General features: G+C 43.8%; 1 protein-coding gene across 1 annotated transcript; it reads left to right on the forward strand.

Annotated features, from left to right (window-relative positions):
- Positions 1-4290: 4290 nt before the first annotated feature.
- On the forward strand, positions 4291-116108 carry LOC143925675 (voltage-dependent L-type calcium channel subunit beta-4-like). Its single transcript, XM_077450137.1, has 5 exons — positions 4291-4350; positions 105348-105467; positions 108695-108817; positions 112660-112790; positions 115861-116108. The coding sequence occupies exons 1-5, from the start codon at positions 4291-4293 to the stop codon at positions 115997-115999; spliced, it is 573 nt and encodes a 190-aa protein (XP_077306263.1). The 3' UTR covers positions 116000-116108.
- The last annotated feature ends 14615 nt before the right edge of the window (positions 116109-130723 follow it).

Here is a 130723-nt window from a genome sequence, read left to right on the forward strand (position 1 = left end):
ACCAAATACTGGTCATTTAGTGATAGAAGAGAGAAGTGCAGCAATTCCAGAATTGGAGCTAAACATCAGGGTGCTACATCTACTTTATTTATTTTATTAGGTTAGGGGTTTAATATTAGGGTTAGGTGTTAGGATTAGGATTAAGGATTGGGATTAAGGTTTTTATTTATTTTCATTTAATCATTGCATTTGAGCAGAAAAAACGTGCAACAAAACTCACTAAGAGCCGGTTCACACTGGGAAGACTTGCCAGGTGGCGAAGTCATGTTCCGTTCTGTACAATGGAACCGTTCTAATAAGAGCGACTCAAGTCACTCCGATTTTAGAAAAAGGTTCCTGTACTACATTGGGGGCAACTTGCATTGACTTCTATATAGAAGTAATTTTGCAAGTCGCTGCTGCTATTGTGTGCAAGATGTTTGAGGCAGTCGCGCTGCAAGTCGTGCTGCCTCGGTGTGAACTAGCCCTAAAACATTTCCATGCATTGCTATGGAACATAAAAACACTTAAACGTACCAATCTGCCCAATTTGAGCTACAAAAAAGCTTTGGAACTTAAATTTTGGGCATTTTGGCTTCAGGCGACTTGTAGTGGAGATGTGAACATCTTCATAGAGAATAAATGATTTTGAGGTGTGTTATTGGCCAGATCACAAGGAAAAAAGCCTAACAAAGGAAATTTAATGCAGCCACCACATTTAATGATTGGTAAGCTGCAATTGATTACATTTTTGGCTTTGGGTTTAATATAGAGGTCGACCGATATGGGTTTTTCTCTGGCCGATGCCGATATTTAGAAATCATGGTGGCCGATAGCCGATATATGATGCCGATTTTTTTTGGGCCGATATGTTAGGCCGATTTTATTTTATTTATTTATTTTTTTCCTTTTTTATATATTATTTTTTTTTTTTAATCCCCCTTGATCTAACACACCTTTCCCACTGGGGCGTTTTTCAGGCGCTTTTGGGCTAAAAATAGCGCCTGTAAAGTGCCTGCAAAACGGCTCCCCTGCAGTCTGTGTGAAAGACAGAGTGCTTTCACACTGAGGCGACGCGCTGGCAGGATCTTAAAAAAAAGTCCTGCAAGCAGCACGTTTGGAGTGGTGTATACCGCTCCTCCACCGCTCCTGCCTATTGATATGAATGGGCACCACTGCCGAAGCGCATGCAATGCGATTTGGCAGCAGTGCTTCATGGGCACATTTAACCTCTTCCTTGGCCGCTAGCTGGGTTATATGTGCCCCACTAGCAGCCAAATAGCACCGCTAAAATGATGGTAAAGAGCCGCTAAAACTTGCGTTTTACCATCAACGCCTGCCCGCTCCAGTGTGAAAGCAGCCTTCATAAGTGATACAGAAAATTTCTTACATTTAAACATTTATTAAACAAAACAAACCCCCAATCAGTTTACTTGTATGTATGATTTAGATAAAAAAAAAAAAAAAAAACCCTATGTATTAAATAAAAATAGGTAGTCAAAACTTTTGGACGAAAAAAAAAAAAACGGGCTAACTTTACTGTTTTTATTTTATTTTTATTTTTTAAATAGTGTATATTTTTCCCCAAAAAATGCATTTGAAAGACCTCTGTGCAAATGCCGTGTGACATAAAATATTGCAACAACCGCTATTTTATTTCCTAGGATCTCTGCTAAAAATATATATATCATTTTTGGGGGGTCTAAGTGATTTTCTGGCAGAAAATACAGGATTTTTACTTGTAAGCAACAAGTGTCAGAAAAGATTTAGTCTTTAAATGGTTAAACTGAGAACTTCTACACAGGAGATGAGTTCATTCATTGAAGTGTAAACATTGTATCATTCTGTTCTTTTCTTGGCAGACTGCCCAGAGAGGAGGAAGACGTTTCTATGACGACTCAGGCAACTTACACTGACTTCTATACAGAAGTCATTTCAAAGTCCCGCTGTAAATCGGCTTTTTATCAGCACAATCGGCCGATGGCGATTAATTAAAAAACGGCAAATATCGGCCGATATATCGGCCGGCCGATATATCGGTCGACCTCTAGTTTAATATCATTTTAAACTTTATTTATATGGTAAACCAGCGGTTCTGGATGTGCCATTGGTCACAGGGACCTAATGGAATGATTTGAATTGCTCCACCCTTTGTCTCAAAATTAGGAATATTCCCCTTATTTAGCATTTGTGATGGAATGAGGCATGCAAATACATAGTTTTTTTAGAAAACTACTACATGGCAAAGACTCATGGTATGACTGTGCATGTGCTGACATGTTGTCAAAGCTTGTATGTTCAAATAACAGGGGCTTCTGGTCCATGCCCATCAAAAAGGACAGGTCTCTAGGCCCTGCATAAGTCGCACCATTCCAGGATATGTGGGAATGATGTGAATAATGCAGGACCTAGAGATCTGTAATTTTTGATGGGCATGGACCAGAAGCCCCTATTTTCCTTGACTACCATTCTATTATACTGGTAACCCTTTTTATGTTATGATATTACAGCTATACCCTTGGGAGTTTGGTCCCCATATTGAAGACTGTGCTTTGGTTGGTTGTTTCTTGGTCATATATTGGTATCCTTACCTGAAAGGCAGTGGGTCCAGCTTTGTTCAGTAAGATGCACGTCCATGGGAAACATACACATGTTTTAAATTCCAGTTATTTGTATCATTTAGTATATTTCTACAAAGATCAAGTGTGGGTTCAATGTATTGAGTCTCTCACATATTCTCCTGAAGAAGGATTTCTGAAACGTGTCGAGTCTACATGTGAATTGTGTTTGGAATCTATACATGTTGTGAACCACAAAGTGGAGAGTATTTTAACATATTTTGTAAATGGTTTTTAATGGAATATAAAAACATTGTTATGATATTCAGTCTCTCTATACAGGCATACCCCACTTTTAAGTACACAATGGGGTTTATTTACTAAAGCTGGGAAGTGCAAAATCAGGTTCACTTCTGCATAGAAACCAATGAGATTCCAGGTTTTATTACCAAAGCTTAATTGAACAAGCTGGGGTTAGAAGCTCATTGGTTTCTATGCAGAAATGAGCCTGATTTTACACTTTCCAGCATTAGTAAATAAACCCCATTGTGTACTTTAAAAGTGGGGTATGCCTGTATATGTCCACATAAAGTCCATGACTACAAATAATGTTTATAGTATTTTATGACTTATAGGGATATGGACATATGGCAGTTGCCCCCAACCTTCCTGGCACCAGGGACTGGTCCGACAGAAGTCATACCCTCCATGGACAGAGGGATGGGGGGTTGGTGGTTATTTGTGTGGGGAGGTGGTGTGTAGCTTGTCACTTCAGGGGGTCGTGGTGAGGGGGGTTTGCAGCTTGTCAACTGGAGGGCGAGAAGTGTGGTGGTTGCAGCCTGGGGTGATGCGTCATATCACCTGGGTGGTGGTTGCAGCCTGTCGCACCGGGTAATGCAGCTTATCACCTAGGGGGGTGGAGCGCAAGGTGGTTGCAGCCTGTCACCTCAGGGTAGGGGGTGGTGCAGACTGGGTCTTACCAATGCTATGAGATCCAATCCCCGGATCGGCTCCCCCCCCCCCCCTTCTTTTTCATCATGACCACAGAGAAGTGAGTAGTGGTGCTAGAAAAAGGGGAGCGGGCAACCTCTGGCAGTCAGGGGGTGGCAGTGCAGGTTGTGCCAGCTTGTTGTGCCTGGCTCCCAGCAGGCTATGGACTGGCACCAATCCACAGCCTGGGGGTGGGGTACCCCTGACACATAGAATGTCTCTGTCTCCTCCCCCATTTATTTATTTATTTTTTACACCTAAAATTAACTAGTTGCATATATTTTGGTGGTGCCATTAATTGTTAATAGACCCCGAAACACAAAAGCAAATGCAGATGCTGGGGATTAGTAGAGGGTGTACACCCCTTAATGCATGCGCCATACAGTTTATGCAGAAAAACAAATGCTTGTGTTCTTTTCTGCTTAAAAAAAAAAAAAAAAACAACTTCACGTGTCTTCTGCCAAGAATTCCTACCACCTAGAATTTTTATTTTTAGAGTTTAATCCAATTTGCAAAGCAGTTGGGTGGATAACGCTGTAACTTTTCGTTTTTAGTTGTTGGTGGTGCAAAAAACAAGAATTAAAAAAAAAAAAAAAAATGCAAAACGGACGCATACAAAAATCCCTGTAAAGTCTGTATGATTCAGTTGGGTTCCTGTAGTTCCTCAGTAAAGGTCATAGTGCCATGGTCTTGTCTTCGCCACTCGGTGCCACTGCACGTCCGTGTTGTCTGCAGAACCACGATCTCCCGCAGTTACGATGAGATGTTTTGTAAAGAAGGTGAAACCTGCATAGAAACTGAACAGCCTAAAGACAGAGGAGCGGTGAGTCATGTCAGTGTGTCTCCCCCACACATCTGATTTGGTTTTCAACAGAGTCCTTTTTTTCCTCCCTAGACATATTGTTGTACAGAAATAAAAAGTCCTTTTCTTTGTTGTATGAAAGCAGGATTCAAGCAAAGCTCTAAATTCCGTCATCTGTGAATAGCTATACATCTCTGCCTTTTTATCTGCATTTAAAGCTGCACTCCGAGCACAAAACCCTTTATTGAAATATATCACCTAATAGACACAAAGGAAATGAATCCACTTTGTGTGCATCAAATGCCTTTGCAAACCCCGTTTATTATATTGTAAAAGTAGCAGTGAGGTCATCATTGTGCTGCACATAGCCTGTGCAGAGAGCAGAGCTGTGGGAGGGTCCTAGCAGGCTCCACTCACTACAGGCCAGCTGTAGAAAACTACAGGAGGGGGTGGGGACAAGACCAGTCACCCTGTAGAAGGAGAGGGAGCAGCAATAAGTGGTCTTTATTACACTGGAAAAGTTTCACACGGGATTACTGCACAGATGTGCCAAGATTTAAAGGGGTTGTATACAGTTGATTATTTTTTTGTCATTTAAAAAAAAAAAAAAAAAAAATGATATACTTGCCTCCACTGTGCAGTTCATTTTGCACAGAGTGGCCCCCGATCCTGCTGTTCTGGGGTCAAACGGTGGCTGTCTCGGCTCCTCCCCGCTAACCCCCTCTGGGAAGTTCTTTCCAGAGTGGGTTAGCTTGCGGGAACGCTCCCCTGTCATACAGTTGGTGTCCATAGACGCTAACTGTACAATTCGGTCCCGGTGGCCGCGTCATTGGATGTGATTGACAACAACGCGAGCCAATGGCTGTGCTGCTATCAATCTATCCAATCAATGGCCAGACTCTGTGGAGAAGGGGACGTGCACTGCAGATGAACGGGCTCAGGTAAGTAAAACGGGGGGGGGGGGGGGCCATGACAGCAAGGTTTCAACTTTGACTTATCCACCCTGAAGAAAGGAAAAAATATGCCCTGTTTCATTTTGAACCTGTATAATGAAGTGAAGCCTAGCAGCGGTTCACTTCTCTGCATTTTGGACAACAAACTAGCCATCACACAAAATGAAATTCAGTTCGGTAAACCCTCCCCCATCAGCATACCACTGACTTGGTAGCCACTTTCAATATGTAGCACAAAAAATGTTGTGCACTGACATTATGAAAGCATGAGTTGGTGATCTAGAATTTAAGATGCATTTTTTTTTAGGAATTGGTACATTTTGAGGATGACAGTGTTTGATATGGCAACTAGATGAATAATGAGGTTTAATGTTGATAAATGTACCATTATGCACAGTGAGGCTAACCAGCATGCACCATATTATCTAAGACGGCCTTTCTCAACCTACTTACCCCAGGAACCCTTAAATGTTCAGGTCTTGGGGAACCCTTCCTAAAACCAATTAATTGGGGTTCAGGGGGAACAATGCCTCTTACATTGGTAGTAAGTAGGTAGAATGCTCCCCTAAATAATAAAATAAAATTGAGGTGCTGGACTTAAAGCTTGGCTTTCTACAAATAAAGGATGGCAGTAGTTCTTGTCATATGGATCTTGGGCACTTGGAAAACATGAAGTAGAATTATAGTCTCACAGAGTTTGTGTCACAGTCAAAGGAAAAACGGTATCCAATGGGCTTCGGGGACCAAAATTCAGGTGTCGGGGTCCGGATCTGAACATGCAACCTTTCTGGTGTTTGGTTGTGGCTCTTCCCACTCTCTGCCTCTTGAGATGCTGGACAGCTCCCTGTCTGATCTCTTAAGCCCAATCTTGCCTTGGGTATTGTTTTTGGGTAACCTTGAACTCTTTGCTCCTACCATGAGCTTCCTGATTTAAGCCATGTCTTGGCACTTCCTGTTTGCCAGATTATTCTATTTCCAGTCCATATTTTGCTCCTTTTGCATACCTGCAGCTGTCCTTATCTTCACTACCATTCATTATCGACTGTTTGGCTTGTTCCTTGATTACAGGTCCACTTGATCCCAACCTGCAACCACTTGTTAAAGACCTTTGGCATATTTACTGGCTATGATTCTGCTTTATCCCTACCTGCTATACCTGCTTCTGGACCCTGGATTGCTCACTTGATGGTGGGGTGATACTGAGGACCGTGACCTGGTACTAACAAGCGGCAAAGTCCAATATCCCCCATCGGGACCCCATACCTTGGGTGAGCCTGTTTCATCCAACAGGGTGACCTGCTTGTGTACCTATCCTGCTGGTCAGTGGAGAGCCTCTTTAGCTCTCTGCTCTTCTCCTCCGCTCTCACTGGAGCGCTGAGCTGTGGAGGGGCGGGGAGCGGCCGTCTCAGGCTCTCAGTGGCTCGCTGAGAGTCTGAGATGGGTGTAAGTCCAGGACTGATTTCTGTGACGTCAGCAGAGAGCGGACTTCAGACCGCTCTCTGCTGAAGACAGGTCACAGGAGTGCAAAATGATTTGCACTGCGGTTATCCAGAAGTCCAGCCAAACTCCATCTCCTTTTTAAGTTGCACAGTGAGTATAACAGGCATGCTCCTCGCATCTATTACCCTTTGTACCACCACTCCCTCCCTTTAGAATATAAGCTCTACGAGCAGGGCCCTACTGTCCCTTCTGTATTGAACTGTAACTGTCTTGTCCCCCCTCTACATTGTAAAGCGCTGCGTAAACTGTTGGCACTAAATAAATTGTGTATAATAATAATGCAGCACTGACTCTCGAAGGAGCTGCTAATTTGAGTTGGGCCTGCACTCTTCTGAGAAACCCCCTTTCTGTGTAACTCTTTCCCCTTGGCACAGCTGTGGTGCAATAATACAGTACAATATAGACAGTATAAGGTATACCTGTATTGATTCCTCAGGATCCTCTGGCTCCACCTGGTGGGGAAAGACGGTAGACCACACACTTGTACTCTTAACCAGAAATACTTTTACTGAAAGTATAACGAATAAATGATTACAGGAATTGCACACGTCAGCACAGCATGAAATAACAGTCAGGTACAATAAACAATATGCAAGTATATTATTATCTAGACCTGGGAGCTCCCCTTACTTAAAGTCTACATGAGGCCTCACTTAAAGTATTTCCCTCCTTTATCTTCTTCTTTCTTCGCTAGCTTAAATGGTTCCTCAGGTAATTGTAATCCAAACCTCATCAATCTGATCACCAGCTCTTAGGCTCCGTCAAGTCACCTCGCAAATGGTCTGGTTTGCACTGCACAGTGACTGTCTGCCAATGTGTCTGAGAACTTTCAAAACGGTTCCGCACAGGCAGGCAGCGTGGTCCCAAGAGACCTTATATGGCCACTGCAGTCCCTTTTATACCCTACCCAGCACGCACTGCATATGAGAGTGTTCATGGGTAGGTCACACAGACTCCTGGGTAGATAAGGTCAAATAATCAAAGTAAACAGTCACTTCCTGTTATCTTTCCAACACCATGAAAAGGAAAAATGACTAAAGTCCATTTCCAGTTTTGGTCACTAGATGGCACCAAATACTAATGAATAACATTGTGTATTAATGTAGTTAATGTGAATACAATGTAAACCTATGGACAATTATGTCCCCGCTACAATAATATTCTGCATATACAGACAGATTTTACTGTTGTGGGTTTAGTAACGCTTTTTAAAGATGATGCTTCTTTTGATATATTTACTGGTAGTGCAAGCCATTTTGTTGATACAGTTTGTGTGTGTGTGTGTGTGTGTGTGTGTGTGTGTGTGTGTGTGTGTTTTTTTTCTAGTTTTCGATATAAGATTTCTGAATCAGGATTCTTATGTTATTGTCGCATGTTGACTGTGTTGATACTTTGTTTTGAATGTCCTATGCCTTGTGTCATGTTGGATGGCAGTGTAATGTCACTGATATTTCTGATTTGAACTAAAAAAATTTGGACTGTAAATATAGAAATGCTCTTTATAGTAAACTTGATGTAAAGTTGTTTATGTTAAGGTCAATACAAAATACAGGTGGGCACGCTTTGTGCCTGGGGGGGAAAAGAGCTTTAACCTTCACATACAGAAGGGGTTCTTCACAGTAAGAGCGGGGAAAATGTGTAAACATCTGAATGTACTTCTAAATGCACAAAAAAAAAATGTGTTCAATATTTAAAGAACTAAAGCCTTGTACACACGATCAGATTTTCTTCAGACAAAACCTCTGACTTTTGTTCGCAAGCATGTGCCTGGATTTTGTCTTGCATACAAACGGCAAGGAATTGTCAGCCAATGATGTACCACGTGTTTTTTCAGCTCTTTAGCACCATCCTTCGGGCTCTTTATGCTAATTTCATGTTAGTAAAAGTTTGGGTGATTCGCGCTTTTCATTTAGCGCTTTTCAGTTCGTTTCTGAACAGCCGTTCGTCAACCAGACATGTTGCGGAATCGGAGGAGATAACGTGTTATTATTGGAGTTCTTGCTTTGACCCAAGTCCAGTCCAGGAACAGGAGGAGGAGTTCTTGGAGCAAACATTTTAATCATGACCAATTATGTCATATGCCTTTGCTGCGGGAGCTCCAGGAAAATAATCCAGATCTTTTTCGGAATTGTCTCAGGCTGACGGACCCCTGCTTTCACCAACTCTTGCCATAGTTGACCCCCTATATTAAGAAGCAGGGCACATGCATGAGGCTTTTATTTTATTTTTTGGTTGAATGATAATTTGATTTGGTATATTTCCTATATTTTTGGGTGCATAGAATGGACTTTTTGGTTAAGTTCTATTAGCAGATAACATGTCTAATTTTCTTTGTCTTCTTTTTTTAATGCACAATAAAAAAATTGTGGAGAATACTTGGTTATGTGTTTTACTTCAAATGACAGTTTGGGTGTAGGCAGTTACTTTAAAAAAAATACAATGTAAGATTGACAAGGAACACCAACATATTTGTATCTTTTGATCTTAAAAGCTAGGGGATAATGGTGTTGTGGTAACTTGCCCAAAAAAAAAAAGACTAATAATAATAATAATATCCTTCTTGATATCACTAGGAAAAAAAAAAAAACCTTTGAAAATCCGTTTGCCATAACTCCATCAGTATCAACAGCAAAGCAGCTTTATTATTATCCCATTGAAGAGAATTGTGCGCTGCATTTTGAGATTTCATAATTTGCCGCAACACAAATGTTAGTTCTCCATTATGAACTCTAGTTTACAAGACCAACCGCTTCTGCCTCATCCTTGCGTCCGAGCATGCGTGTTTGTAATTTGGACTTTTTTGTCTGGACACGCTCGGAAATTTTTTAAAACCTGCCATCCAAAATTTGTCTGTGGAAAATCCGACAGATGTCAGATGGAGCGTACAAATGGTCGGATTTTCCACCAACAGCCTGTCACCACACAATTCCCATCAGAAAATCTCCCTGATGGTGGCTTGCATGTGGATTTTGTGAACACAAGTGGATTTTTTTAACTAAAGTGGAGAGTTAATAACCAGGAGTTGTGCTTTGACTGCTTCGGCTTGACTGCTTCTGCTTGCAAGTGTTGTTTTTGGGGGTGTTTTTATTTATTTTTCTCCCCTCCTTTATTTGATACATTTGCTAGCAGTTTTTAAAAGACCTTTTTTCTGACACTTTTTAAACAGCATTTTTTTTTTCCTCTTTCTTCCTGCCAATTTAGGGGAGGGGTTAATTGTTCACAGGTGTATAAAAGGTAGTTATACAAACTCCTCCAGGAGCTTGCGCCCTGATGGTGTCTTGCATGTGGATTTTGTGAACACAAGTGGATTTTTTGAACTAAAGTGGAGAGTTAATAACCAGGAGTTGAACACAGGAGTTAAGACAGGAGTCTCTAACCTCTATCCTACCTCCATCCTCCCCTCCATTTTAAAGATCCCAATGCAAGGGGCAACCAGACAGCTCTCCAGAAACATCAGGCTGACAGCAAGCCAGATTCACCAGAACCAGAGTGTTTAACGGGGACCACCGCAGCCAGGTAAGCTCGCACCTCCACTCCCCCTGCCCCCCAGTGATTGTTCCAGGGACTCCATCCGACCGCTTACGGGGGTCAGGAAGGAATTTTTGCCCCACTGGTACGTTTGGCTGCTACTGTCTGGGGGTTTTTCGCCTTCCTCTGGAACAATCAGGAACAACCGTAGGTTAGCATACCCCTACCTCCATTACATTTTTCACGCTATCCTAGGACGACTATTCCAGATCACAGCCAGACTTCTTTTCTGAGGGGTGACCTTCACCTTAACCACTTTCAGACCGGACCAATTTGCTGGTCAAAGACCAGACCACTTTTTGCGATTCGGCACTGCGTCGCTTTAACTGACAATTGCGCGGTCGTGCGACGTGGCTCCCAAACAAAATTAACGTCCTTTTTTTCCCACATATAGAGCTTTCTTTTGGTGGTATTTGATCACCCCTGCGGTTTTTATTTTTTGCGCTATAAACAAAAATAGAGCGATAATTTTGAAAAAAACGCATTATTTTTTACTTTTTGTAATAATAAATATCCCCCAAAAATATATAAAAAAAACATTTTTTTTCCCTCAGTTTAGGCCGATACGTATTCTTCTACATATTTTTGGTAAAAAAAAATCGCAATAAGCGATTATTGATTGGTTTGCGCAAAAGTTATAGCGTTTACAAAATAGGGATAGTTTTATAGCATTTTTATTAATAATTTTTTTTTTTTTTTTTTTTTACTAGTAATGGCGGCGATCTGCGATTTTTATTGTGACTGCGACATTGTGGGGGACCCATCGGACATTTTTGACACATTTTTGGGACAATTGTCATTTATACAGTAATCACTGCTATATAAATGCAGTGATTCCTGTGTAAATGACACTGGCAGTGAAAGGGTTAACCAGTGGGTGGCAGTGTAGGGGTTAAGTGTTCCTAGGGGTGTGTTACTAACTGTGGGGGGGTTGGGGTTTCATTTAGTGTACACTGATCTCTGCTCCAATCACATGGAGCAGAGATCAGCGTCACTAGTTGCTAGGCAGAATGGAAAAATGTTGTTTATACAGCATTTCCTCCATTCGGCCGCTCCGTGAGACGATCGCGGGGATGCCCGCGGCGATCGAGTCCGCGGGTCCCGCGACCGGACTCACGGGGGTCCCGACCAGCGCGGGAGCGCGCCGCCGGCGGCGCGCTCCCGATGGCACGGCGGCAACGAATATTGGACCTACATGTACGCCAATATGCCTGCCCGTGCCATTCTGTCGACGTACATCGTCGTGCGCTGGTCGGGAAGTGGTTAAGTAAAGGTAGCCGGAACAGCCAGCAACCGAATAAAACAACTCTTTCCGCATCCGTATAGGCATCCCCTGATCAACTTGCGCGCTAATAGCCTGTAGCACGGTGGCAAGTCTGATACCTAGCCCCTCCTCAGGATCAATACCCTGAACAGAATCATCATCTTAGGCCCATAGTACCATCAACAGCATCCACAAACCATGTGCTACTTCAAATACTCAGCTGAAGTTCTGCACAGACTAAGGAACATCAACACCACATTGCCATCTTCCATACAAAAAATACTTCAAAGAGAACAACTATTAAAAACCGGACGACAAGCAGCTCCCAACCACAGGAAGACATCTACTCGACCACTACAATTAGATTGCGCCTTGATTAACGCCAGGTCTGCAGTCAAACATAGACTGGAAGTACACGACTTCATCATCGAGAACAATGTAGACTGCCTCTTCATCACCGAAAAGCTGGTTAACCTCTGACTGCAACACCATCCTCACCGAATTGGTGCCGGAAAACTACAGGATCCTAACCGAACACCGGATAGGGAAAAAAGGAGGAGGCCTAGCAGTGATCTTTAAAGGTCACCTGGATCTCACTAAACCATCATCTCAGAACCCAGTGCCTTTTATGGAAACCCTGACGCTACATCTTCAACCAACACCCCATGACACCACTCATATTCTACTGTGCTACAGACCACCGGGACCAAAGTCCAATCTTCTTTCACCCCTCACAGAATCCTTTGCAATGCACACCCTAAAATTCAAAAATTTCCTGGCACTCTGAGATTTCAACCTTTGGGCAAATGAGCCTAAAGACCCCATTGCGACTGCCTGCATCAATCAACTAGAAGAACTGGGTCTCCAGCAACTGATAAAGACTCCCACGCATGGGTCAGGACACACCCTGGACCTCATTTTTAAACAGAACATTGACGTCAACATACTCGACAACATAACTCTGCCATGGACGGATCCCCACGCCATCAAATTCAAAATAGCTACCAACATCACCAACGAAAAACGGAAACCTGTAACAACAACGCACTGGACCAGATTGCATAAAAAAACTGTACTCCGAAACATTCAAATCCACTCTGTCCAACAAGATAACTACAATAACCTTAAACCACTCTACGGAGGAAACGCTCAACTCCCTGAACAGGGCATTGCTGCAATCAGCAGACTCGGTAACACCAAAACGCAGGGCTCTAATCGGGAAGAAAAATTCTGGATGGTTTAATGGCTCCCTCGCCGTACTAAAGCAAGAACGCAGAAGAGTGGAATCTTCAAAGCCAAAAAGGACCACTTCTCATATACAATCTCAACGGCCGCAAACCAACCACGGGAACTGTTTAAACTGGTTAATCAATCAATGAATCCGGTGTGCCTAGAACCCCCAGAAAGCGAATCTGTCACGTACCTTACAGCGGAGTCAGACTGCTGAGGGTGGCCTCTCGCACGGTTCCGGTCACCACGCCCCTGAAGATGGGAACAGGGAGCGTGAGGACACGAAAGGGTGCAGGTGCCTGCAGATGGAAGTAGAAGGCCTAGGAGATGCTGGGTCCTCACGGTAGAAGAGGCAGGATCGGCAACTGGCAGGCAATGCGGTACAATAACAAGAGACAGGTGCGTAATCAGGAACAAGCAAGGGGTCTGGTAACGTGCAAGCAAACGAGGTACCGAATCAGGAGACAAGCCAAAGTCGAAAGTCCAAGCCGGGGTCAGAGGTAGTCCAGGAGATAGGAATCCAAGAGTGGGTATCAGGAACGGGTCACAGGAACAAGATCACAGGAGCAAGGTCACAGGAGCGAGGTCTCAGGAGCAAGGTCACAGGAGCAACGATCAGGTCTTACAGGAACAGCTGAAGACGGTCCAGCACTGGTGTCAGGCCAGGACCCTGTTTATATAGGGGGAAGTGAGCCAGGATTGGTGGAAGTGGCTGTCCGTGCGTGAAGACGTACATCCGTTCAGTTTGCGCTGGTGTTTTCGCGTGTTCGGATTGGCGTACATCCACGTGTTCGGTTTAGCATACGTCCGTTCGTTCTGGAACTCGTACGCCTCTGACGGAGACACCGCGCATGGCGCCTGGAACGAACGGGAACTGCTGCTATACGGGGACGGGCATACGTACGGTGAGTTCCCTGACAGAATCCCAGGATTACTGTGACAAACTATCGGATTTTTTCATCGATAAAGTCAAAACCATCAGTGAAACAATTTGTCAGAAGAAAACATCCAACCTCAGCCAGCAAATGCATAAAGAGGATGTCTGCACCAACATACCGCAACCGCCGAAATTTTCACTATCCCCAATTACTGTAGACACCGCAAAAAACATCATTAATAAACTGCGTGACAGTACCAACCATAACCCACCTCATAAACAGATCATTCCACGAAGGGATTGTTCCCAGCATCCTCAAACAAGGCATCGTCAAACCTCTACTCAAGAAACCAAACCTAGACCCTCAGGATCCAATCAACCGTAGGCCAATTACAAGCCTCAACACCATTTCTAAGATCATGGAGAAAGCTGTAGTACATCAGCTACAACTTCACCTGGATACTCTCAAACTCCTGGACCCGCTGCAATCAGGCTTCCGCCCGGGTCATGGAACGGAAACAGCTCTCCTCAAGATTTGGGATGACGCCCTCGAAGCAGCAGATGATGGAGAGCCGTGTCTCCTCGTACTGCTAGACCTAAGTGCAGCGTTTGATACAGTAGATAACAATACTCTACTCGTCCGCCTCACAGAAGTAGCCGGAGTCCAAGACCTAGCTCTCCAATGGTTTGCGTCCTTCCTAGGAAATCGGTCACAGACAGTGAAACTAGGAAAATTCCTCTCCGAAACTCGGGCAGTCACCTGCGGAGTCCCTCAAGGCTCTCCTTTATCACCCGTTCTCTTCAACATTTACATCCGCCCACTTCTCCAAATCATCAGATGCTCAGAGCTCTGCTTCCACTCTTACGCTGACGACACGCAACTTTATTTCCGGATCAATGGAAAAAAGATCACTAACAACAACTTGAAAACTGCCTCAAATCAATAGGGGACTGGAGGACCACTAACTCCCTCCAGCTGAACGAATCAAAGACAGAGCTTCTTATCTTACACCCAAATCATAAGCCCGCAACCAAAACCTCCTGGTCTCCACCAACCGTCTTTGGGCACACTATCTCCCCAAAGACCAAAGCCAAGAGTCTCTGGGTTATTTTAGACGCACAAATGTCAATGGATTCGCAAATAGGATCTGTAGTCAGTGGATCTCACCATCTGCTGCGCATGCTTCGCAGACTCATCCCTTTTATCCCAAAGAATGACAAAGCAGTGGTAGTTGGAACAATCATTAATTCACGACTGGACTACGCAAACTCGCTTTACATAGGATTACCACAATATCAACTTGCGCGATTACAACTGATCCAAAACACGGCGGCAAGGCTGATAACAGGAAAAAAACCCTGTGAATCCATCTCTCCTTCGCTGAGGAGCCTACATTGGCTAACCGTAAAAAATCGGTTCACGTTCAAGACCCTTTGCCTCACCCACAAATGCGTGCATAGAGAAGCTCCGCAATACCTAATGGAGAAAATAAATCATTACACACCAAACCGCACTCTTCGATCAGCCAACAAAAACCTCCTCCTCGTGCCCAAAGCCCGGTATAAATCCAAGGGTGATCGGAGATTCGCTGTCCAAGGGCCTCGGCTATGGAATGGTCTACCAATCAACATCCGCCTGGAAGAAAATCACCTGGCTTTTAGGAAAAAACTCAAGACCTTCCTCTTTTAGCAGATGATCAAAGCTCGCCACAGCGCCTAGAGGCGATTTCAGTTCGCATTGTGCGCTATACTATACTATATATTTCATTCATTCATTCAGAAAATCCGATCGTGTGTAAGGCTTAACACCGGATTGTTGTTCCAGTGCGTCCTTTTGCCTTTGGGTATTCAGAAAATTGGATCAAAGCATTTTCTTTGCCTTCCTTTTGAGTCATTGGTTTCAAGTTTTGAAGACACAAGGTTTTTAATTTTTTGTATTTTGCAATTCATTTATTTTTGAATTCTTTCAATTTTTGTATTTTTACTTTTTGCTTTTTTAATTTATTTTTTCTTGATGAACACGTGTCCTTTTTCAGCCTTTCTTTACATAGTAGCCAAGCAGCTATAATTTTCAGGACAAGTCAGCAATATCTGCCCCCATATTTTTTCCACGACAACTTTCCTTTTTAGGGATGATTTTTCACTCCCGTCACCAACAAACTAAGGCTTGGGATATGTAACCCCCCCCCCCCCCCCCCCGCACACACATCACAGTACACTCCCCTGCTGGGAGTGTCTAATTAGACTGAGTGCTGGCCCAGCTCCTCCACCTTTCCCTTTTTTTTTTTTCCACTATGCTAAGGACTGTGTCAAGTGAGCGCCCCCCTGTGTTCACTATGTAGAAGTGTAGTAGAACCTGGAAGATTGCAGCCATCACTGTAGTGACTCTTTACAGTGGTTCTCCGCTTTCCCAGCGGCCCCTCAGGTATGGCATATGTATAGTTACATTGGTCCAAGCTGGACCAACGTTACTATGCAATAAAAAAAAAAAAAAAAAATGGAGTTCAGATTTAATTTATGCAATTACATGTTTGCCACTAGTTCATTATTTTATTAAATCCATTTAAATAATAATAATTCCACACATGTGATATTTATGTTTGTGATTGCTGAGAAATGTACCGCGAGGTGAAATAATGATCGCAGTAAAAATAGAGCGTGCATCTTACTGAATTGACCCTTAAGTATGTTTATGTGAAGTGTGAGTGTTCCAGCGCTGACTGTTATTAAATATTCATGTGAAGTCTGGGTTAATTATCCTACCAAGAAACCGTGCTTCTTTGAAGTCTTATCCACAGTCAATGCTCTGGTGTCAGCCTTACAACAGTGAGACTATAGCTCCTCCGTCGGTGCAAAAATGGGCGCCAATTGTGGGATAAGATTCAATCATCCATATTACAGCCGGGCTTTGTGAATACAGTATGGGAGGAAAAATGTTGAAGAAACAATGTAAAGGGAGTATGTCCGGGCAGAGAAGAGAAATGCTGACTTGTTTTTGAGCTTTCTTTCACAAAAAATGCACCTATGCACTAATGCAGGGGTCTTCGAACTGTGGGGGTCACATCCAGCCCAGATTTTTACCGGCCACTAGCCGCACTTCTGATATAAGGGGGGACTCTCTGATGGAGACCCTAAAATACAGGGTCAGATCTAGCCCTTGGGTCAGATCTAGATTTGGAGTGCAGTAAAAAATGTCAAGGGGGGGGGGCAGAAGATGCAAGGCCAGCAGGGCAGTGTATAACTGTCAGTAGGGCATAGTAGTGTACAGGGGGTTAGCGGGGCATAGGATAGAGTTGGCAGTTTGTAGGGCATGTCTCAGCAGAACCCCCCCCCCCCCCAAAAAACAAAAAAACAGCAATAGTCAACACACTCTCACCCTTAAGCACAAATTCCCTCAGCAAGCCCAAATTCCCCCCAAACAAAATGCCAAAAATCTTCACAGTCCAACTCCCCTCCCCCCCAGCACAAATCTTTGCCCCCCTCAATCCCACCTTCCAGCTCATATCCCTCCCTCACCCAAAAAAAACCCCTCCTAGCACACATTCTTTTTCCTTCCAAAACTCCCCTCCTAGTACAAATTGACCTCCCCAAATCCCCACTCCTAGAGTAAATCCCCATCCCCCTATATCCCTCTCCTAGAATACTCTCCCCCCAAATCCCCCCTTCTAATACAAATCCTCTTCCCCCAAATCCTCTGTCCATGTGACATGTCCCAGGAGCGCAACACAAAAATAACACGGCTCTGAACTACGATATCAGGATAACCGGTAACTGGTAACCTCGGCACACCCAGAATCCAGGTGCTCTGGGGAACTGTGAACAAGGCTTGTGCCGAAACACGGCTGCTTGTCCTTTTTTATACTTATCATGATACCATAAAGATCAGATGTTATCCAGCAGTGCCGGCTCTTCCTTCAGTTTTTGACATGTCCCAGGAGGTTGTGGGCAGGCAATGGGAGCACCAAACTTCTGCCCTGCCCACCTAGGTGAACTGAGCAGGATTGGGGGTACCTGTTGGAAATACAGGCAGGGGAGGGGAGATGGAGAAGGATCAGTGGGACTTGCCATTTTAACAGGACAGGTCTGATAACACTGCTTGGGATTTACACTGAGCTTTCTATGCAGCAGAGGCAGAGAGCTCAGGAACTTGCTAGCAGACACTTCCTGCCATGTGGACCCCCTAGGACAAGAAGTGTTACTGGCAGGATCACCTGGTAAAAATAAGGGAGAAAAGCTTAAAAAAGAAAACTAGTGCCTTGAAAAAGTATTCATACCTCCTTGAAATTTTCTACATTTTTGTCATGTTGCAAACAAAAACGTAAATGTATTTTATTGGGATTTTATGTGATAGACCAACACAAAGTGGCACATAATTGTGAAGTAGAAGGAAAATGATAAATGGTTTTCACATTTTTTACAAATATGTGAAAAGTGTGGCGTACATTTATATTCAGCCCCCCCTGACTTTGTAGAACCTCCTTTCACTGCAATTACAGCTGCAAGTCATTTTGTGCATTCATTTTTCGTTATCAGTTTAACAACCGATAACGAACGTGCAGAATCCGAAAACTGAAAGATCCGACATAAACAAATGCTTTACTTTCGTTTTGGTTGTGACAACAGTTCGATATAGATAGGAGATTCGACGTGATGCTGACAATAGCGATCTGTGTCCTTGGAACCTGTGGTCGAATGTGCCTAACCTTAGCTCTATTAGTTCAAGATTATTCGACATAGAGAGAAAAGATTCGACACTATAGAGACAATAGCAAAAAAGGTCGACTGCCTAACCTAACTCTATTAGTCCAAGATTATTCGACCTAGAGAGAAGATTTGACATGAAGATTCGACGAAGCAGTCGCCGTGAGTGGACATTTATAGTCAAATGCTCCGCCCATAGGCTATAGAAGAATTCTAATGTTGGTCGACTAGTAATAATAATTAATAAATATAATTATTACTAGTGTCATACAACATTAGAATTCTACTATAGCTTGTAGGCGGAACATTCGACTGGAAACTTACGATTGCAGCATCATACAGTTTAGCTGCTCCGTCGAATCTTCTTAGAACATTCAACAGACACCATAAGCCTTCAATGACAGATTTGATCTTAATTATTTCAGATTTTCGGACGAATGCATTTTTTTTTAACGAAACAAATACATTAAAAACTAATTTCGTGAGTAACTAAAGAAATTTTATTTTTCAAATGAAAACGAAATTCCGAAATCAAATATTTCAGTCTGCACATGTCTGTTATTTTGGGGCGATGTCTCTGAGCTTTGCACATCTAGAGTGATATTTTTGGTGAAGATGGAAGCCCTGTCAGCGGTGCCAGTGCGCCACTTGAGGGTTTCATTCTAAGGATAAGTATTTCATAATGGGCTAGTAGCCCATTATACAATTGCCTTGCAGGGGATTTTTTTTTTCAATGCCACGGTTTACTACCACTTTAAAAGAACAAGCTCTCCTGCAGATTTAGCAGTTGGAGGATTGGGACAAATCATTTGCCACTTACATGGGGTGCTTAAAATGATCAGCTTTTCTTTATGCATGTAAAACCTGTAGCACCCACTAGTGTGCTAGGGTTGTTAGTGTAGAATAGGTAGTGTAGGAAATTGTATTGTAGCTCAGGGCTAAGTCTGAGCTGGGAATCCAAATCGGGGTTCAGTGAGTCAGGGCTGGATAACTTGCCCTAACAGCCTCTCTGGTGCCTCCCCCTCTTTTTAGGACATTGGAGAATGCTCTAGACATAGTGGGCGGAGGCTAGGAGGAGCTTATTGGAATATTTGAGGACATCAGCCAATCCCCAGTGCAGGGCTGGCTGGGGGCAAGCCACCTCGTAAATGGGCATGGGTCATGGCAGCAGGGCCAGTCGGGTGAAAGATGGAGATGGCTTGCTAGGGAGGCTGTCAGTGGCTCTTGAGCCCCCCCCCCCCTAGTTGGGGGCCGGGGGGGGGGTTGACCTTGGGCTGGGGCTCAGGTGCTGCAAGGATCCTGCCAAAACACACAAAGCAAGCCCTTCTTGAAGGCACGGGAGCACGAGCAGATCAGCACTACTGGGAAATCTCATAAGATTCAGCTTGTTGGGTTGGCGAGTGTCAGTCTGGAGGACTGTGGGGAGATGTTAGCCTGGAAGGCTAGTGAGAGGGGCAGCTGCAGCCAGGTGGGTTGGCATTGGCAATGTCTGAAGAGGTGGCACTGGGAATCGGTAGCCACAGGGGTAATACAAGCTGGACACATTTTATTTGCTACAAATACAAAGGGCCTCTGGTTCCTGCCTATAATGGGTCTTCGCTTAACATCAGACTCAGATCTTCAGTGATCCAGATGGGTTCTCTAAGCAAGTGGGTGCTGGAGGAAGAAGTGGAGCTGTATATAGAGAGGAAGAGTGTCCCTGAAGTATGTTGTTGAAGTCAAGCGGGCATCCCATAATCTTCCTTCCCTATATCCATCCCTATACAAGTTGTTATCCCTCAACAAATAACAGAGCGAGTGAATGGCCTCTGTGATTGACCAACCCCCTACCCCCCCCCCCCCGCCAAAAGTCGCCACTGGTTTCAAGAGTTCGAGTGAAAATTCTGTGTGCCTGGCTTTGCAGGGTGAGGGATCCCAGCTCAATTTGGTTTTAATACTGCTTTAATGCATGAAAACGCATTTGTGTGTTAATGTAAGCATCAAGACGCTGAATGAACCCTGAATCCTTATAGCAGAAATGGCAGCCATTCAAATCCATTTATACTGTAGCTAGCAGGGGGTACCAGACCAGGTGCAACTTTCATTTGCTAGTTATACATTGATTTGAGCGTCTGCTATTTTGAATTCTGGCAGAGGGGCTATATAAGCACTTTTTTTTTTTTTTTCCTGTCTGCGCTTGTAACCCAAATGTTTGAAACCATTTTCAAATTTTTAGCTGGATTGAGAATCTTTGTATTACACTGAGTTTGTGACCGAGACTACATTTTGCTAATCAGATGTTCGATGCCACTCAGCCTTCACTTGCTTTATCCTTGTTCCTGGTCTGTGAGGTTGGAAAAAGCCAGACAACTAGCATTTTCAGAAAGAGGGCAGCCCTTCAAATTTCACAGAAATCAATTAGGGTTCAGTAAAGAGGAAAGGATAAGGATGTTTCTTATGAGATACCAATGTAAACAGGTCAAACATTCACTTTTTTTTGTTCAACCAGCAGGTTGAATTAAAAAAAATATTGGATTCCCACATCTACATATCCAGTGTGGATGGGTGAATCCTCCTCCTGTGCCATTGTTTTCTTCCCCGCTGTCAGAATACAAACATCAGTGCTGCCGGCTATAGCCAACGGCACTGATCTATCAGAAAAACCTAACGGGCTGGTTGTATAGAAGTCAAACAGTAGATCAATTTCTGTATAACCAGGGTGCCCATACATGGATCAAAATTCGGCAGGTCTCTGCTGAAGCAGGCAGTTTCCGATCCAGCTAGGTGTAGCACCCTGATGTTTAGGCAGGGTTGCTCCTAAATGTATTTGTCAAGTGATAGTTGCTTTGGCCAATTGGTAGGGGGTCAGACTTTGCCCTAATTCTGGAATTTCTGCACTTCTGTCTCTAGGTGTCCGGGTACCTGGCGACACTACATAAGACAAGGGCACTGCAAGGAGAGATTAGTAGTATATGGGATATTTCAGCCAATGGGCAGGGGTTTTCTTGAATCCCTTGGCCTGCTGGGAGAACCTATATATTTTTGGGTGGGGTCAGGTGAACGGGCTATCTGGCAGCTAGGCTATCTGAGGGCCTATCCAGAAGCAGGAGAGCAGCGCAGAGTTGGGGCTGCAGCTTGCAGTCCAACCAGAAGTGACGGTTCTGCCTGCTGGAGAGCCTGTTGTGGTCGGAGGTAGAAGGGAAGCTGTCACCACTAAAGGACCAACTTCTTTATTACCAGGGACCACAGTGAGTAGCTGAAGCAAGTACCGGAGCAATATTCTCACCAACTGGGGATGGTGAAGAATAGGGAAAATTCAGCCAATGAATGCCAAGCTAGGAATCCAGCAGGGGGGGGGGGGGGGGGGTTGTTAACGCTTGAGGAAGATACTGAGTGAGAAGGTTGGAGGAGCTCAGGAGATCCAGTGGCGGGGGATCAGCAAGTCTAGTGAGAGAGACTGGGAGCTCAGTTGAGTGAAGATCTACAAGAAGTGACTGTAGAGGAAGCCAAGAAGTTTGTTACAACTTGTGTTAGAAACTGTTATGAGATTTGTGCCATAGGAGATGGCGATCCTACTCGTGCAGATGTGGTTGTCTTGCTGGATAACTTTCCCTGCATGGCTCTGTACCTATAGACACCTCTGAGTCTGCCAATTAACATTGCAACTACTAAGTGTGTCCTGGCCCTATACCACTCTCCCACATTTCTGTTCAAGAGACAATAAATCTCTTTGCATTCAAGAAGTGTCTGGCGCCCAGGACTCTACCTTGCATTACACCTACCATGCCTTGTAATCCACTCTACATAGAAGGATGTCAGCTGTCCCTGACACTGGAGGTTCTCATTAGATCAAAAGTGGTCCGGGACCTTGCTACATATGTCCAGCTTTAAAGGTCACTTTCTACACTGACAGGTTCACTTTAAAAAGAATGTCTGTCTGAGGTTTTAGCGACTTATCAGTATTCATGCGTCTGCTCCTGATTTCATATTTTGGCTGTAGACAGAACAGAAAGCTCTGGTCCGGTCTATTAATAGCTACAGATAAAGACATCATTACCCACCAGGTACAAAAGGAATATTCTGGTAACAGCTAGAGAATGGATAACAAGACCTTGCATTAACTTCATTTTAATTTTACTGTGAAACTGTGAATCGCAGTCAGACTGAAATGTGATGATGGCAAAATCTGGGCTGCGTAGGCTGTGCTGACACTCGGGTTCCCTCCTGATGGGAGTTTCAGGGATCGTTCCAGACTATGGGCGGTGTGACCTGCATATGGATAAACGCAGGTCATCTCTAGGGCACCTAGCAGACAATTGTTTTCTATGTGCCCCATTCACACCACAATGCTGTTGTAAAGTGCGGTGCAGTGTGGAAAAGTCTGCAGCACGACGTAACGCTGCTGTGTGAACATTTGAATGTAGTGTCACATGGTGATAAAAAATAAAAATAAAGGTGTGATGCACTTAAATGCTCCCTGCCTGAGGTCACACTGACAGCTGCGTTTCACTGTGCGTTCTGGTATATATCAGGCCTCACTGATTAGGCTGGTAAAAATGGGTCTTGCTGCAAGTGTTATGAGGTTGGAGTAAGGGCCCTTTCACACTGCGCTGAAATACAGCGAGGCTTGAGATAGAGATATTATAGATTTTTTTTTTTTTTCAAAGTAGAGTTATCCTTTAAAGACAAGGATCAGCTAGTATTGTAAACACTTGCCTCCTGGCCACTTTCACCCCCTTCTGCCCAGGCCAATTTTCAGATTTCATCGTTGTCACACTTTGAATGACAATTGTGCGGTCATGCTATGCTGTACCTATATGAATTTATTTTTATTTATTTTTTTTGGTGGTATTTAATTACTGCTGGGTTTTTTTATTTTTTTTTGCCAAACAAATGAAAAGTTTTTTTTTTTTTTTTTTTCATAGTTTGTTATAAAATTTTGCAATTAAGTAATTTTTGTGCGCTGACGAGGCTGCAATGATGTGCAGCAATGATGGGCACTGATTGGCAGCACTGGTGGGACTGCACTGAGAATAAGGACACGGATGATCAGTGCCCTAATTATAAGTGCTGATTTCCCTTTCTTCTTATGCTGACTGCCGCTGTGATTGTCGCTTTACAGGACTCGGCGATCACAGAGCACACCGCTCCTGCACGCAAAGGGGTCACGTGGGCAGTAAGGATGTCAATAGACGCCCTCCCAGCAAAATGTGCCCGCACTGTAGCTGTCGTTTGGCTATAGTGTGGGTGGAAAGTTGTTAGAAAAGAGCTAAGCATTGGTAGCTCACTTAATTCTCTCACAATATGCTTTCATGGGAAGTAAAAATGTAGCCAGATACGGGACTACAGAAACATGGAGAAGGAGACATTTCCCTCTTTACAATCGGTTTGCTTTTACTTTCTGCTGTACGTTGTGTTGCACTATTCCCCCCAATCAGCAGAGGGAGAACTCTAGCCTAGGAAGCCTATAGGCTCCTATGCAGAATGCTGAGTATCATGGAAATTGTAGTCTGAAACATCAATCACAGAATGGGACTTGTAGACCTTTCCAATATAGTTGCCAAAGGACACTGAATAAGAAGGGGAGTGGTGGAACAGCTTTTACCAGACTGCACTGGACAGCTCTTCTTCTTTGCAGCACTGCAGCTAAGGTGTGTACATGAGTCTTGCTGCACATGGATTATCTACGGGGCGATTGTCCAGAGACTGAGACCTAGGGGCGGAGACACCCGGGGCAGCACAGCAGAGACCGCAGTGACTGCGTCTGAACCGTTGCTGCAGGGGAGACCAGAGCATCCTGTCTCCCTCTGCTTATCACTGCCGATTCCCTGGAGGCAGTCTGTGGAGAGAATGAGGTCCACCTTCTACAGCGAGAGGTCACCGCAGCATCTGGTGGACTGGTGAGAGGGCTGTGTTAGCCCATTGCTGATACTGCTAACAGAGAATGAGCCAAAGAGAGTAGGAGTATACCCAATCCATTCCCCACCCATACTACTCTGTACCAACCCGATACCATATTATACAGAACCTTTACTGCATCTACCACGTACCTGTGCAAAGACTATACTGTACCTATACTGCATGCAAGTTAACTGGGACTGATGGTAAATGCACCAACGATCCTAAAGGGCCCCAATGCTAGTCGGCAGAAGAACATCTCAAAGGACTGCCTCTCCCATAATATTTATTCTGCAAGTCCCCTTTGTTCCCCTAACCTCTGCCATCCTCCTTTTTTCTTTTAGACATTGCATACCCAGTCATTCCTGGGTAGCATCGCCACCATAAATGTGCTCTGGCATTATCTTTCCAGCACTTGGTGGATTCAATTTGATTACTGCTCATGTTGCACATGGCCTTGCTAATGGTTTATGCTGATCTGGACTCAAAATGTAATCTTAAGCCAAGTCCTTACTATTAATCACGTTGTGTGCCAAATTGTGTTTTCTTTAATATAGAGCTACTATTGGGTACTAAGTATACTTTCAGTGGCTTTCTGTGATATTGTAAACTCAACCTAGTGTATCGGAGGAACTGACGTTTTTGGAAACAGACGACAAAAGACAGAGGACTCATCCCTTTTCCAGTAGGGACTGTCTCACATTGGAAGGACACAGGACAGGAAATGGAGAGAAATCTTTATAATGAGACATAAATAGTTTTTTTTTTTTTTTTTTTTTGCCAACAGTGAATTTAACCCTTAACTACAGTCCCTTGAAAAAGTATTCACACCCCTTGAAATGTTCCACATTTTGTCATGTTACAACCAAAAACTTAAATCTATTGTATTGGGATTTTATGTGATAGACCAACGCAAAGTGGCACATAATTGTGAAGTGGAAGGAAAATAATAAATGTTTTTCAAATGTTTTTTACAAATAAATATGTGAAAAGTGTGGGGTGCATTTGTATTCAGCCCCCCTGAGACAATACTTTTGTAGAACCACCTTTCACTGCAATTACAGATGCTCTTTTTGGGGATGTCTCTACCAGCTCTGCACATCTAGAGAGTGACATTTATTCCCATTCTTCTTTAAATAGCTCAAGCTCTGTCGGATTGGATGGAGAACGTCTGCGAACAGCAATTTTCAAGTCTTGCCACAGATTCTCAATTGGATTTAGGTCTGGACTTTGACTATGCCATTCCAACACATGAATATGCTTTCATCTAAACCATTCCATTGTAGCTCTGGCTGTATGTTTGTTTTTGTCATTGTCCTGCTGGAAGGTGGATCTCCGCCCCAGTCTCAAGTCTTTTGCAGACTAACAGGTTTTCTTCCAAAGAATTCCCTGTATTTGGCTCCATCCATCTTCCCATCAACTGACCATCTTCCCTGTCCCTGCTGAAGAAAAGCAAACCCACAACATGATGCTGCTACCACCATGTTTCACGGTGGGGATGGTGTGTTAAGGGTCATGTGCAGTGTTGGTTTTTCACCACACATAGCATTTTGCTTTTTGGCCAAAAAGTAAAATGTTGGTCTCATCTGACCAGAGCACCTTCTTCCACATGTGTGCTGTGTCCGCCACATGACTTCTCGCAAACTGCAAATGGGACTTCTTTTGGCTCTCTTTCAACAATGGCTTTCTTCTGGAGTGCACCACTAATAGGTGTCCTATGGACAGATTTTCCCACCTGAGCTGTGGATCTCTGCAGCTCCTCCAGAGTTACCATGGGGCTCTTGGCTACTTCTCTGATTTATTTCTCTCCTTGCCCGGCCTGTCAGTTTAGGTGGACAGCCAAGTCTTGGTAGGTTTGCAGTTGTGCCATCATTTTTTCAATTTTCGGATGATGGATTGAACAGTGCTCCGTGAGATGTTCAAAGCTTGGGATATAATTTTTTTTATAACCTAAGCCTGGTTTAAACTTCTCCACAACTTTTATCCCTGACCTGTCTGGTGTGTTCCTTGGCCTTCATGATGCTGTTTGCTCACTAAGGTTCTCTAACAAACCCCTGAGGACTTCACAGAACAGCTGTATTTATGCTGAGATTAAATTGCACTCAGGTGAACTCTATTTACTTATTAGGTGACTTCTGAAGGCAACTAGTTCCACTAGATTTTAGTTAGGGGTATCAGAGTAAAAGGGGACTGAATATAAATGCACACCACACCTATAGAGCTTGATCTGGAATGGCTCCACGGAAGCTCACCATAGAGGGGGAAAGCACAAAAAGGCGCCTCTCATGGTGAAATTCAACCAATGACGGTTTATTGTAAACATTTTTTGAGTATAAAAAAAGAGTAAAATACATAAAAATCACATGATATATAAATAAGAAAAAAAAAAAAGAAAAGCAATGAGGGGAGCAGGAATATGCTAGTCCTACGCGTTTCGACCACAGAGTATTTGCAACCCTTGTTCTATTTTTTAAGGATGCTCCCTGGCCTTACTCCCTGGTCTTTATGTAGATAGGCCTTTAAAAGGGTTATCTGAAATACTTTTTAGGGATTAGTTATGTCAGCACAACCCATTCCCATTGGATGTGTTTTGTGTGGCATATTCCTTTTATTTATTTCCCAATGGAATTAAATATCATTTATTTTTTATTAAATTTTTACTATGGTGAGCTTCCGAGGAGCCATTCCAGATCAAGCTCTATAGGTGTCTGAGTCATGGAGAGTCGATCCACCCTTCAGAATTGGGGATTGCGGAGGACCGAGGATTGGGACGATTAACCCGGAGGTGATGTATCATCTGGCCGGAAACCCTTCCGATTGGGCTATCGGAGCCCCCTTTTGAGCCTTGATGACACATTACTATATGGTGGATGTGTCCAACCTATCCAGTAAGAGTACCCACCTTCAATGATTATCCAGTAGTCGGTTGCAAGAATTTCTGTGGCCTGTGCTGTTTGAAAATTCAAATCTCAGGAGTTCAATTACAGTGGGCATTTATTCTGGGACTCGGGTCACTGTTTATGTATTTGGATTGTTTCTTTATCTATTTTACATAATTTTTGTTTTTCACATACATTAATTTTCACATATAGGTGTACTTTAGCACTGCACTTTTTGATACACTGTACTTCGAAACTTTTGGTTTGTTTGTGTGCTAGCAGCTTGGCTGGGTTCACTCACAGGTTTTATTATTCAAAAAATGTGTTTTTTTTAGGTTTTTTTCACCTACATTTTTAAGGTAGCGCGGTGTTTTTCCTCTTTATAGTACAGTCACATTACTTTACTTATTTGGTACAGGAATCAGAGGGCCCTGCTCGTTGGCACTTGCAATCTAAAAAAATATTTTCTGCTAGAAAATTTCTTTGAACACCCAAATATATATATAATTGTATGTGTGTATTTATAAAACATTTTTTTTAGCAGGGACCCTATAGAATAAAATGGTGATTGTTGCAATATTTTATGTCACACCGTATTTGCGCAGCGGTCTTTCAAACGCAATTTAAAAAAAAAAATACATATACTTTAGTGAATTAAAAAAAAAAAGAAACGGTAAAGTTAGCCCAATTTTTTTGTATAATGTGAAAGCTGTTGCACCGCAAGAATCGTGAGCTTTATTTCTAAGCAAAAAAATCACGACTCTCGTTTTTAGACAGAATCGTGCAGCTCTAGCTGAACGGCAGAGACATTGGGAGGTGCACAAAGAATCTAGTACAGCTCTGCATGGTAACCATTCAGCTTCCAGGTTTTATTTTCAAAGCTTAATTGAACAAGCAAAACTTAGAAGCCGATTGATTAATATGCACAGCTGCACCAGATTCTTTGTGCACCAGTTTTAGAATATCTCTTCCTCCCCCCCCCCCCCCCCCCCATTGTTTTATCAGTGTGCTGCTTCCCTTCTCACTATCCAGTCACAAGTAGGGGGAGGGACAAGACCCGTAAGTATTACATGACTGTAGGGTGGAAAAAGCAGGTCTGGTATCCGGCCACATGGGGCTGTGCTGTGTCGCAAAGGTGTGCAAATCTCAGGACAGGATAACAAGAATTAGGCCGCGTACACACGGGCGGATTGTCTGCCCAACTTAGTCCGCTGAACCGTGTTTCAGCGGACAATCCGCTCGTGTGTGGGCTTCAGCGGACTTTTTCAGCGGACAGTCTGACGGACTTAGTCTTTCGGAATTTCCGTAATTTTGTCCGTCCAAACTTGGTTTTGTCCGTCCAAACTTGGTTTCAGCGGACAGTCCGCTCGTGTGTAGGCAAGTTGGACGGACTAAGTATGGTGCATGCTCAGAAAGGATTTACACGGCCGAAGGTTGCATTGCAGTGTATTGGACGTCGTTTTTCTAGTCCCGTCGTACGTGCTGTACATGTCATCACGCACGCTTTCAGCGGACTGTCTGTTCATCGCGTGTGGTCAAGTCCGTTCATTCAAAAGTTGAACGGACTGTCTGTCGGATTGTCTGACGAACTTAGTTGGGCAGACAATCCGCCCGTGTGTACGCGGCCTTAGGAATTGACAGGTAAAGAAGCTTATTGTGTGTATTTCATCAGTGTATGTAGCTGTTTCTGTGGATTCTAGCTTTAATCTATGGGGGGCACACACACAAATTTTTTCAGTATGTCATCTTCTGGATTTTAGCATCTTGGTCATTGTACTGGAAAAATATGATCATAATAATGGGTCCCATTCATTGATTTCAAGAGCTCCTCAGCTCCTCGTTCTAATAAACTGTCCCAGTTTTCTATTTAGACTGGTGTTCTCCTTTAAATACCTGTGATTTCTACCCCTGCTCTGCTTTTCTCCATCCAATTTGTCAAAGTCTATCTGAAACAAGCCCGATATTGACAAAATTGGAGAAAAATGAGCAACGCTTACATTCAAGGCTCGCCACGTCAGAGCAGACGCTGGCGAAACTTTATGCGGCTGCTACAAGTAAATGAATGTGCTTGGAAGAAAAATGACAAATGTTTCTAAAAAGTCATTTTATGGTCTCATAAAGTTAATTGGTCCCGACTTCAATTATACCTTAAGCTAGAGCCTGTGAAAAACAATGTAATCAATAGAAGGATATCCGTGGCACTATAATTGCTGTTTCTGACGGCTGAGAGTCGGAGTTTGGACAGTGGGGTGGAGGGAGGGGGGCAATGAGATGTTTAGCTGGTTATTGATGGTGGATATGCATTGCTCTCAGCTGTCCCCTATTTTGGCCAAAAACCCATAATCCTCATTTATCCACAACCTCCCCTCGATTAAGATCTAATGTATAGATCGGTTTTATAAATGTACAAGGGGTCTTTGAAAACTTTTTGAAGAACCCTCGTATTATTCCATAGAAAACTTGTCACCGGCAAAAAACACTTCCTTGGGTGGCAGGTAGTTAACTTTTTGTTAAAATTGGTAATGAGTGAATCGGTTTGCTCAAACCAAAATGAAGCTGACCATGCACACAGATTTCTTGCCTGTAGGCTGAAAGAAATCGCACGGAGATCCATGTTGCAATGAAGTGTATTAACATGAAATTTTTGTCTAGGCCAGTGGTCTCCAAACTGTGGCCTGTGGACCAGATGCAGACCCTTATTTGCTTTTATCTGGCCCTTGGGGCACTTTTTTTTTTCACTGACGCCAATGAAGGGCACAATTCATCCCGATAACACCAATGATGGTGCACAATTCCTCCCAATGACACCAACAATGGGGCACAATTTCTACCAATGATATCGACAATGGGGCACAGTTCCTTCTAATGACACCATCAATGGGGCCCAATGACACCAATGATGGGGGACATTTTGTACTCCTGAGGGCCACAGTCCGACCCCCCTCCCTGAAGTCTGAAGGTCAGTAAACTGGCCCTTTTGTTTAGCACGTTTGGAGATACCTGGTCTAGGCGGAAGAAGTGAACTGGTAATAGCTCCAACAGAGTACTATGCAGCCCTTATGGAGAGCACCATTTGCATGCCGACAGCACCTGTCAGAGGTGGCGGCTTGCAGGCAGGGATGCAACAAGGAGTTGTAGCAAAAGGCTCCACACTGACAAACTGGCGACCAATGCCTACTTTGTTTTTCTCCTCCACTGGAACCTCTCCCAGCACTAAGCAAACTCTCCGTAACCAGTGGGTTCCTGTCCCTGTCCTAACCACACTTACAATGCACCCCTACTCTAAGGAGTCAGTGATTTTATAAGCGCTGCCCTCACTCAAGCTTGCCACGGGGTCATCTGAGGCAGCATCGTCCAATCAGACAGTTGCTCACCTGATGACCCCTATGGAGGGCTAAGAATAACAGGAGTTCCTTCTGTCCTCCATGATTCCTGCATGGTGGGGCTGTCGTTGGCCCTGTTCTGTCAAATTCTCCATCCCGTCAGAAACTCCAACTACTTAAATTCCGGTTTCTTTAATTGGCGTTTTTGACGAATTGGTGGTTGGACACAACACCAGCTACCGACTAGAGTCCAGTACAGGATATTATGAGTGGAGATTCTTACTCCACTCTGATACTAGCCAACAAAATGGCCACCTCCAAGGCGGCGACAACTTTGTCCTCGTTAGCCGATGTGCTGTCAAAACAGCTCAATATTCCTGTACCGGACTCTAGTCGGTTGCCGGTGTTGTGTCCAACCACCAATTTGTCAAAATCTCGGGGGAATAGGGGAACCCAACTTATTATCTTTTTTTCTTTGCCGCCTTTTTTTTTTTTTTTTTTACATTCAGCAGGAACCCCGCTGACAGCTGATGACTCATCAGTTGTTAAGGATGCAGCGCCCGGCTTCCTGGCTCCCTGCTTAGCAACCAGCTATATACAGTGTTAAAATAGAAAATGCATCAAAATCGCATCGCATCGTGTTTTTGGTGCGATTTCATTGAAGTCTAGTACCCACAAATCGCAGGAAAAAGTCACTGACCCCTTCCAAAAACGCACAGATGTGGACCAAGGCTACAGTATCTCACAAAAGTGAGTACACCCCTAATTTTTTGTAAATATTTTATTATATCTTTTCATGTGACAACACTGAAGAAATGACACTTTGCTACAATGTAAAGTAGTGAGTGTACAGCTTGTATAACAGTGTACATTTGCTGTCCCCCTAAAATAACTCAACACACAGCCATTAACATCTAAACTGCTGGCAACAAAAGTGAGTACAGTCCTAAGTAAAAATTTCCAAATTGGGCTCAATTAGCCATTTTCCCTCCCTGTTTATATGTGAGTTGTTAGTGTTACAAATTCTCAGGTGTGAATGGGAAGCAGGTGTTTCATTTGGTGTCATCACTCTCTCATACTGGTCACTGGAAGTTCAACATGGCACCTCATGGCAAAGAAATCTCCTGAGGATCTGAAAAAAGTAATTGTTGCTCAACATAAAGATGGCATAGGCTATAAGAAGATTGGGAAGACCCTGGAACTGAGCTGCAGCACAATGGTCAAGACCATGCAGCAGGACAGGTTTAACAGGACAGGTTCCACTCAGAACAGGCCTCGCCATGGTCAACCAAAGAAGTTGAGTCTATGTGCTCAGCATCATATCCAGAGGTTGTCTTTGAGAAATGGATGTATGAGTGCTGCCAGCATTGCTGCAGAGGTTGAAGGGGTGGGGGGTCACCCTGTCAGTGCTCAGACCATATGCCACACACTGCATCAAATTGATCTGCATGGCTTTCGTCCCAGAAGGAAGCCTCTTCTAAAGATTATGCACAAGAAAGCCTGCAAACAGTTTGCTGAAGACAAGCAGACTAAGAACATGGATTATTGGAACCATGTCCTGTGGTCTGATGAGACCAAGATAAACTTATTTGGTTCAGATGGTGTCAAGCATGTGTGGTGGCAACCAGGTGGGGAGTACAAAGACAAGCGTGTCTTGCCTACAGTCAAGCATGGTGGTGGGAATGTCTTGGTCTGGGGCTGCATGAGTACTTCCGGCACTGAGGGGCTATAGTTCCTTGAGGGAACCATGAATGCCAACATATACTGTGACATACTGAAGCAGAGCATGATCCCCTCCCTGCGGAGACTGGGCTGCAGGGCAGTAATCCAACATAATGACCCCAAACACACCTCCTAGAAGACTACTGCCTTGCTAACGAAGCTGAGGGTAAAGGTGATTAACTGTCTCCAGGCCTAAACCCTATTGAAGCTCTAGTGAACTCCATGCCCAAGAGAGTTTAGGCAGTGCTGGAAAATAATGTTGGTCGCATAAAATATTGACACTTAGGGGTGTACTCACTTTTGATGCCAGCGGTTTATACATTAATGGCTGTGTGTTGAGTTATTTTCGAGGGGACAGCAAGTGTACACTGTTATACAAGCTGTACACTCACTACTTTACATTGTAGCAAAGTGTCATTTCTTCAGTGTTGTCACATGAAAAGTTAACATCTTTATAAATTTCTCATCTCATTTTGTGAGATACAGTGTGTGTGTGTGTGTGTGTGTGTGTGTGTGTGTGTATGTATATATATATATCTCTCTCTCTCTATCGTATTTATCGTCGTATAACACGCATATTCATTTTAAGGGGGAAGTTTTAGGAAAAAAACTTAAATTTTAAATAAGGAACTTTGAAGCAAAATAAGGGTCAGTGCCCATCTGCAGCCTCACCATTGCCATCAATGCAGCAGCCTGATTGATGCCCATCTGCAGCCTAGAGGGGACAGGGAGGGGGGCGGGATGAGCGCCAACAGATTACATACAGTGAGAATCTCCTATGATAGACAGAGCACTGGTCCAATGGCAGCCCAGGAGATGGGACTTCCTATTACAGAGGCCAAGTGAATAGGAGATTCTTGCTGTATGTAATCTGACGGCGCTCGTCCTGTCCCCTCCGGGGCAGCTAAAATTGAAGTATTGGCGTATAACACACACACGCTATTTGCACCCGATTTTCATAGTGAAAAAGTGAGTGTTATACGCAAATAAATACAGTATATATTCTCTATGATATAGTTTAAAGGCTCAAGGTTTTTTACCTTGCATTCTGTGCATGATGGTAAAAAAAAAAAACAACCTCTGTGCATCAGCCCCCCACCACCTTGATACTTGATACTTAAACCCCATCTCGATCCATGGAAGTGCGGCTCCTGCTGCTTTTTAACACAGCCAGTTAGCCAATGAGGGGGGAGAGGGGGCAGGGCCGAGTCATGGCTCTGTGTGTTAATGGACACGCAGAGCAGCAGTACAGGGGTGCGCTAGTATGGGTGCCCCCCATTGCAAGATGCTTGCTCTGGGGGCACTCGGCAGGAGGGGGGCCCAAGAGTGCTGTCAGGGGACCCCAGAAGAGGAGGATCCGGGCTGCTCTGTTCAGAACCACTGCATAGAGCAGGTAAGTATGACATCTTTAGTATTACAAAAAAAGGAAAGCCTTTAATGTAATTTTAACCACTTGCTGCCTGTCATATAGCAATATGACGATGGCAAAATGGTTTAGTTATTCTGATCGTACATCATATGACGTGATCAGGATAACAAGCCGGCGCAACTCCGATCGTTGTATGGAGCCTCTGACAGGGGCTTCTTACCACGTGATCAGCTGTGACCAATCACAGCGGATCATCGTGTGAACCAGGAAGTCCCGGTAAACGGCATTCCTCGGTTCACGCTGACAGGAAGAACTGATCGGCGCAGCCCCCATCAGATGTGCCCATCAGCTACCAATAAGTACCCATCATGTGGCAGCCTGTGCCCCATAATAAACGCCTGTCGGTGCCCAAAAAAAAAGCAATCGGTGCCCCATCAGTAATGCCTGTCAGTGCCCTTCAGATGACACTCAGTCATGCCTGTCAGTAGCTCCTCATCAGTGCTGCCTATCCAGTGCCACCTATCTGTGCCTATCGGTGCTGCCTATCGGTGCCCATCAGTTTTATTTTTTTCAAAATTGTCAGTCTTTTTTTGTTTATAGCGCTTAAAATAAAAACCGAAGAGGGGATCAAATACCACCAAAAGAAAGCTCTATTTGTGGAAAGAAAATGATAAAAATTTAGTTTGGGTACAGTGTTGTATGACCGCACAATTATCATTCAAATTGCAACAGCTCTGAAAGCTGAAAATTGTCCTGGGCAGGAAGGGGGTAAAGTGCCCGGTTTTGAAGTGGTTAAGATAGGGGGGCCCAACCTGTGGCCCGCGGAGCCCTCTGCTGTGGCCCGCGACCTCTTTCTGTTGGATTGCAGATTGGCAAGCCCAGATCATGGGTTGCAGACCCGCCATCCCAGAGCATCTGTGGTGTTAATGAAGCCGCAACAGCAGGCGATACCTGAATGGAAGACTGTTATTAACGGTCAGTTTATTACTAAAATTGCAGTGTATATATGGACATATCTGCACAGTGGTTACTGGACTGCTTTCAAACTGATCCGCAGGTGCAGTGCACCTTCAGGTTGCCTGCATTGAGGCATAGACTTCTGTTATTACCTGCGGGTTTGGTGAGCTTTCAGAAAGTGCACCACACCTGCAGGATATAATAGAAGTCTATGGCAAAGTGTAGCTAACCCACAGGAAAGACACAGGTGCACTGCGCTTCATTAGTGTGAATGGCCCCTTTCACACAATCGGTCCAACTCAATTGGACCCTCCATTCACCTCTATGAAACGGCAGATGTAAACAGATTTGTGTCCTTTTACACCCGCCTACCTCCAATCTCCAAAAAAAAAAAAGTAAAAGTAACGGGAACAATCTGCTTCTGTTGGGGTGGATCGGATCGGAGGACCCATAGAGGAGAGTGGGCTGTGTCCATGTCCACTCTGCACGGACCTGTCATCCGCCTGCTCTGCTCATTGTTGCCCGCGCTCTTCACAAGGTTGGGCACCCCGGAGTTAAGATATGCAGTGCTTTAGTAAACAAAATGTCAGTTAGGATAACTTTAAAATTTTACATTTCTCAGTGTTTTAATGAAATTACCCTTTTTTTTTGCCGTATTAATAAACGTGATAGAAAGACAAGTGCACAGGTCCATGAACTTGGCAGAGATGGCTTGGTGTCAATGTCAGTGTCAATGTTTCCCTGGAAATTTGTTTAAATGTTGGCAATATGGCTTTGTCTGTATAACCGGTACACTTTAAAGAAAAAAAGGGGGGGGGGGGGGGAGAAACAGTCTTAAGTGAGAATTAACACAGAGAGAAAAGGAAGGAAGGAAGGGGGGGGGGGGGGGAGCGAGAGGAATCTTGCATTTTACAGTGTAAGCCCTGTGCTTGCACTATCAAAGCAGATGTACTTCCAGCTGAGCGAATCTAGCCAATCACAGCCCACATTCCTAGGTCTCCGCTCACCAGTCCTTGCTGGGGAAGGGTTTGTTTCATGCTCTGAATTTGGAAGACAGATAAAAATGCCAGCTCTAAACTGCCTCTAGGGATCACCTTCCCTCTGTAATATGAATGAACAGCATCTTGGCTGGGGCATCCAAACACACACACAAAAAATTGACAGCGCAGCCTTGGTGCTATCTTGAGGCCTTGCCTAGATCTCTCTCCCCTTCCCCGGCAGTGCTGTGCTAGCTCCTTTTTGGTTTCTGCATTGGAAGGTGCACTGGATTCTGGACCTCCATGTACGACAATTTGTACCTGCATGGATTTGAAGATTCGGAGGCGGTAAGCATCTCTGCTTCTCTTGCATCCTCCTAGCTCAGGCAGACAAAATAGATGCTTGTTTAAAGTGCAGTGGATGTGTGTGCCTTGCTATAGAAATGGCAATCATTTGGAACCTACTGGTCCATCTTCTTTTTTTTTTTTTTTTTTTTTTTTTTTAACTGTTTACATGGAAGATTTTTGTATTTTTTTTTTGTATTGTGCTTCCTATTTTTGAAAAATATTGTATTCATGTTTATTGCAATTTTTTTTTTTTTTTTTTCCCCAGAAATATTTAAGGTTATAATGGCACCGAAATGTTCTATAAATTTAGTACTTTATAGGATCATCAGCAATGGTCATATATTTGTCCTTTACCCATGCCTGTAGAATAATGTGGGTTGGGTTTTGCTATAGGTTTATTTATTTGTAATTTATTATTATTATCATGTGTTATATTATGTACCCCTGTCTGTTTTAACTTTTGTACAGCACTGCATTCAAGCTCTAGATATTAATGAATAATAATGATGATAATAATTAGTATTTCAATACGTCGGCTGTTGCTGTGAATTTTTTCAAAGAGCTTACACTCCGTCGCCTGTGGACAAGGTAATAATGTCTATAGGTATCTCAGCCCAATGCTGGCATTCCTGTTTGGATCAGGGTGGTAGGTCTGTCGTTGTTAGGCCAGTGTAACAGGGACACTTGGGACCGAACGGTTGAATTATTGGTTTGAAATTCAAGGGACACCAGCGAGAATGCTGTATATGTCAAAGCCACATGAAAAAAAAAGCAAAAAATAAAAAAACACCCTTATGTAAGTAAAATAGATTTTCATAAATCAGCCCAGTGTGTACGTCATTGCAGATGTGTAAACTTACTGGTGTGATAACCACAAGGGAGCGGATTGCATATCCGCGCTGCCTCTGCGTTCTTTCCCCCCTCTATCAGCAGATATGGTGCTTTACACTGTTAGAAATGTATGTCAGCCAGCCCATGTGCAAAATGTAGCATTGCATGCAACCCGAAGCAGTGATGCATTACAATTGCCGGGTGCCAGAGAAGCTTTATTTGAAGCGTTGCTCATTTGGACAGCAGTGGGGAAAGTGGGGGGTGGGGGGGGGAGAAAGGGGAATAAGGAGGGTGAGCGTGTTTCTTGAAAGCTGCCTGCAAAGGATGTGCAGAAACCATTCTGTTTGCATCCTTTTCAGGGGGAGGACAGGCAGGAGGGGGGGGGGGAGGAGGGATCTTCGCCTCGTCTCCTGAGATCTACTCTTTGTGTAGCAGCCGCTCTTGGAGGGAAAATCAGAAATGCTGGCCTTGTGTCTCCATCATCTACATACAAGCCATTTATTTTCGAAATAATTGGAATTTATTATATTTTTCGTGTAATCTTATTTTTTGTTTTGGACAAATGAAGGCTTATTGGCAACAAATTCCAGTTATTTACACACAAAGGCCTCTTGTATTGTGCTTCCCCTTCTTTCCACACATCTTCAGGATGTAGACATGTAGTGTGAATAAGGATAGATTTTTTTTTTTTTTTTTTTTAAGATATATGATAAAATCAAGTGGCAGTCCAGGAAAACTTGCCACCCTAGGTCATGAGTAAGGCTAGGTTCAGATATGTGCGAATTGAGGTTGGGTCACACAGGTCTGGGGGGGCCGCAGTGTGAGTTCCAAAAGGGTCCTGCAGGTCTACAAAAGATCTGGGGCTAGAGCCGATAGCAGCCTAGTAAAGAAAGTCACACTTGGGTGGGCATACACATTCATATATATATATGTGTGTGTGTGTGTGTGTGTGTGTGTGTATATATACCCCCAGAGAGCCCCCCCCTTACACCTTGATTTTGAGAGCCTCCCCCCTTAAAATCAGGGTCCCCAGGGAGCCTCCCCTCCCCTCGGGGACCCCTGCAGAGACTCAGGGCTATGGGCCCCAGATAAACAGGAATGCATAGGACCCCAGGCTGTAAACCACGGCCACACATATGTGAACCTGGCCTAAGGTGGCTTTAGCCCAAATCCAGCCTGGGGTCTTATTCAGCTGGGCGAAGAGCAATGGGTAATAGTCCATAGCAAACCATATTCAGCTGTTATTCACTGAGCTATCTTCAGTAAACTGAAATCTGATTGGTTGCCTGTAGCTGGCAGGCCTGATTTAGAAATTCAAGAAAATGGTACATTATTTAACCACTCCCCATCCCCGCCATTGTCAAATGAGGTCCGCAGGAGGGATATCCCATCCTGGGCGAACATCAGATGACGTCCTTGGCTTTCCAGCCGTCCACCCGATGCGCCATGATGTCCACCAGGCAACCTGCAATTGCCCGATAACAGAGCAGGACCGTGGATCTCTGTGTGTAAACACACAGAGATCCACGTCCTGTCAGGTGAGAGAAGACCGTTCGTGTGTTCCCAGTACATAGAAACACCGATCGGTCTCCTCCCCTTGTGAGTCGCCTCCCCCTACAGTTGGAATCGCTCCCTAGGTGACACATTTAACCCCTTGATCGCCCCCTAGCATTAACCTTGTCCTTTCCAGTGTCATTTATACAGTAATTAGTGCATTTTTATAGCACTGATCGCTGTATAAATGTGAATGGTCCCAAAACGGTGTCAAAAGTGTCCGATCTGTCCACCCTAATGTCAGTCACGATAAAAAAAAAAACGCAGATTGCTGCCATTACTAGTAAAAAAAGGCATTACTATATATATATATATATATATATATATATATATATATATATATATATATATATATATATAATATATTATATATAATTTTTTTTTTTTTACCAAAAATATGTAGAATACATATCGGCCTAAACTGAGGAAAACCTTTTTTTATTGTACACAAATCACAAAGACCAATATCAAATCGTGCATAATTCCCAAACCACTCTGTCCATATTGCACAAACACTCCTATATTTTATAAAATTCCCATATGTATAAATAATATGAAGGCAGGTTCAGGGTAGTTCAATTTCGGCTATAGGCAAAGAAGACACAAAGTCCCATTTGTAGATCTATATGGAAAACCAGGAGCAACTGTTGCATATTTCACTCTGTGCTTAAATGGGCAGATGCAAAAATATACTTGAGTATAAAAGTCGTCTTAGAAAGACCTCATATGCAATGCCCTCCAGGTTCGTGCTTCAACTCCAAGGCAGCATAATATAGAAATAAAGTATATATAGCTGAGTCCTATGCATGGACTGAGTACAGTAGGTGTTCACAGTAATGTCCATTAGATTGTTTCTCATGTATAGTGTGGTCTCCAAACTGCAGCCTAGGGGCTGGATGTGGCCTTTTCCTTGACTTTTTCAGGCCCTTGGGGGGCTCTATTCCTCCCACTGTCACGAATGAGTGGGAACTACGCCTCCCTTAGAAACCAACGATGACCACTATTCCTTCCATTGACACCGATGACCGTGCACTAGCGCGCCCCCCCCCCCCCAATACCAAAGATGGGGCATTTTTTATTCCTACTGACACCAGTACATTTTCTACTCATGCACATTCTGTCCCCTCTATAGTCTGTAGACTGGCCCTTTTGTCAAAGTTTGGAGACCTCTGGTCTAGAGGAGAACTCGAGGCTGAGACTGTGGCTGCAATCCAACCTCCCTCACGCAGATTAATGGCCAGCATCCTGCATAATGCACAAAGGCATGTTGCGCAAGGACCACCAATAGAACTGCTAATGCCCAGTATATGTACCCTTATAAAGCCGCTTGGACAGAAACAAAGCTTCTGTGAAATCGCCTTCTTGCATGCCTATATAGTAGCCATGTAGCATACTGATCGCCACTGAACATCCGCCATAAACTTCAGGACTGGAGCTAAAAGGGGAAAGATGTCATCCTATGCCATCCTGACTGGTTTTGCCAGAGGCTGCATCAGAGGTGAGGCATTACCCTCCCCTATCAGCTCCAGTCCTGAAGTCTCTTATGGCTTCCTGAAGACACGGTTGGCGAAGCCATTTGAGGCTCCACGCATGCCGTCACTGGGTCCTTTCTGACGTCACGTCTGGCCCGGCGTTTGGAACGCACAACGGTTCCCATTCTGAGACATGGCGGTGTGAGTTCCTGACAAGGCTGTTTACAATGGCACCGAGGCTGGTCACTTTTATATGTGAGTGGGATACTTTTTTATATATTTTATCTGGTTTAATAAAATACTACACTTAGATTACTTATTTTTGGTGGTCTGATGCTGTGGTGTTCCTGGAGTGATTAAAAGATGATAGGATAATATCTCAGAAGATCTGCTGAGGAAGGGTGTGATCAATTTTGGAGGTGACTAAGGCCAATCCCACAGCGCTTACTGAACTTTATTAAATTAGAGGTCACTGGATTGGTGGTGAGTGCGCCTTTGTTATGGTAGTGCGAGTTGGTACACTACTGGAAGAACATCTGCCAAAGTACAGAAGATTGTTTCCCCTGCTGTGGGTATTACGCACAATTTACGGACAATAGGTGTATATTGACCTTGCTTTGTGCACTGGTCCAAATCATTTGGTGGAGGGGGGATTATGGTGTGGGGTTGTTTTTTTCAGGGGTTGGGTTTGGCCCCTTAGTTCCAGTGAAGGGAACACTTAAGGCATCTGCATATCAAGACATTTTGGACAATTTCATACTCCCAACTTTGTGGGAACAGTTTGGGGATGGCCCTCCCTGTTAAAACATGAATGCGCACCAGTGCGCAAAGAAAGATCAATAAAGACATGGATGAGCAAGTTTGGGGTGGAGCAATTTGACTGGCCTGTACAGAGTCCTGACCTCAACCCGATTAGAACACCTTTTTGGATGAATTAGGCCTTCTCAGCCAACATCAGTGCCTGACCTCACAAATGCGCTTCTGGAAGAATGATCAAACATTCCCATAGACGCACTCCTAAACGTTGTGGACATCCTTCCCAAATGAGTTGAAGCTGTTATAGCTACAAAGGGTGGGCCAACTCAATATTTAACCCTACAGACTAAGACTGGGATGTCATTAAATTTTCATGTGCGTGTAAAGGCAAGTGTCCCAATACTTTTGGCAATAGTGTATTTTACTGTTCCTAGGTTACAGCTGCATGATTAATGGTTAAAAAATTGTGATCTAAAATCAACCCCCCTCCCCCCATGATCTTAATCTGGCATTTCCATGATTCATGTAACAAGTGCAGAGCTGTGGGAAAAAAAATTTTAAATAACCAGCCAGCACAAATAAGCACATTATTTCTCAGTGTTGAGAGATGAAAAGAAAAAAAATGTATAATTTTTGGTTCTTTTAGATCAAGGGAATTAAACTTCGGTCTGCAAACGAGGTCAGCTTAACCACTTAAACAGTTCCCGCCTACCGCATATATACAGCAGCAGGTCGGCTGCAGCTCTAATGTGCAAAATCATGGACCTGCGTGCAATTTTGTTCCATAGTCACTGAGAGGTGCGAGCGTGGCCACCGTGCACCGATTGGCCACAGGGGGAGCTAATCGGGGCGTCACCCGCGATCGCTCCCTACAGAGATTGAACGACTGCCTATCGATGTAAGCAAGGCAGACTGCTGTGCTGTCAGACATGGACACTGACACAAACAGGGGACACACTTAACGCTTTGATCGCCCCTGATGTTAACCCCTTCCTCGCCGGTGTCATTTATACAGTGCAATATTTTTAGCACTGATCACTGTAATAATGTCATTGGTTCACAAAAAATGACAAGTGTCAGGTGTCTGATCTATCCACCGCAATGTCGCAGTCCCTCTAAAGATCGCTGGTCCCCCGCCATTACAAGTAAAAAAATTAAAGTGCCATAAATATATCTTTTATTTTGTAGATGCTATAACTTTTGCACAAACCAATCAATATACGCTTATTGCATTTTATTGGATATGTTTTATAGCGGAAAGTGTGTGTGTGTGTATACACACACACATACACATTATATATATATATATATATATATATATATATATATATATATATATATATATATATATATATATATTATAATATATAATATTCTTGCTAGAAAATTGCTTAGAACCCCCAAACATCATTTGTTTTGTTTTTTTCAGCAAAGACCCTAGAGAATACAATGGCAATCGTAATATTTTGTGTCTTTCAAACACAATTTGAGAAAAAAAACACTTAAATTTGTAGAAATAAAAAACTAAACAGTAAAGTTAGCCCAATTTTTTTGTATAATGTGAAAGATGTTACGCCGAGAATCGTAAGAGAATCATGATCTTTATTCTGATCAAAAAAATAGTGATTCTCCTTTTTATCCAGAATGGTGCAGCTCTACCCCAGGTCCTCATTTCCTGATAGTAAATTAAATATTTGTATTTTTTTTTTTTTATTACTTACATTATTTTACTGGGTCTCTGTGCTTCCCTTTACAATGCGGGCAGATCGTGGTTGGTGGGAGGGGCTGGCAAGGTGCTGTACATAACATCCCAGCACCCCACCTCTAAACAGCCCTCATTTAAGCAGTGGGCTGGCTCTTGGGAGGAGCTTTACAAATATCATAATTTGAGTGAATGTCTGTGGGAGGAGCGGGTGTTGGCAGGCAGTTGCATGCAAAAGCCATGGATAAAGCCCACATGTGGATGTTGATAATAAAAAAATAAAAAAATGTTAAAAAAAAGTCACGCTGGGGAGAAAAGTGCTAGATGATACTGGGTGTCCTCCAGCCAGGAAATGAAAATTGGCTTGGGCAGGAAGGGGGGGGGGGTGTAGAAGTGCCTGGTATTGAAGTGGTTAAAAGAACACGCTGTCCTACAGATGTAGCAGTTAGAGGGATGAGACTGACAATTTAACACTGACAGGAGTGCTTATAAGGATCAAAAAATAGTTTGCTGTAACTATTCATGAATTGTGATCTGGAGTTTGTCTTCCATGTTGGTGTATGGAGGAAGGAATATCCTTGTAGCACACAGGACGAGTGTACCGCAGGGTCAGCATTACATCCCATCACTTCTGTCAAGGCAAAAAAAAAGGTTGTCATTCACAGGATGAAGTCTGACACTATGATGGAACAATCGCATGTAACATTGAACGATAATTTCAATTTTCGTTTGAAGGTTCATTTTGTTTTTCTACTCGTGTATGGCCTTCTTCAATCTGTTAGTCAATCCTTTTTTTTTTTTTTTTTTTGCCACAATATAGAGAATGGGATTTCAGATCAGCTGAGCCCCGTCTTGCCACAAATAGTTAATCCAGCTCTGACCAATCCTCTTTTATTGTTCAGTGATAAATCTTGACAAACAGAGAAACATTTTGTCAAATCCTCCCCCTTGCTGTGAGTGACAGGTGATTTACATCTCGTGCACTAGCCTAAGAGACATGCATTATTTTTTAATTCCCTCCCACTCCTTTCTTCTGCTGCTCTGCCAGGATTGGCTGTTCCACACCTCAGCATGATTGGGCATGCTGAAGTCATGTGGAGACTTTTCTGGGTTTTGACTGCATGTTAATGATCATAGCAGAAGTTCAGTGTAAGAAATACACAGGGGAAAATGCATATTGACAAGGAGTGTAGAGGTGGGCGGGGAGTCTACTGACATCACAACTCCACCCATTGAGCCCTGGAAAACAGACCCACCCACAGAATCTGCAGTTTTTCGGGTCTCATAGCAGACAGAGGAGACATTTGTATCCTTCTATATAACCAATATTGCAGTAGTTTAGAAAGGATGAGAGTGGGTTTACATCCACTTTAATGTTAACAGTTATCATTGAGAACAGACTGTCATGTCATAACTGCATTCTCTTGCTGCCTTAAATGAAGAAATAAAAATGATAAATATCATTGGAACACTTTAAAGTTGATATCATACTGTGGTGATTGGGGTCATTTTACATTTGCTTCAACTTTAACACCTATTAAGGTGCGTTCCTCTTCAACATGCTTTTTTGACATGTTTTTGGAGCTTCAGTGATGTTTTATGAAGCTTTATTGAAGCTTGGCAAATGTCCTGTATGTGTTGATTTTTGATTTGTTTCAAAGGGGCCCAGTAGAACCCCAGCTCAGATCATCTCTGCTGATCCCCTGCTCAGTAGTAACCCTCAGCTCTGCTGATCCCCTGCTCAGTAGTATTCCATAGCTCTGCTGATCTCCTGCTCAGTAGTATGCCATAGCTCTGCTGAGCCCCTGCTCAGTAGTAACCCCCAGCTCTGCTGATCCTCTGCTCAGTAGTAACCCCCAGCTCTGCTGACCCCCTGCTCAGTAGTAACCCCCAGCTCTGCTGACCCCCTGCTCAGTAGTAACCCCCAGCTCTGCTGACCCCCTGCTCAGTAGTAACCCCCAGCTCTGCTGACCCCCTGCTCAGTAGTAACCCCCAGCTCTGCTGACCCCCTGCTCAGTAGTAACCCCCAGCTCTGCTGACCCCCTGCTCAGTAGTAACCCCCAGCTCTGCTGACCCCCTGCTCAGTAGTAACCCCCAGCTCTGCTGATCCTCTGCTCAGTAGTAACCCCCAGATCTGCTGATCCCCTGCTTAGTAACCCCCAGCTCTGCTGAGCCCCTGCTCAGTAGTAACCCCCAGCTCTGCTGAGCCCCTGCTCAGTAGTAACCCCCAGCTCTGCTGATCCCCCTGCTCAGTAGTAACCCCAGCTCTGCTAATCCCCCTGCTCAGTAGTAACCCCCAGCTCTGCTGATCCCCCTGCTCAGTAGTAACCCCCAGCTCTGCTGATCCCCCTGCTCAGTAGTAAACCCCAGCTCTGCTGATCCCCCTGCTCAGTAGTAAACCCCAGCTCTGCTGATCCCCCTGCTCAGTAGTAAACCCCAGCTCTGCTGATCCCCCTGCTCAGTAGTAAACCCCAGCTCTGCTGATCCCCCTTTTCAGTAGTAAACCCCAGCTCTGCTGATCCCCCTTTTTAGTAGTAAACCCCAGCTCTGCTGATCCCCCTTTTCAGTAGTAAACCCCAGCTCTGCTGATCCCCCTTTTCAGTAGTAAACCCCAGCTCTGCTGATCCCCCTTTTCAGTAGTAAACCCCAGCTCTTATGATCCCCCGCTCAGTAGTAACCCCCCCAGCTCTGCTGATCCCCCTGCTCAGTAGTAACCCCCCAGCTCAGCTGATCCTCCTCGCGCTCTCTCTCTCTCCACTCTCTCGCTCACCTCCTGCTATATTGCTCCCATGCTGTGCACCACATGTGACATTGTTAGTTGCTCCTGCTCCGGTACCCCACGTGTGCTTTCTGCTAGTTGCTCTGCTGCAGCCCATATCCCGCTCACCTTTTTGCTGCTCTACACTGCACACCAGATACGAAGCTGAAATAAAGCCTCTCAAAAGCTTCAGGTGCTGGAAGTGAGATTTGTCATACACTTCTATGGAGGCTTTGGAGACGATTCGAAGCACCAAGAAAGCAACATGGGGTATCATTTTTAAAATGCAATGAAGCAAAGCAAGCACAATTTGTGAACAGACTGTAGGCAGGGGTGGTCCGTCCATTAAGGGCGCACAGGCGCCACCCCCCTATCCATGCGTCTCATGCCGGATGCATGGATTCCAGTGGCGGAGTGTTTACCCGATTAGAGCCAGAGGCTCTAATAGGCATTAAAATGGGTGCGCTCAGGAGCAGCGAATGCTGACAGTGATTATGTTTGTATTTCCTGGAAAAAGAGTTCATCTTTCTCATGTGACCACACTCAGCAACTTTAAAGTTTTTACCTTATTGTGTTAGAAAATCGAAAGTGGACCTATCATCAGATATATTGGTTCGTGTTAGGCGCATGCATAGTTAGACACCAGTCCATCCAGTTCAACCTGAGTGAGTGTGGGTGCGTGTCTACAATTGTCCCGATCCCTGTACATTGTGTGTCATTAAGATGCTCATCTATTATATTTATATATTTACATGCTAAAGCATGTGTGACACATACGGTTGTTTTTAAGTTTCACCAAAATCACATCACTCCCCTGACATTGCCCTCATTGGCTTTTCTCTCCAGAATGGTGGCACCATCCAGAGTTGGCATCTACTCCCTGGACTGAGATTCTGGCTTAGAAATAACACAATCGTGTAGTTCTTTGTGCCTATCATAGGCATGCACAAAGGGTGGCACATCCGGTACACAGGCGGTACGCAACATAGAGTGGTGAGAACAAAACACCACTTTTATGAGGCTACAGGGGACCTGTTATCCAATCCTGGTAGGGATGTGGGGATGCGCATACATCAAAGGGGCAACCCCCCCCCAAGACATTGGCACGCAGCGGCGCCTCCGCAGCACTTGCCCGGTGGATAGGAGAGGATATCCGGCATCGCAAGATGCCCGATGGGGCGTGGTGGCCCGTCTGACGTGACGTATTGCCGATGCCATCCCGCGTTGGCGTCTAGCGGGGTACATCTGGAGTCTTGGCAACCAGCTGAAGCCTGGCTCCCCATCTCCAGTAAGGAAAAATGCTGGGCACGTCATGGAAGGCGTGAACGGCCTCAGTGCGCCGAGTGAGACACGATGGGTGGGTGCCATTTAGTGAAAATTCAATTTCATGAATTTCTCCTGAATATTTGGGAATTCGGAAGTTTTAAAAACCAAAAATGAAAAAATTGCAAATAACTATTAAATTATAGGTATTGGAATTTCCTTTCAAATTTGGCTGTTAGTGATTGTAATACGAATTTATCCGAAGTTACAAATTTTCTGAAACCACTAATGCCGCATCTAAACGAATGGAACGTAATGAATTAACAAAAGTAGATAACAATAATAATTATAATATTAAGTTTTTATTATTTAATAATGGCGTCATCGCGTTTGATCATCTGAGCGAACGGGCGTTTGCAAGCCGGCCGGCTATCCATGCCATCTTTATTCCTATGTTTGTAAGTGAATTTTTATCCTTTTATTAAAACCTTTTTACCAGCATTACACTATGGGAAGTTCCCTTTTTTTTTATGTTTCTGGGTGATATCTGATACATGAGTCTCTGCAAACATCTTATTACGGGTCCACTGGTCGCATTGTGTTTGTGTTTTGGTGCCCTCAGAGCTTTTTGCCCCAGATCCTCCTGGATAAAGGCCCTGGCTGGGTGTTTAGCCGAAAGCTAGTGTTGCTTGCCTTCTGGTAAGTGATTGCACTCATTTATCACATCATCTTAGTGGTTTGATAATTTGGACATTATTTGAATTTTCAACACTATCACATTCTTGGACTTTTTATTCATATAATCATCTAATTTGTATTGTCAATATTATTTTGTAATTTTTGGTCATTTTTGGGTATTTTCATCCAACTCATTTAGCACTGGTGGTTTCACTGTTAGTGCAACTATTTCTTCCTTTTTTTTCCTTTTTGATGCTATGTGTGTATTCCATATATTAGTTGCTGCTTTAATATTTTTAGTTTTTATCATTTCGGTCAGGAGCGCGGTATTCGCCCCCCTTTTCCAATATTATTATTAATTTGTTCCGTTCCATTTGTTTAGCTGTGGCATTCGTTATTTCAGATAATTTTTTTACTTTGGATAAATTTGTATTTGTTACGTTCACTAATGGTCAGGAAATTCCAATACCTATAATTTAATAGGTATTATTAGTTAATGTTTAGAATTTTTGGATTTTCTTTGTTTTCAAATTTTATGAATTTACAAATTGCGATTTATAACAAATGACCCGGAAAAAAAAAGAACGAATGAAACAAAAACTAACATTTTTCGGCAGTGCACATGTCTACTGCAAATATAGGGGACACAGGTAGCAAGCCTATTAGCACATAATCGGAAAAGCTTTATAGCACTAACAAATGCCATGTCTGTACTGAAAAAAATAAATAAATAATATATATATATATATATATATATATATATATATATATATATATAATATGTGTGTGTGTTTTGGGGGTCAATAATTCCAGCCTCAACTTCCCAGCAAAAAAATTGCAAAAAAAACATTACAATATGATACACCCGCGGCCATCCTTCACAAAAATACCAGTCATGTATACATAGAATTTAACCTATTATATCAGCTAAAAAAAATAAAAAGAACACTAAGTGATCTATCGGAGATGAAGAAATTTAGGTCAAATTCCACATTTAAACCTTCCTGGTGTCATGACTTTGGTTTCCAAAACCCAGAACGATCCAGTGTTTCTCAACTCCAGTCCTCAAGGCGCCCCAACAGGTCATGTTTTCAGGATTTCCCTCAGAGGAAACGGCTGTGGTAATTACTAAGGCAGTGAAACTGATGAAATCTCCTGTGCAAAATAATGGAAGACCTGAAAACATGACCTGTTGAGTTGCCTTGAGGACTGGAGTTGAGAAACACCTGGGTTAATCCTTTCAATCCCCCAGAATCTCAGACCACTCGGATCCCTATGATGGCAATTCCTAAAGTGTTTAGCAACACTGTGGGATCTAAGACTCTTCTTAACCGCTTACCGAATGCCCACCGTAGATATACTGTGGCAGGGCGGCCGCTCTGCACCAGATCATGTACCTAGTACGTGATCTGACCCTTCCGCCAGTGACCCGCTCCCGCTGTGATTGGACACAGCGGGAGCCAATCAGTGGGCCCGACCTATTTAAACAAGGCAGTTCACCGTTCTGTGAGAGGGAAATCACTCCCAGAGAACACATTTAACCCTTTGATCGCCCCTGATGTTAACACCTTCCCTGCCAGTGTCATTAGTACAGTGACGGTGCATATTTTTAGCACTGATCACTCTATTGGTGTCCCCAAAAAGTGTCAGGTGTCTGTGTCCCCCGCAATACCGCAGTCCTGCTATAAATTGCCGATCAACACCATTACTAGTAAAAAATGAATATCCCATAGTTTGTAACTTTAGCGCAAATTAATCAATATACGCCTATTGGGATTTTTCTAATCCAAAATATGTAGCAGAATACATATTGGCCTAAATTCGAGCAGAAATTGGATTTTTGTAAAAAAAAAATATTTTTATTTTTATTTTATAGCAGAAAGTGTGTGTATATATGTGTGTATATATGTGTGTGTGTGTATATGTGTGTGTGTGTGTATGTATGTATGTATGTGTATGTGTGTGTGTATATATATATATGTATGTATTTATTTATTTTTTTTCGGAATTGTCGCTCTTCTTTTTTTTGCTTATAGCGTAACAAATAACCACAGAGGTCATCAAATACCACCAAGAAATCTCTTTGTGGGGCAAAAAAAGGACATCAATTTTATTGGGATATAGTGTTGCACAACCGCGCAATCATCATATAAAGTGCCATATCACAAAAAAAAAAAAAATGGCCTGGTCATGAAGGGGATTAAATCTTCCAGCGCTAAAGTGGTTAATATTATTGACATGCTCGCCAAATGTTTACAGACACTGAGAGGTCTTGAAACATTTGGGCTTATTTATTCATCGTTTGGATTGTATTTGAATATGTATTGTAGACATGTGCAGAGTGAAATATTTTGTTTCGGAATTTTGTTTTCGTCCAAAAAATAAATTTTAGTTACTCCCGAAATTCGTTTTTATTTATTTTGTTTTTTGCGTTCAAAAATTGCATTTGTCTGAAAAGCCACATGAATTGTGGTCGAATCTGTCTTTGAAGGCTTATGGTGTCTGTCGAATGTTTAACCACTTGAGATCTGCGCTATAGTCAATTGACGGCTACAGCGCGGATCTCCTTTTCCGGGACTACGTCTATTGACGTAGTCCCGTGCACGAGCGGCCTGCGCGCCCCCTGAGGGGCGCGCGCGGCGCGCTCTGTGATCGGCGAGTCTACGAGACTCGCCTGATCACCGATCCGTGCAAGGGGTCGATCCCGACCCCTTATCACGTGATCAGCTGTCAGCCAATGACAGCTGATCATGTGATATAACGGAGCCGGTAATCGGCTATTATTCCTCCTTGCGCTGTCAGCGCGAGGAGAAAAGAAAAAAGCCGATCACCGGCGGCCGTGATCGGGACATCAGTCCCGATCATGGCCAGCACTGCTAGTGCCCACCTGCAACCCTGTCAGTGCCCACCTGCCCCCTGCCAGTGCAACAATAAAAAAAAAGTGCCCCCCGTCAGTGCCACCCAGCAGTGCCCACAGTGCCACCCAGCAGTGCCACCCAGCAGTGCCCACAGTGCCACCCAGCAGTGCCCACAATCTGCCTTAACAAAGGTGCTGCACCCGTGCCACATATCCGTGCCCATCAGTGTCATCTACCAGTGCCCAGCAGTGCCACCTATCAAAACCACCTATCAGTGCCACATATCAGTGCCCATCAGTCCCATCTATCAGTGGTACCTATCAGTGCCCATCCGTGCCACCCATCCGTGCCACCCATCCGTGCCCATCAGTGCCGCCTTATCTGTGCCCATTGGTGCTGCCTTATCTGCGCCTATTTGTGCCGCCTTAACTATGCCCATCAGTGCCCACCAGTGCAGCCCATCAGTGCCCACCAATGCAGCCCATCAGTGCCCACCAGTGCAGCCTATCAGTGCCGCCTCATCAGCGCACTTCAATGAAGGAGAAAAATGACCCGTTTGCAAAATTTTACAACAAACTTTTAAACATGATTTTTTATTTTTTTTGCATCTTTTTTTGTTTGTTTAGCAAAAAATAAAACTCCGAGCTGTAATTAAATACCACCAAAAGAAAGCTCTATTTGTGGGAAAAAAATGATAAAAATTTCATTTGGGTACAGTGTTGTATGACCGCGCAATTGTCATTCAAAGTGCATCAGCGCTGAAAGCTGAAAATTGCTCTGGGACTGAGGGGGGTTTAAATGCCCAGTAAGCAAGTGGTTAAAGAAGATTCGATGGAGCTAGTATATAGCATACTTCGTGTGAACTTTAGAACCCTATTAAAGTCTATGGGACTCCAACGTTCAAAATATAAAGTGCTAATTTTAAAGGCTAATATGCAAGTTACTGTCCTAAAAGTGTTTGGGGACCCGGGTCCTGCCCCAGGGGACATGAATCAATGCAAAAAAAAGTTTTAAAAACGGCCGATTTGTCTATAGTATGCCTGTGAAGGGGCGCATGTTTCTGGTGCTTAGAACTGTCCCTGCACAAAGTGTCATTTCTGCAGGAAAAAGTCATTTAAAATCACTAAACACTCCCGAAAAAACTGCAGTTTTTAAAACTTTTTTTTTTTTTGCATTGATCCATGTCCCCTGGGGCAGGACCCGGGTCCCCAAACACTTTTTAGGACAGTAACTTGCATATTAGCCTTTAAAATTAGCACTTTAGAATCTTTTCTTTCTGTCGAATATTTTGTCCATATAATCTTGGACTAATAGAGGTAAGGTTAGGCACATTCGACCACAGGTTCAATAGACACAGATTGTTGTTGTCAGAGTCACGTCAAATCTCCTATTCTATATCAAACTGTTGTAACAACGAAAACGAAAATAAACCATTTATTTATGTCGGATCTTTCGTTTTTCAGATTCTGCACTTTCGTTATCGTTTGTCAAAATGAAAACACCTGAAATTCGGGCGAAAATGCATTTGGACGAAAACGAATGCACATGTCTAGTGTATTGCGCTGTATGTTTTTTTTTTCTGAGGATGTGATTATCCTCTATTCAGCGAGCAATCATTTGTTTGATTGTTCCTGTTTTCCTATAATACTGATTATAATAATATAAAAGCTGCACACGAGGACACCAGTTGTTATTTTACCTGAATGCACCCCTATGACAGAAAGCACTGAAATGTAATGAATGGAAGGGGTGGCCCAGGGACAGTTAGGCTGGGGGGGAAAGAGCTAGCTGATGCTGGTCGCCCTCCGGCCAGGTAATATGGTGAGCTCTATCTGGTCTGTGCAGCTTCTAATGCATATTGTGAGTAGCTTACAGTGTTGCAGTAAAATCACAATAAGCAACTTTAGTACAAGAGGAGTCTGTAGATCCGTGAATGTCTGGAGTTCAGACTAAGGCCGGGTTCACACTATAGCGATGCGGGAACGCCGCGAATCCGCTGCGTTTACCCGCATCGCACACCTCCCGCCGGCAGTTCACACTGCCCTATGCGGATGGCTGGGAGTGTCAATGTTATGTTAATGACACCCCCAGATCCGTCGGCATATCGCAGTGCGATCTGCCGACTCGCACAGGAATCTGATCGCATGGTGTGAACCCCCATGCGATCCGATTCTGTTGCGGACCCAAAAAGGGTCCCGTGCGAGTTTGCTGCGGGAGCGCTGCAAATTCAGCCATACTATCTGTATGGCTGAACTCGCATCGCTACGGAGATCGGATGTGATTTGCTGTGCGAATCACATCCGGATCTCCCCCCGCAGCGGTGTGAACCGGGCCTAAAGGAAGATTCTACTTGTGTTGAATACAGCTAGAACAGAATACTGTTTTACTGTACAGGTCACTGTGATTTTCAAAAAATTTAGAAAAAAAAAAAAATCTTCCTCCCAGCTATGGTAAGAATATTTTATAGACAGAAGTCTTTTGAATCCTCATCCCCTTGTTCCTGTAATCCGCTCACTGACATTCCCACAAATCTGCTGAACTTAAAATATCCAGTTCACCTTGAGGTAGGTGTTTATTAGACATGCGCAGAACCAAAAAACGTGTTTTTGGTTTCCTTTAATTTCAAATCATTATTTAAATTTTTGTTTTATTCATTTTCAATTCAAATTTTCCAAATTTGATGAAATTGAATTCAATTAGACTGAATTCAGAAAATTCAAAACGACTTTCGAACTTATTTTATTTGATATTTGAATTTTGATGGTTATATTCTTTCTATTGTACTCTTTTCCACTCTATTCTTTTCTATTGTATTATTTTGTATTTCATTCTAATTTATTCTATTTGAAATTTGAATTTCTGAAGGTGGTTAAATTCAGTTTTTTATACTATATCGATCTATTCTATTTTTTTTATTTTTTTTTATTCTATTCCCTTAGTTTCTATTTTATTCTATTTTATTTTTTATTATAATATTCTATTGTCTAGTCTATTTTATTTTCCTTTATTTTCTATTTTATTCTGTTTTACTCTATTATATTCTTTTATATTCTGTTCTGTTTACACTATTCTTTTCTATTCTAACTCTATTTCAATTTTCAAATTCAATTTAGTTTTCAAATTTTAATTCAAATTATTTTGTCTTCATTTGAATGTAACCAAATTTCCAAATTACAGTAACAAATCGAAAAAAAAATAATAATTTTGAATTAAATTTGAAAACAAAATTGAATTCGAAAATTGGAATAGCGTTAGAATAGAAAAAAGAATGGAATAAAAAAAGAATAGAATAGAAAATAAAAATACAATAAAACAGAATAAAATAGAATAGAAAATAAAGGAAAAGAAAATAGACTAGACAATAGAATATTAGAATGAAAAATACAGTAAAATAGAACAGAATAGAAAATAAAGGAATAGAATAAAAAAATTCAATCGAGTGGTATAGTATAAAAAAAACTGAATGTAACCGAATTTCCAAATTACAGTAACAAATTCAGTTTTTTATATTATACCACTCTCTTCAATTTTTTTATTCTATTATATTCGTTTATTTTCTATTCTATTTTACTGTATTTTCTATTCTAATATTCTATTTTCTAGTCTATTTTCTTTTCCCTTTTCTATTTTCTTTTATTCTGGTTTTTACTCTATTCTATTCTATTTTGTTCTGTTTTACACTGTTCTTTTCTAACCATTCCTTTCTTTTCTATTCTAACTCTATTCCAATTTTCAAATTCAATTTTGTTTCCAAATTTAATTCAGATTTCGGATTTGTTTAAATTCGATACTGTACATCTGATTTTCCGAATAGCGAGAAATTTGTCAGAATTTCAGAACAAAATGAACTGCGCATGTTTAGTGTTTACTTTAAAATCGGGCTGCCATTGCCAAATAATCAGCAGTGGAAAACAAGTAGTGTTGGTGTCTTTTATTTCTCTTGTGGAAGCTCTCAGCTATTACTGTACATTGCCGTTCCCAGAGCAAATCTAATGCTCCATCATGATGACATTAATGTGGACACTTCAGCCTCAGCAGAAACTTGTCCCTTTATCTAATCTGGGCATTGCTGCCTGTCCCGGCAGTCTCTGACACATTAATCTCTATGGCAAGCCTGAGTGTAGGTGTGATGGTATGTGCGTTTCCCCCCTTCCACCGCTGCCCCAGCCTTTCCCGGGCTCTGCCATCCAATTTTCGGGGCTTGGGAGTGATGCGACTGGTGGCAACAGCGGCCCTACACAGAGAGGAACTGATGTTGTTCCTCCATATCTGCGACCCCGGAAACCAGAAACGACTGTCACAGGCCATGCTTTCACAACGAAAGTTGTACATTCTTTGTGAAAGGAATAAAGTTGATTTAAAAGTTAGAGACAGTGTAAATCAGTGGCGTAACTAGAACTTTCAGGGCCCTGATGCAAGAAACCATGAAGGGCCCCCCTGAACCCCAGCCAGGGCCCTTCCCTCCAAGTCCGGCGCTGGAACTCCAGGGCGTAGTCACAGGTATGACCTTTGTGAGCCCTGTAGTTCCACCACTGGTATCAGTAGTTTTTTTTTTTTATTATTTTTTTTTTTTTAGGTGCCCCATTGGGGGACTGTCCCTAGGCAGGATGGGGTCCACATCCCCAGAAGAGATGAGGTCCTTTTCTCCAGATCAGATGAAGTTACTGCTCCCAGGTGAGAAGGGGTTCCTGTCCCCAGGGGAGGTGGGGGTCCCTGTCCCCACGTGAGAAGGAGTCCCTGTCCCCAGGGGAGGTGGGGGTCCCTGTCCCCACGTGAGAAGGGGTCCCTGTCCCCAGGGGGAGATGGAGGGGGTATGTAATGCTGTGTGGGGTCCTCTCACTCACCATGACCAAGCTGCAGGCCGCGCACTCATCCATGTTGGCCTGGGCTTCATCCAGTGTGCTGGACGGGCGATCAGCATATTTCCCAGAAAGACCTTTCATCATCTGTGTATGATGGGGAGGAGGAGGGCTGGCAGACAAGCCTGCAGTGTCCTCCGGGGAGCCGTCTCTCATAGGGCTGCACTGCATCTGTGTGCTTAAAGTTTGTTTGTCCTGGGAGAAGTATGCAGTGCAGTGTGGGCCGGACTCGGGGGGGGGGCGGGACTCTGGCTGGGGAGAACAGACATCGGACTGAGCGGCAATGCATGGAGCAGGAGAGGGGTACTCTCAGGAGCCAGCCGAGGACACAGGTCATGTGGGGAATGCACAACTAAAGAGCAGCCAGTGCGATAGTCGAGCATGGAGCTCTGCTAATCACCCTCCACCTCCAGCCACCCGTGTGCATGGTGCACTGGTACCCCTAACTGCTTATGCTGCTGCCGGCCATATGTAGAGGGGGGCTGCATGGGCCCCCTGCATCACAGGGCCCAGTTGCGGTCGCGACTGCTGCACCCCCTATAGTTACGCCCCTGGTGTAAATAAAGTCTTCAATAAAAGTATTAACCACTTGCAGACCAGCCACCGCAGTTTCATTGCGGCAGGTTGGCGCCTCTGCGCGAAATCACGTTATTGTACGTGATCTCGCAAGGCTTGGATAGCAGGCGCGTGCGTGCCCGCCGCAAGCTCCATGAGTCCGACCGCGGGTCCCACGGACTCTATGTCCGTAGGGATACCTGTGATCGTCTCACGGAGAGGAAGAACAGGGAAATGCTGCTGTAAACCAGCATTTCCCTGGTCTGCCTAGTGACAGGACACTGATCACAGCTTCCTGTAACTGGGAGCGGTGATCAGGGTCGTGTCATGTCACTCAAACCCCCTCCCCTCACCACAGTTAGAATCACTCCCTAGGACGTACTTAACCCCTGAATCTCCCCCTCCTGGTTAACCCCTTCACTGCCAGTCACATTTACACAGTAATCAATGCATTTTAATGGCACTGATTGCTGTATAAATGTGAATGGTCCCAAAATAGCGCCAAAAGTGTCCGATGTGTATGCCATAATGTTGCAGTCATGATAAAAATCGCTGATCGCCGCCATTGCTAGTAAAAAAATAAAATAAAAATAAAAAAAATAATAGATGCCATAACTATGCCTTATTTTGTAGACGCTATAACTTTTGCGCTTATTGCGTTTTTTTTCCCCCAAAAATATGTAGAAGATTATCTATTAGCCTAAACTGAGGGAAAAAAAATGTTTTTTTTTATATATATTTTTGGGGGATATTTATTATTATTATTATAGCAAAAAATGATTTTTTTCTAAATTGTCGCTTTTTTTTTTTTTTTTTTTCTTGTTTATAGCGCAAAAAATAAAAACCGCAGAGGTGATCAAATACCACCAAAAGAAAGCTCTATTTGTGGGGGGAAAAGATGTCAATTTTGTTTGGGAGCCACGTCGCACGACCGCGCAATTGTCAGTTAAAGCGATGCAGTGCCGAATCGCAAAAAGTGCTCTGGTCTTTGGCTCCGGGGCTGAAGTGGTTAAAAAAAAAAGTAAAGTGCCCCGTCACACCTTTTTACACATCACCGCAATCACATACTTAAGCCAGGAGCAGCAGCACAGGTGTCCTCTCTGGGCAACTGGACCCTGGACTCGCCACATGGCCAGGCTCCAGAATATTTATGGTCCATCTCTCCACCTTCTGGGCCATCCTCACCCAGGGATTGGAGACTTCATAAATATTTAGACCTCATCTCTACTCCTCTAAGTTCTAGAACCATCTAGCCAGTTCCAGAAGCCAGGGGGACGTAACAGACTCTGCCCTTGGTTCTCTGCCAACTCCTCTCTAAACAAATTAAAGTAGTTGTAAAGTCAGAAGGTTTTTTTTATCTTAATGCATTTTATGCATTAAGATAAAAAGCCTTTTGTGTGTAGCAGCCTCCCCAGCGCCCCCCCCCCCCAATACTTACCTGAACCCCCTCTCTGTCCAGCGATGTTCACAAATCCCTCGGCTGTCTGGGACTCTCCCTCCTGATTGGCTGAGACGCAGCAGCGGTGCCATTGGCTAACTGACTGACAGCCACGGGAGCCAATCAGATTAGAGAGGGGGCGATGCCAAACAGCAGCTCCACATCTGAATGGACACACGGAGCTGCAGCTCTGCTCGGGTGCCCCCACAGCAAACTGGCTGCTGTGGGGGCACTCGGCACGAGGGAGGGGCCAGGAGCACCGAAGCGGCACCCAAGAATTGGAGGATCCGGGCAGCTCTTTGCAAAACCAACTGCACAGAGCAGGTAAGTATGACATATATTTGTTATAAAAAAACAAGACTTTATAATCACTTATAACCCTGCTCCTCTGCCTACAGCCAAACGAAATTTTCCTACACTGTACACAGAGGGTGCTAGAGGTGGAAGATGGGACATGTAGTCACCGATTCTGGACCTGGACGATATGGCTCTGCAGGTGGAGCCAATGCTGCATATAGAAGTGCCCCACAATTTGGGTTGGGGGGGGGTGGATTTAGGGAATGTATGTGTCCATGCTTCATGTTATACCCTCAATATGGATGTAACATGTTGAAAAATATGGACTTCTCATCCAACTCAAAAGAGGGCGGTGCTGCACCTGGGAGGAGAGCTTGTAGGGGACAGCACTGGAGAGGAGGCAAATATATAAGGATAATGCTGCAACACACAATGTAAGGACAATACAGTGGCCTCAAAGTCTCCCTAATCAGATTCCTCTAGCACCATAAGGCCTCTTTCACACAGGCGGCCAACGGGGAAGTAAAAACACCAACCTAATAGCGGACATACAGCGGGATGGTTACCATAAAAAAAAATTATAAAAAAATGCACAAATGGAAGGAGCACCAGACCAAAGGGAAAACTTGTCCAAATTAATTTAACTTATTTGCTTGTATTGAAAACCATCCAACGCATTTCTGGGGTCCAAGAAACTCCCCCATCATCAGGGCTTTAGTTAAAATAAGAACCTTAAATGCATTCAAAATTAGCTTCCCTACACTGCTTCACACAGGAAAGCTCTAATTGCTGGATCAGGAGAGTTACTGGCCAGCAGTATCTGCGTCAGAAATCAAGACCGCCTGAAATGCGTTGACTGTTTCTTAGTTCAAACTAATAAATTAATTTGGATTCTTTTATCCTTAGGTCTGTTGCTCCTTCCATTTGTGCATGTTTTTTTCTGGTAGCCGGCTGGGGTGTCCAGTGGAGGGTAGCCTTGTCTGTCGTGAGCAGCCTAACCTGATCCAGTGAGATCCTCAAATGTATTTGCTCTCTTACCACTTTGTATGAGCTCTCATCAAAGTCCCAGCGCCTATTGGATGCTTTTTTCTTCATTGGAGGATACAGTGGGATGAGGCCGGAATGCTTGGCATCACAGCAAATTTAACGTGGCATGTTTATCTGACTGGTGGCACCTCCTGTCAAGCTTGTCTATTCTAGTCAATGGGGCTTTGCACATCTGCAAGCTAAGCACTTGGCTCACAGTTGCAGCTGTCGGTCCCATTAAAAATTGCTGTTTGAAAAAAAAAAAAAAAAAAAAAAAGGATCACCACCCGAATGCCCTACAATGCACCTTCTGAAAAGTGATCCACCACAACTTACTTTTGAGAAACAGCCCATGATACCAATCATCGGGCACTTCTAACCGCATGCCGACCAGCAGCCGCAGTTGTACTGCGGCAACATGGCTCGACCTGCGCAAATCGCCATCATGTTACGTCGATAACATAGACGGCCACTAGGGGGCGTGTGTGCGCCCTGCTCGCCCACGAAGCCGATGCGAGTGCCCGGCAGTCCCGATCACTGCTGGGGCCTCCTGCGATCAATCGGGGCAGACCATGAACTGGGATCTGTGTGTGTAAACAGTTTACGGTTCCCTGAGAGAAGAACAGACAGAACGCTGTTCATACATACAGAGTATGAACAACGATCTGTCATCCCCCCCCCGCACAGTCCCATCCCCCTTCAGTTAGAACACACACTAGGACACACTTAACCCCTTCATTGCCTCCTAGTGATTAACCCCCTTTACTGCCAGCGACATTTTTACAGTAATCTGTGCAAGCATAGATCGCTGTAAGAAATGCCAATGATCCCAAAAATGTGTCAAAATTGTCCAACGTGTCCACCATAATGTCAGTCCTGATAAAAATCGCAGATCGCCGCCATTACTAGTAAAAAAATCATTTGTAATAAAAATGCCATAAAACTATCCCCTATTTTGTAGACGCTATAACTTTTGCGCAAATTAATCAATATACGCTTATTGCGACTTTTTTTACCAAAAATATGTAGAAGAATACACATCGGCCTAAACTGAGGGAAAAAAATGTTTTTTATATATTTTTGGGGGATATTATAGCAAAAAGTAAAATTTGCTTTTTTTATTTTTTTGTTTGGTGTGTGTATAGCACAAAAAATAAAAACCACAGAGGTGATCAAATACTACCAAAAGAAAGCTCTATTTGTGAGGAAAAAAAAGGATGTCAATTTTGTTTGGGCGCAACATTGCACGATGCAATTGTCAGTTAAAGCGTCACAGTGCCGAATCTCAAAAAGTGCTCTGGTCAGGAAGGGGGTAAAATCTTCCCCGGCTGAAGTGGTTAAACTGTGGGCCTCTGTATGGGGGCGGGGGCGGAAGCTTCTTCAAAGATATAACTCATCTCTTCATTGAAGCCCAGCCCGTCTCCACATCTAAATGTTTAATTCTTCCATTACCTCACCCCCCCCCCCCCCCCCCACTTGCCCTACCCTATTAGATTGTAAGCTCTTATGTGCAGTGCCCTCTTAACCCTTTTGTATTGTAATGTCACTGTACTGTCTCCCTTTATATTGTAAAGCGCTGTGCAAACTGTTGGCACTATAAAAATCCTGTATTATAATAATAATAAAAAAGATATAATAGTACTTACTAACAGTGCTGTCTAAGGGCACTTTCAAATTAACTGCCCCACTGCGGTTTGGCCACAATGTGGGGTGCAGCGCAGTGTACCCACGCTTTCCCATAGACTTCTACTGTGTCCCATGTTTTTTGGTGCATTTTCTGAAAGAGCGCCAAAGATGCAGCATGCAAGACTTGGGTGCGCTTTCAGAAAATGTACCAAAAATGGCCGATCTAATAAAAGTCTACCGGAAAGGGCGGGTAACTCGCATAAAAACCGCGTACACTGCGCTGCACCCGCGGTGTGACCAAACCTCACCAGATCAGTGTGAAAGCGCCCAAAACCTGGCCATATACTGGGGGAATTTTTCTTTCCAAATCTTTCTTCTATTTTCTTACGGATAATTGAGACAAATCGACTGTTTTCGACTCTATGGACGAAAATATTTGAAGGCTCAGGAAGGACATTTTTTGCCGTTGTCTAAGCCAACAAAACTCAATGTGATCCTAAATTGGGAATAATCACTTGGATTGTATGTGTATACCACTGTAACGGATAGAAATTGGAACAGTAAAATTCTATACATTAGTATGGCAGTCAAATGAAAATGTCTTGCAGTTGAACTAAAATTCTTTGAGTCAATGGGCAGATGGAATGCTCTGCCATACAATCTTTCATAAAAGAACGTTTAAAAGTCTAATGCCGCGGACACATGGTTGGACTTTCCGACGGCAAATGTGCGATCAGAGTTTGTTGTCGAAATTTCTGACCGTGTGTAGGCTCCATTGGAATTTCCGACACACAAAATTCCCATGGATTTTGTTGTTGGAATGTGCGACCAATGTCCGATCGTGTGTACGCGGCATTACAGTATATGGCCAACTTTAGAGCCCAAGGCCAATATGTGGAGCCTGTTTTGATGATTCCTGGTTATTCATATCTAGCCCCTGGTCTCTGTAAATTTTAGTGCCTGATAGAAGTATAAGGGCTTTGCACTCTGAAGAGCAATCCGTGTTCAGATCGCTCTTCAGAGCATGAGACGGGCGGCATGGAATATGGTGTATCGCCTACTCACCACCTAGTTTAACCCCCTCAATGCCAGGCAACAGTGTGTGTTGTGCATCGTTGCAGGGTAGTTGCAGCACGGCCCCCTTCACCTGAATGGTTTGCCCTTGGTGGAAGATACGCAGCACGGGTATAAATCCTGCCACGGCCTTGGCAGGAATTATAATAACCCTGTTGGGTATTGCCTGCTGAGCATGACCCATTTATGTGTACACCCCACGGTGTATCCTTTCCCATCAACACTCAACACAACATGGCGGTATTAATTTTTCTGGGGATTTTGTATATGTGCCTGATTCATGCGTGGGTCCACGTCACCTCTGCTCCCAATGTAGACTTTTTAGTGGTCCTTCTATTACAATACCACAAATTCCTATGCCCCCGCTCCAAGTATATAGGATTGGAAATTTTTCCTTTCCTTACCCATAACATTCCTTTCATGTAAGACGCATGATTTTACTGATACAGTATTTATGCTTCTTGTAGACATTTGGGTACATCTGCTCCCGATTTAAGTGGTTATATCCATGAAACGCGTTGAGCACTAGGATGCAGCCATGTTGTTGTTTCCTAATATATAATCTTTGTTTTTTTTGTTGTCATTTTATATTACTTTATGGAGCATTATTATCCTATACCCGGGCAACTTCAATGTGCTACTCCATGCATCTTTGTAGTAATATGAAATCGAACAAAAGATGGCAAGTATAGTTTTATTATATATATATTTGAATTATTATGTTGATGTCCCCTAGATACAGTGCCTTGCAAAAGTATTCACCCCCTTTTTACCTATTTTGTTACATTACAGCCTTTAGTTGAATGTTTTTTTTTTTTTTTTTAAATCTGAATTATATGTGATGGATCAGAACACAATAGTCTAAGTTGGAGAAGTAAAAATATATACATAACACTATTTTTCAAAAAAATATTAAATAATTGGCATGTGCATATGTATTCACCCTCTTTGCTATGAAGCCCATAAAAAGCTCTGGTGCAACCAATTACCTTCATAAGTCACATAATTAGTGAAATGATGTCCACCTGTGTGCAATCTAAGTGTCACATGATCTGCCATTACATATGCACACCTTTTTGAAAGGCCGGAGTGATCTCCGCTGAGCAGGAAGATGACAGGTCTGTCTCTGCACACTGCGTAGGGATGGACCGTAGTGTCCGTTGTCACCTGATACGATGACTGATGGAAAAATATATATTTCTTCCGTCACACTTTTTCGGATCGGAAGCGGCTCGGATGTCAGCGGACATGTCACCACTGACATCCGACACTCCATAGAGCTCTATGGAGCATTCGTTCAGCTCCGCCTGAAAAACTGAAAGGCGGACCTGAACGGATCGGATAGTCTATGTGAAAGGGGCCTAAGCAAGAGGCACCACTAACCAAACACTGTCATGAAGACCAAGGAACTCTCCAAACAAGTAAGGGACAATGTTGTTGAGTACAAGTCAGGGTTAGGTTATAAAAAAAAAAAAAAAAAAAAAAATAAAAAAAAAAAAAAATATCCAAACCTTTGATGATCCCTAGGAGAACCCTCAAATCCTAACCAAATGGAAAGAACATGGCACAACAGCAAACCTGCCAAGAAACGGCCGCACACCAATACTCATGGACTGGGCAAGGAGGGCATTAATCGGAGAGGCAGCACAGAGACCTAAGGTAACCCTGGAGGAGCTGCAGAGTTCCACAGCAGAGACTGGAGTATCAGTATGTAGCGCCGGTACTCCTAATGAGTACGCGCTATGTGTTTAAATTTCGTTTTTTGCCCAAAACTGTAGTGAGTTTTGGGATTGTGTTAAATTGTACTTTGGCATCAGTTTGGCTGGGCTGTATAGAAGTTCTGCCTGGTCATAGGTAGGGTTGTACACCTGTGGGAGGCTATAGAACGCAGTCTGGTTGGACGCATTGGGTACCAATCGGTGGGCTTCTTTGTCTCACTACGTAATCCGGGAAGGGGTACTTAAGGTGACAAAATCACGTGGTTCTGGGTTCCGGTCCAGAAGTTGCTGACTCCGTGATCCTGGTCCTCCTGACCGGCCTCCAGGGGCCCTCGTGGCCTGGGGTGCGGATCCATCCGCTTCAGAACTGGCTAGATCGAGGTGCAGTAACTGGAAGGAGGATTCTAAGGTGTTCTGGTGCCGTCTCGGATTTTAGAGAGGCCCAGCAACTCTACACACGACCAGGGGAGGACTCTTCAGTGAGAGAGCCATGCACAAGGCTGGCTGCTCAGTAAGAGCCTGGAAGCTGAGCTGCCATGGACATTGATTGAATCCACAATTCTTACAGTATCGCTGGACCTGTTGAAAGATTCTGGTACAGTAAGAAAAGTTCTTACTCCTACCCTTCCAGTTGTAACCAAGTTTGTGTCAGAGACTTTGAATGCTAGAATTGCCTGTTGGCTCCTTAACCTGAAACTTAAGGATTTATCCAACAGTTAAATTCCAATTGAGAGCAGCTGTTCCCTGGATTGTGTACATAGAGACTTTTATTGAAGTCAGCACTTCCAAGCACCTGAGCAAAACTCTACCCTGATACCCTCTATTCCCAACTTAAATTTGTTCAACCGTTTTATGCAAAATAAAAATCCTGACAAGGAATTCAAGTGTCGATCTCTACAGTTACTGGGTCATCAACCCTGGGAACCCCTAGACAAGGACAACGAGTACGAGCTGGAGGAGGTAATCGGTAAGCCCAGAAAATTCAGCAGCTACTTCGGAGGTTAGTGCTACATGTACATAGGATGACAATAAGCCGTATGCTCCATAGAGTTGGGCTTTATGGCAGAGTGGCCAGAAGAAAGACATTACTTTCAGCAAATAACAAAATGGCACGTTCTGAGTTTGTGAAAAGGCATGTGGGAGACTCCCAAAATGTATGGAGGAAGGTTCTCTGGTCTGATGAGACTAAATGAACTTTTTGGCCATCAAAGAAAATGCTATGTCTAGTGCAAACCCAACACATCACATCCCCCAAAGATCACTGTCCATTCAGCAGTCGGCACTGGAAAACTGGTCAGAGTTGAGGGAAAGATGGATGGTGATAAAGGGATATTCTTGAGCAAAACCTGTACCACTCCGGTGCAAAGCGTCGCCTCCCTGAAATTAGTTTTTGCAGGTTGGGATTTATGAGTGTACATAAAAATTATTTCTTAGGCTGGATTCACACCTATGCGTTTTTAGTGCTTTTTGCAGATTTACACTACAGAACGAGTTCAATAGGAAACCATGTTAAATTGACTGTAGTGCAAAAAGGAAAAAGCACCAAAACTGCATAGGTGTGAATCCAGCCTTATTAGGCTCAATGCACACTAGTGTGTTTGTTTTTTTATTTATTTATTTTTTTTGTGGAAAAAAAAAAAATGCTGGTAGTAGTGTTTTAGTAGCTTTAAGCAAAAAAAAAATGCAGTTAGGAGCATTTAGCAGCATTTCTGCTGGAAAAACGCTCCAAGAAACAGTTTGAAAAATGCTAATAGCCTAATGTAGTGTGCATGGGAGACACATAGGATAACACTATTTAGCTTCTAGGAGCAGAAAAAAATGCTAATATCAGCTGCTAGGAGCTTAACAAAAAAAAAAAACGCTGGTGTGCATGGAGCCTAAGGCTGGTTTCACACCTATGCAGTTTTAGTGCTTTTTGCATTTTGCAGATTTGCACTACAGTCCATTTAACGTGGTTTCCTATGGAACACGTTCTGTAGTGCAAATCTGCAAAATCCAAAAAGTATTAAAACTGCATAGGTGTGAATCCAGCCTAATACAACATGCAGCCTGCAGGCAGACAGTTCATAGAAAAGGCAACAGATCTTTGAAGGCTCAGATAACAGCTGCTGTTCTGAAATAGAGCTCAAAAGCAGGGAGATCAGATTACACACACTGCACAATGATTCACAGGAGAGGGACATGCCTCATTTTACTTGCAGACTCAGCCACAAGAGTCCTTCCAAGCATGCAGATACTTTCTGGAATTTCTTATTCAAAAACCCAGCATGCAGAGGCGTTGCTAGGTGGCAAAAGGACCAGGGGCTTCAGCCCGGAGTCCCAGGCCAAGAAAGGGGGGGGGGGGCCGTGACACTGACGGTAGTGACCTACCTACACTGACGATAGTGACCTACCTACACTCATCTGCCTGACCTACATACACTGACCTACCATGGGCGTCCGCAGAACTTTTCTCAAGGGGGGGCATAATTTTAGGGTCACCCATGCGCCACCCCTTTTCGACAATGTCATTATCAGATTATCATGGTCAGAGACTGCAGACTTAGTACAATCCCTAGGATAGGTAATGGATAATGGCCAACAGGCCCTCTTATCAGACCCAGCAAAACAACACCAGTGATCCCTCCGGCTGGAAGATCGCTCACGCGCCACGGGGGCGACTCTGGTCAGTAGTGTAGCATGTATGTACCCTGGCAGTGACTCAGTCTTTCTCTCTCTGGTGCTGGGCAGCATGGCTCTCTCTGGTGGTGCTGGACAGCATGGCTCTCTCTGGTGGCATGGGGCAGTGTAGTTCTCTCTCTGGTGGCGCTGGGCAGCGTGGCTCTCTCTCTTTGGCTTCTGCCCAGCACAATCCTTGTTCTTTTTCCTGTAGCACCCTCTCCCTCAGCTTTTTTCCCAGGCTACAGTCTCTCAATCTCTCGATCAAGCTGTATCCTCCTCCCTGTGGAAAATGGGGCCACCAATCTTTGGGACTACATGTCCTATGATTCTCTCCTCTCCTAGTCTCTTTTGATTGGCCCTCAGTTATGGCCAATAGGGAAGGAACAGAGCGGGCAGGAACAGTTATGGCCAATAGGGAAGGAACAGAGCGGGCAGGAAGCTGGGCGAGGAACCTGGTGAGAGCCGTCGTCTCTTCTCCCTGACAGGAGAAAGGAGGGGGTGACCGGGGTAAACCTGATGGCACCGCTGCCGAGTTCTCTGCTGGACTGAGCACGGAAAAGAGCCTGCAGTCACGCTACACTGATAGGGGGGCTTGGCAGAACCTTGATGGTGTCACCCCACTGGCAGGTTGCACATGGGTGTGGGCTGCCCGCACCCCGATAGGGATGGAACTGTGTTGAATTTAAGATCTCATCCCTGATTCCAGGGGGGGGGGCACTTGACCCCCCTTGCCCCTACCTGCGGACGCCCATGTGACCTACATACACTAACGGTAGTGACCTACCTACACTGACTTGCCTGACTGACCTACACACACACTAACCTACCTACACTGACATTAACACACACTGACCTGTCTCAGCCGTGGTGTCACAGCAGCCAGTCCTCAGAGGAGGAGGAGCCAAGGAGGAGAGGAGAGCAGCTCGCTCGAGCGCCAAGCGAGGATGTGGAGCGGCAGCCGCTTTGTAATTCCCGCCTTCTGGAGCCAACAGCGCCTATGGTGGACGTCACGTGTCCTGCGGTCCCAGCATTGGACCAGTGGGATGTCCATCATAGACGTGCAGGCTTCAGAAGGCGGGACCTGCTCTGGCACTCGGCAGCGCTTGGGATCAGGTTGGTCCCGGCGCTCGCCGCAGCGCTCGGGGCTAACAATGAAGACCCTGCAGAGCTGACACGCAGGACTTTAGGGGGTCACATTCGGGGCTTCAGCCCCCCTAGCCACCCCCTTCTGATGCCCCTGCCAGCATGGTTTGAAAACTGAGAATCATTGTTGTACCATATATAATAAAGTAGATCTGAACCCTAACTGGATGACGTTTTAGTTTGTTTCATAAACGGTGGCCGTGCCTTTTTTTATTCATACGTTTTTGCAATCCTACAGCTACTTCTTGTCATCATGCACCCATTACTTGTGCCTGTGCCACCTGCTTTTATCAATACTCAGAACAGGCTTCCTGATAGTGATAATGGTGGACCATGCCAGCACAATGTGTGCCAGCGCAACCACTTGTCTGTAACCAGGTGACAACACAGGGCACCATTAGGAGATAGTTGTCACCCTATAATAGGCAGTATCTGAACAAGGACTTTTTATGGTGGGATTGCCATCTATTGCCTTTGAAATCGTTTTTGGATTATTTGAGATTTCAGTAACCAGGTTCAGATGTACGTTTACCCTAGGTTCACATCTCTGCGTGTTTGTGGGCCATGTTTGCATGGGCACGGTAGCCCATTAATTTAAGTGGGCTGCCGTTCCTGCCTTTCCAAAAAAAAGTGCATGCGCCTTTTGAAAAACTAAGCTTGCAGGAAAATGTTTTTTTTTTTTTTGACCATGCGATTTCCCTGTGGTTACCTGCACATGCACTGCAATTTTACATGAGCGGGGGTGCCATTCAGAATGAATGGCATCCCCCACGTGTTTCCACAGAGCAGTGCACATCAGGCCACATCAGTGCCTGACCTCACAAATGCACTTCTGGAAGAATGGTCAAACCCATAGACACACTCCTAAACCTTGTGGACAGTGTCGGACGTTTTTTCACCTTAATGCATATGCTCAGTTTGGTCTGTTTTTTTGGGAGGGTGCATGCGATCAGCTCAGGGCCAATCAGCACTGTCCAGACAGAGGGTTAGGGGTCCTGCAGCCTCATAGGAAAATCGGGGGAGAAGGAAAACTCCTCCTACAAGCTTTAACCAGACACGAATGGAAGTCACAAGTCTGCTATATACTGCTGATGAAAAAAGGTATTTAGTAGTTTATATTTACTGTGTACTGTGGGAGACCAGATATAGTGAATGCAGAGTCCTGAGTTTAGTAAAACTTTAAATTGTACTACCAATGAAATACATGCACCATAGGCACAGCTTACATAGCTATCACTCCAGGATAAGCATCCTTAGTTTGAAAATAGTGACCGTTACTTTCAGTTAAAATTCAATCAAATCTGAAAATTACAGTCACACGGCTGAAAAGCCACCCTTGTGTGCTGGCGTCTGACTGGGACTACAGCTGGGCCTCCCATGACTGCATGCACTGACCATGCCAGATAAGCCCATAGCCCATAGCCCATGCTACTCCTGCTCCTCCCTCATTGCTGTTGATTGACATTGAGTCCGAAGACTCTGCTTGCCTCTATAAGGAGAATGTCGAGGGGCTCCAGGGTAAGGCCTCATGCACACTAGGTGCCAAGAATGTCACTTTTAAGGCCATTGGATTCTTTTTTTTATTTCTCGCTTTAAATACCCCTCTGTGTTAGCCTATGTGTCCATGCACACATAGGCATTTACAGGCATTTAGAGGAAAAAAAAAAGCGACAGGGCCAGCAAGTTCAGGAGCAAAAAAAAAAAAAAAAAAGAGGCAGACGCAGATAACCGCGTGCAAACACGCTTAAGCGTTAGAAGCGTTTAGTGGATGAGCATTCATTAATTTCAATGGCCAGAATAAATCAATACTCCAGCCAATGAAATGAACGAACGTCAAAACGCTTTACACACCTGAACGCATCTTAGCGTGTCTAAACACGTGTGGAAAAAATGCAGCTTTAGCCAGGACAACAGCATTTATTTTCAGTGTACATGTAGCCTAAAAATTCATAACACTTCTAGAGTTTCAGTCCAAATATTTATTTGACAAAGAAAGAGAAGCCAACTCCTTTCAGGTTAAATGCCTCCCACTTCATCAAGGCTGAAGTAGTGGCTATGATTGGACAAACAAATTGCGATTAGGATACTTGCGATTCAGACTTGATCTGATCAGAAATGTTAGCTTGCGGCTTGTGAACCCCCTTTTTTGAGATGGTCAGAAAGGCAGCAGCCAAGGTTTAGAACAAGGTCTGTTTCAACATGGCACAGCTGCTGGTTGCCAGCCCCTTCGGAGGAGGACTCGCTCTTAGTCAAATCCAAAAGCGCCAATATGTCACTTCTAATAATCCCCCACTGCCACACACATATGCACCGGCCTCTATAAGGAGAGGCGCTCTTTGTTTAGATGGCCCTAGGGATGATGGGACATGTAGTCTTGATTTAAGGTGATCATATGTGTGGCCTTTCTGTGAAGTGCTCAGTGCTTGGACTCAAATGAGGACAATACTTCTGGTGACATCCAGGGACTCTCCCACTTTGATGGGAATTCCTCTTAAAGAGGGATTCCACCAAAAAAAAAAAAAAAAGCCAGCAGCTATAAATACTACAGCTGCTGACTTTTAATAAATGGACACTCACCTGTCCCGGGTTCCAGCGATGCCGAGGCCGATCGATCGCTCGGCTCTCGGCTGCTGCCGTCACCATTCTAGGTGAGGGAATCGGGAAGTGAAGCGAATCGGCTTCACTTCCCGGTTCCCTATTGCGCATGCGCAATTTGCGCAGCGCAATAGGAATTGTCCGCGCTGTCACTGGGACCCGTGTGTGTCCCAGCAGACAGCGCGGCAGGACAGGAAATGACATAGACTCCCATGGGAGTCTATGCCCGGAAGTGGGTGTAAATACCTGTCTTTGACAGGTATCTCCACCCCCCTCCCCCCTGTAAGGTGCCAATTGTGACACCGGAGGGGGGGAGGGTTCCTATTAGCGGAGGTTCCACTTTAGGGTGGAACCCCGCTAACTACTTGCTACCCAGGCCAATTCTGACTTCTCTCCTACATGTAAAAATACATTTTTTATTTTTATTTTTTCTAGAAAATGACATAGAACCCCCAAACATTATATATGTGTTTGTTGCGGGGACAGGGGCGCTTAAATTTTTTTTTTCATTATTGTTCTTTTTTTTTTTTTTTTTTGCTTTCTTTTTACATTTTTTTTTTTTTTTTTTAATCACTTTTATTTCTTTTACAAGGAGTCTAAACATCCCCTTGTAATAGGAATAGTGCATGACAGGTCCTCTTTACAGTGAGATCTGGGGTCAATAAGTCTCCACATCTCACCTCTAGGCTGTGTAATAAAAAAAAAACAATCTCGGCTTCCCAGCTGAGGCAACGGCTTTTTTTTCAACTGCAGAGGCCGGATGTGACTTCATAACATCGCGCCCCAGCTTCCGAACGTCCATAGAGACTCCGGGGACCATCTGGGCCGCCGGAAATCTCTATGATCATATTCCGGCACCAGCGGTTCCCTTCTCCGGCTCACCGATCGCATGGGGTGAGTCTGTAGAAGCACCAGAGGGCACTGAAGGGGGGACGCCCCCTTCCGCCACCTCTAGGAAAAATCAAGCAGCTGATCAGTTGCTATGATTGTTCTTATGGTGAAGGGAATCGCCGGCTCTAAAAGAAAATATCTCGATGCCTGTAGCTGCACCCATCATTCAGATATTACCGCTCAAACCTGACAATGTCATATGACCACGGGTCACGGGTGCCATTCCTTCCGAGCCCCGTGCCGTGCACGTCGGCTTACACACGCATGTGTGGGAGTGACTTCATTGCGGCTCTGGTCAATCACATCGCTGGAGCCTGCGAACCCAGAAGAAACCCCCGGGAAGGATGTTGGCCATGTCAGCGGTGTACGGGGACTGCTGCAACGGTTTTGTTATTAGGTAAATATTTCATAATGAGCTAGTATGCAATGTATACTAGCTCATTATGCCTTTGTCTTGCAGGGTTTTTTTTTCCTGAGGTTTACAACCTCTTTTAAAAAAAAAAAAAAAAAAAGAAAAGAAAAAAAAAAGAAAAGAAAAATGATAAAAAATAAAAATAAAAAAAAAGGGAAGAACACGATACTGGCAGGTGTTTCAACCATCGTTTTAAAGCCTCGTACACACGACCAGATTTTCAGACGACCGTTCATCCGTTTTTTGCTGCATGTTAGTCTCCTGTCGAAAGTGAAGACTACGCATGCTCAGAAATGAAAAAACACATACAAAACTATTCAACACATGACGTCACTTCTGAAGTTGTATTCTCTTGTAGGAGAATTTTCGTATGGTGAATAACATCTTCGTTTTCGAAATGAGACTGGCATGCAATGAAAAATGGACAAACGGTCGTCTGAAAATCTGATTGTGTATACGAGGCTTAAGCTGACCATACACAGATTGAATTTTAGCTGATTCCTGCTGAATCGACTGAAAACAAAGCAGTGGGTGGCTCAGTTGGCCCTGTCTGACTAAGAAAAAGTTTATTAAAAAATAATTTTAACCAGATAGAGCAGTGGCAGCCCGTTTTTATATAGGGTGCCGCCCCCAAATCTATATACGGGGCACCGGACGCATGGATTCCTATCGGAGTTCTTTTTTTTTTTTTTTTTTAAAGCATGTGATTAGAGCCAGAGGCTCTAATCAGGCTTTAAAAAAGAGTGAGCTTGGGGCACAGAGCACTGCACCCTGAGCCCACCCAGTTGTGTGACAATAGCGAATGAATATTCCCTATTGTCACACTGATTCTCCTCCTGGGTTCAATCAGGAAGCAGGTCGTGAGACCATCCCCGAATATCTGAAGGGAGAGGAGATCCTATTGGCCGCCAGGAGGAACATATAATAATTACACAAGTTATTTGGCTGATTAAAGTGGTTGTAAACCCTTACAATCCACTTTTTGCTACAGGTAAGCCTATAATAAGGCTTATCTGTAGCTACCCCAGATATCTCCTAAACCTGCACAGTTTAGGGGAGATCCCCTGTATCTGCATGTTGACCTCATCAGCACATGCATACTGAAGCAATACCATGTACCTGCCATTTACTTCAGTGAGTGTGCTGTTACCGGCGGCTCCCGCACGCATGCGCGGGAGTGACGTCATCGCAGCTCTGGCCAATCACCGTGCCGGAGCCACAATACCCAGAAGTAACTCCGGGGAGAAATGTCGCCAGTGCTGTGTATGGGCACCACAGCGAGGGCTTTGATCTCAGGTGAGTATTACAAAATGAGCTAGTATTCTATGCATACTAGCTCATTATGTATTTTGGTCTTGAGGGTCTTTTTTTTTTTTTCCATGTGGGTTTACAACCACTTTAAGATGGCAATTAAACTCACTTGGTGCCTCTTTTGCAATAAATCAGCCACAGAACCTGTGTAATTCATATGTGTTCGGGTTTAAAGGGATGAGGTGGCAACTTTAGGAGATGCAGGGGAAGCCTCGCTGCCACGAAGACTAAAACCATCTAGTCTGTGGGACATTGGCTGAATTAAACAAACAAAAAAAAAAATTGCAAACTTGTGAACGGCAATATTGCTAAAAAAAATAAAAAATCTTCCAAATACAACTGAAAACGTCAATCAAATCGGAAAATCTAAAATGCGTATGTGGCCAGGTTTTTGTGTAAAAATGTGTATGTGGCCAGGGGTTAATAGTGGGAGGGGAGTGTTGTGTTCAGCTCAATGTCTGAATGGAAGGAATGTACTTAGTATTATTTTCAAGCTACTTGGAGGCTTTTCCAGGAAGATTATTTGCTACAAATTGAAGAGGATCAATTAGCTTTCATATATAACGGCATCCCATGGAGTAAGTACAGGTTCCACTGTAATCTCTACCTATACAATTGTGCAGCATTTGAATCAAATTATTCCGTAGGCTGTGAAAGCCGGCCTCACCCTGTGCAAAGCAACAACACAGAGAGAACTGCTGAATGTTTAATGCTTCTCCGGCTGCCTGCGAGCCGCTGTAAATATCGCATGTGAAAATCATACGGCTTTCCACCTTGACGCCGAATCGAGAACTTGTTGTGGCGCTGGTTAAGGAGGTTAAACACGGATGGTGTAAAAGCAAAAGTCTCTCTCTATATATTCAAGTGTAGCAGCATGTACAAACGTACGCCATTGTGTACTCTCCAGGTACAGCGTAAGTAAATCCAAAAACAAAAAACGTATTATATTAGGTCTCATTTACCATTGCTTTGACTTTTACCACTTCAGCTCTAGAAGATTCCCCCCACCCCCATGACCAGGCCATTTTTACTATTTGGCACTGCGCTACCTTAACTGCCGATTGCATGGTCATGCAAAGCTGTACGCAAATCCTTTATATAATATCCCTTTCATGTGCAACTTTTTGGGAAAAGGGACACTTTCATGGATTAAAAAAAAAAACAAACGAAACTGTAAAGTATAATGTGAAAGATGAAGTTACGCCACGTAAATAGATTCTAAACATGTCACACTTTATAATTGCACGCACTCGTGGAATGGCGAAAATCTACGGTACCTAAAAATCTCCATAGAGGAGGTCTCCTTTTTCAATTATTACTCTTGCTCTGACGATCGCGGCGATACCTCACATGTGTGATTTAAACAGTTGACATATGCGGGGGTGACTTCCGTATGCGTTTTCTTTGCTGTGCAAGCTTGCAGGGACGGGGGCGCTTTAAAAAAAAATAAAACATTTTTTTGATCACTTTTATTGCTGTAACAAGGAATGTAAACACCCCTTGTGACAGTAATAGGTGGTGACAGGTACTCTTTATGGAGGGATCAAGGGTCTAAAAGACCTCCAGTCCCTCCTTTGCACTTCAAAGTATTCAGATTGCTGTTTTCAGCGATTCTAAATACTATATATATATATATATATATATATATATATATATATATATATATATATATATATATATATATATATATATATATATATATATATATAATTTTTTTTTTTTTTTTTTTTAAACCGGGCCATTGGCAGCCGAGTAAACAGGAAGTGACGTAGCTTCCATTTTTACAATCGGGAGGCTGGAACAAAGCCATTTCCGGCTTCGTTCCAGTCTCTCCCTAGCCGCCAGAAGCGCCGGATTGTCGACCGGGTCTCCCGTCCCACCGGGGGGGTTAATTTTTTTCCCTTTTTGGTGGTACGTGATCACCATTGGGTTTTTTATTTTTTGCCCTTTAAATGAAAAAAGAGCTTGCATTTTGGGGAAAGAACAATATTTTTTCCTTTCTGTAATAAAACCTATCCAATAAAAACAATTGTAAAATTATATCTCTTCATAGAATTAGGCCAAAATCAGTGGAAGCTGGTGGTCATTTTTTGGGGGGCAGCAAACAGTAATATAGCTGTTGTAACAACTGGAGGTCGGGGGGCTCATGGCACAATACTATGCACTCTGAGTCCACCCTATTTTTTAGCATATTAGAGCCTTTGGCTATAATCAGGTGCTTAAAAAAACCCTGCTATTGAAATTTAGGCGCCTGGCATCCTGAAAGGGGCTGGACACATGAATAGGGGGTGGCCGCGGTGGCCATGGATAGATTCTTGCCATGCATGAATCTATCCATTATTCATATAGAGATAGGCCACAACTGGCCAAAATATATTCTGGTGCATGTCTTTGGTAGAAAAATAAATAAAAAATCCCAATAAGTGTATATTGATTGGTTTGCATGAAAGTTATTGCATCTACAAACTATGAGTTTTATATACTGGAATTTTATTTTAATTTTTTTAATTTTTATTATACTAGCAATGGCAGTGATCAGTGACTTATAGCCGGATGGCAGGCAATCTGACACTGACACTTTGTGGGAACTGGCTAGCTGCCAATGACATCTCCAATGTTGTGCCGGCCATAAATCATTGGCCAGGAACCGCTGATTGGGATGTGGGATGTGCTGGAGCCAATGATGGTGGGCGCGTGTGCCCCCTTATCCGAAATGCAGAATCATGTGTATACATGATCCTGTGCTGCTGGCCCACACATTCCGACAACAAAACCGTGGATCTTTTTCCGATGGTCCAACTTTTCTTGCATACAAATGTCGGAAATTCCGAACGTCAAGAGCGTGGTGACGTACAAGATGTATGTCAGGCAGAGAAAAATTAAGTTCAATAGCTAGTGCGGCTCTTCTGCTTGATTCTGAGCATGTGTGGAATTTTGTGCGTCGGAATTGTGTGCACACGCTTGGAATTTAAGAACCAGCTCTCAAACATTTGAAATTCAGACAGCAAATGTCCAATGGAGCCTACACATGGTCACATTTTCCGACAACAAGCTCACATCGAACATTTGTTGCTGGAAATTCCGACCGTGTGTATGCGGCATTACAGTAAAACTATTGGCAAGTGGGTAACGCACATTAAAGGGGCTGCCACTTCAACATGCTTTTTAGATGTGTTTTTGATGCTTCGTTCATGCTTTTTTGAAGCTTTAATGAAGCTTGGCAAATGCTCTGTGTGTGTTTGATTTTCTATATGTTTTAAAGCGACCCAGTGGAACCCCAGCTCAGTAGTACCCCCACTCAGCAGATCCCCCGCTCATAAGTACCCGCGTTCAGCAGAGCCCCTGCTCAGTAGTACCCCCAGCTCTACTGACCGCCGCTTTTATTGGCATGTGGAGTGCTTTAAAAAAGTGTGTCCAATGCCAATTATTGGATGTGGTGGCTGCATTATTTTTTACTTTTTTATTTTATTTTTTTCAAGCTTTTATTCCTTTATTTTTGTCTGATGATTGGCCAGTAAGACCACTCCTGTTTTAGAGTGGCAACGTTCACTTCTCCACTATATCTATGGTGGAGCAACGTAATCGGCCTTGGACAACAGCAATCGGTGGAGACTGTAGAGTAGAGGGGCTAGTAGATTTAGATGGACTTCACATAAGTGGCTAACAATTTGCAGCTAAACTCCAGCTATCCCTTTTTTAAAGTGGATCCTCACCATAGGTTATGTTGTGCCACAATGTCTCCTCACCCCTCCCTCTTTCAAATCAACACATCTGTGCTGCACTTCTACATTTCTTGGATGGGCGAGAAGTTCTCCCCCAACCCTTGCACTTGCACGGATGTGCCGAAGGGCTTGGGTTCCGAGAGAGCCCTGTGATACATCTGCACGTGTTTGGTTCTCTGGCCATCTATGCAGAGGCAGGGTGCCCCACCTACACACAGACTGCTAGCATGGAAGTCCTGCCGAGCCCAACCCCTGAAAAATAATCCCCCCTCCTCCAAATGATTTGGACCAGTGCACAAAACAAGGTCCATAATGACATGGATGAGTGAGTTTGGGGTGGAGGAACTTGACTGGCCTGCACAGTCCTGACCTCAACCCAATAGAACACTTTTGGGATGAATTAGAGAGGAGACTGTGAGCCAGGCCTTCTTGTCCAACATCAGTGCCTGGCCTCACAAATGCACTTCTGGAAGAATGGTTAATCATTCCCATAGACACACTCCTAAACCTTGTGGGACAGCCTTCCCAGAAGAGTTGAATCTGTTATAGCTGCGAAGGGTGGGCCAACTCAATATTGAACCCTACGGACTAAGACTGGGATGCCATTAAAGGCAGGTGTCTCAATACTTTTGGTAATTTAGTGTATGAGCATGAAAAAGCAAATGCCTGATCCATTTCGTTGTGAGCCTTAGCCATGACTAAGGCTTATGCCAAAACATGTCAGCTGTTTGCTTTTTGATGCTAATTTGTAGCCAATATATTTTTGTATCAAGGACTTTGGAGTTGCCAGCTCTTCTCACTTATATATGCCTTTACTCCAAGATATTTCCTTGTAAAGTTATTAGTGACATCATCACTGTACTGCATGCCATACTTATTTTATTTTTTTGCCACATGCCACCATAACATCGGGGTATCCCAAGGTACACAATAATGTATATGGAATACCAATACTCTCTAGGACAGCCATTCTCAACTAGGGTTCCTCCCAGAGGTGGCTAGGGGTTTCCTTGAGCTGTGGCTGATTTACCTCCTGTTTGATGGTGCCTACATAGTTCTGAGCCAATTCTACTTGGAGGAGTCAGTGGTATGACGCCAATGATCTTTATATCTCTCTGTAAGGGGGCTAATCTTACACTGACTACCAAAGTAAGTGGCATTTTTCCCACTGACCCCCAATGAATGGATTTCATCAAGGGTTCCCCTGAGACCTGAAAATAATTTTAAGGGTTCCCCTGGGCTAAAAAGGTTGAGAAAGGCTGTACCCTGTCAATGGATGTGCAGTGCGTTATAAAAAATAGCATATGTGCATTGGGCAGCCCATTTAGATGAACGGACTGTCTTAGAACATAACATTGTACGGCACTTTAGATGTGAATCCAACCTAAAGGTGTGTGTGTGTGTGTGTGTGTGTGTGTGTGTGTGTGTGTGTGTGTGTGTGTGTGTGTGTGTAGGGTCCTTGTATTTCTATGCTGTATTGACCAAGTTCAGTGCTCTCGAGCAATAACATTTTTTATTTTTTTTTAGGTTAGAAAGGGTAAGAACAGTATTTTTTTTTTTTTTTTTTTTGGAAAACTGTGTGCCAAAAGAAAAAGGCAGATTTTGGTGTATGTGTGTGTGTGTGTGTGTGTGTGTGTGTGTGTATATAATTAGTGCTGGGGGTGATGAGTACAAACTAATTTAAAAAAAGTTGGTAATGTGGGTGGTAGTGAGATAGCTAATTTGTCATGCTAACCAAAAAGGAAAGGGTTATTTAGGCTCAGCATTTTTCCGGGAAATTCTGGGCCCTACCCTCCACCCTCTTTATTGCATGCAAATAGCGGGAAGACTTGGCTCAGGGTGTGCTTGACCATGGCCTGGATGGGATGTGCGGACCAGAGACAAAAAATGATGCAACTTATAGCAACCTGTAAAGCCCTCCAAGGGAGTTCACCTAGAACCAGGACTCTGCCAGATCGTGGACTTTAAGGACTCTTACCTTGGCACTGGGCAGCCTGCCATGGAAGAGAGTTAGGGGGAGAATTGCAGAATGTTACCAAATATTCAAGAATAAGGTCCGGCACTATCCTAAAATATTCAAAACAAACATACAAATTCCTTAATCCAATATTCAGTAAAATTATATTAATTGTGCCTGGTCTGAAGTTACTTAAAGGGGTGCATGAAGGTACATGGTGTTTCTAAAAGAACAGGGCCTGTAAGTACACACTGGGTGAAGAGGAATGAATGAAGAGGTTAACTCGGCAAAGGATCTGGCAAGGAGTAGTTGCTATGAGTAACCATGAACTGGTGGGAATGCGATAGCAGCCAGACAGAGGAGAGTGGTACCAAGCATGGGTGACAGGTCCTCTGGTATCAAGAGGGTCCATGCTCTGGCTCCCTGCCTAGGGGTCGGTGTCCCAGAAGTATTCAGGACTGAATCTGTGGCACAGAGACCTAGCTGGAGATACGGGAGAGTTGAAGGTGTTGAAGTGCATGCCTGAGGTCCACGCTTTGTGCTCAGCGCGACCAACTTCTACCACTGGGAGTGAGGAAGCAGAGGAATGCTGGTGGAGTGGGACACAAGCTCAGAGATGTCCACCTCTAAGTGATACACTCTGGAAGACAAGGTGTGCAGCGATATGGGACACAGTAAGAATCCTCACGTTGTTACACAGCTACACAAGGTGTATGCCACTAATAATTCGGGGTTCGTGGTGTTGAGTTCACATGAACTTGGCCCCGCCTGTTCCCGGGCATTAGTGAGCACGTACACAAGAGGAGGTATCCCTGTGTATAGGGCGAGTAGGCCTTGCCCACAAGTTTGTTTCATAAACTTTAACTGTACTATTTTTTCTTCTGTGCGGTGTGTAGGGTTTTGTTACTTTCTTCTTTCAATTTGTTGTACAAAATCCTGGATGATGTATACAGCAAATATCACTAAACCAATGTATGCTTCCCTAAAATCATAATAGTCTCTAATTGTGTCAAACTGTTACCATGTGCCGATTGTAAGTGCCAATGTTGAATAAATAAATACAATATTAATAACAATGTATCTTCTTATGATCTAAACTTCTTATGATGTCCAGTGCAATTTAATGCTGTATAAATAATTATCAAATAAGTGTCCAAAAACAAGATGAGACTTCCTGAATCTTCACAGATCCGCAAAAACGTGCCTTGTGTGAATTCACCAGCAAATTTGCGCGCACATTATGGATTTGATTTGATATACGCTGTATACGGTTGGTGCACTGGAGCACCCATTGAATGTGAATTTTATGCACATATTTTAATAAATGATATATCGAGTCATAATGGGGGAACATTGACAGAGCAGAAAGGAGGAAAACATGACCTGTTAGTCCAGAGTGACTAAAAAGCTTAATTGTGAGGTCACACATCTTATGCTGCCTACACATGAGCGGATTTCTCTTCGGACTGAATTCCAAAGGACTTTTCAATGGAATTCCGCCGAAACGGACTTGCCTATACACAAGCACACCAAAGTCCGATCATTTAGAACGCGATGACATACAACGGTACTAGAAAAAGGAAGTTCAATAGCCAGTAGCCAATAGCTGTCCTTTGCGTCATTTTTGTTTCCGTCGGAACAGCATACAGACGATCGGTTTTCTCGATATGAACTGGTACCGGTGGAAATATTTGAAACCTGTTCTATTTCTAGGGCCGTCAGAATTTTAGAAAGTAGTCCGATAAAGCCCACACACGATTGGAATGTCCGACAGAATGATTCCGTCTGACCTTTTCTGCCGGAAAGTCCAGTTGTGTGTACAGGGCATTAAGGTGAGTGCATTTCTAATGGGGGGGAGGGGGACTGTGGTGAATTCATATAAGGCATGGTTTTTGAGGATCTGTGAAGATTCAGGAAGTCTCATCTTGTTTTTTGGACACTTATTTGATAGTTATTTATACAGCATTAAATTGCACTGGAACACTGGATATGTTGTTTGGACTGTGATAAGAAGATGCATATTGGGAGTGTGTTATATAAATTTTATAATATTCCAGTTGCTCGCAAGACTTTCCTTTTTGATACAGCAAATATCACATAGTACAATGGTCTCCAAACTGCATGCCTTTATCCCCAGCCCTTGGGGCATTATTCACCCCACTTACGTGAGGCACCTTCCACTGACAACAATGGGGCATAATTCCTGCAACTGAAACAACAATGGGGCACTATTCCGCCCCATTACAAAACATGGGGCACTGTTTACTCCCACTGATTCCAGGACATTTTCTGCTCTCACAAGCCACAGTCCCACCCCCTAAGTCTGAAGGACAGTTAACTGGCCTTTTTGTTTAGAAAATTTTGAGACCCTTGCTCTAGTATATTTATGGTTCCATTGTTTTAATGGGCGATTATTAAATCTATGAATGATTGAATAGTAAAACATTTTCTCCCCCTAAAGAGAAAGGAAGCGCAGGTGCACCAGACATTTTACTTTATTATCAGGTGTTGGTCTTGGTGAGGTTTCTCGACTGGTTCCGCAAGTTTCCATTTCAGTTGTGGGTCCAGATTGAGCAGTCTTTATCCCCACTTGATCTCCGGGCTCTCCCATATTACCAAAAAAGCAAAAGAACATGGGTTGCATATTGCCACTTACAGACCAAACCTTAATTTTGTGGGACAGGTAGATCGCTGGGTCTTTTTTTTTTTTTTTTTTTTTTTTTTTTTTGCATATGTAGACCCAATGACACTGCTGTTTGTCAATCCTTCATTTCCCATTGGTATACATAGATCAATAATTTATTCCTTGAGTAAAGCTTCCCATCATCGAGTGGTGTCAATGTTTTCCTCTGGTCAGCCTCCATCTGGCACTCTTAATAATATCTTTAATTTATCTGGATTACAGTCTTGGTTCTTGAATCAACAAACCTTTCATCAAATCTTTGCATGACAGATGCAGGTTAATTTCCCTTACCCTTTCCCTTACTACTTTTTGAGAACCTATTATGTGACCCACACCCCACCACCACTGCATTCAGCTTCCCAAATCTGTTCAATATTGTCCACTCTAATGCCTAGTACACACTACTAGCGCTTTCTCGTTCAGGGGGCTGAACTAAAAGGAAAAACAAAACAAAAAAAAACTGACAGCTCAGGAGGAGCTGCCATTTTAACTATGCAATATTAGTACAGCGATCTCCCCCACTGAGCCATTGGCTGAGAGCACAGATCGGATACCAATTGGCAGACCTTTTTGGTCATTTCCCTTTGACAAAAGCTGGCGGAGTGGCCGGATTCAGAATGCCGGCCGGTCTCTATTGAACCAACTGATGCCACCTGATATTCAGCGCATGTGAAAAGAGAATTTGGCAAATCTATTCAATATTGTCCACTCTTGCACACCCCATCTTCCCAAATCTTTTCAATATTGCCCACTCTTACTCATCCCAATCTACCAGTTTTAACAGCTACATAGAAAATAAAATTTGGCACCAAATTCAGCAGAGGGGCTTGGGAGAAATAATTTATTCTCAATCATAAACTTTCTATGGTTAGTACAACCCAGGAAAAGAACTTTAATATTACCCGTTGGTATAGATGCCCAGATGTCCTTCACCGTATGAATCCAACCCTGCCTAACATATGCTGGAGATGTCATAATTCAGTGGTTGATATGATTCTCTAATGTATCATTATTTGTTTATTTTTATTTTTTTAATAAAGTAACAGGCATACTGTACATATACAGACAAACCCCATATACTGTTGATATCTATGATACCGGGATCCATCAAAGCAGTTAAAGATGTGCTCCATCATTTTCTGACAGGGCCGTCATTCCATGTAAGTGCAGATCTTCTGAGATCTCATCCATTTTGGAATGGATTGGGAAGCTAGATACTAGCATGAGTGTCTCCCATAATCAACAGGAGTTTAATTTTACTATATATGTATCTAGGATGGTGGTGGTGTTGTTGGGCCGTGGTGAAGAGAAGTGAAGGAATATCATTTTTATTTTTTTCTCCATTTTTATTTTTTTTCTTGTTTTGATAAAGGTATTTACTTGTATGTTTTAAGTCATAGTAATTTCCTTACACAGATATCATATAAGGTTGTTTGCATACCTATGTGATATTTATTCTGGTTTATAATTGTGTGTGTGTATATATCATTTTCCTAAATTTGTATTTGTTACAAAATATTGACAATGTAATAGTTTTGAAATATTTACATGTTATATATGATCATTTTGTTTCTTTCACTCTGATTTTTATTAGTTTTTTCAATGTTTAAATCTTTTATTAATATGAGATGGGCTCGGTTCACACAGGGGCAACGCGACTTGGACACAACTTACAACACTACTTTAAGTCGCCCCAGGCCAGGCGACTTGCCGTGGCCAATCAGAGAATGAGCTCTCAGGGGGGAACTCCTTTTGAGAGCTGATAATTCTCTGAGAGTCGCCTCCGTATAGACGGAGATCCGACTTGGAGGCGACCTCCATTGAAACCAATGGGTACCAGTCGCCTACAAGTCGGATTGAAGTAGTACAGGAACCTTTTCTGAAGTCGGAGCGACTTCAGTAGTGTGCATTAAGACAGCTCTCATTCACTTACATTGATTTCTACATGTGCGACCTGAGGTGACTTGGGGCGACTTGAAGTCAAATCTGAGTTGCCCCTGTGTGAACCGGCACTTAATGTTCTTCCTTTTATCCTGTGTTTAATTTATTCCTAAATTGTGTACATCTAGAACAATGTCACTCACTAACCAGTTCCTATATCAGCAAGTTGAAAAGAACAGCAAATAAAGGCATTTCAGCTTATGTACTTTTGCATTGATTAGCCACATCAGCTCTCACACCAGTACACCGTTTATGACCAATTTATTTGGCTGTAACTTTGCAAAGTAATACATCTACATTGCATTTTTGAGGAAAATTAGGCCTTCTTTTGGCAATATTGTTTTGCAAAATCACTTAATTTTTTTTTATTTATTTATTTTTTTTTTTAATCTTTTAGACAAAAAGATACAAATCAAAAATGCATTGTTTCCCTGTGTTGGCCAGGGATTAAAAAAAAAGTAGTTTAAATAAAAAACATACATTTTATTTTTATGCTACATGTGTATGTGTATCATCAAATTTAAATTAAAATAACTTATTTGGTACAAAGCTTTCCAAAGTTATTCACAAATTGAAAAAGGTGTTTTTTTTTTTTTTTTGCACATTTTCCTATTATACATTAGTGAAAAAGTAAGAAACAAAAGGAATGAAAAAAAAATTAAATAAAATCAGCAGAAAATGAATAATAGAGTATCTGCAAGTGCCATTTTATACAGGAGGGGCTGCGTTTTAACAGCTGCTCCTGCTGTGTAATCCAAAGAAAAATGACAGCTGGTGATTGCAGCAGGAGAGCAGGGACAGGGGGAGAGGAGCTGAACGCAAGAGAAGCATTCTTCTTTTTGGCCATGCTGTTTGGGCAATAGATGCCCACAGTCATGCAACCCACTTCCTGTGAGCCCAGTCTCTCAAGGCTCCTCCCCCTTCCAGGGACTCAGAGGCGAATGCTGCATCGCATGTAGGATCCATCCACAATCAAACATGTTACACCTAATTGCTTTATATAATATTGGCAAATTCTCATTAAAGTGATTCTAAAGGCAGGACATGTTTACCTTTTTAATGCATTTTACCTGCATTAAGGTAAAAAAAAATTTGGGTCTCCCTCTCACCTCCCTATATACTTAAGTCCTATCTTGATCCAGCGCTGTGCCTGTCTACAGCGGCACTGGTCTGTGTTCTTTTACTCACAGGACACAACGGCAGAAGCGGGAGCCATTGGCTCCTGCTGCTGTCAATCAAATCCTTTGTGGGGGCGGGACCAAGATGCGCTCTGTGTGTCTATGGATGCACACAGCCTGGCTTGGTAGCAAGCCTGCATGTGTGCCCCAAGAAGCTTGCTATGGGGGCACACAGAAGTGGAGGACCTGAAAGCGCTGACAGGGGACCCCAGAAGAGAAGAAGGTTCAGGGTCGCTCTGTGCAATACCATTGCACAGAGCAGGTAAGCAGTTTATTTTAATAAAAAAATAACTTTACAACTTTAAAGTGATAATAAAGCTTATTTAAAAAAAATAAACATGTCACACTTGCCTGTTCTGTGTAATGGTTTTGCACAGAGCAGCCCCGATCCTCTTCTTTTCGGGTCCCTCACCTGCGCTCCTGGCTCTTCCCCCTCGAGCAGTGCCCCCAGAGAAAACCAGGGAAGACACATAAGACGCATTAGCATAGCTCCCAGCTGTACCTGATTTTGAGGGACTGTCCCTGATTTGGAGCAATGTCCCTCTGTCCCTCTTTCCCCCTTTATCTGTCCCTCATTTTGGTCAGATCTATATAGTTGTATATAAAAATACATTTCATCTTTCAAAAAGTGTTTCCCAGTGCTAAATCTTTCATCCAATTCTAAATTGCTGCATTTGTCAATTTTAAAAGCCAATATAAAGGAATAGTAGTGGTAAAAAAAAGTCCTTGTGTATTTAATGAACTTTCCTATGCCTACATATGTTTGCAAGTGGTGTCCCTCATTCCCATCGCTAAATGTTGGGAGGTATGCATGAGCACTGGATTGGGCCCCAGCCCATCTCCCCATATTCTCATTGGCTCACTGGCTGTGATTGACAGCAGTGGGAGCCAGTGGCGTAACTAGAACCTTCAGGGCCCCGATGCAAGAAACCATGAAGGGCCCCCCTGAACCCCAGCCAGGGCTCTTCCCTCCGAGTCCGGCGGTGAAACTCCAGGACGTGGTCACAGGTATGACCTTTGTGAGCCCTGTAGTTCCGCCACTGGTATCAGTAGTTTTTTTTTATTATTATTTTTTTATGTATTTTTAGGTGCCCCATTGGGGGACTGTCCCTAGGCAGGATGGGGTCCCCGTCCCCAGAAGAGATGAGGTCCTTTTCTCCAGGGCAGATGAAGTTACTGCCCCCAGGTGAGAAGGGGGACTCGGGGGGGGGGGGGGGGGACTCTGGCTGGGGAGAACAGACATCGGACTGAGTGGCAATGCATGGAGCAGGAGAGGGGTACTCTGAGGAGCCGGCCGAGGACACAGGTCATGCGGGGAATGCACAACTAAAGAGCAGCCAGTGCGACAGTCGAGCATGGAGCTCTGCTAGTTACCCTCCACCTCCAGCCACCCATGTGCATGGTGCACTGGTACCCCTAGCTGCCTATGCTGCAGCCTGCCATATGTAGGGGGCTACATGGGCCCCCTGCATCACAGGGCCCGGTTGCAGTCGCAACTGCTGCACCCCCTATAGTTACGCCCCTGGTGGGAGCCAATGGATGCCCGCTATCTCAGCCAATGAGGAGATTGAGTCCCAGGACAACCGAGTCTCTCGTGCGCATTGCTGAATCGAGATCGGGCTCAGGTGAGTATTGGGGGGTATTAGAGGGGGCTGTGGGGGGACCGGCACAAAGAACCTTCAGCCTATACAATCACTTTAAGTCTAGAGGTAGAGCATTAAAGGTGTATTACTTACCTTGTTCTTCCCTCTGGTAGGTGCCCATTAGCTATGTGAACAATGCAGGACCAATAGCCTTGCGTTTTATGTTAGAATGCCAAAAGCTCACCTACAAATGGGAAGTCAGAGAGAGGAATAAGATGAGCCTTGCCCTCTAACCGGCATTTAAGCCCTAGTGCAGTTTTCTAGTGCTTAGAACTGGGCTTTAAAGGGTGCGGAGAGTGCGTCAGTGGGGGGGATGGGCGAAAGACGTGGAAGGAGAAGCTGAATCCAGAGTTGGGCTTTAATGCAGACATCTACTGCTCGTAGGAAGTCCTTGAGGTGACATGAGAAGGCCCTCACTGGTCAAGCAAAAATCTTATGTCTGTAGGCCCCAACAGGCCCCGCAGGTCAGTGTATTACATGTAGAAGCATGAAGCTGTTAATAACGACACTTATTTTAGTACGTTCCACATTAAATCGGCTCTGTGCTTGCTAGTGTGAATGAGGCCTTAGGGACAAATGACAAAAAAAAAAAAAAAAGACAGAAATTAGCCAGAAAAGCGGCTGTGTCAGCAACAGAGCAAAAAAAAAATCTTCAAATCTGTCAGAAAGTAAAGAAAATGCAACGTGCGTGCCGACCTTGACTTAAATGTGGAGAAATAATGATGAATAGCGGAATGAACATAACGCATTATGTAAGCAGACATTTGCGGAATAATAGGAGCGAATTCTTGAAGCGAGCCATCTCTCCCAGTGACTTGCATCGTGCCGCTGATGTGATTTGGATGGAGTGGGTAGTAATCTCCAGAGGATTGTATGCTGATGAAATGAGGGGGCGGAGGTAGGCTGTGTATTGATAGGACTGAGGAGGACACAGAAGAAATTACGCCTAACTAGACAAACTAAACTGGCTTATTCTTTGTTCCAGCGGTGCTGATCAAAGTTTTTCTTTCCATTAGTTTAATTAGATCCAACCCCTTACTGCAGGCTTTCTCAACCTTTTAACCCTGGAGGAACCCCCAAAAAAGTTATGTTTTGAGAAACCCTTCCTAAAACCAAATCGGGGCTCAATAGGAATATATTAGTTCATAACAGGAAGACTGTCCCCCTTAAAGTGGTGCTCAGAATCCCACCCTTAAAGACAACTAAAAAGATATTTGGTGTCATGCTGCTGGCTTTGCTAAGTGGTTCTGAATCTTGAACTCTGTAGACCTCATCAACTAGGTCAGTGATAGCGAACCTTGGCACCCCAGATGTTTTGGAACTACATTTCCCATAATGCTCAAATACACTGCAGAGTGCATGAGCATCATGGGAAATGTAGTTCCAAAACATCTGGGGTGCCAAGGTTCGCCATCACTGAACTAGGTGGATCATCAGCCACAGCTCAAGGAACCGCTAGCAACCTCTGGAGGAACCTGTGGGTTCCACGGAATCCTGGTTGAGAATGACTGCATTTGTTTGCTAAACACTGCATATTATACACCAGTGGTCACAAACCCTGTCCCTCAGAGGCCGGTTCACACAAGGGCGACTCGTCAGGCACTCGACAAGTCGTGTCCCATTCTGTGCAATGGAGCTGTTCTAATCGGAGCGACTCAAGACGCTCCGACTTAGAATAAGGTTCCTGTATGACTTTTGGGGCGACTTGCATAGACTTCTATACAGAAGTCATTTTGCAAGCCGCCGCTAAAGTGGGATCCCGGTCGCCTGAGGCAGTCACGCTGCAAGTCGTGCCACCTCAGTGTGAACCGGGTCTTAGGGCCCAATAACAGGGCAGGTTTGCAAGATAACTGAAATACATCACAGGTGATATCATTTGCTGCTCACTGATTGCAGTATTCTAGTCTGCATCTCCCCCAAGGTAATGCATAAAACCTGGCCTGTTAGTGGGCCCTGAGGACAGGGTTGATGACCACTGCTACACAACTTTGCCTTGGTTTTTTTTTTTTTTTTTTTTCTTTTTCTTTTAGGAAGTGCTACTTTTATGCATCTCAGTGTTTATCATCTGCAGCTGCTTTGTAGCCACTTCCTGTGTACATAAAAGGAAAACAGGGGCGCTTCTAAGGCCAGCCATACACAGTGCAAATTTCTTTGCAGGAATAAAATTAGCAGGATTCCCCCATCAACAGACAGTGCTCCTGCCGAGCCATAGTCTGCTCCCGATGGGGGAAGACGGTGATTATCGCCAGTGGCTATAGCAGTGGCTAACGATAATTGTAAGAGAATCCGGCAGGCTGGTTGCACCCAAGTTGATTAATCAACATGGTACATTCAGCCTGCCCATTAAAGAGGATGTAAACCCTGATGGGTTTACTTCCTCTATGATTCCCTGCAAAGGTAAAGCATAATGGACTACTATGCATCGCATAGTAGTCCATTATGTGTCACTTACCTGACACAGGACCCAGCAAAGTCACCACTGTCCCCTTGTGTATGGAGCCTCCATCTTCTTGGTGGGTCTCGCTGCTCCGGCGCTGTCATTCGACGGAGCCACAATGACGTCACTCCGGCGCATGCGCACGGGAGCCACCACTCGCGGCATATCGCCTTTAACAGTGGCGCAATCAGTGCGCATGCGCTGTAGACGGCAGTGCCTGTCTTTTGGAAAATATCTCCTAAACCGTGTAGGTTTAGGAGATATTTCTTGGACCTACAGGTAAGCCCTAATCTAGGCTTACCTGTAGGTCAAAGTGGTTTGTAAGGGTTTACAACCACTTTAACTGTTCAAATCTCGGCCAGTTCTTGCTGAGCCAGCCGAGATTTTAAGTGTATGGTCGGCCTCATGCCTCATACACACGATCGGATTGTTGGCCAACAAATCTGTGGAATTTTGTCCAGAGGGCGTTGGCTGAAACTTTTCTTGCATACACACGGTGACACAAATGTTGGCCAATAATTATGAACGTAGTGACGTACTACGTGGTTTTCAGCTCTTTAGCGCCACCCTTTGGGCTTCTTCTGCTAATTTCATGTTAGTAGAAGAGTGTTGATTCACGCTTTTCTTTGGCGTTTTTCATTTAGCATTTTTCAGTTCATTTATGAACGGCTGTTCGTCAACCAGACCTGTTGCGGAATCGGAGGAGATAACGTGTTATTTATTATTGGCCTTGGAGTTATTGCTTTGACATTATTTTTTTGGTTAAATAATGATTTGATTTGGTAAATTTTCTATATTTTTGGATGCATAAAATGCACTTTTTGGTTAAGTTCTATTGGCAGATAGCAGGTCTAATTTATTATTTATTTTTTATGCACAATAAAAAAAAATGTGCAGAATAATACTTGGCTATGTTTTCAAATGACAGTTTGGGAGTAGGCAGTTACATTTAAAAAATACAATGTAAAATTGACAAGGGACACCAACATAGTTGTATCCTTGTTCTTAAAAACTACGGGATAATGGTGTTGTGGTAACTTGCCCAAATTACAAAAAAAATATTTTTCTTTATCACTAGAAAAAAAAAGCCTTTGAAAATTAGTTTGCAATAACTCCATCAATATCACCAGCAAAGCAGCTTCATTATTATCCCATTAAAGAAGAGAATTGTGCGCTGCATTTGGAGATTTCATAATTTCCGCGTCACAAATGTTAATTCTCCATTACGAACGCTAGTTTACAAGACCGACCACTACTGCCTCCGAGCATGCGTGTTTGTAATTTGGACTTTAGTCTGACGGACTTGTGTACACACGATCGGAAAATCCGACAACACACATTTGTTGGCGGAAAATTTGAAAACCTGCTACTACCCTGTTTCCCCGAAAATAAGACCTAGCATGATTGTTGGTGATGGCTGCAATATAAGTCCCACCGTTTCCCTGAAAATAAGACCTACAAGGACTTTAACTAGGGCTTATTTGGGGGGTAGGGCTTATATTGCAGCCATCACCGACAATCACGCTAGGTCTAATTTTCTGGGAAACAGGGTAGCCAACATTTGTTGGTGGAAATGCCAACAATTGTCTGATGGAGCATACACACGGTCAGATTTTCTGCCAACAGCCTGACATCCAACATTTCCCGTCAGAAAATCCGATTGTGTGTACGGGGCTTTAGAGCATCAGCCAATCCTCAAAATGAATCACAACACTAATGGTACTTACCTGTTAGAAAACGCTCTGTGTATCACGGCTTGCGAGCTTTCATGGGAGCATAACATATCTAGGTTAAACTTCAGTTGGTAAATCTTCAACCACTAGTAAAAACAAAGACTGCATCTAAAGCCGGCCATAGACTTTTCGAATCTCTACGGGTTCAGCAGGGACCCGCCGAGATTCGAACTATGTATGGACAGGCTGATCGATCAACTTTGGTACAACCAGCCTGTCAGATTTTTCATGGGATTATTGCCAGCAGGTACAGCCGCTAGCAATTGTGTGTTCTCCTGGCTGGGACGGCTCCCCCCGCAGGAGAACACAATAGCTCCATCAGGGGGATTTGGAAATCGTTTCCTGTTCCCTCTTTAGTTACCGAATCAAAAGAACAAACATAGTTTACTCAATATAACACAATGGTTTTGATTTGCTAAAACTGGAGAGTGCAGCTCTGCATGGTAGCTAATCGGCTTATAACTTCAGCTTGTTCAATTAAGCTTTGGCAAGAAAAAACCTGGACGCCGATTGGTTTCTCTGCAGAGCAGTACCAGATTTTGCACTCTCCAGTTTTGGTAACCTCCAATGTGTGATACTTGTCATTTTGGAGTTGAAATTAAATATCAGCTGCCTTTCTGGGAGGAAAGGGGGGTGGGGAATGGGGTTTAAACATGTACTTAATTAAAGTGGTTGTAAAGTCTCAAGGTTTTTCACAAGGTGAAAAACCTTCTGTGCTGCCCCCCCCCCCCCCCTTTTTTTCTTACCTAAACCTGTTCATTCCAGTGACGAGCACAAGCCCAGCAGCTTCAGCCTCTGTCCTCATTGGATAGATTGATAGCAAGAGGAGCCATTGGCTCACACTGCTGTCAATCAAATCCAGTGACACGAGAGCAGGGGGAGCAAGTCCCGCTGTGTGTGTCAGTGGACGCAGCAGCGGGACTCGTGAGCACACCCGCATGGGTGCCCCAATGGAAAGCAGCTCTCCAGGGGGGTACCGATTTAAAGAGAAGTGCCAGGAGCGCAGCCGGGGGAACCCCAGAAGAGGAGGATTGGTGCCATTCTGTGCAAAACCCTTGCGCAGAGCAGGGAAGTATAACGTTTGTTATTTTAAAGAAAAACAAAATAAACCTTTACAACCCCTTTAACTAAAAATGTTGACTGAATAAATATGTAAATTAATAAAAAAGAGGGCCAGACTCAATGGAGCGCTTGATGATCATTTTTTTTTTTGCTATCTGATTCACATTCAGCAATATACGGTAAAACTAGCATATCGAAGTAATGTTGCACCCCATACGATGTAGTTTTATTATGAAACGCGTAGCATGGAGTCAAGGCGCGTGACGTCAGCGTGCAGCGGAATGGAGCGTGGCCATCTTGTTTAAAACATTACTTTGATATGCTGGTTTTATATTGATGAACGTGGGTGCAATACTTTGCATAAATGGTTGTTTTGCGGTTTTACTACACTGAGATGGCTTTGTTCTCTTTGACTTTTTGGGAGAGATACTGCTTATCTGGTTGAATCGATCTTAAAATTTGGGAGAGTGGTGCAAACGAGTGGAACTGGCGGATGATTCAAGCCTGGAAGTCTGATCACTAGCTTTGGGTCCATAACTGTGCTATTTTCACGAGATCCTTCGGGTGGTCAAATCCTTAGGGTAAGAGGCTGTGTGATTGGTTTGTTGGTGGAGGAAATGGCGGATTTGGTAGAACCTAAAGCGTTCTGAAGGAGGCATCTCGAGCTGGTTCACACAATGTCCCAGGGTAATAGGGCCTCGAGCGTTCAGAAAGTGCCCTATTCGATATAGACCCTTATCCAACCACCATCTAAAATTCTCTGCCTTATCTTTCGAGCACCATCATGCAGGGGTCATCATACGGGGACTGTGAATGAACTCATTACATTTAATTCATTCTTATGTGTTTGCACTATTTCATACCTACCTTGGTGTGGTTGTATGTCTACAATCTTATCACCTATAAATATTAGTGCTGCACCCACTAGCTTTTTATGTTAACATAAATGCCAACTGCTACCCGCCATTCCCTTTTACATCAGGCACCATCTTAAAATAGCGCTGAGTAAGATCCATTTTTAAACGGGTTAAAAAGTATTACCAGAATTCAGCCATAAGTTAAAAACAATAGTAATGTAGGGGGAATAGCAAAGGGGAAACACGTCATTTGGTGGTGTATATATTGTCACGTTTTCCATGCACTAAATCAACAATCACATTGTACAAGTTTTGTGTGGTGTTGGGTCAGGTGCACCACATTATTTTTAAGGTCATATGCGTTGTTCCTAATGTGCCAAAATAATAAAGCACATGCGCAAATGTTCATTGACTAATTGTTATAAAATGTTCACCATTAACACAGTAATGTAAATACTGTAGTGAGAAGGGGCAGACAGTGAGGAGAGGAGAGGAGAGGAGGATGTGTATGGATGGACAGCACACCACTATCCTGCAACAAATTACTGAATTGTGATGTAACACTTTGGCGCATAATATGCTACATAAATATGCATATAAAATTTGGTGCATTTTTCTGTGTTCGCCAGTCTTTGTTAATCCACCAGATAGAGGGGGAAATGTGTGTCGGTTCAATGGCGACATGTGAATGGAAGGGGTTAACTGTTTTCATCTCTGTAAAGCTGTTTGCATTTGTCTGAAAGCCGTTTTCACAAACACACTCAGCGTGAAATTATAGGTGTGTAGCGTGACGGTTCATGTTGAGAAAATGGCAGCAGCTTAAATTCTTTCTTGCCGTTAATCTGCAACGTCTACAACTTAACATCTTGAGTGATATAATTACATGATTCATGAGTCATCTTAATCCTTGGAAGGCGTCCATGTTGTACATTCCGCCATGCTGCCCAGGAACTCTGCACAGAGGTACACACTTGTGTTTTGGGTCATGTTAGACTTTACTTTTAAACTGTTCCATCTGATCTGATGCAAGATTGGTGTTATAGAGCAGATTGATACAAAGATGTTGACTTTTATTTAATTCAGGTTTTCATTTGTGCTATATTGAGCTGCCATTTTTAAGCTGGCCATAGATATGTAGCGATACCCCCGTAGGGGCTGCTGAACGTTGTGGCCCACTTGTCACCCTGCCCAGCCCGGTGTTCACTTCCAAGTCACTTTTGAGACAATGAACGGTCCATGTGGTTGTTTTGTATTTTTGAGGGATTTTAACTTGGATAGGGATAGGAATATATGGGATTCCCAGTAGAACAAGCAAGTGGAGGAGACTGGCTTACGCCAGCACATCACATAACTCCAGGCACAGCTAGCACATGGTTAGGCCCAACTCTAACTCAGTCAGGCCTCAGCAACTGCCTTTTTCAGGCAGGGACCCCGGGTTCCTTTGATGTAGCAAAAATAGAAATAGGAAGTCTTTTAGTGCTAGCTGTCCTATGGTGAACTACTGTGCCCAGTAAGTCCTCTTCAGGCCCTGCCAGCCCCTCCTGGCTGCAGCTGCCTGACTTCACTGCCCGTGACATTGCAATCCTCACTGGCTCCACACCCAGCTCTGACTGTTTCCTCTCAGTCCTCTCTGGCATGCCTCTCCAGTCCTCCCGACTGCCCATGTCACTAACCAGCCCCCCTGGCTGCAAACCAGTGGTTCCCTCCTGAAGACTTTCCTGGCAGTACCTACTGTCCTCTCTGACTCCTCTCTGCGCCTTCTGTTCAGATTCTCCCATGTGTTCTTGAAATGATCCATCCTGCACCCAAGTCCCAGGCCCAAGGTCACCCCCCCCCCCCCAGACTGGGGAGCTTCCTTGCCTAGTACTCCATCCTCAATTCTTCCATCCGACAACTCCCCGGCTGGGCAGGGCTCCCTGAAATACCCCAGACTGCTCCTTACCACTTTCCCTTCCTCTTGTTCTAGAATCCTCTAGAAGCAAGAGGGACTTAACCGTGGAGTGTGAGCCACAGCTGCTGCGCTGAGCCACTCCCAGCCCACACAGATCAAAACAATCAGGCCTAGCTTCCAGCTAGGTCTACTTAAATGTACCTGCTCTCACAAAAATCCTAACTCTAGCACCTACCTAAGTAGAGGGTGCTACAGATAGATTAAAACCGAATGAGGTGGCGATGGGGACAGTACTGCACCTCCTCCCCCCCCACCCCCTTGTCCAATCAGAGAATGCTTTGCATTAATTGAGAAGATGCAAAACAATCTCTGAATGGTGCCTGAGCCCAGTGGCTAACCTCCTGTGTTCACAATGCAAGGGGGTGGGGGGGGGGGGGCGGGTAGTGGAGATCACTGGAGTAGCGATGTCTACTTCAGTGATTTTCTATCTTCTAGATCAGTGTTTTCTCAACCTTTTTTTTACCACAGAGTAACCCTTGAAATAACTTTCTGGTCTTTTGAGAACCCCTGCTAAAAATCCCTATATCTACATCTCATGATACATTAGTGGAGGGGGTCTCCAAACTTTCTGAACAAAGGGCCAGTTTACTGTCCTTCAGACTTTGATGGGGTCAGAATGTGGGTAGTGTGAGTAAAAAAAAATCCCTTGGCTTCAATGGGAGTAAATAATGCCTCATCTTGGTATTGGTGGTAGGAATATTGCCCCATTGTTGGTATTGGAGGAAGAAATGGTGCCCCATCATTGGTGTCCTTGGATAGAATAGTTACCCCATTGTTGGTATCAGGGGAAGGAATAGTGTCCAGACAGCCATCCAGGTGGCACAGAACCTCAGTCACCTGACTCCACCCAAATAAATAGGCTCTCTCAGAAGGCCAAGGGAACTGTCAGGAATAGGACACAGTGAGCGAGATCGCTCCTGTGTCCTGTGATAACTGAGCAAATTCTAAAAAATGAAAGTGTAAAAAAATAAACTAAACTGACACCACTCTCCCCTGCCCTGTCAACACTAACACTGTCCACTGCCCCAACAACATCCCCCCGAAAAGCATTGTGAAAAACAATTAAAAACGAATTAAATTGTAAAAAAGTCAATTGTTAAAAATAAAAAAATTGACACGTCTACATTTTTTTTTTTTTTTTTTAATTTGCGCTCTTTTTTGCTTAGATCTCAAAAAATAAAAAACGAATTTGTGAATAAATACCACCAAAAGAAAGCTGTGAACAAAATGATTTCATTTGGGTACAGTGTTTCAATTCTTATTGAAATTGCAAGAGAGCTGAAAGCTGAAAATTGGCCTGGGAAGGAAAGGGGCGAAAGTGGCCAGTATTGAAGTGGTTAACTTCACTTAGAGATTACTAAATGTTCATATAAAGTTAGTAGGAGTCGGCCTTCCTGTTCACAATTTTCCTCTACCTCGGCAGATCTGTGCTGTTCACTTATGTCCCGTACACACGGTCAGACTTTCCAATGTGAAATGTGCAATCGGAGCTTGTTGGAAATTCTGACTGTGTAGGCTCCATTGGACAGTTTCCATCGGAATTTCCGTCGCACAAAATTTGAGAGCTTGATCTCAAATTTTCCGACAACAAAATCTGTTCTCAGAAATTCTAATCTTGTGTACACAATTCCAAAGCACAAAGTGCCACGCATGCTTGGAATCAAGCAGAAGAGCCGCACTGGCTATTGAACTTCAGTTTTCTCGGCTCGTCATGCGTCACCGCGTTCTTGACATTCGGAAATTCTGACAACTTTGTGTGACTGTGTGTATGCACGACAAGGTTGAGCCAACATCTGTCGGAAAAAATCCATGGATTTTGTTGTCGGAATGTCCAATCAATGTCCGATCGTGTGTATGGGGCATAACAGTGCTTTGGTGGTGCGTAATCTTCTATTCAAAGGTTAGTTTGCAGGGTCTGGGTTCAAATGTGTGACACTTGCTTTGAGAAGTAACCTTCATTTGGGGTTGTATTTTATGAATTTTGTGCTACTGTAAAGCCACTTGCACTTAGAGGTTCTAAACCTCCCCTCCCCCCCCCCCCCCCAAAAAAAACCCTGCAAGACAAAGGCATAATGAGCTAGTATACATCACATACTAGCTCATAATGAAATACTTTGCTTAAAACTAAGCTGTTGCAGCGGTCCCCGTACACTGTTGACACAGAGCTTCTTCTGGGTTCGCAGCCTCTAGGGCTGTGATTGGCTGGAGCTGTGATGATGTCACTTCTGCACATGCATGCGGGAGCCACCATTCATAGCATGGGGCTCAGAAGGAAGAGCAAACGTGGGCCGTTCCTGCGGAGAGCATGTGCCAGTAATGTCACTGGCAGCATGCACTGGAAATATCTACAGGTTTAGTAGATATATTTTTTTATTCAATAATTTTTATTGTAGGTATATCAAAAATATATAACAACACAATATCCAACTTAAACAAAACATATTTGCCTTTTTGGGGAGAACCCCATTATTGCCAAGGTGGTCAGGAAGGAGATATTTTCAATAATAACACAAAATGACTGCTTACACAGTGGGCAAATAACAGGTAAACTTCAAATGGAATTTACTGAACCTTTTATTTATTTTTTTCTATAAAAAAGCGAAGCAAAGAATTCCCAAAGAGACATGATGTGACACACAAAAAGCGGCTCCACTGCAATATTCTTTCTGTAACTATAGTGATTGAATAATGCAGTGCAGAAGAACAAGTTAGGCTTTTTTTTTTTTTTTTTTTTTTTTTTCCGAAGTTCTTCAGACACAAAAAAATAAAAAAATAAACCCGTCCAACAATTGCCGTTCTGCATTGTGCCTATCCAATCTAGTATATAAGATAATTTTATGTATTGTATTTGTCCTTAAATAGCAGTTAGATGGTGCTGTGCATATAACAAAATACAGCATATGGTGAAAATACAGTATGAGATCTGCAGCTCCAATAGGTACCATCTTGTAAGGGAGTTCCATTTTTTTTTTTTTTTTTTTTTGCGGTTAGGAATGTCTAGTACAAACTTCCGTATTACTTGAAATTTGTTTAAAATATTTAATTATTCAGGACATGAGGTATAGCCAACATGGTACAGGTGAAACAACCCATTCTTCAGGGCTTGTGCATTGATTTGTAATAAAATCTGGATGAAGTAACAGAAAAGCATTAATTAAAGTTATTGTAAAAGGTATAAGTTTTTTTTATTTTTTAACTGTTCAACTTTTTTTTTTTAAATAAAAAACACATAATACTCACCTGTTCTGTGCAACGTTTTTTCAAAAGGCAGCCTGATCCTCCTCTTCTCGGGGTCGCTGGCGCTCCTGGCTCCTTCACTTGCCGAGTGCCCCCATAGCAAGCTGCTTGATATAGAGGTAGGGTTGCACCGATGCCACTTTTTTAAGACCAAGACCAAGTACAAGTACCGATATTTTTTTAAATGTCATGTGACAATGGAACTGGTGGAATGCAGTACTGATGGCCACTGATAGGTGGTACTGATGAGGTGTGGACTGGGTCATTTTTTTTTTTTTTTCACAATCTTATTTTTAGAATAATTTTTTTAAATATAAATATATCCCTCTCTCTATATCTATATATCTCATGTTTTTGTTTTGTGTTGGGGGGGTGGGGAGTGGACCTGTTGGGGGGGCTAGGGGGACTTTGGGACGGTACAGGGGACACTCGGGAACCATCGATGGGGGAAGATATAGTCACCGAACTCCCTGTGTGGCTCTCAATAAAGCAGCTGAAAGCCGTGGAGGGGAGAGAAGGAGAAGCGTCCGTCAGCTGCTTTATTGAAAGACACACAGGGAGATTGGTGACTATATCTTCCCCCACACCGCCGCAGCGATCGTTCTTGAGTGTCCCCCCGTATCCTCCCCTGTATCATCCTAAAGCCCCCTTATACTTATAACATTCCTGAGTGTCCAGGTATCTGACTAGGCATCAGGAGCATTTGCAGGAATACAAGTACTCCTGAAAATGCTCAGTATCAGCACTGATACTGATGCTAGTATTAGTATCGGTGCACCCCCATATAGGGGCACTCATGTGAGCTCGCTCCTGAGCCAGTTCTGTGTCCATACTGATTGTATGATGAAAGTGTCCTCCCTCCTCACTGCCTCCTTCTGCTGTGTCTGAGCCAATGAGAAGGGAGAGAGAAGAGAGCCTCTGCTCTCATACACATTGCTGGAATGAGATTGGGCTCAGGTAAGTATTGGGGGGGGGGGGGTCTGCATAGAGAAGATTTTTTTTTTACCCTAATGTGGAGAATGCTTTAAGGTTAAAAAAAACTTCTGTGATTGCCTAAGCATGTGCATTTCCATCTTTTCTCCCAAAGACTGTTTTTGCACTTATGTCATGTTTGTTTTGTTGCTGCATAATCTTCAATAAAAGTTTATTATGGAAAAATACTTTAAGGCAGAATTGAGGCTCACAGATGTAAACTGTACACTGCCACTTGACACCATACTGTAGCTTTCTGTGATTTCCTCTTGTTTGTAGTCATGTGCAATTCGTTTCGTTACAAATTAGTTTTCAGGCTAAATTCAGGATATATTCGCTCGGACACAGCCGAATGAACCAAAGACTCTCGACGAGTGAATACGAAAACAAATTTTCCAAAAAATAAAATGAAAATCCAAAAGAACAAAAAACAATTCAACTTAAAGCGGAGTTCCACCCAAAAATGGAATGTCCGCTTTAAGAGAAGGTGACCCCCTGACATGCCACATTTGGCATGTAATTTTTTTGGGGGGGGGGGGGGTGCGGAAACCCTTTTTTTAGAGGGTTCCAGCTCCCACTCCCTCCTGGTGCACCCGTGGTGCCGGAAGGGAGATCAACTCTCCCCCCTCCCTCTCGGCAATCATCTGGGACACGTCACGGGTCCCAGGTGATTGCCCGGCCAGTCACAGCGCGCAGCATGGCTTGCGCATGTGCAGTGCATGCCTGGCTGTGAAGCCACAGCTGGGCGCCCACAGTGACAATGCTGGCGCCGCAGAGAGGAGGGGGGAGACAAGCGGGGCTTTGTTCCCCCGCGTCGCTGGACCCCGGGACAGGTAAGTGTCCGATTTATTAAAAGTCAGCAACTGCAGTATTTGTAGCTGCTAACTTTTATCTATTTATTTTTTCTTAAATTGGAACTCCGCTTTAAGGGTATAACTAATCATCTACATTCAGATAATTTTGCTTTTCGGATTTTAACCACTTGCCGACCAGCGCACGCCGATGTACGTCGACAGAATGGCACGGGCAGGCAAATGGGCGTATGTACGTCCCTTTAAATTTGCCGCCCTGCCATTGGGAGCGCGCCGCCGGCGGCGCGCTCCCGCGCTGGTCAGGACCCCCGTGAGTCCGGTCGCGGGACCCGCGGACTCTATCGCCGCGGGCATACCCGCGATCGTCTCACGCAGCGGCCAAATGAAGAAATGCCGTTTTTTACAAACATTTCTCCATTCTGCCTAGCAACTAGTGATGCTGATCTCTGCTCCATGTGATTGGAGCAGAGATCAGTGTTCACTAAATGAAAGCCCAACCCCCCCACAGTTAGTAACACACCCCTAGGAACACTTAACCCCTACACTGCCACCCACTGGTTAACCCCTTCACTGCCAGTGTAATTTACACAGGAATCACTGCATTTATATAGCAGTGATTACTGTATAAATGACAATGGTCCCAAAAATGTGTCAAAAATGTCTGATGGGTCCCCCACAATGTCGCAGTCACAATAAAAATCGCTGATCGCCGCCATTACTAGTAAAAAAAAAAAAAAAATTATTAATAAAAATGCTATAAAACTATCCCTATTTTGTAAACGCTATAACTTTTGTGCAAACCAATCAATAATCGCTTATTGCAATTTTTTTTTTACCAAAAATATGTAGAAGAATACGTATCGGCCTAAACTGAGGGAAAAAAATGTTTTTTTTTATATATTTTTGGGGGATATTTATTATAACAAAAAGTAAAAAATAATGTGTTTTTTTCAAAATTGTCGCTCTATTTTTGTTTATAGCGCAAAAAATAAAAACCGCAGGGGTGATCAAATACCACCAAAAGAAAGCTCTATTTGTGGGAAAAAAAGGACGTCAATTTTGTTTGGGAGCCACGTCGCATGACCGCGCAATTGTCAGTTAAAGCGACGCAGTGGTCTGGTCTTTGACCAGCAAATTGGTCCGGTCTGAAAGTGGTTAATTACTATTATAGTTTTTATTATTTTTATTTATTATTATTATAAACTGTTAAATTATAGGTATTGAAATTTCCTTTCAAATTTGGCTGTTAGTAAATGTGAGCGTAACTAATACGAATGCATCTGAAATTACAAATTATCCGAAGTAACGAATGACGCATCTAAACGAATAGAACAGAACGAATACGAATGCATCTGAAGTTACGAATATTTCAAAGTAACAAATGCTGATCATAACAAATGGTCCAAGGGGGAAAAAATGAAAAACAAAAAACACATTTTTCAGTAGTTCACAGGTCTACTAGTTGGTATTACAAATCATTGCACAAGCCCTGAAGAAAGGGAGTCCTTTCCCCTGAAATATGTTGGCTGTACCTATTAAAGCCAATTCCAGGATAATAAAAAAAATAAAAACTTTAATTTAACAAATTGGTAATTTACCACTTGACTGCCCGCCCACAATGTACTGCTGACGGGGGGCCTGCACAAGCAAGGTGGCGTACCCATATGTTGCTGTTTACTCCCGGGTTTAGGGCATGCGTGCCCCCCCACCACCACCAGCACCTGCTGTGATTGTATACAGTGAAAAATGAACATATTTGTTGCGCTCAATTGACAAACATAAAATATAAATGGCTGCACACACTATATTGCTGGAAACAATATGCAAAATATAAATAAATAAAAATATAGAAAATGTGGCGCACACAGGAAAAGTTAACACAATCCAAAAAATTCATCAAAGAACATACATGTAGAAAAATTAAGTAAGAAGTCCCAATATGGAGAAAAGCTTCCACTACTCAAAAGCAAATCTCGCTCCACCACATCGAACAGATAAGAAGATAGCGGGGTACCATCACCTTCACCCAATAAGAGGGACCCTTACCATCAATGTATAGATAATGCGCATGTAATAACACCAGTTCAGGTCAGCAATTCCTCCCAATCAGTAACCTGGAGCAGACTCTCTCAAAGCATGGAACGGGTATAGGAATCCTTGCGTGGCTCAATAATCATATAAATAGAATAAAAAAAATACTGCTCATTGCGCAAGTATCTTGAAAAATATTCATCAATTTATTGCTGTTAAAAGTTACACTCACATTTGGTTGAATGATTAATAAGAAAAATGAAGCGTCCAGCGCTTCAAAAGTAGCCGCTGTAGTATAGTTCATCCGCGTCCCACGTCAAGCCTGGCTCCTTTTTGAAAAAAAACTTTTTTTTTTTTAACCGTCTTATGCGAGCCACACAAGACGGTTAAAAAAAAAAAGTTTTGAATTTGAATGGGCTGCTATGCCTGTGTAGCACTGACTCCCGAAGAAGCGGCTGATTTGATTTTGGCCTGCACTCTAGTAACAAAACCCCACTAATTTGCCTCGGTCCCCTTGACACAGTTGTGGCGCAATGCAGTACAATATAATCTATCACAATATACCTGTATTGTCCTCTCAGGATCCACTGGCTCCACCTGCTGGGAGAAAACAATACTCCACACAACGAGGTACTTAACCAAAGTATATTTTACTATATATATTTGTAAATAGGTGATTACAACAATTGTACTGTCATCCAACATAGATTGACAGGACAATGAACTTTGGTAAAACAGTTACAAAATATATATATATATATATATATATATATATATATATATGAGCTCCCCCTACTTTTGTTGCTATGCGTGAGATCTCACTTCAAGTACTCAGTCTTTATCTTCTGATCTTCGCTAGCACTGGTAACTCCATATAAATTTGTAACCCTAGTGTTGCTTCCACAAATATAATACAGTGCTTGAAGTATGATAGTAAGTAGGCCTTATGCCTGCCTAGTGTCAGTTGCTATACGCCTCCTCCATGGGACTAAGTATACCAGCAAGGCCTGTATATAACTCTGACTAGGTGCAAAGTTTAGAAAACAGTGGTTAGCAACCCGCTCACCAACTGGATCGGAACCTTGGTATGGTAACTTTGCTCAAAATGAGTGTCTTTGGATCCTCTCAATCCGATCTGAGTCGCTGGAACTTCAGGTCACTCACACAACCGAGCACGGTTGCGCTCTGCACAGGCAATAGGTCGCTTCCTCCCGGGAGGCCTCTGCACAAGTCCTCACAGGCAAGCCATGCATTCCCAAGAGATCTAAAATGGCCGCTCCGGGTCCTTTTATCCCCTACCCAGCATGCAATGCAAGAGAGGGTGTCCATGGGTAGGTCACTCAGCATCAGGGGGGTCAACTCTCCAATGTAAATAACAGTCACTTCCTGTAAATAGTTCAATGCTTGAAAGTCAAATATCATTTAAGTTCACTTTCAGTATTTGGCCGCTAGATGGCGCCAAACACTAAGCTATAGAACCATCCATAGACTTTCATTATAATGCTAATACAAATCAGAAGACAAGGATATCGGCGCTACACCTGTAAACTTTTACGTTTAAAAATGCTCACATTTGTCAAGAAACTGCCTATGCAGATAAGGGGCGTTCTGTATCTGTAGATAAAAACAACCTGTGCAGCTCTGATCAAACTTAAAGAGGAGTTTGACTTAAAAGTGTTACTTCTGCTTATCTGATTCCACCCTCCCCCCTCCTGTCCCCCATTTGGCACCTTTCTGGGGGGTACCTGTTTTTTACAGGTACCCTGTACCCACGGGAGACTGTGTGCCGCGGTGAAGTACGTCAGCAGCTCTGGCCTCCCTCACCTTCTGCTGGGCCAGTGTAGAAAGCGCAGCATGCTTCGTGCATGCGCGTTAGGAACCCGACCATGAAGCTGAAAGGCTACACTGCCAGGTTCCCTTAACAGCAATGGCGGGAGCAGCACCGGATCAATCGATGTAAACATTGACTGTGGTGCCGACATCACTGGACTCCAGGACAGATAAGTGTTCTAATGTTAAATGTATAGTATATGTAGCTGCTGACTTGCTGAGATGTTGCTAAGACACTCCCAGTTGATGCAAACCCCCATCACATGTTCGTTCTCTCTCTCTCTATCTCGGCCAGGAGCCAGCCGAGACCATACAAGTGCCTGCTACAGTGTGTTCGAGCGGCTCTGGTGAAGGCGTTGCCCGAGCGTGTACTGTGATGTCTTGGTGCAAGGGAGCCAAGCAGAGTGCCCAGAGCCTTGTGGTTGGGTCTGTGGGATGGGAGCAAGGTAGGCCAGGAGCGGGACCATCAGTGCTGTTTGGACTGGAAGGACCACATGGCTTGGAGAGAGACTGTCACTGTGACTAATCTGTACTGCTGCTCACTGCTGTCAGTATGACGGAGAGTCAATTTCATGTATGTGTGCCGCCCATTCTAATTTCTTGCCCTCCTGTCCCTGAGCTACTTGCTTACTATATCGAAAATAAAATAAGAAATCATTTTTTTGCCTTATTATCTACCTTAAATCACATTGCTAATTACATATTGTACTTGTTTGCAGCCTAAATTGAGAAATTTGTACTTAAAACTGTAATTTTATAACTTTTGGAAATGGCAGTAAAAACTTGGCTGTGCCAGTAAATTTTGGGTGTCGTGTCAGTAAATTTCAATCTGTTATGTTGGCAACACATGTGTGGAGGGATTGAGAAAATTGCTCCTGTGATGGTGGAGATGAGCAGTGATGGCTGGGAGTACCCTAGCAACAAGCCAGGATGAGAGGATGACCTCTCTAGGACTTTTTCGGTCAGGCTTTGAGTGGTATGTAAATGGCCTACACCTATTTTAAGGACATTATTCAACTTTAGTCAAAGCTGCAGTGTGTTTTTTGGCTACAGACACCCCTTACCTGCATAGGCAGTTGCAGCGGATGACATTTGGGATCAAATGTCACACACATTGTAAATTTAGTTTTTGCCTCAGGACCTTACAGTACTGAGGGTTAATTGTGTAGTTAAGCCTTAACACCAGTCTGGCCAGGCCATGATTGATGTTCTGTCTGGTCATGTGAGCGGTGAGGTGCACATGACAGGCTAGAACCAGGCCTGGTTGGATGTTTGGGTATGGTCCTCTCGGAGCCAATCAGCGGGAGTGCTGGGCCCGCTGGGGAGTCTGGGAGGGGGTACTTAAGCAGGTGTGGGTCACGTGTTCGGGGTTCCGGAGTTGTTCGAGAGACCCGTGTGGTCTGTTCTGGTTCCAGGACCAGGGTAGCCCTGTGAGGGGTCCCGTTTACAGGGTGTTTGACATCCCGCAGCATGTTCCTGTCAGTGGCTCCTGATAGACCCGACTGGTCTGGGGTAGGGATCTGTCTGTTCCCGAGTCTCGGAATCGGCTGGTCCGAGGCGCTGTAACTGAGGGAGGATTCAAAGTGTCCGGGTGTGCTCTCGGCTTGGAGGGGCACCACAGCTCATGCAAGTGACCGGGGGAGGACTCTTCGGAGGAGGGCCGGCAATTGGCATCCTGAGAAGTGCCTGGTTACTGAGTTGGGAAGGACATTGACGAGTCCACACTTTTCCAGTACCTCAAAGGAAGCGGGAAACGTTCCAGGTATGGTTGGGAAAAGGTTCCTGCATCTTCAGTTGATTGTTCAAGTTTGAGTCAATGTGCTGACTGTCATAACTTCTGGCTAGAGGTTGTTCAGCCTTGAAGTACCCAGCTGCGAGTGGCTACTCTCTGGGTGGAAGTAGAGACTTTGTTAAACCAGCAGTTCAAGGTACCTGAGTTCTTCACACGTGCCCTCTGTTCCCAAAGTGAATGTGTTTTGTGAGAGTTCTACTGCAAAATAAAACCTTTTGAAAGGACTTTATCTGTGTCAGTGTACAAGTATTTGGATATCAACCCTGGGAACCCCTAGACGTGGAGGAGCAGGCCAGGAGAAGGTAACCGGAAACCCATTAAGTCAAGGCCGCCCTGGTTATGGCCGCTACAGTTTTTTGGTAAAGGTGAACTTACTTTTTAAGCAATACAGATAGGTCATCTTCCTTCCCTCAACTGGTGATTGGACAAGGGAGGAGCAGCAACCAACTGATAAGCTCATCCCTATGTTCTCTCAGTTTTTTTCAGCATGTTTGTCAGTGTATGCATGTGTATGCAGCACTGCTGTATGACTCCACGTGCTGCCCCTCTCTCTACCAGCCTGGGTTCTACTGGATGGATTACAAAGGGTGATTCTAGATCAAAATCAAGTATTTACACTGGATGCATTAGCCGCTTTGTGCCCGCCCTATAGCCGAAATAAGGCTACAGAGCGGACGCTAACGGCCGGGAGGCCGTTCCTGAATGGCCTCCTGTTTACTTCCGCAATGCGTGCTCCCGCGAGCGCGCATCGGGGAAGTTCTGTGCTGGCCGTGTTCCCTTGGACACAGCCAGTCACAGATCGCTGTAAACGGCCAATCACAGCAGCCGTTTACAGCGTGATCGGCGTGTCCAATGTGAGATGATCTCATATGTAAACATATGAGATCATCTCTCAGCGGCGCTCTCCCTCCTCACACAGACAGCGTGTGAGAAGGGAGAGATTAACGGCTGCAGCGGCCGTAAGTTTAAAAAAAAAAAAAAATGCCATCCTCACCCAGTGCCATCCTCCCCAGAGCCACCTGTTAGTGCTATCTGTTCCCAGTGCCACCTGTTAGTGCTATCTGTCCCCAGTGCCACCTGTTGTCAGTGCCATTTGTCCCCAGTGCCATCTGTCACCAGTGCCACGTATAAGTGCCATCTGTCATCAGTGCCACGTGTCATCAGTGCCACGTATCAGTGCCATCTGTCATCAGTGCCACGTGTCATTGTCCTGGTGCTCCAGGGCCTTCAAAAGTGTAATAGGTAGTCAACAAGTTAGATGTGTAATTTATGTTCCTAGAACACATGATGGCGCTCCCTGCATGTTGGGCCTCTCTATGTGGCCAGGCTGTGAAAAAGTCCCACACATGTGGTATTGTAATACTCAGGAGAAGTAGCAGAATTTTTTTGGGGGTGTCATTTGTGGTATACACATGCCACGTGAGAGAAATAACCTATTACAACAACAATTTTGTGGGGAAAAAAAAATCTTAATTTTGAAAAGAATTGAGGGAAAAAATGACAACATCAAAAAGCTCACCATGCCTCTTACTAAATACCTTGGAATGTCTACTTTCCAAAAAGGGGTCATTTGCGGGGTATTTGTACTTTCCTGACTTGTTCGGGTCGCAAGAAGTGAGATAGTCCACCAGTACATCAGATGTGATCAATTTTGTGCGATTCGCACCACAGCTTGTAGACTCTCTAACTTTCTCAAAGACCAAATAATATCCACTAATTTGGGTTATTTTTACCAAAGATATGTAGCAGTATAAATAGTGGCCAAAATTTATGATGAAAAATTAATAATTTGCATAATTCTGTCACAGAAACAAAGAAATATGCGTTTTTTTTTCAAAATTTTCGGTCTTTTTCATTTATAGCGCAAAAAATAAAAACCCCAGAGGTGATCAAATACCACCAAAAGAAAGCTCTATTTGTGGGAAAAAAAGGACAAAAAATTTATTTGGGTACAGTGTTGCATGACTGAGTAATTGTCATTCAAAATGTTAGAGCACCGAAAGCTGAAAATTGGTCTGGGCAGGAAGGGTGTTTAAGTGCCTAGTAGGCAAGTGGGTAAAAAGTACAGTTAATTTGGTTTTGTTTTTTTGTTTTTTATGAATGCAGTATATAACTGCAATCTATGTTTGGGTTTTTTTTGTTCAGCTTTAAGACATTATACTCCTTGATGACCTAATTCCTTTTCTCTGTTTTGTAGGGCTCAGCAGATTCTTACACAAGCAGACCATCAGATTCTGATGTATCTCTGGAAGAGGACAGAGAAGCAATACGCCAAGAGAGAGAACAGCAAGCCGCAGTACAACTTGAGAGAGCCAAAGTAATGCCTGATGACTTCCACCAATAACCTATTTCTAGCTAAAGCCGACTCACAACATAAACCTACAATACCAACAGCAAAAGTGACATCCACTTCTGGCAAAACGAGCTTAAAGCGGTTGTATACCGCTGGACATTTTTTTTTTTTTCCCTCATACTGCAAGGTAAAGTCATAACGTGCTAGTATGCACCGCATACTAGCACATTATGTGATACTTGCCCTAAAACTAAGCTGTTCCAGTGCCGCAATGTCAGTGCTGGAGCCACTTCCATTCTTACCAGTCTTGCTTCCGGGTTCAATGGCTCCGACTCTGATTGGCTCGACCCACGATAACTTCCCTCCTCGTTCACGGCGCAGAGCTCGGAAAGAACGGAATCCGTGGCCGCTCCTTCAGAGCGCATACGCTAATGGTGTCACTGGCTGCTTGTAATGTAAATATCTCCTAAAAGGTACACTTTAGGAGATATTTAGACTACCTATAGATAAGCCTTATTATAGGCTTACCTATAGGTAAATGTCAGCAGAGGAAGTTTACTTCCTCTATAAGGTGGCCTTATACTGAGTGAATTTTGGCCAGTTTTTAATAAACAGGCAGACCTTTGCTCATTGGGTGTCCCTGCCAGCCACACTCCATTCAACAAAAGTTGATCATTCAATTGACATTTGTTGAGGGAGCCTGCTGCAAAATTTAGAGTTGAAGAGCAGCTGCAACCAATCGGATCCAGCCACTGTTTGAGTATTCTGACAGCCGTTTCTGGCTATTAGAATACAATAGCCCAGCAAGGGAATTTTCCATCCACCCTGTTTAGCGTGAATAGAGTAATCTGCTAGGCTTCTCTTCTCTTTTTTTTTTTTTTTTTTTTTTTTTTTTTTTTTTGCTTAGGCTGAGCAAAAGAAATCTATCAGTGTTTGACCAGCTTTACAATTTTGCGGCCTCCTTATTTCGAAGGGCTTGTTTAAAGGCTTGCGGTTTGTGGGTGTTAGAAATGTGCAATTGAGACATGTTTTTAGCACTGCCAAGCCCCCCCCCCCCTCCTCCCATAAGCTGTAATGGCAGCGGACATGGGTGTTCACTTGTTGCAATGCTTTGCGTCTGTAGCAAAAATAAGCGGACAATCTTCTGCTGCAAATGCCCTGCAACTGCGTGCAATACATGTGTTTGCAGCATATGTGTACAGCAGTTACGGGCTTAAAACGGGCAGTGAGGAGGCATCACATCCCCCCCCCCCCCCACACTGCCTGTCAATTGGCTCTGAAAAGCAATCTGATCAAAGATCGCTTTTCAGAGGAGTGGTAGTGTAGACGCAAGTCTACATTTTACCTTGTGTGTGTGATCACTCTTCTGCCCCGTACACATGATCGGACATTCCACCAGCAAAAGTCTGATGAGAGCTTTTGGTCGGAAAATGCGACCGTGTGTATGCTCCATCTGAGTTTTGCTGGCAGAATTTGGCCAGCAAAAGATTGAGAGCATGTTCTCTATTTTTCGGTCGGAAAAAGTTTCGATTGGAAATTCTGATCGTCTATACAAATTCCGACGCACAAAATTTCTATGCATGCTCAGAAACAATTCGACGCATGCGCAGAAGCATTGAACTTAATTTTCTTGGCTCGTCGTAGTGTTGTATATCACCGCGTTCTTGACGGTCAAAAGTTCAGAGAACATTTGTGTGACTGTGTATGCAAGCCGGAATTCCGTCGGAAAAAACATCCAAGTTTTTTCCAGAGGAAAATCCGCTTGTGTATACGGGGCATAACTCTTCGGTGTGTTATAATTATAGGGAATCTGTTTGCCAATTCAGGGCAAAGTCCAGTTCACTTGACAAGGCACTACACATTGATGCCTATAACCCTATATAGTGCAGTTTAAGCAGTGTAGCCTGCAGCTAGCACACGTCTCCCATGGTTAAGAGAAGTGGGATTTATCTTTCTTTTTTATGAATAGTGTAGGACCCACTGATGGGGTACTTTGGTGCAGTGGTGGGCTTAAGCATGGTATGGCCATATGATGTGACTAAATCCCCATACTTACTCATTAATATTAGGTGGCTAATGTGTGCGCTATTCTTTGGTTCTTTTTATATATAGGTCTTTAAAGCAGCACCAATTTTAGATATTCACATTTAAGGTGTGCCCCCCCCCCCCCAACTGTGTGTATGTGTGTGTGTATATGTATATATATTGCCAAAAGTTCCTCCACCCCAAACTTGCTCATCCATGTCTTTATGGACCTTGCACTGGTCCAAATCATTTGGTGGAGGGGGGATCATAGCATAGGGTTGTTTTTCAGGCTTGGGTTTGGCCCCTTAGTTCCAGTGAAGGGAAGTCTTAAGGCGTCAGCATACCAAGACATTTTGAACAATTTCATGCTCCAAACTTTGTGGGAGCAGTTTTGGGATGGCCCCTTCCTGTTCCAACATGACTGCGCACCAGTGCACAAAGCAAGGTCCATAAAAACATGGATGAGCGAGTTTAGGGTGGAGGAACTTGACTGGCCTGCACAAAGTCCTGATCTCAACCCTATAGAACACCTTTGGGATGAATTAGAGTGGAGACTGAGCCAGCCCATCTTGTCTAAAATCAGTGACTGACCTCACAAATGTGCTCCTGGAAGAATGGTCAAACATTCCCATAGACACACTCCTAAACCTTGTGGACAGCCTTCCCAGAAGAGTTGAAGCTGTTATAGCTGCAAAGGGTGGGCCAACTTAATATTGAACCCTACAGACTAAGACTGGGATGCCATTAAAGTTCATGTGTGTAAAGGCAGGCGCCCCAATACTTTTGGTAATATAGTTTATGTACCTAATATAGAGTAGGGAAGATTCAAAACTCATATCGGGTTATTTTTTTTTTTTATCTGTGACCTCCTGGGCATTTCCTTTCAGTTCCTATCCTGGAGACATAACAGGAAATGAACGTAAATCTTCCCAAAATGAGAATTTTTATCTTTGACAGTTGTCACCAGAACATTTGTACCGATTGGAAGATTTTCCTTCACCTCTTGTTCTTCAACCCATGGTTGAAGGAAAGAAAATTGCATAATGTATGGCTTGGCTAGCATGGCCTATGGCCATATCAACATGCGGCTCAGCATTCGGGGGGTGGGGGGGGGGTTGTAACCGCAGATTAATAGTCTGTAAACAAGGCCTCAATGTAGGTTTTACAGTAATTAATGTATAATATTGCTGATGCTCTGTATTCATGATGGCTGTATGTGTCTTTAGACAAAACCGGTGGCATTTGCGGTAAAGACGAATGTGAGCTACTGCGGAGCTCTGGACGAAGATGTCCCTGTACCAGGCACTGCCATCTCCTTCGATGCCAAGGACTTTTTACACATTAAGGAGGTAAATCTAGGATGGATTTCTCTTGCCACCTGTCACTAGCTAATAAAACATCCACGGTCAGACTACGGCTTGTTTAGGCTAAAAGGAAAACTGACCAGCTGCCAGGCCTTGCAAGACAGGATGATTAACCTCTTCGGCATAACAGACCTTTGCCAGCTGGATTTTTGATATAGCCCTCATCTGCCGCAGAGCTATAAAGCAATGATATTCAAGCAGCTGGAAAACAGATGTCAATAATGGACTTTTTTTCCTAGGTGGTTTCTGCTTTAGACTGTGCTCACTGGCCATCCAGACCTAGATGGGGCTACTGGTATGACCGTAAGGCCCCATTCACACCTGAGCATAGTGTTTTTGGGCATAAAGTAAAAAAAAAGGTTCCATAACTTGTTTGAGCTTCAGGCGTTTTGAAGTGAAGATGTGAACCATCTCCATAAAGAATAATTTATTTTGTTCCCCTCCAGTGTTTTTTAGCTTCGGGCTTCAAGCTACAAAACGCTCAGGTGTGAGCTAAGGGCTCATGCGCACTGCACCTCAAAGAAGCGGCTCTAACAGGCTTTTGAGCTAGATTTTTTTTCTGCCTGGAAACTCCCCTCCGTGTTAGCCAATATGTCCATGCAGGGCTGTCTTTAATATTGACTGGACCCTAGGCAAACATTTTCTTGGGGCCCCCTCTTCCATGCAATTTCGCTCTCTGTATGCTTTGAGACATACAATAAATAGCAGCTAGCCTCAAAATTAGTTTACTGAATCAGATCAGGCAGCGATTGCGATTGGTTGCCAGAGGTTAGTGTATCATTACCGCTCACTTGCTGCTAGAGATTACAGCACACATTATGACTCACTGTTATTTTCTAGAGGTTACAGCACATGACTTCTGCTTGTTGATTGGTTGCTGGAGATTGCTGTACATCAATACTGCTCACTGATTGAATGCTAAAGGTTACTGAACATCTATACCACTCACTAGTTGGTTGTTAGAGGTTACTGCACATTACTGCTCAGTGCTCACTAATTGGTTGCAAGAGGTTAGTGCATAGCATTACTGCTCACTGATTGGCTGCTAAAGCTTACAGCACATCATCTCCTCTGCCTGCATATTCACATGCACCAAATTCAGGGTGCTGTGGCACCATGTTATTTTGAAGAATCCACCTCCAGTTTGCTTACTATTGCAAAACATGATGTTAAGCTTAATGACCACAATTGTAGGCAGGACTTTCAAGCATGCTCCTTTACCTCCCCAGTGGGCAGCATTCAGCAGAAATGATAGTGGATGTGACCTCAGGGGGACATGATATACATATGAATTCCACCTCTATTTAAATATCAATTTACATATTAATACCGCCACTATTTACATATCAATGCGGATTATTTACATGTAAACACAGGGTTTTGCAGGTGAGCCATCTGTACATGGCAATAGGGCAGAGCTGGGCAGCAGAAGTTTACACTGAGATATCGGGACACAGCACGGGACTAAAACTTCAAGGGATAAGGGAATTTAAACTGGGATAGTTGGCAAATATTAGGCAGCTGCTTTGGGCCCCACTACAATGATGGGGCCCAGGGCAGCTGTCCCTTTTGCCCTGCCTTAAAAACGGTCCTGTGTCCATGCATACTATTGCTTTTCCAGGCTTTTACAGGCATATGCTCTTACAGACGGAACCCCCCCCCCCCCCCCACCAAACACTTTTTTGAGAGGAGCTTTCAAGCAGAAAAGACACACCCAAAAACACGCAAAATAGTATGAAAAAGCTCAAAGAAGCCTGAAACCGCACACAAAAAAATTAGGAAAAAATGAGCTGAAGGGAGGGTTTGTGAAAAAAAATGCTTATGCTCAAAGAAGCTCTAAGTAACTCAAAGGAGCTCAAAAAAAGTGCAAAAGAGCCCAAAAAATACAAGCTTCTTGAAGCTGAAATAAAAGCTCAAATGCCTGTAAAAGCAGCTCTTTTTTTTTTTTTTTTTGAGCTGCAGTGGGCATGCACCCTAAAAAAGTATGCATTAGAAGTTTGTTAAAGACTAACTCCTGCCAGACAGGCCCCTCTTACATTAAAGCTGTACAGCGGCCGCAAGTCATGTGACCATAAGGTTCTTAGAAGCGACGAGGTGGTCACCTCTATTTGGGACACAAGCTTTCAATTGGCATACTTTGGAACCCGGCCAATCAAGGGTTGAGTTCTATGGGCTTGGTGTAACCTTATATATTTCACACAGTGTTCCAATTTTACTTGAGGTTCTATATCAACAACGTATTTCCTGATATTCATTAATGGTTCCATATCGTATATAGGGGGTTATTTACGAAAGGCTTTGCACTGAAAGTGCACTTGGAAGTGCAGTAGCTCTAAATCTAAGGGGTAGCTTTGAAATGAGGGGAAGCTCTGCTGATTTTATCATCCAATCATGTGCAAGCTAAAATGCTGTTTTTAATTTTCCTTGCATATCCCCCTCGGATCTACAGCGACTTTACTTCCAAGTGCACTTGTAGTGCAAAGGGGATTTTCCTTTTAATAAATACCCCCCAAAGTGTTTATCACTACAGCCTGGTTGACTTAAGTGGTATATGCCCCTTTAAGGCCACCATCTCTGGTAAGCCTTGATACAATTGGTGGCAGTTTCCTCACAAGATTCTCTTCCACTCCTTCTCAACATGTCTATTTTGAAAATTTTAGAAACTTTATAAATGATGCTCCATTGTTCTTTGATGCCAATCAACATTTCACGTGGTGGACTTTATATATATCTCTATTTTTTTTTTTTTCTATTTTTTTTTTCTTTCTATTTTGTCAGTCCATTGGCATTTGATATTCACTTGATGGATTTTGTGTCACAATTTGCTAGTATTGTTGACATTTATCACTTTTTACACATAATTTAAGTGCTGCATTTTTCTTGCATTTTTCTATTTTTGTGTTTGTGCTGTTGGTCTTTTGCCTGTGCTGGCTGCTTTTTATTATTATTATATGTTTTTGATTTATATCCGGTACCGGTATTTACAAGGCTCGTTTTTATAGAAGACTTACACAGTGTGCTATGCCAGGCTCTTATAGAGGGGCTCACATAGACTGACTTATATGGGTCAACAACCACTTTAATGGTCCCGTAATCTATTTTCCACTAAATAATTTCCTACTGTGTTTTTCTGCTTCCTTGTAATATCTTATATGAGCGATTAAACCTCTCCTTTTCCTTCTCACTTCTGTTTGTTTGGACCAAGCAGTGCACAGTAGTTGCGTTCCTCTGCAATTCCCCATGCACACTATAAGCCCCTATAATCCATAGTTCATCTTGTGGGCTTTTTTACGTGGGGCCACATATATCTGTTTCTCCTTTTGTGCACAGGGACCGGGGTCTCACCGAGAGCCCTGGGCCCCATACAAACAGAGGGTACATCGGTGGCAACTGGCTTGCGAGCAGAGTGGATTTTCCCTACACACACCTTGCAGTGCCATATGGTGGAATTAGAAGCCTATTCAGACAAAATTTCAGCAGAGGTAAAGTTAGGTTTTTTGTTCAAATTAAGATGGGCAAGAACCCATTAAGGGGGGAGCTCTCATTGCTTAAGTCAAGACTTCTACCTCTTTATGGGGAGATCCAGCAGGCATCCCACCAAATGAGAGCCCACCAAAACTCATATCCAGCAACTGTTTTCAGGGTTGTCTACGGATCACACATAGGAAAGGCAACCTTCTAGAAAATACTACAAATGCTAGTTTAGAATGGGTCCCATCTATACCCCATCCCACAGGAGGCCCTTTAGCCCCCTTCCATTCTCCATAGAATATGTATATATGTGTGTGTATATGAAATATTTTACTGCAAACTATTCACATTTTTAGAAATACAACAATGACTGGTGGATTGGGCGGTTGGTTAAAGAAGGCTGTGAAATCGGCTTCATTCCAAGTCCTCTGAGGTTGGAGAATATACGAATTCAGCAAGAACAGAAGAGGGGAAGATTTCATGGAGGGTGAGTAATCATAACATTTTGGATTAAAGTGGTGGTAAGCCCTGTTACACCATTTAAGTGTTGATTTTAGAGACACTGCAGAGAAAAACAACCTATGCTTAAAGCAGTAGTAAACCGCAGTTAAAGGGGAAAAAAAAAATCTTCACGTACTAGCACATTATGAGAGACTTAAAGCTAAGCCCTCCAGCATCGTGCTGTCACTGCTGAGGGAACTTCCATCTTCACCTGGTCTTTGTTTACGGGTTTGCGGCCTCCTGTTACATGACCGGTCGGGGGCACGATGACGCCATTCCCCCGCATGCGTGCAGAGGCTGCTGATTACGGCATGGGCTCTGAAGGTTGGCATGGTATGCCAGACCTTCAGATTGCATGTGCCGGTGAGGTTACTGGCTGCATGCACTCTGAATCTCTTAAACCGTGCAAGTTTAGGAGATATACACAGTACCTACCGGTAAGCTTTATTTATTATAGAAAAAAAAGTGAGTTTACTACAAATTTCCCGTGAATCTGCCCAAGATTTGAAAGCGCCGCTGTGTGAATGACATATCGGGGGACTCGCATTTGAGATGCTATTCATTTGAATAACACACCAAATTGCGGTGCAGGTCTGCCACAATTGTCGTGGTAAATCGCACTGCAATCATGGTGACCCACATCGCAGGAAGCATGCCGCCCATAAGTAGCTCCTGAACTTATTTTTGGGGTGACATGCTTCCCACGATGCAGGTTGCCGCAATTGCAGCATGATTTATCGCTCGACAATCACGGCAGACCCGCACTGCGATTTGATGTGTCATTCAAATGAATTGGCATCTCAAATGCGAATCCCACGATTTGTCATTCACACATCGGCGCTTTCAAATTGCAGGCAGATTTGCAGCAAATCTGCCCGAAATTCAAAACGCTGTAGTGTGAATGCAGCCTAAAGGAGAAGTTAGGCTATACGTCTCCTGGGGATCACAGGAGTGCACTTTGTTCTGCACTCCTGTGTCCCAGATTCAGCTGTCGGCTGACATCACAGAGCTGCTCCAGGCTCTGCAGGGATCTTGACAATAATGGGAGATCCCAGGGGAAGGATTTTGCCTCCTCAGCAAGCAGAACAGTGAGCAGCGTGGTAGTGACATCAACAAATCTCACTCCAAATCTTCTGAGATCAGCAGTCAGACAGCAGTGCCTTAGATCTCACGCTACAGATATAAATCTGTGAGGCTGTAGGCACAGGAGTACCTAGGTACAATCACATAGCAGAAAGTCGCTTCAGGAGCTTCAAGGGGCATTTTCAGGGTACTGCTTCAGCACAAATGACATTTTATTTATTTTAGGTACTTATATAGCGCCCTCAGTTTACGCAGCGCTTTACATATACATTGTACATTCACAACGGACATTTCTAGATGTTCACTTGAAAAGTTAATAGGGAGCCACTGAGTGATTAAAGCGGATCTTCACTGCATCTGAGCACCACAAACCAAAAACGCTATTTAATTCATTTTTTATATTTAAAGCAAACTCCGCCATGCTTTATCAATTCAAATCACTTTGAAAACAGCCCCCCTAGCATTTCTGGTCGTGGCCACCCTGAGAAGGGGCAAGTGATTCATGTAGCATTTACTTTCCTGCAATCCATCTACCCTTAGCTGAAAGTGTTACTAAACCCACAATAGTAAAAACAATGTGGAAATGCAGTAAAGCATGCCTGTTATACTCACTGTGGAAAGGGTTAGTCCTCTGCATTGTGTGTAAAGGCTGTTTGATCCTGTCTTCTCTGACCCTCCCCTTCTTCAACTATCCTCAATCTATCTCCTGATTGAGCAGGTGCAGCTTATCCCCAAGGCTCTGTTCTGTTTGTGTTTTGCTAGAGAGTTTTTTTTTTTTTTCTTGGGAGAGTGCATGTGATCAGCCCAGGGCCAATCAGCACTGTCCAAACAGAGTGATGGGGGTCCTGTAGCCTTAGCAGACAATCAAGGGAGAATGAAAACTCCTACAAGCTTTAACCAGACAATGAAAGAAATCACAAGACTGCTTTATACTGCTGATGAGAAAAAGTATTCATATTTACTAAAATAATTGCATTTCCATGTTTTGTGCTGTGGGAGACCAGATATAGTGAATTCAGGGTTCGGAGTTTAGTAACACTTTAAAATGGAGTTCCACCCAAAAGTGGAACCTCTGCTCATTTGTTTCCTACCCCCTCTGGTGCCACACTTGGCACCTTTCTGGGGGGGGAGCGGGGGGGGGGGGGATACCTGTCTTTGACGGGTATCCTGTTCCCACTTCCAGGAGCCATAGCTGTGGATATTGACGTCCATGTGAGGTTCCGTCCTCCTTCCCCTGTCGCCGGGCCAGTAGGAGAGAGGAACAAAGCCTTGCACATGCACAGTAGGGTTCCTGGCGTGAAGCCGTTAGGATTCCCTGCTGGATTCCTTTACCCACAATGTCGGTGGCAGCACCCGACAGCACCCGACAGCTGAAGGAAACATCAGCTGCAGTGCCGACATCGCTGGACTCCAGGACAGGTAAGTGTTCGATTTATTAAAAGCCAGCAGCTGCAGTATGTGTAGCTCTTGGCTTTTAATTTTGCAGCGGTGGGCGGACCTCCACTTTAAGCATGCATGCAGGATAGTGGTGCTTAGCTGAGAAAACTCCTCCTCCTACCCTCCTGAAGACTTCTGGGATGTATGACCTCACTTCCTGGTTTCTTGCCCAGGCAAATAACAGAAGAAATGTAGAAAAAAAAAGTTTAAAACAAGTAAATATGATCTACTTTTCTATCTTTTACTAATGCTAGCAGCATGAGGATTAAAAATAGTCCATGTTTTTTTCATTACAATGATATGTACCATTTGCAACAGTCTTAATTGTTATGTTCTCTTTTGTTAAAATAAAAAATGTATGGATAAAAAATAGTCAATGTTGATTGGGAGAGTTAAGTTCCACTTTAGGACCACCATAATAGGTACAATAAAATATAAGTTTGGCTGTACTTGGCTGTGAACAGCCTTTGAAATGTATTGTGCATTACATATAATTTGCTTGACTGGTTTAACCATAACCTTTTTTTTTCCAACAGTAAATTAAGTGGCACATCATCATCCAGTCTCGGGGAAATGGTATCGGGTACGTTTCGAGCAACCCCTCCATCTGCTGGTGAGACTTCTCAGGCAATGCATTTAGATGTGATTCCAGACTGGCCACGCCCCCCACGTTGAGTGTCCTCAGCCATAACTTGCTGGCGTAATAGCCCACAACTCCAGTGATCTGTGTAAAATCCAATCAATTCCATTCAATGTCATCTCTACAGTTGTCTGTCTGGCAGTCTGCCCGTATCTATAAATGTCAACAACACTATATAATCTGTAGTGTGTCTAATTATTACAAATATATATTTAGAGATAATACAGTCCGTATCAAAACCCCCAATACATATTTAGCTGTGAAGATTTCAAAGTGTTAAACATAGGCATGCGCAGGGGGTGTGTAAGGTGTGCCTGGGCATACCCTAATCACCCCAAGCGCATTAGCATTATCACGCTGGGTCCCGTCGGGGAGATGGGAAATATCTCCCTCTGTCCAGTTCTGCCACTAATCAAGTGCTACCATACCTCTTTCACTGCATCAGCTCTGCCATAAGAGTGCGTGTGTGTGTAATATACAGATATACATACATACATACATACATGTGCATGTGTTTTTGAGCTTTGGGGTGCACACCCTAATGCAATAGGCTGTGCACAACTATGGTGTTAAAAAGGGTTTGGAATAAATTGGAATTAAAAAAAACGTGGCCACAGGGAAACCGCATGGTCTTTTTGACCATGCGATTTCTGCACATGCATTGCGATTCTACATGCATGGGGTTGCCATTGTGAATGGCAATTCCCCCCCCCCCCCCCCCCCACCGGTGTTTTCACAGAGCAGTACGTTTCCACTGTGGGTGGTTGGGTTGCAGGTGCCGGAATTGGTGGGATTCCCGCAACTGCAGCCACATGCAGAAGTGATAACTTGGGGTAATTGTCTACTAATGTTTTGTGAATACTGGTAACCATCCAAGATCCACCATTTGTAGCAATTACCTTTTAAAGGATTTTGCTTCAGTTGGCGGTTTTTGTATCCAGTTGACTGCATATAGGTAATTATATACCAACTTACACTTCGGTTATTAGATTTTAAATGCAACTTTTCCGAATCCAATAGTAAATCTAAAGTTAATGGGGAAAAGAAGGTGGGCTTCATACAGTGAGCAAATAAAAGGAAGTCTACTCACTGGTTTCAGCAAAGTCAGTGCACCAATTTCTTTCCAAGTAATCAATGGCCACAGGGAGAGGACATCCAACATGCTTTAGGTGATTGGCAGTCTTAGCTGTGCAAGTTTCCCTATGAGATTGTGTAGAGGGGGTGTATCCATTTCTTCCACTCTGGTCCCAGATTACACTCGCCTCTCCTCTCTGAGCTGTGCGGTGTGTGACCCTGCCCCCTGCTTTCTGAACTCTCTGCCAAGCTGTATAATTAATTCTGTCTAATAATTAAACTATTAATAATGAATAATTAGTTCTGTAAAATACTCTACTTCACTCATCAAACAGCTGTACAGAAGAGATAGCTGCAGATAAATGGGTACAACCCATGTAGGAGGATTTGTTTCATCTCTCTATATCACCTGAGGATCGTCACTTTATTGGATATATGTAGGGGTTTACAACCACCTGTTGATGTCTTCAACATGCAAAACCCACGGTGGATTGGTGCCAGGGAACCCACCCACTCTTTCCCTGACACCGGACTCCAGAGACCTAAACTACAGGAATCCAGACTCCTATTCTTCTCTGGAGCCATATACCACACCAACCTGTCCCAACCTGGATAGCAATTACATGCTATTTCACAACTAACCTGGGCTCAGTGGCAGTAATGAAGCTACCATTTTCAAATGTCTTTTTCTTTCATTGGGGCCTGGCTCCTAGACTGTATGCAGAACATACATAGGTTTCTCCCCAAGTTCATATTCATGCCCACCACAGCTAACCCCCTGCTCCTTTTTCTGGCATTTGACAGCCGATTAATAGGAAGAATTTAGAGAAAAGGGAAGCTCAAAATAATATAAACCCCGTGTACTGGCAAGACCTCAAGGATCCTCCACAGGCATTGAACTCATTTGTAGATAAGTGTAGGTAGATGGTAACACCAAGTAAGCTTGGTTTATGAGAATTTCGTTTGAGAATAGAAGGTCAGCTTTACTGATGGTCCCAGGGGCGGACTGACCATTTGGCCACTCGGGCACTGCAGGGCCCCGGGCCACTAGGGGGCCCCATCAGGGTTGCCATGATCAGTAAAACCAGGGACCGTATGTAAAAATCTATGGTGTTTTTTTTTGGGCTTTTTTTGTTTGTTTTTTTGTTTTTGTTTTTTACATCTGTCTCTGAAATGTCCCTTACCGACATCCTTTTGGTCTAAAAATCCTGAGATTATAGCTGCCCCACCTCTCCAGTACCTTCTTTCTCAGTCAATAGAAACCTGCATGTGTATACTGTGTGTACATGTATGTATATACTGTGTGTGTGTGTGTGTGTGTGTGTGTGTGTGTGTATACTATGTGGCCCCATAATCTCCTATTGCCCGGGGGCCCCATGAGTTGTCAGTCCGCCCCTGGATGGTCCCGAACTACAGAAAAAAACTATGCTCCAGAACATTTGGCAATTGAAAACCAGAAAGAATGCACTCCCAACACTTTTCAGGAGAGTTATTTTGCAGAGTTCAAGCACCCAGCTTTCACCCAACACCACAGTGATGTCATCACGGGTGTTGCTAGGTCTGCAAAAGATCTGGGGCTGGAGCCCAAAGCAGTGGTCACCAACCTTTTTTGCAGGCCCGGTGGGCACGCCGTCATCTCTGCTCATCCGCCTGCTTGCTTCTCTCCTCTCCTCCTCCTCCTCTCTCATGCAGCCAGCCTCCACGTCGCAGCAGCTGTGGCCGCAATCCATTGGTTAGGCAGGGACCCTGCGGCAAGAGACTCGGAGCTATGGGCCCCAGATTCGAGGCTATAGCCCCAATAGCCACCCCCTAGCGACGCTCCTGGATGTCATTTGCTACACACAGATGTGTCGGAAGCCAGGGTCAATGTTAATTATTTTTTTTTAGGCTTTATTTTAACCAGATTTTTTAAGTAATATAAAAAGTGAGAGTACACCCCTTACATTTTTGTAAATATCTTATTGTATCTTTTCATGTGACAACACTGAAGAAATGGCACTTTGCTAAAATGTAAAGTAGTGCGTGTACAGCTTGTATAAAACTCTGTTCACACTGGGGCAACTTGTCAGGCGACTTAAATGCCTGACAAGTCGTGCTCCATTCTATACAATGGAACCGTTCTAATAGGAGCGACAAGTCGCTCCGACTTAGAAAAAGGTTCCTGTACTACTTTTGGGGCGACTTCAGGTGACTTGCATTGACGTCTATACAGAAGTCATTTTGCAAGCCGCCACTGAAGTCGGATGCAGGTCACCTGAGGCAGTCGTGTTGCCTCAGTGTGAACCGACCCTAACGGTGTAAATTTGCTGTCCCCTCAAAATAACTTGACACAGAGCCATTAATGTCTAAACCACTGGCAACAAAAGTGAGTACACCCCTAAGTGAAAATGTCCAAATTGGGCCCAAAGTGTCAATATTTTGTGTGGTCACCATTATTTTCCAGCACTGTCTTAACCCTCTTGGGCATGGAGTTCACCAGAGCTTCCACTTCTCTTCCACACCTCCATAACTGCATCACGGAGCTGGTGGTTGTTAGCGACCTTGCGCTACTCCACCTTCCATTTAAGGATGGCCCACAGATTCTCAATAGGGTTTAGGTCTGGAGACATGCTTGGCCAGGCCATCACTTTTATGCTCAGCTTCTTTAGCAAGGCAGTGGTTGTCTTGGAGGTGTGTTTGGGGTCGTTATTATGGTGGAATACTGCCCTGCGGCCCAGTCTCTGAAGGGAGGGAATCATGCTCTACTTCAGTATGTCACAGTACATGTTGGCATTCATGGTTCCCTCAATGAACTTTAGCTCAAAAGTGCCGGCAGCCCCAGACCATGACACTCCCACCACCATGCTTGACTGTAGGCAAGACACTTGCCTTTGTACTCCTCACCTGGTTGCCGCCACATACGTTTGACATCATCTGAACCAAATACGTTTATCTTGGTCTCATCAGACCACATGACGTGGTTCCAGTAATCCATGTCCTTAGTCTGCTTGTCTTCAGCAAACTGTTTGCAGGCTTTCTTGCGCATCATCTTTAGAAGAGGCTTCCTTCTGGGACAACAGCCATGCAGACCAATTTGATGCAGTGTGCAGCATATGGTCTGAGCACTGACAGGTTGACCCCCCCACCCCTTCAACCTCTGCAGCAATGTTTTCAGCACTCATATGTCTATTTCCCAAAGACAACCTCTGGATATGACGCTGAACACATGCACTCAACTTCTTTGGTCGACCATGGCGAGGCCTGTTCTGAGTGGAACCTGTCCTGTTACACCGCTGTATGGTCTTGGCCACTGTGCTGCAGCTCAGTTTCAGGGTTGTGGCAATCTTCTTGTAGCCTAGGCCATCTTTATGTAGAGCAACAATTCTTTCTTTTTTTTCCAGATCCTCAGAGTTCTTTGCCATGAGGTTCCATGCTGAACTTCCAGTGACCAGTATAAGAGTGAGAGCAATAACACCGAATGTAACACACCTGCTCCCCATTCACACCTGAGACCTTGTAACACTAACCAGTCACGTGACACCTGGGAGTGGAAATGGCTAATTGGGCCCAATTTGGACATTTTCACTTAGGGGTGTGCTCACTTTTGTTGCCAGCGGTTTAGACATTAATGGCTGTGCGTTGAGTTATTTTGAGGAGACAGCAAATTTACACTGTTATACAAGCTGTACACTCACTACTTTACATTGTAGCAAAGTTGTCACATGAAAAGATATGATAAAATATTTACAAAAATGTGAGGGGTGTACTCACTTTTGTGAGATACTTTATAAGTCAGGGTCTGAAAAGTCTATTTTAAGATTGTAACACCTAGCTCAGTATACTAACCTGCTAGTATTAACATGGCAACAAACAAGCAGTATAAAGGCATACGTGACTTAAAGTGGTTGTAAAGGTATTTTTTTTTTTTTTTTTTAAATAACAAACATCTCTGTACTTGCCTGCTCTGTGCAATGGTATTGCACAGAGCAGCCCAAACCACCTTTTTTTTGGGGGGGTCCCCCAACAGTGCTCCTGGCTCCTCCATTTCCTGTGCCCCATGGGAAGCTGCTTCCCATGGGGGCACTTTTGTGTGCTCGCACCCCTGCCCCGCTGCTGCATTCCATTTGACACAGGCAGCGGAACTGGGCCCCACCCTTGCTCCATTGCCATTGGCTTTGATTGACCACAGCGGGAGTCAATGGTTCCTGGTGCTCCAGCTAAGCCAGTGAGACCCGGAAGTGATGTCGGGAAAATGGGGCGGAAAAAGGAGGCCACATCCGTATATAGTGCATATATACACAGTGCCACATCCGTATATATCAAGGGAGTACAAAGATACCAAATAGATATCAACAGGTCAGACTTTTAAGGCATGGAAGCAAATAAGAAAGTATCAAAAATAGTGTTCAAAATAATATAAAAATGCTGTAAAATGATACAATTTGTACATTGAGCCCTTGTGCATCGTGTCTGCACGTTTCACCGTAAAAGCTTCCTCAGGAAACGGAAAAAGGTTCAAAGACGAAGCAAGAGGGAGCAAAAGTAAATCTCACTATCTGAAATGAGATATATCAGAGTTAAAATTCAAAACGACTCGTATATACATAGACTTTTCATTGTATGTCCCATTTAAAAATCCGGAAGTGATGTCCTCTGACAGAAACAAGACTGGTGCAGGGCCCATAGTCCAATAACTATAAGCTCTAACACAGACTGTCACAGGACTTACACAGGGATTAGACTCGGGGCTCAGGTGAGTAGTATGGTGAGGGCTCATGGGGGTGGCCCATCTAGAGAACCTGTAAATTTTCTCAGAACAGACAAAACTACACACTCACATAGACTACAATCCTGTCCTCGATGCAACATACATGGCATCTTCCCAATGAAAAGTCATTTTTATAGCAGTTAGGATGTGTACATATATACTGAGACTGCAAGCTGGCCAAAAAAAAAGGAAGGCCTCAGTATGGATTTGTTAGAGATAAATTAGAATTAGGATGCATTTTTTATATAATCATGACAGGGAGGTGATTTCTCCTCCAAAAAATGTCTGAAGCTGGTGATGTGAGGAAAGCAGTTATCTGCAGAAGCCTGTCAACACACATAATGAGACAGTGAGCTGTGTACTAATATTAGAAAGACAGCCGCACTGACGTGAAAACAACTGCTTCCATGACTGTGCCGAGGACTTCTGTACAAGACAGATAATGCAGGAATGTTCCATCGTCCTTCTCACCACTCCCAGGTTGGCCCTTGTGTTCCCTTGTTCTTTCTGTTGTGATGACCGCAATTAGACAGGACCGCAGAGTAAAAGACGAGTAGGCTTAATCTACTTACCAGGGAACAATATAAAATCCTGCCACAGCTGCAATATTTGAAGCTTAATTCCACCGCCTGGGTGTTTTGTGGAGTTGTGGGAGGTCTCGTAGATGAAAGGGGTTCAGATGTGTCAGGGGTTTCTGATGCTAGGGATGTCTTTTTAAATGCCAATTTAGAGATGCGTTATATTACCAAAGGTATTGGGTAACCTGCCTTTACACACACATGAACTTTAACCAGTTGCTGCCCGCCCACCGATGGCAGGGCGCTGTGGCTCTCGTTCTGGGACGCTGCATATGACAGTGTCCAGGACAGCCGCTCCTGTGTGATTGCGGCTGCGCCATATTGCTAGGACAGGGCACGACCCCGATCTCTGTAAAGACCCACATCTACGGCTCTTTGACCATGTAATCAGCTGTGTCCAATCGCAGACGATCACATGTAAACACGGAGATGCCAGTAATCGGCACTCCTCGCCTCACACTGACAGTGTGTGGCGAGGAGAGCCGATCAGCAGCATCTCCTCCCAGGAGGCATCAAAACATGTAATCGGGGCTCTGATCATCAGTGCCCTGCTTATATTAAAGCACCAACAGTGTCACCAATCAGTGCCAGCAATCAGTGCCCACCACTGCCCACAACTGCCACCAATCAGTTCCCATTAGTGAAGCCAGTCAGTGCTGCCCATCAGTGTCGCCCATAAGTGCCACCCATCAATGCCCATCAGTACTGCCCATTTGTGCCACCTATCAGTGCTCATCAGTGCCACATATCGGTGCCCATAAGTGCGGCATATTGGTGCCTCCTCATCTATGCCACCTAATCAGTGCCCATATGTGCCACCTCATCAATGCCCACCAGTTCAGCCTATCGGTTCTGCCTCATTAGCGCACATCAGTGAAGGAGAAAAATGTATTTAGCTACAAAATTTACTGACAAACTAAGTAAAAAAAAAAAAAAATTCAAATTTATTTTTTATTTTTTTGTAAAAATAAAAAACCTATTAGTCATTAAATACCATCAAAAGAAAGCTCTATTTGTGAGAAGAAAATAATAAAAATTGTATTTGTGTACAGCGGGGATTTGCAATTAGCGGACCTCCAGCTGTTGCAAAACAAGTCCCATCATGCCTCTGCCTCCGGGTGTCATGCTTGTGGCTGTCAGTCTTGCTATGCCTCATGGGACTTGTAGTTCTGCAACAGCTGGAGGTCCACTAATTGCATGTCCCTGGTGTACAGTGTTGCATTACCGCGCAATTGTCATTCAAAGTACGACAGCGCTGAAAGATGAAAAATGGCCTGGGCAGGAAGGGGGTGTAATTGCCCGGTAGACAAGTGGTTAATAACATCCCAGTCTAAAGCCTCGTACACATGGTACGATTGTTGGACAACAGAGCGTCTGATTTTTTATTTTTTATTTTTTTCTCCAAAGGGTGTGTGCCAGGATCTTGTCTTGTATATTAATGTTACACAAATTGTCGTGCCACAAGCACGAATGTACTGACCTACTACGAGGAATTTTAGCTCTTGAGCGCCACGCTTTGGGCCCCTTCTGCTAATTTTGTGTTTGGTGAGCATTGATTCCAAGCATGCATGTTTTGTACTTTCGACTTTTATGAAACAGATTTGTGTACTGACCATACAAAAATCTGACATGGAGCTGTCGTTTGATAAAAATTTACTAGCCTGTCATCCAACATTTGTTGGCCGAAAATTGGAAAACAATTGTTGAAAGGACTGTACTAACGTTAAAAACTTTGGAAAACAGCCTATCAAGCGACAATCCCCTTCTGATTTTCGTACCATGTGTACGAGGCTTTAGTCTGTAGGGTTCAACATTGAGTTGGCCCACCCTTTTTCCGTTATAACAGCTTCAACTCTTCTGGGAAGGTTATCCACAAGGTTTAGGAGTGTGTTTATGAGCATGTTTGACCATTCTTCCAGAAGCGCATTTGTGAGGTTAGGCACTGATATAGACAAGAAGGCCTGGATCCCAGTCTCCTCTCTAGTTCATCCCAAAGGTGTTTTATTGGGTCAAGGTCAGTACTCTGTGCAGGCCAGTCAAGTTCCTCTACCCCAAACTTGCTCATCCATATTATTATGAACCTTGCTTTGTGCACTGGTGTGCAGTCATGTTGGAATAGGAAGGGGCCATCTCCAAACTGTTCCCACAAAGTTGGGAGTATGAAATTGTCCAAAATCTATTGATATGCTGACGCCTTAAGAGTTCCTTTCACTGGAACAAGTCCCACCCCTGAAAAACAACCCCACACCATAATCCCCCCCCCCCCCCCCAACCAAATGATTTGGATCAGTGCACAAAGCAAGGTCCATAAAGACATGGATGAGCAAGTTTGGGGTGGAGATAGAACACCTTTTAGGATGAATTGGAGCCGTGACTACACGGTTGCCAGGCCTTCTCATCCAACACCTCACAAATGCCTTTCTGGAAGAATGGTCAAATATTCCCATAGACACACTCCTAAACCTTGTGGACAGCCTTCTCAGAACGGTTGAAGCTGTTATAGCTGCAAAGGGTGGGCCAACTCAATATTGAACCCTACGGACTAAGACTGGGATGCCATTAACCACTTGAGACCTCCTTTTCCCTCTCCTTTTGCACGAGCGGCCTGCGCGCCCCCTGAGGGGCGCGCGCGGCGCGCTCTGTGATCGGCGAGTCTACGAGACTCGCCTGATCACCGATCCGTGCAAGGGGTCGATCCCGACCCCTTATCACGTGATCAGCTGTCAGCCAATGACAGCTGATCATGTGATATAACGGAGCCGGTAATCGGCTATTATTCCTCCTTGCGCTGACAGCGCGAGGAGGAAAAAAAAAAGCCGATCACTGGCGGCCGTGATCGGGACATCAGTCCCGATCACGGCCAGCCCTGCCAGTGCCCACCTGCCCCCTGCCAGTGCCCACCTGCCCCCTGCTTTGCCTGCCTAAATAAAAAATGTGTCCCCCCTGTCAGTGCCACCCAGCAGTGCCCATAGTGCCACCCAGCAGTGCCCATAGTGCCACCCAGCAGTGCTCACAGTCTGCCTAAACAAAGGTGCTGCACCTCAGTGCCACATATCCGTGCCCAGCAGTGCCGCCCATTAGTGCCCAGCAGTGCCGCCCATCAGTGTCCAGCAGTGCCACCTATCAGAGCCACCTACCAGTGCCCAGCAGTCCCATCTATCAGTGGTACCTATCAGTGCCCCTTAGTGCCACCCATCCGTGCCACCCATCCGTGCCACCTTATCTGTGCCCGTCAGTGCCGCCTTATCTGTGCCTATTAGTGCCGCCTTAACTATGCCTATCAGTGCCCACCAGTGCAGCCTATCAGTGCCGCCTCATCAGCGCACTTCAATGAAGGAGAAAAATGACCTGTTTGCAAAATTTTATAACCAACTATTAAACATGATTTTTTTTTTTTTTTTTTGCATCTTTTTTTGTTTGTTTAGCAAAAAATAAAACTCCCAGCTGTAATTAAATACCACCAAAATAAAGCTCTATTTGTGGGAAAAAAATGATAAAAATTTCATTTGGGTACAGTGTTGTATGCCCGCGCAATTGTCATTCAAAGTGCATCAGCGCTGAAAGCTGAAAGTTGGTCTGGGGACTGAGGGGGGTTTAAAGCGGTAGTAAACCCGCATTTTTTTTTTTTTTTTTTTAAAACCTGCAAAGCAAAAGGCATAATGAGCTAGTATGCACCGCATACTAGCTCATTATGAAATACTTACCTTAGAACGAGGCCCCGACATCTCGCCCGATCCACGCCGAGGAAGCCGACATGCTCCCTCGGCGTCTCTTCCGGGTATCGCGGCTCCGGCGCTGTGAGTGGCCGGAGCCGCGATATCGTCACTCCCGCGCATGCGCGCGGGAGATTTAAATCCGGCCGGACGAGCGCTGCCGGATTTTCGCGGAGAGAACCCCCTTGTGCGCATGCGCCGCTGCAGTCAGCGGCGCATACCGAGGGGAATATCTCCTAAACCGTACAGGTTTAGGAGATATTTTTTTTACCTACAGGTAAGCCTTATTATAGGCTTTCCTGTAGGTAAAAGTTAAAAAAGTGGGTTTACTTCCACTTTAAGTGCCCAGTAAGCAAGTGGTTAAAGTTCATGTGTGTGTAAAGGCAAGTGTCCCAATACTTTTGGTAGTATAGTTTGTGTCTGTGTAGAGGTATGTTTTTTTGATGGCATTAGGCAAATGTGTTTTGACACGTCGAAGTGCAATGTATTTTTACATTTAGAAAATTAGAGTGGATAGGGTTAAAAGCCTATTAATACCTGTTGCCAGTGCATCAAATTACATGTTATGTTGTGCCATTGACTTCCCTTGGCCTCCCAATGCTCTAAAATTCAGAAAAAAACAGACATGTATTTTTTACAATGTAATGCACTGCAGGGCTGGGATGGGAACAGACACTGTGGGGTTAATTTACTAAAGAACAAAATACACTGTGCATGTTGCAAAGTGCAATTGCTCCAGAGCTTGGTAAATGAGGTAAAGCTTCACTTTGCAAAAGAATACCCAATCACATGCAAGGGGAAAAAAAAAAAAAAGCATTTTTGCTTGCACGTGATTGGATGATGGAAGTCAGAAGAGCTTCTGATCATTTACTAAGATTTACTAAGATCTGGAGCAACTGCTGGCCTCATGTGGCAATTTTATTAAGCAAAATACATTTCAGTTTAATTTTGTTTTAAGCAAGCAAAGACAAAAAGTGTGTGTGTGTGTGTGTGTGTGTGTGTGTGTGTGTGTGTGTGTGTGTGTGTTATTTTTTTTTTTATCAAGTGCAAAGATATTAAGTCCAAACTGCCCAATCAAATGCAGTAAAAAAAATCCCTTTCAATAAAGTTTGCTGTAGCTTTCTTCCATTTTAATGCAATCCCAATTTTCCTTATTTATTGAAGCACACAATTTACTGCTCAGTTTAAGTTCACATTTGACGAAATTCTAGTGGTCAATCAAAGCTGCTGGCAGTAGATTTCTTAGATCATGGCGATTACTTTCAATCATATTGGAAACTCCTGGTGGATCTCAGAAGGTAGAGATTGACTGATCTGCTTACTATGGTGAATCTCTGACTTTGGTCTGATCTGGGTCGGTCATCACTAGGAACAAGCGGATTGATTTTGGTGAAAATGATTTTGGAATGATCTGCTTAGCTAAAATCTGCTAACATTTTGGGGGGGACATTTATTTAGGATAGAGTCGTTATTTTTTATTGTTATTTTTTTCATTTAGTGCTTTTTGTATTTGTGAATTCTTTCCATGTATTTGATTATTATTTGTGTATTGCCCTCTAAAGCTAAAATAAGGCTAATACGGGGCTGGTTTTTAGCATAAGAACAAGTCTTTGATAATGAAAAAGAAGCTCTTGTGATCATGAGGATCCATTTAAAGCCCATTGTACCCTTGAAGTGCACCTGTTCCCAGACTATAGACATTTTATACCTATTCTGAACAAGCAGTAAACGAGCCACCCTTGACGTCTCTAGCTGCGTGTACTGTAAAGTTATTTATTTTCAAAGTTCAACAATGATCACAAAAAAGACTCTGGAGCCAGGTTTCAGGCCATTTCTAAAGCCTCGTACACACGATCAGATTGTTGGCAGGGGATTGTCTGTTGACAGACCGTTGGCCTAAAATCTTAGTGTTAGTACGCTCCTTTTGATAATTGTTGTCCAACTTTCGGCCAACAAATGTTGGATGACATGCTAGTAAATTTTCATCGGACAGCGGTCTGTTGACAGATTTTCTGATGGTCAGTACACAACTCCGCCACACAAGTCGAAAGTACAAACACTTGTACATTTACATTTGTTAGTACGTTAGTATGCAAGACAAGTTCCTGGGACATGCCCTTTGGACATAAATCAGACGCTCGGTTTGCCAACAATCGGATCATGCATACGAGGCTTTAGGCTACATACTCAGTTTTTCAGGCAGATCTGATGGGACCATCCATAGCTCTCTATGAAGTACAGATGTCTGCTGACACCCACTGGTATCCGATCCTGTCTGCCAAAAATAGCAGATCGTATAACAGTTGGATGGAAACGGACAGGCGCATAGAGAACAGCAAGACCGTGTCCATGTCTGCTCTGCTCAGTGGGGAGATGTGCGTTACAGGGTACACGGGTGTGAAACCAACCAGTAAAGTGACTATTCTTAGGGGATTAAACCAATCTTCCTACATGAGTTGTACCTGTTTATCTGCCAGTTTCTTCTACATCCTTTCAAAGTTCAAACTTGATAAAACTTGTCTGAGCTGTCAGAAAACAGGGGGGCAGAGAGCTGAAATTACATTATGCAGAGCTCTGTGAGAAGAGCTCTGACAGCTGATTGGTGGGAAGAGATATGTCCCTCTTCACACAGCATACAGGAACAAAGCTGAGGCTGTCTATCCCCTGTCACCTTTTTTTTTTCTTTTGGTGTCAGGAAAACTTGTCGGAAGCGATTCATGCAAAGGAACGAAGCAACGGACAGAAAAGACACTTGGCGCTCTTAATTGAGCCAAGTGCACACTATAAAGGGGTATGCTTTGTTCATAGTTCATATCTGAGGTTTGGTGTTCATAATCTGAGCACAGATTTACTATTTACTATGAAAACCACTAAAAAACTTTTTAGTTTTTCTTACAAATTTTTTTGTATTAATGAACCGTGTTAAAGGGTGCTCGGTGCATCCTCTGCACATATTCTTGAGCTCCACTTGAATAGGGGCTTGAAATAATTTCAGCCAATGGACTGAGTACAACTAAAATGATCAATTATTTATTCTAGATGTAAAACTCCTGTTTGAAAGCAAACACTACATAATTCTCGCCATTGCCTTTTATTAACCAGAGCATACTCTTCTGTGCCAGCTAATATCTAGCTTCCTATCTAGTGTAAGTGCCTTTTTTGGCCACTGATGCAGCTTTTTTTTCTACTTGCATGGTACTTAGCCAAACTTTGCTATGAAGTCCGGGGAGGTCTGGCCCCAGTGACAGATAAGCTAAATTAGAGAAACTTACAGAAGGCAGCCATCCCACCTTGGAGGCATTTGATGGCAAGGCTTGATGCACTTTTGTGTTCATCACAATGTTGACCTAGGCTAAGAAAGACTGATGGCAGGAACAACAGGATCAATATGTATTTCTTAAAGGACTCCCAATAAAACTCTCCATAAATGAGGATCTTCACAACCCTATCCATGCACAGCTCTACTACATACCAATAGAATCTCCTATACACACTTTCATGCACTCCCATCTAACCCAACTTATCTACAGCACATCACATTCTCGAATTCTCTTCCAGTTCCCAATCTGTGGCCAGTTACACTCAACACTCCGTATTAGGAAGTCTTACTTGTCAGCATGGCTGGTGTATGACTCCACTATTGCATTTTTACCAGCTCAATCACCTCTTCATATCCTAATAGATTGTAAGCTCTTGTAAACATGGCCTGCTTTCCATGTGTTCCCTTGTATATGCCGTAAAAAAAGGAAACCTGTAATACATTTCTATAGCTGACCTCTTTTTGAAAATTGAAGTTCCCTTTCCCACAAAGAGGTCATACATTGTAGCCTATTTTATTACAGGTTTCTTTTAAAGCTCAAATCGATCTTCAGGTTAAATCTACTATGTACATTCCAAGTACATCAAAACAAAAGGCTTTCAAAGTTGTACAGTTTGTTTTCCACATCCTAGTAGAAAATCCTATCTCTTGTAAGCATGCTGTAGAGCAGCATTGCTCTCTGTGTTGAAGCAATGGTCTCTTGGAGCATATGATTTTCTGACTGCAGAGTTCCTAGGTCTTTGCAGGGGGAGTGCCTGACCTCTACAGAGCAGTGGTGTCACTAGGGGGGCCACAACCCCCTCAATATCATAGTGTGCCCCGCCCAACAGGTTACAGGTATAACTCCTAGAACGGCTGGCGCCACAACTGCCCGATTTTTTGTTTTCTTCTTGGTGGTGGACTGACACTGGCTTGTCACTTGTCTGTCTCAAAGCCTTGAGGAAGTCGGGGCTAGCCAACATCACGTGACAGCCGCCGCTGTTGCTTCTGGGAGCTGTAGTCTGCGGCTGCACCCTTAAGCTCCCGTGGGTGGAGTCTGCAGCGCAGCCAGCCTGAGCCTAGTGAGAGTAAAACTACAACTCCCAGTCGCCGCGGTCAGATCTTTCTTGAAGTTGAACACACATGGCTGGCCTGGGCACGCTGTTGGCTGCAGTACACTGTGCATGCAACAGAAGTTGACCCCAGGAGACAGGAGGTTCATCCATCCCCCAAGACTGATGAGGCCGTGCAAGGAGGGGGCCTTCCCTGCTAAGCTGGCAGCTGTTGAAGTGAGAGACCCTGACACCCCCAGCTGACCCCCACATGATCATCCCATCTATCTCTCCCCC

Source organism: Lithobates pipiens, unplaced genomic scaffold (genome assembly GCF_037356315.1).
Source record: "Lithobates pipiens isolate NorthernLeopardFrog02 unplaced genomic scaffold, aLitPip1_a1.2 Scaffold_22, whole genome shotgun sequence".
Lineage (NCBI taxonomy): Eukaryota > Metazoa > Chordata > Amphibia > Anura > Ranidae > Lithobates > Lithobates pipiens.

Excerpts from the sequence above, each read along its gene's own strand:
- LOC143925675 (XM_077450137.1), top strand. The coding sequence starts at position 4,291 with ATGTTTTGTAAAGAAGGTGAAACCTGCATAGAAACTGAACAGCCTAAA. Across the intron at positions 108,818-112,659 it reads ACTTTTTACACATTAAGGAG|AAATACAACAATGACTGGTG; the intron begins GTAAATCTAGGA and ends TCACATTTTTAG. Across the intron at positions 112,791-115,860 it reads AGGGGAAGATTTCATGGAGG|TAAATTAAGTGGCACATCAT; the intron begins GTGAGTAATCAT and ends TTTTTCCAACAG.